We start from the raw sequence: 144,179 nt of genomic DNA on the forward strand, positions 1-144,179 counted from the left end.
ACTGGCTGTTGGACAATTTCAGATTTTGGTCCCTGCACATAGTGACAATGGGGAGATCACTACTATTATGCAAAACAAGGCAAGGTCGGCACACCGCAGCTCCAAATAGAAATGTATGAATAGGCTTTTCCAAATTAACTTTATAAAGTTCTGTTTATAAATGTGTGTGCGGTGTGCTGAACTTTGTTTTGCTGAGATATATATTTTTGGTCGAGCACCTATTGTTACTATTTTAGGCGAGGATGCGCGAGCTATTGTTGTTTGTTTGCCACCTTTGTTAAGCACCTGAATCATCAGAAAACCATTCTGTGATGCTAAAAATGCTAGAAAATGTTAATGTTAGGTTCAAGGACACTGACTGATTCTTCTTCTGAATCACAGCAAAGCACATACGGGGTCAAATTGAGAAAGATGTGAAAATGAATTGATTCTGAAGATATAGTGGTGGGAGGAGGGCACAGATTTTTTTTTTTTTTTTGAATGAGCGAGTGCATGTTGTGCTATCCGGTGTAAAGGTCTGGCATGAGAGACGAGCAGTCCAGGAACAGAACAGATGGAAAATTAGTCGAAAGAGAGAGAGAGAGGCACTGTGAGGGAGGGGGAGAAGTTGGGGGTGTGGTCAATGCTATATTCTGCCAATCAGATCGAAACTGGGCAGGCTGGTGAAGGAGGGAGTAAAGCAAGGAAAGAGAGAGAGAGAAAGAGAGAGAGAGAGCATGAGAAGAAGGGAGACAGACGGAGATGTATATTCACAGTCCCACATCCAGTGGCAGAGAGCTTGGTCGTGCCAGAACAGCGCAGGACAGTCCTGGTCCAAACTCTGTTTCACGGGGACTCGGAGCCCTGACTTTGGGCCGGGCAGCATGTCAGATTCTGAAGCCAAAGTGAACTCCAAAAAAGCTGGAATTCGGGCTGCTGTCATTCTCATTGGACTACTGCACAAGTCCAGACGGCAGAGGGAGAAAGAGAGAGAAAGAGAGCGGTGGGTGAACTTTTCTCTTCTCCCACGTTTTTAGTTTGACCTGTTTCTTTCATTCAGACCTGGCTGGGGTCTTGTATTGGTATTGGCTTGTGTACTCTTGTTGACCTGCAAGATAGACACTTGGTGTCTGGCCACACAGTGTACGCGTGTGTGTAAGGTTGATAGCTATATAGGTCATTGTATGTTCACTTTATTTTTTCATTGTAATTTGTGCATGAGTGTGTGTTGTAATTAGGTCAATGTGTTCTCATTTGTAACTTCACAACCTGTTAAAAAAGTATTACGTCTTCTTTTTTAATACTACACCCAATAAGTTCACAGTTGTTTGTCATTAGCATCAACTTTGTGATCTTTTACTTACTATGCCTTTAAAATAAGAATAGACACGAATGAGACTTATGTTGACATACAGTAATAGTATATGAAGTGCGTCTGACGTGTTTTCTTGTAAATAACCTTTTAATGGATTCTGCCAACAAAGTGGTACTTCTAAATGAATTTTAAGGGATTGTATTTGATGCATGTAAAATCTGTGCCTAGAGCATTCGGTTAAAGCAACACTAAAGAGTTTTTTTACCTTAAAATAACGTTTCCAAAAAAGTCGTTCATCCACTCGAAACAGGGTGAACGGCACTTTCACATTCGCTTTGCAGCCCTCTATCTTCCAAAACCGCACTAAAGAAGTTTCCAACCGTCGGGTCGCGGCCCTGTAGTTCGAGTAAAAACTACAAAAACTTGCTTTACGGCAGACCTACAATCCAATCAGAGCCAGCTATGCTGCATTATGCTAAATTATTTACGACAGTGGTAATGGACAATTCCGCTTCCAACCTGTAGGGGGAGCAAAGAGCAAAAACTCTTTAGTGTTGCTTTAATAATATCATTATCTCATTTTTAATGTAAATGTGGATAGCGCATGTCAGGTAAACTAGCCTTGGAAGAATTTAACAAGAATTTTCAGACTTTGTCAAATCTAAGCACTATTTAAAACATTGTTGAGATCTCATCTTAAAGGTCACGTTCTTCCCGATCCCATTTTTTAAACCCTAGTTAGTGTGTAATGTTGCTATAATAGCATAAACAATACCTGTAAAATGATAAAGCTCAAAGTTCACTGCCAGGCGATATATTTTCTTTAACAGAATTCGTCTTTCAAAGCCGACAGTGAACGCCGGTTTGGACTACAGCCCTTTACTTCCTGCTTTAATGAAATCACTAATACAGTTTTTTGACTAAACTCCGCCCACAGGAATATGTCAGTCGCTAACTAAGCTAACGGCAAGCTAGGCTAACAGCAAGCTTCGCTGCTATCGAAACACACTAAACAAATGACACAATCAAAACTCGTTGCGTATTTCTGAAGGAGGGACTTCATAGAACAAGGAAGACATCAGACCGTTTTGAGGACAGTGAAAACAGCGGTATACAGATAAGTAAATTGTGTGAAGAATACCGTGTTTTTTTTACACGTGAAACATGAACACATGTTATATTGCGCACTGTAAACACAATCAAAGCTTCAAAAACATAGAAAGAACGAGACCTTTAAACTCTAGGAGACACGTGAGATTACAAACGCAAAAATCTGTTCCCTTTAATTTCTCAATTCGTTCTCCATCAAACACACCTTTTCAAAACAAAGTATAACAAAAAATGAGTTAAGGAAAGAGAGGGAGGTAAAGCTGAACACTGTTCATCGTCCTCCATAAATCAGGTTCAACCAGGTCCAAAGCAGTAAATCTCAGAGGACCAAACCACTAATCTATTCATTAACTAGCCTTCGCTTCTGAGTTTCTCTGGTGGCTGTCTGGTCAGCGGAGCCCTGTTTCACCGCCGGCATTATTATCAGGAACAACCGCCCTAGTGTAAACACTGTCTAATCATTCATTCAAAACTGATTTGACTGTACGAGCACATACATACACATTTAACACATAGACGCGAGCCACACAAAGTGGTTTGTTGATCCAGGCGCTGCTGGGAGCTCCATTTGCATAGGGCTTATCGATTATGGGCACAGTTACTGGCATCACTTGTGTCACAGCCCAGTCGGAGTCAGTTTGATCCGTCGTACGTCATTCCGATTAGCTGTCTGTTTGCAGAAACACTATATATTTGCATGTATGCAAAGCGAATTTTGTACATACAATCATTTTAACTTAATGTACAGTACATTCTGTGAAAATGTAACCTTGATATGTTTTATATTGACTTAGGCTATGTCAAAGATTGAAATGAAAGTCAAATCAATGATTGAATTAAATTATGAGACTTTAGCCTGGACTTCACAGACAGTCACATTATGCATTTTGAGCAGTACATGCATTCGCCACGAATCAAACTCAACCTTTTGCTTTGAATAAGTGAAAAGCATTCCACAGGTGTGTTTATTGTTGTAACACCAATTCAAATAGAGGTTTATTGCTCTCTCTCATGTTTTTAATGAAGAGTTGATTGCATTTTAAAAGATTATAAAAGGTTTGGATTCAAGAGGGCTTCTGAGAGCAAAACAGCACAGAGTTTAATCAGTGTAATTTGTTTTTCTGAACTGTCGTTAGGCTTTGTTTATGAAGGAAAACTAAAAACCTTGGCAAGGCTTTTAAAGTCTCTAGCCTGCTTTTGTGAGTTGCTGTTTGGTTTGGGTACCTGTCAGCTGGTCAGGCTGGGAGATCAATTGAAGGCCAGGTTGGTTAAAGCTTGAAGTTCAAGCAAAGCAGCAGATCTGTTTTTATTTCCGATATAGACCTTTTGCGTGTTTGCAAACAGAGATGACGTTTTTTTGTCAACTGGTGGCAGAAAGTGACAGCTCTGCAATAGCGGTGTGAAGTGTTAAAGTGTTAGCGTTAAACTGTGATTTTTATGGATCCGGTTTTCTGTCGAAGTCGTTTCCCATTATATTTCTCTTAAGTTTAATGTTTCTTATAGCGTTTTCACAACGTTACGTTTATTTTTTAGATAAATTAAAAGTTTAAATGGCTCGGCTACTGATATGTGTGCATGTAGCCTATGTATGTATTGTTCTCTATTGGTAAATCAATTATTTTTACAGTATGAATCGCTAGAGTACATATAAAATAAAGCTGGGCATAGATTAATCTAGATTAATCTCATACAAAATAAAAGTAATTTTTTTGCATAACATATGAGTTTGTGCTGTGTGTAACTATTATGTATATAGACACACACACACACACACACATTCATGTATGTATTTAAGAAACATTTACATGTGTATATATATTTATTTATATTTTTATATATTCTATATAAATAAAAAACAATATATAAATAAAACATTTATATAAATGTTATATAAAACATATATATATATATATGAAGAGTTTGGTTCCAAAACGCAATAAATTCATTTTGACAAATTTCGGTAAAAACGTGTTTTCTATACCAAAAAAAGTGACAAGATGAAACCACTATTTTCTGTTACAAACTTTCACATAGCATCTTTAGGTTATAAAAACATAAAAAATTCTAACCCATAACTTGATTTTCAAAGATTTATTATAAAAACGAATTCTTTTTTCCACAAAATGCAATAAATCCATGACAGTTTTTTTATTTCAAAATGCTATAAATCTATTAAATCAATGTATAAATGTGCATTCATCTTTACCATTTTATATTTATTTTGTTGACTAGTGGTATACAATGATTAAAAAATAAACATTAATGGCATTAACCAAAACACTTACTTTGTTATATTAAGAACACATTGCTGCGGTTATACTTGACGTCGTCTCTTTACATTTTCACAGCGATCAGCTGTAAAATGTTTTGGTCCCGCTCGATTTTCGATGACTTTGAGTAAAATAATGTAAAGTTTTTCATAAGATCCCCTGGGGTCAATGTTTTAACATGAGAAGCTTGATGCTGTCTGGAGAACAAGCAACCGAGTGCCTCTCGCGGAAATTATTAGATGTTGATGGCTTACGTTTCTTTCCCGTCACAGAAAACCATCACAGGTTTAGCAATGCAATTAAAGTATTATTTTGTTTTGTTTGTTGATTACGAAGTACAAAGTAGATGAGGAAAACTAGGACTCCGTGTACTCAGCGCGCCGCCATTGTTTGTTTACATTGCATGACTGGTGGGCTGTAATATCAGGAATGGAGTTATTGCGTTCTGTAAAAAAGGAGGAGTGGCGTTTGTCGCATTTTGGGAAAAAAGGGAGAAAAGATGACAGAATATCACGGCAGGTATTGGATTTTTGCGTAAAATTAAGAATTTACTTTTAACTACTGACCTGATATAATACTGATTTTGGCAGTAACTCATTTTTTAAAAAATGGCGTTTATCGCGTTTTGGAATCAAACTCTTCATATATATGTGTGTGTGTGTGTGTGTGTGTGTGTGTGTGTGTGTGTGTGTGTGTGTGTGTGTGTGTGTGTGTGTGTGTATGTGTGTGTGTGTGTGTGTGTGTGTGTGTGTGTGTGTGTGTGTGTGTGTGTGTGTGTGTGTGTGTGTGTGTGTGTGTGTGTGTGTGTGTGTGTGTGTGTGTGTGTGTGTGTGTGTGTGTGTGTTATTTACACACATCACAAACTCATATATTATGCAAAAAAAAAAACTTTTATTTTGTATGAGATTAATCTAGATTAATCTATGCCCAGCCCTAATATAAAAGTAAATAAAAAAATATTGTCATGTATTTTTTATAATATATTATAATATATAATAATATTTAATAACTTTCCTGTTTTTTATTATTTCTTTGTTATTTATAGCCTACGTATTTGCTCTCAAACTATTATAAAAGTATTACGTTTATTTACAGAATATTTATTAATATATATATATATATTAATAACACTTTAGATCTTGTGTGTGTGTGGCGTAGCCTTTGTAAACATCATAATTTTAGAACAAACAGGAAGAAGACATAGGCTAAGATAAAAGGTCAAAAGAAGTAATAAAAAACGGAAAAATTATGAAATATTTAATAAATGGTGATATAATTGATATCATGAACTCATTCAAATCTTTAATCCTTCTAAATAAATTATAAACGTAACGTAATGAAAACGCTAAGAAACAGATAGAGGGAACAGACTTCGACAAAAGACTGGACATTATTTTCTATTCTAATTATTAAAAGATTTCCAGATGATTTTATCACTCTAGTCTGTCCGTTTAAGGGCTTATTGCAACCATTTGCCTTGGCAAATATTTTGTGATGAGAGTGACAACCTTAGTTCATTCAGGACCAAATGCAAATGTTGTACTGGCTTCCTGTTTCAGACTCAATGATGTCTAATTTTCACCACCTCCATCACTCATTGCTCCCATGATCCTGTCTCCTGCAGTTCAAATGCACTGTCTGCACCTCCTGACTCATTCTGTTTCCATCACACTTTATTTCCTACTTCTCACTTTTCTTCTGCACATCATTTCTTCATGTGCTATCTGTCCGTCTAGAGAGACAGACAGAAATAAATAGTTTAGTAGGTACTGGGTTAGTACTTTATTTGCTCCATTGTTGAGAAAACGTGTTTGATATGCAGCTGTTTCAAATGAAAACTAGTCTACACTTTGCTGTACAGTAACTGTAAAAGCAAGTCATCAGCAGGTACCTGGAAAACACACGCAGCTCATTCATCCAGAAAAGGCTGTAAAACAGAGTGGACAAGCGCACAACGTAATATACGCACAACAGGTCATAAAATCACCACAGTACAGCTTGTTGGGGAAGTGATGGATTATAATGTTGTGGGAATACTTTGTCATGATCCTACTTGTTCCGTAAAACCGTTGGGAGGAATTCACTGAGAATGAATTGAGGTGACCGCCGTCAGTGATTTGCATGTGATGTCTGTGTTGTTTTAGGGACGTGAAGGGATTTGCATTTCGCACTTCCCCATCTTGCAGGCCACAGGTGAGCTGGTTTTAAAAGATGGGATCTTTTACACTTTTTTAGGATTTTACAGCATCACTTGACCACCGCCATCCAAGCACCTGAATCTGCACTGTTAAATAGCAAAAACACGACATCGATCCACTTATCTATCTACAAAGTAAACTTATGTAAAGTTAGTGGCCTTCATTTTCATATCGGTGGTGGCACCTGATTGAACCCGATTGTGAGTGGTTGGTTAATAAGATGGATGTTTTCAATGAAACACAGTGTGCAAAAGTATAGTAAAAGCTGTGTATAATTTATAGTCGTCTCTCATTATTGAAATATAACTGCGAGACGGTCTATTCTTGTGTGTCTGTATTGGTTCATTGAACTGTATCTGTAAGTGGAATGGATGAGGTGACTGTCTCTCTTAACAAGTGCTCAGCCTGGCAGGTTGTATAAAGACTATTTACAGAGCAGTTGAATTGAGGAGGATATTTTTAGAAGTCACTCTCCTTTTCCTTCGCCCCCTTTCCTCCCTCTAACAGAACCCTGTGGCAAGCTCTTTGTCTCCAAAGACTTGATTTAGTGATATGGACAAAGGATTAATGCATTTAAAAACCCCAGAGAACCACAGGTTGCTTTAATAGCGGGAGTGATATCAAAAGCCCTGTGATGATGCCTGTGTCAAAGCCCCTCCGGTGGTCTGCTATGTGTGTGGGTCTGAAAAGGTCTACAAACCTATTAGGGGAAAGAAGTCTTTGTGTATCATGTTTAAAAGTGGAGGGAAACCCTTACAATGAATGCGTATAAGACATGTCCTTAATACATCTTTAAAATGTAATTCAGCTTAAATGGTGATGAACTTTTTTGCAGACTTGCATAGACATTGACGGATGTATAAAATTCATTCTGTACTAACTGCTTCATTGCCAGTCTTGTCCTGCTGGGAGTTATTAGCTAGCATTGCTGCTATAGGATGTCAGCTGCGAAGCAGTTGCCATAGTAGCAAGGCTAGTCTTGCTAATGTGTAATAGTGACTGAATGGTTTGATTAATTGAGTTATTGATTGTCTACTGACGGATAAGCATTAGCTCGGTAGAATTAAATGCAGTACAGGTGAGAGTTAGTAACCAACCGGGTTCCTCTTGGAGTTTCTAGAGATTTATAAATTAGCGTCTTTTGCACCATTATTTGATGCTTCATTATTTAATGAAGGCATTCGTTTAAAAATGTCTCACAGAACGTTTTGCAACTTTTGAGCTTGTTTATAGCACACAATTTTGCATTTAAGAGATGTCAAATAGCCATCAAAAAATAGCGCAGTCTTCTGGGCTAAACAAGGCAGAATTTGGGCTGAAAATAAAGTCCTTGTAAAGTCAGATATTAAAGGAACATGCCGACTTTTTGGGACTTTGGGCTCTATCATTCACCTGGGCCAATGCAGCGCAATGCGCGACGCAAGTGTCTTTTGCAAGTTTCAACCCAGCGCAATGATCATTTTCACGTTTAGCGCCACGTTGTTTAAATAGCACATGCATTTGCGCCTAATTTTGCGCCCATGGGCTGTAATTTCTACAGTTACTTACCGCAAAATGCCCTGTAAAATACCATCATTTTCTTTTCCAGTTCATTACTGTAATATGCATTGCATTATGGGTATTAACATTTAATTTACAGTGATTTACTGTATGTTTTGAATTTGGGGTAGACTGCTGTAAAACAACAGCAGTAGTGCTACTGTAGTTGAATAAAACAGTGTTATAAAAGCATATAAAAATAAAATATATCTATGAAATAAAATACACTTTATTTGTTATGCTTTTAGCAGTGAAGCAAATTTCAAAATGTGAATTGTTTTTCAGCAGTGTAAATAATTTATTGAGAATTGTAGATAGAAACAAGAAAGAGATTATGGATAAATGCTTGACCGTCAGATTTGATCTCAAGACTTTAAAACATTAGCGACGCCAAGATTTCGCTCCTCGGAGTTTCGGGAGAGTGACCGAAGAGGCTCCTTGGGGAGTGTAGCGGGTAACTTTTATCAAGTGACTCTGTGGCACTGTGATAGTGTTACGGACCTATGACATAGGTGACCTGGGTTTGATTCTGCATTAAGGCAATATATTTTTTAAAACTAGGTTACAGCACAGGTATTATACTGGTAACGTGTTACCGCATATTTACAATAAAAAGTCTAACAGTGTGATGTCGAGGTGTGTTCAGGCGCATTGTTGGTGTGTTGCTAGAGGCAAAAACAAAACTAAAACCTGCTCTAAAGTCGCAATACTGTCTCTGCTATTTAGAGCACGTTCGTAATATGCGCCTTTAAAGTGTGTACAAATAACAAGGTTATATGAGACACAGCCATCTTTTAACCGTATACATACTGAGAACTATATTCTCAGAAGGCGCAGCACTGCAACTTGGGTGGAGAGGTTTGCTCGCAGCACATGAGAAGCCCCGTAGTGAGGAGCAGAGAGTTCACGCAAGTGTTGCCGTGCTTCACCTTCTGGGAATATAGTTCCCAGTATAGTCCTGAGTTTAATATTTTTTGTTTAAAAGCTACATAAAAAGAAAATCAAAGAAGAAAACGTTTGTATGACAAATGTAGAGAATACTTTAATCAGTCTTATTGAATGGTTTCGCTCGCCATACTAATTCTTGTAAGCACAGCGGGGACTAAAAGCTCAAAGGGTTTTAACAGCTCTCATTATCGATTGTTCCTTTTTAGGTGTTAAAATGTTCGGTTTTAGCAGCATTTATTTCCTGATTCCTATTGCGTATGGAGTTCAGCAAAATTACCTTCATTATTGTACAAAACATTTTCATTTTCATATTAATGTGCATGTATACAACCAAATGGGTGAATACTGTATACTGTATGTCTGTGTCACGCTAGAGTCATTGGACAGTGTCCACATTTCTGAATTTCTTAAAATAGCCTCCACATATCAGTGTGCAACATGAAGCATCACTCTGACCACACTGTTATCTGACGGAAAAACAGGGTTCAATTGCTTGCCGCTACCTCTCAACATTTTGTTCTCTGTTGGCACATTATGTCCTTAAAAGGGATGTTTTACTTCCTATTATCCTTGTCATGGAGAAAAATGATGAAAAGATAACCACAGCGTGTGAAGATGTCTGTGTATTTAAAAAATACAGCTTTGACACTCTTTGGCTGTGTTATAAACTGTAGACGCCACAGACTCAGACATACGTAATGTAGCTGTATAAGAATAAATCTAACAGAATTTTATTAATATAGTTCCTGCGAGCAGAACAAATATGTGCTGTTCTTGAAGGGTAACGGTTAAATTACTCATGGTTGACATTGTTTTTTTCTAATCAGCTGAATATTAAATTCATTATTGCTGTGATTGCCATTTGCAACTGGGGAAATGAACAAGTTTATTACAGACTTTCATAACATATTAATCAAGACCAAAAATAAACATTTTTAATTAGGATTTAATTGTTAGCAGTGTCTCCTCATCTCATTTAATCTCCTGTCATTTATGTCCCGCAAGTTCATTACTACGTTTTTATTAGCATATTTTCTCAATTTTCCTGTTTGTAATATGAATGTAACTTTTTAAATGCGTGTTCAGTGCACTGTAAATAAAGATTTGTTTGTGCTGCTAAAAAGTTGTTGAGTAAACTAAGATTTTTAAAATAATAAACAAAATTTTAAAGGCAGCGCAAACACTTTTTTAAAGGATTAGTCCATTTTCTTAAAAGAAAAATCCAGATAATTTACTCACCACCATGTCATCCAAAATGTTGATGTCTTTCTTTGTTCAGTCGAGAAGAAATTATGTTTTTTGAGGAAAACATTGCAGGATTTTTCTCATTTTAATGGACTTTAATAGAGCCCAACATTTAATACTTAACTCAACACTTAACAGTTTTTTTCAACGGAGTTTCAAAGGACTATAAAAAATCCCAAACGAGGCATATAAGGGTCTTATCTAGCGAAACGATTGTCATTTTTGACAATAAAAATAACAAATATTCACTTTTAAACCACAACTTCACGTCTAGATCCGGTCGTGATGCGCCAACTGACCCCACGCAATACGTCATGACGTCAAGAGGTCACAGAGGACAAACGCGAAACTCCGCCCCAGTGTTTACAAGTGTCTTGAAAGAGGACCGTTCCTACGTTGTTGTATGTCAACTGATACTAATTAATGTCCTTGTGGCAGTTTATTGTTTAAAATGGTCCGCACATGTGCGTTGTATATATGTAACACGTGACCTCCCTACGTCACTACGCATTTACGTTAGGTCGCGCTGGACCGGACCTAGACGAAAAGTTGTGGTTTAAAAGTAAAAAAATGACAATTGTTTTGCTAGATAAGACCCTTATTTGGACTAATCCTTTAAGTTGAACCAACAAATCTTTTATGCAGTGTGTTGCCAAGTTTGCATTACTGAATTAAGCTACTTTCTAAAACGGTTGCCAAGGGTTGTTTTTGGTCAACGGATTGAAGGTAGAAGAATTTTGTTCATCTGCTGTCCTTCTTATATCAGTCCATCCAGAAAAAACGCAATTATGCAATTGCATGATCAAAGCATAATCAGCTAAAGTCCACATATTTATGCAGGGGCCGAATTTTTTAAACATGACGCACTTTCGCCACATAAATTGCAGATTTCTGCTCGCAAAAAATGCAGGGCTTGCATGATTTCATAATCCCCGCATTTTTGTAGAAAAAAATCATATATATCTTAGCAGAAAGTTGAAAAATGTTGCATTTGCTTCACACATGCACAGCCATGTACCCTGTTGTCATGGGAATGTTAGGAAATGACCTAATTACGCGACGTGAACATCACTGAAAAGCTGCCAACAATGTTTGCAAGTTCATAAAGTTTTTGTAAGTTTACGCAATTTTGGCAAGTTCCCCCAATTTCTTCGCAAAAAAATTAATAAATATCCACATATTCCATCGCATTTTTTAAGAAAACGTGATGCAAGATCAAGGATTTTTGCCCGCAACAATAAAACAAAACTCCATGTTTTTCAGGAAGGACTGTTATACTGTATATATTTTGCTGTTTGACCTGAAGGGCAACTTTCCGATCACTCTGATAAAACCAGTACGTAAGGGATTTACTCTGCAATTGATCAACTGGCCGCTAGAGACTGGCTCCAAAAGGGAGTCAATTCCCATAGACCCCCAACTTTACAGCAGAAAATTATGTTTACAGCCTGGGACAAAAAGTGTTTTTGGTCTATATAGCTAATTTTACCCTGCATGACAACTGTGAGGAGGTGAATTTGTTTGTAACTCATCCATTTAAATGATATTAAGCTTTAAAGTTTTGCATAATTAATGGCGTGGCCACTTGAGTGACGGTGAACTGCCACTGCTGTCACTATACCATTATGCTAGGCGGGCATAGTTTCAGTAACCAGCCACCTCAGCTTCATCCACCATTTACCCATTTTTGGTTATCCGCGAGTGATGCGCGGTGATGCGATGACGTGCGGCCAAGACGCAGACGGCAGGCTTCGCCAACTATCGGCTTCATAAAAGCTCTTTACAAACCTACGGGTGACGTCACGGACACTACGTCTATGTTTTTTACAGTCTATGGTTTGACCTAAAGTAATTAAGGGCTATTTTTGATTGACATTGACTGGTTTTGTTACGCAGACCTGGCAACCCTGCGCATCTTAATCTTTTAATTACCCTGCATCAGTGCCTTTTATGTGTGGTTTGTATTGTTTACCCATGTCCAAAACCTGAACTTTTAATCATTTTAATATTATAAAATACAACATAAAAATATTGTTCCAGTGCACCTATGCAGCCATTGTGAGGGTGGGGGGTTGATACCACAGAAACCGAAAATTCTTGGGCCAGCATCATATGTCCAAATTTCAGTCAATACCGTTCTATTTCATCATAAACAATCTGAAAACAGGGCTTTAAGTGTAAAACACCGAACTTGTCCTTTAAAACTATGAAATTAATTAGAACCCTCTGCAACAATGTTTTCCAGTTTTGCAGCATTTACAGTGACATTCTTGATCAAACTGTACTATTGAAATCTCACAGGGCACAAAGTGGCCATATTTTAAGAAACTGCTTCGTACCTTGTTTGTACTGTATATCACAGATACTCAGTGCATATTTTACTCCTGTCCTCTCTAGAGTATAATCACAGTATGTTGCCGGAACATTAGATAATGATAATCACTAAGCAAATGTGATTAGTATTGAATCAGGCCTAATTAAAGTGGCAGATATACAGCCTTGTGTTAAAACTGAACTGGAAATGAGCAGAGACAACGTGTGCAGGACAACAACAGATATTTCACAATCCAGCTTCCCTCATGAACTGATAATGTTTTAATGAAGCCGTGATTTACTGTGATTCCTACTGTAATAGTGTTTGAGGTTCAGTGTAACAGATATATTATAATCAACATTATTATATGGAGTTTCAGGAGAAAGTTTTTGTACTTTTTATATAAAGCATCAATCATAACTGTGAGACTCTGATTAAGAGTGCTCCGATTAACCTTGCGGCAATCTTTATCGGCCCAGGAACGTTTAAAGAAGTTTGATTGTCATCTCTATAAAGGCTGATCAAAAGAGCCGATCAGATGACGCCAAACTCGCGAGCCTCTGGACGTTTCTTGTCTGTACTTGTGTTCTTGTGTCACCAGTCAAGGTCCAAGTACTGTTCCAATTCAAAGTTCACATCAAGCCAAGTTCACATAACATCCTCATGTGAATGTGTTATTGATCGCGCGTTGGTGGGCTAGTGCTTTTTGTCCCTCTCTGCTATTATAGTTTTTCATTATGGCGGAACGACATGGAAGCTTCCTTGGACTTACCCATTCAATGTAAGTAAAGAGAAGAAATTCTAAGCTTACAAAGAAAAGTCAGATCACTGGCAGAGGTCATTTGACACCAACGAGGACATATTTATGAATAAAGACATTGATTTTGATTAATAAAACGCATAAAACCCTACTTACTGTCCCTTTAACCTTTAATACTTAAACATGCATTATACATATTTCAGTATAAGTGCCACCTCAATCCTTTATACATCCATCTCTGCCTCTTTCATTGTAATGCCATGTGTTGTGTCCTGTCCTCTCCTGGAAAGTAATAGTGCCATTACTTTGAATATACACCGCTAGTTATTAACTACACAAAACACAATGTGGGCTTCATAAATATACTTTGTATATTGTTCATGGTTTTCGAGGATAAGGACTTGTCATGAATTCATACGGACTTTACTTACTTTTACAGTAAGTTAACAAATATTTAGAATTTGAAAATACAGTAACATCTGAATGAGCACAACCTTTAAATACCAACAGCCAAAATATGGGATATCTTTAAAACCTGTTTATATTTCTATCCCTGCTATGTATAATTATATGCTTAGTTGCACTTAATTGGATTTGCCACTGTTTTTCCTGCAGTCCGTAAACATTTCACAACAAAACCTTTGCTCTAATAACACAAACTTTGCAGTATAGAGGTGAATTTGGGACATCGGTGGTGGTTTTCGTCTAGAGTCTTGGTGTCCTGGACCATAATACCTCAAACAGCTGCGGTCACGGAGGAGACAGTTTAGTGAGTTTTTCCCTTTGAGAATGGAAAGACTGACAGGCACTCCTGCATAACTGTTTGGATTTCTGGCTGAGAACACACTTGTACACATTTGTATCAACATGTGTGGTTTTTGGGTTTGAACACATGGTCTTTAGCGCTGCAAATGCAATGCTTTATAAATGAGCTACACAAATGAACCTGCTTCTTTTTACATTTTTAAAGCAAATTATTTATTGCAGATAGATAGATTGTTGTAATATTTGAGAATTTACATTGATTTTTGTACATGAATGACATCATGCTTGTCAAAGCAAATAAATAGTGTGATCATCACAGCATGAATTAAGATTGAGCTTCAATTCAAGCAACAAAATATATTTTATTTGTGATCTTGAAGTAGTGAAGGATCTTAAATGTCATTTTATAATATCATTTCAGTCTTAAATATCACATCATGAGTTATCAACCAACCCAGTCTCATGGCAAGTCGTGTTATAGTAACGAAATTTTTGATTAATTTATTCGTGTTTGCTGACACGAATTTCCGCTGTTTTTCGTGTCTCTGGAGGCGAATGTCTTTTTCGTCCTTCCCAGCGCGAATTTCTATAAATGGCTGTTTGTGTCTGTGGCACGACTTTCTTTATCGTGTCATTTTATATTTTGTTTTCTCATCGTTGTTTTCTATTTTTTGACCATTGTCGCTCGGGGTTTGGGTTAGAATCACTTTCTGCGACTAACCCAAACCCCAACTCTAACGCTAACTCCAGGCCAGAATAGTTTTAAAAGCGGAAGAAAAACATGTAGAAACCAATGCATAAAATAACATCCTAATGCAAACCCCGAATCTAACCCTAACCCCAAGCAACAATGTTTTAAAAATGGGGAAAAAAACGATGAGCAAAAAATATAAAATGACACGATAAAGAAATAGGGTGGCCATTCTTGCCAGTTCCGCCGGACACGTCCCGAACATGTTTTCGGGTCGTTCTCCAGAAGTCGCGTTGCTCGACCGCATATACGTCATCGAGGTTCTCACATTTCAGTTAAAATACATTAGAAAACTAAGATTTATTTATTTTAAGACATACAATCATTGTAGTTTCATTCTTACCTTGAAATGTAACGGTTGCTTTTCTGAAATGAAACCCGAAATATTAAACCTCGATGTTGTATGCGGTTGACTAACGCGACTTCCGGAGAACGAACCCGAAAACATGTTCAGGACGTGTCCGGCGGAACTGGCCACCCTATAAAGAAAGTCGTGCCACATACACGAACAGCCATTGATAGAAATTCGTGCTGGGAAGGACGAAAAAGTCATTCTTCTCCAGAGACACGAAAAACAGCAGAAATTCGTGTCAGCAAACACGAATAAATTCATCAAAATTTTTGTTACTATAACACGACTTGCCGTGAGACTGTGTTCTCTCAACTCAGCAACCCAACTTTATTTTGCTTCATAGTCTCCTATTTGCATAACTGAGGGGTTGTTTGGCTCTTCATCTGTTTTTGGAGTTTAATAACTTTCTGTGTCGTAAGCAAAGATTTTAATGGACTGACATGTGAGACTATACTGTAAGTGAGGATCAGTTCCAGTCGATCACACTTTGCTTTCTTGCCTAATTTTAACCTCTTATTTCAAGCAGACCCAGATCTCATTTGTCTTTTGCTTTTAAAATGTGATCATGTTCCTGCTCAGAGCCTTAAGTCTTTCTGCGTGGCTCATTCCCCCCCCTCCTTATGCCTCTTTCTCTCTTTTGACCTACAGAGGTTTGTCTGCAGGTCTGGTGTGCAGAATTTATTCGTGTTATGTCTCTGTGCAGACACCGGGGTCCTGGAGTAAACATGGTGGATTGTTATTGTTTTTTTTTAATCTTTTAGTCTTTCACCTTATTCTCCGGAGGTAGAACCTTGACTCTGCCAAGAGTACGACATTGTGTGTGCTTGAAGGTCGGTGAAATGTCCTCACGAGCAAAAAAGCTTAATAAACAATAAATCATAGTCTTAATGAAAAATGTAAACATGAGGAGAGGTTTGTGTGGTGTAGGTTAGGTTTAAGGGCAGGGCTGCACTGTAAATGGTAACATGCTTTGGAAAACCTGAGGCTTCAATCAGATCTACTCAATTTAATCAGGTGGATCATATTTTTGACTTGAATTAACAAATTAATTTGAATGTTTTTTACAGGTCCGCTCTTATGTTTTAGTTCAAAACTACACCACATCTTTGTATTCTGCTAGTGTACATAGTGTGCTAATCATCTATCCAGCTAACAGCGCCTCTGTTTGTTTTACAGGAAACAAGAGTTGCTGACCATCTCCAATGTGCCTTTGGGAGAATGTCCACCCTCACCTCCCCGCACTGCACCACCCACCATGAAGGTGAGTTTTGTGGCCATGCATTCACTCGCAAACACTGCGTTATCTGCTTTTAGGAACAATCTGGTTCATTCGTCTCTGACACATGTTTGCACTGCCTGTGATGTCACCAGGGGGTCCAATGGAACATTGTATCTCAGACCCTTCTTCGAGAAATGTCAACATGCTCTTACGTAATCCGTCTGACTGATGTAGATATGTATGCGTACATTAAAGTAATAAAAAAATAAATTGTATGTTAACACTGCATGCTTTATAAAGGCACTGAAGTTACTACTGAATATAGTTGTTATTCGCTCAGACTGCGAAATCTATTTTCTCAGTGCATTAAGGTCCCATTGAGTTCGCACCGTGTCTCCTTTATATTTACAAGAACCTTCAAGAGGCGGAAAAGATTTTCTGTCTTGTTTAAAAGCACTGCACTGAGTTCACAGATGAATTGCATGGTGCGCTAGGAGCACAGCCGGGATCACCTTGAAATGAGAGGCACTTGTGGAACATCATGGAGAGAGAGGGTTAGTGTTTATAGAGAGGTGAAGCTGTTAATCTTGATATTAGGATGATAAAACATATACTTGCAATTATTTTAGTCATTGCTTCATGGGTGAAGGTTGTTTCTTACACAGACTGATTTTTCAAAATGCTCCAGTTCCTCTTTTTTATACTGTATGTACCATATGGTATAGTTTTTCATGTTCTGTTTTACCGCTAGTTATACATATTATCAAAAATGATCATTTTTTTTAAAGAAAGTATTTAATTTGTTTACTATGTAATTTATTGTAATGAATTAAACAAATTTTACAAACGTTAAAGCAGGGGTCTCCAACATGGTGCCAGCAGGCCAAAGCACATTCTATGAATAGTCTCAATTGTAATATTTATGTATTACACATTTAGTCATTTAGCAGGCGCTTTTGTCCAAAGCGACTTACAAATGAGGTAAACAATAGAAGCAATTATAGCAACACAAGAACAGCAATACATAAGTGGACTGGAAATAGTCTCTTTAAGTCCAACACAGTATCCATAATTGTTTTTATTTTTTATTATTACATATTTTTTTATATTAGCTTGGCTTGGTTTACGTATGTTAACATTTTAAGCAATACTAAAACATATCAACAAGTAAATTAAAATAAAGTCAACATGTAAAACCAAAACATTTGAGCAGACTATATCAAAAAAGTAGCCCTCCAGATTGTTTTATCCATTGTGGTAGCCCTTGCTCACACAAAGATTGGATATCCCTGCATTAAAGTAATAAAATTAAACTAATATTACTAAAAATTGTAAATAAATGTGGTTGATTTGAAATTGATATTTTTAAAAATGATGCCCTTGTGAAGGACAAACATGTTCCTGTGTTGCTCAGTGGTACAGCATTGCATTCAAGGTCATGGGCTTGAAAACAGGAAACATGTGTTGATAAAAATGTATAACTTGTAAGTAACTTCGGATGAAACTAAAACATCTGCCAAATGTGTGCATGTAAAACATACACTGTGGGGAAACTTTGACCCTTAATGTAAAAAAATATTTTTAGCATTGCAATTTTCTTATTTCTTAATTTTTAGCATATTGGGGTGTGAAATCTTTTGACTCCAGTACGCAACTACCCAAAAGACCCTAGCAATCATTTACATTTATGCATTTGGCAGATGGTTTTATCCATAGTGACTTTTAGTGCATTACAATTTATATAAGGTATTTTTTATAACTTTGTGTGTTCCCTAAGTTTGAACCCATGACCTTTTGTGCTGCTAACGCAATGCTCTACCACTGAGCTACACATGAATACAAAGCAATGCCTTTAAAGGTACACTCCACTTTTTTTGAAAATATGCTCATTTTCCAGCTCCCCTAGAGTTTAACATTTGATTTTTACCGTTTTGAAATCCATTCAGCTGATTTGCAGATCTGGCAGTTCCACTTTTAGCATAGCTTAGCACAATCCATTGAATCTGATTAGACCATTTGGACCAGGGGGCGACTAAGTCCCCTTAGGTCCTGTTTACACGTACATGGTTATTTTGAAAAACTGAGACATTTCCCTCCGCTTGCGGCCTTTGTTTACACGCGAACAGAGAACTCGCCTCCGAAACTGATTCTTTAAAAACTCCGGCCAGAGTGGAGATTTTGAAAATCTTTGGTTGCACGGTTGCACGTAAACGGAGACATATAGATGTTTAGGCACCCTATGTCACAGTATACGCCGGAGCTCGCACCTACCTCAAAAGTGCGACCTTGTTCAAAAGAGGAACAGGAAGTGATTCGTTGCTGTTTACGGGATTCTGATTGGCTTAGGAGGTCTTGAGCTTCTCCTTACACTATATATACACGGGTATGTGTCAATGAACACTTTTCTGAAAACTGACATGTGTGCACAAAGTCATTTTTAAAACCGGAGAGGTTGAAATATTTGTTTAGGAAAATAGCCGCCCATGTGTAAACATAGTCTTAGTAACTTTCAATGTCAGAGGACTATTTTCGGCTGCTGCGTAATATTATTGCGCCTGCTGCAGCCATGTTACGGCAGCAAAGTCCTTGATTATTGCGCCAGAAAGAGAATATAGTTCCTAGACATATCTGCCTAAAAAAACGCAACTTTTAATTTTCTGTCTGTCTTAGTACACGATGGAACTACAGAAGAGTCAAGTTTTAAATAGGAAAATATTGAAACTCTTTGGTTATTTTTTAGCGGGATGCAAATGATCTAATCAGATTCAATAGATTGTGCTAAGCGTTACTAAAAGTGCTAGCGCCAGACCTGGAGATCGGCTGAATGGATTCCAAAACGGTAATCTATATCCATATCCATCCCAGTCTCACGAAATTTCGTTATATAGTCACGTATTTTTTTATTCTTTTTTCGTGATATTGTCACGAATTTTCACGTATAACGAATTCCTGTTTTCGTGTGATTATCACTTATTGGTTACTCAACTGTTTTGTCCTATTTTCTTACCATTGTCGCTTCGGTTTAGGGTTAGATTTACATAAAATGACATCCCTAACCAAATCCAACTCTAACCCTAACGCTAGGCGACATATAAAAAAGAAATCAGAAAAAATAGGATAAACCAATTTATAAAGTGACATTCTAATGCAAGCACCAAATCTAATCCTAAACCGAAGCGACAATGGTTTAAAAATAGGAAAAAGCAGTTGAGTAACCAATACGTGATAATCCCACAAAAACAGGAATTTGTTAAACGATCACAAAAAAACGCGAACATTTGTGACAATATCACGAAAAAAGAATAAAAAGAATACGTGACTATATCACGAAACCTCGTGAGACTGGGTAGCCATATCCTCCCTATCTCAAAGACGTTTTCCTGGTCTTACGACGAAAGATAGCCTACAATAGTTCTCTGAGAGTTTCAGACATTCAGCATGACCACCGCACAGTATGTTGATGCTATGACCTGCAGACTGGTATTTGTTTACAATTAGTACATGCTGATGACGTCACGCTAACATGAGTCGCAGCCATCACAGCCTACGATTCAATAGGTGTCATCATCGTACAGTCTACATGTTTGTCGTACCCAATTATTTAAACCCTCCATGTGATAAGGATGGCAAAAATCATGCAATGTATCCTGGGCTTGACACACACACACACACACACACACACACAAAACAAAACAAAACAATTACTCACATGCACACCATATGCAAAGGCTCCATTAACACCTGTGTTTGGTGTCAACACAATACGGACAGTAAGGACGTATTCATCTACGTGCGTGTACGCCAACATCTTTTTTTTAAAGATATATATTATGTCCTGTGCACACAGTTAATAGCCACTCCCAGTGTAAACCCCCAGCCTACAGAATAACCGAGGAGAGCCAGTACAGAGAGTGTGTGCTGATGATAAGCTCTCGTACGCTGTGACTTAAACAGCTGCCGGTCAAATAGAAGCAGAACACAAATAATACAAAAGATTAAGGAGGGATAAAAGAAAAGAAAATTAAAAAAATAAAAGAGAAAAATTTATGACTTGCAGACAAACTGGTAGGACCAGTTCTGGGGTGTGGAACCAAGCGGACTTGACCTTTTCCTGTTTAATGTCTCTAAAAGTGTTTGCATAGAGGAACACTACTAATCAGAGGAGAGAGAGAGAGAGAGAGGTATGTTTTTGTCTGCACACTTCAGCATGTTAAAGCGAGGACTCTGTGTACTGTGTGCTTTGTACGAAGGTTTGTGAGACCTGTTGGGTAATGTGAGAAACGACACAGCAGGGACCTGGTGAGCTATGGCGATTCATTTATTCCTGGCTGGTGTCTATTCGCTTGAGCTGAAAAGCTACGCTTTATGTAATGTTTGTTTATCAGCCAGCCCTGGGCAGCTTTCCAGAAACACATTTTACTATCCCACTGGCTCTCTTTATGTTCCCATTTATACCTATAACGGCATTGTCACGAAAAAACATCTCGGCATATTCGGGTAGACAATGTTTACCTTGTCTATTTTCAGTGCTTTAATGCATTGTAAACCAGGTTTACCAGTGTTTCCAATTTCAATGGTTCTTTTATGTGCTAAAGAGAATAGTTGGACATGTGTGGTGTTCATTGTAATTTGGGTGAAGCTTGAGAGATACAAGAGAGGTGCTAGTTGAGACAACAGTTAGCGGGTTGTCGTGGTAGATAAGCTCGCTGTTCTGGATAAGCTTGCTATGACAATACAGTGACATCTTTTAAAAAATGTGTTGTTTTCATATTTCATTCATCCTTCAACCAAGAACTTGATCCAAAATATCTTTATGTTCTGTATGTTTCTTCTCAATGTTATGCGGTTTCCCTCACGTGCTTTCGTGTCCTGTTGATGTTGCATTGGTGGTCTTGATATCTCAAGGTTATTTTTGTAAATGTGTCTCTTTTAGGCTGCACTGTGTTGACATTGTGAAGCTGAGTTGTCCTTGGATTCACGATGGGTTAAACATTAACCGATTTGCATTTACTCTCTCCCACTTGCATCTCTTAAACACCTTCGTCATTCATTGTAAATCATCTGAACTAGTCTGAACAGTTAGATGATGTTGTAACCTGCTACCTCTGAGAAACTAGTAGGCGTCCTTTCTGGAGGTAAAAGACATTATGCATTTCCAAATCTCTGAATTTAGTGAAAGTATTGTAATTATTAGCTCAGAGATGTATTATTATTAAGCCATTCACTGTAGGTCTGGAGTAATAGTAGTGTAGTGAAATATATTGCATTGCTAATATTTAAGCAATAATGGTTGATCAAATCATAAATTAAATGCAAATGTTAAGGGGTAGTAAGTTTGATGAAGTTATTGTGTATATGAGGAAGTTATTGTTTTTTGTTAAATCTGCATTATAAAAGAGTTATCAACATGAATTTAGCATGTTGCATCATTATTCCTGAGCATGTATCTTTCCTTTTTTTTATTATAATATAGCACTCCTAATTTGCAGCGAATTTCTGAATATTTTTGTAGCTGTTGAATTGGTTGTAGATATGATCATTAAAGCTGAGTTGGGTTTGGTTTGTGTAATAATAAGGGTGTGTAAGGCTAAAAAAGCTTTTCCTTCCCTCTTTGTTGACATGCATCTGCTGTCTTATTTAAACCTCCACTTCCCTCGCAGAACTGTCATCTCGGAGAACTGATAACATTAGTTTATACATCACCAATTTGAGAAACTTTAATCGAAATCTATTGATTTACGCTTCATAAAATTGTTACTTCAAAGTCCCCGTGAAGAGGAAGTCACGATCGACTTCCGTATTGTGACGTTTTCCAACGCTATCTCACGAAAATTTGCACATATTTTACAAGTTGGCTAATTCGTAATAATTCATACGACCACATTCGTAAGTTTAGTGTTGGGGTTAGAGACGGGATTAGGGGTTGGGATTCGTTGTTGTTTTTTCATGAGAATTGTACGATTTTGCACAATAACTTTGTATGAATTCATACAAATTAGCCAACTCGTAAAATATGTATGAATTCCCGTGAGATCAGGCTGGTATTTCCGAGAGACACGGAATATCACACGAGGGAAAATAGTGGGTGTGGCTTGTGTTTTCCACTGTGAATTGATTGGATATAAAAAAGTAGAAGATTCATTCAGAAAAGGAACTCTGGTGGCAGCAGACTGATAACAGTTGGAGGGGGCGGGGTTAACAGATGCCGCCGCCCAAGTTGTCTAGCTGATGTCATCAGAGAATTATCGTCACAAGAGGGCGAAAGTAAATTTTTTAGATTTTGATTCAAGTTTATGAATTTTAAAAAAATGACCCAGACAGACAATTTGTTTATAATAAACACTGCAATATTTTATTAAATAAAAAGAAATGTCAGTTTTGATTTTAATATTCCTGTAGCTCAACTGGTACAGCATTTCAATAGCAACGCAATGGTTAAGGCACAATGGTCAAGTCACAAGGGAACACAAATACTGCAAAAAAAGCACAGATTGTGATGTAAATGTATACTGTAGATTGAATACAGTGTATACATAAAAAAACAAAAAAAATACAAATAGAAAAATATATATAGATTGAAAGCAGTGGAAGTCACTTTGGATAAATGTGTAAATGTAATATAAATATTAGAAGTTTTTTTATTCTTTAAATTGATGAATTAAAGGTGATCCCTTCATATTCATTTTAAATATTACTGAAAACAAGTTAATTAAATAGTTACTCATCTCATTTATTTCTCTTTTTTAGTCTGCGGAGTTCTTCGACATGTTGGAAAGGATGCAGGTAAGACTTCTACTATCACCTGACGTAGTTGATTTATAAGTACACACAGCGGCAATTAGAACGTGAACTTTTAATCACAGTGTTCCTCCAGTAATTTTGTACTTTAGTGTACTGAAGTGTAATAGGGTAATGTAATAATCACAACCTGTTGTTTGTGTTTGTCTTTGAGTGCTGCCTAAGTGTTCCCAATCCAGCAGGTTTGCACTTACTTTAAATGAATAATCACACATCTGAGCTCATTTTGAAAGGCATTGATTGGTCCAGTACTTTTCTCTGTGGTCAGTCTGGCAGAGGGGGTTTAGTGGGAACCCCTCCTGGGAGAACAGGGCTGGAGAAAGGACACACTGACCTGTTCTATAACATCAGCATGATTTTGTGTTTTTTTAGTGTGTATGTACTCTGTACGTGTGTGTGTGTAGATAATGCACAGCAGGTAGCTCAACAACAGCTGATAAATACTCTGTTAAGGTAGTAGCAGGTCTCTGTCAGGTGTTATTAAATACCTGTCCCATGTAGTTCCATCCTTACAAGTGAGAAAAAGATCAATCTCATTGATCGAATGCCTAATGTTTCTCTCCAGTGTATCAGACGTACTTGTGTTCTTAATTAAGGATAAGGATTTTAGTAAGATTTTTAAAAGGAGATTTGGACGGAATTTATAAATTTTTGCCTATTGTTATTGGACTGTTTTTGAGATGTCATTTTGAAACAATTTTAACAAAATATTTTTTTTATTTTTCAGTAACATTAACTGTGTTAAACATTAAGTACGTGGCTGAAAACGGTTGCTGTGATACATTTGCTTTGTTTATCAGTCATTGAACGATGTGCCTGTTGGTTGTTGTGATATTTGTCCCGCCCCTCCTTCACTGTGATTGGACGGCTGTGTGAGAGCTGACATTGACGAGCTGAGCTTTTCATCCAAAGTTAAATATTTTTTAACTCTCAGCGCTGGGGGCAGAAAAACCGCCGAACGTTGGCTTTCAGCGCAAAAAAACTGTCAGCTCCTGGCTTTTTAAAAAAATGCTGGACCTCCATTGAAAACAATTGAAAACTGAAGGGGCATATTTCACGATAACAACCATCTGCCTGTATATTATCCTGCTTATTACACAGCTATTTACCTCATAAGTAACATGAAATTTTGATTTGAAATATTTTATTTGCTAATTTTTACGGATGCAGACTTTCCAGGATGAAAACTTGTTTACTTTCGGTCACAAACACTTTATTTGGTTTAATCATTTTTAACTCATTCACCGCCATTGACGAGTTATCTCGTCATTTATGAGTTCATATTTAACTAATAAATATGCCTTTTTGGACGAATTTCAAAGTGAAAGTAATACCGCCAAATCGAATTTATCAAAAACGGAAGTTAAAAAGAGTTAAGGATTTATTTTAACTGCCTTTATGTTTGATAGTCGTTCTGAGTCTGATCTCTAACATAAATTCCTTTACAAAAACGCAATTTTTTAAGCTTTTTGCTCAAAATGTTGTATTTTTTAAGAGAAATATCCATATTTCAGTGGTTAAATTAAGTAGAAAAAGTAAATATATAATGAAACGTTTTTTCCCCATTTTGTTTGTTTGTTTGTTTGTTTGTTTATTGTTTGTTTGAAAGCAGAGGGTGTGTTCTTTAATTTGATATAATTTGTATGTTTATATATTTATAGAAAATGATTTTTCCTGCAAGGAATTTTGTGAAAATTTTGTTAAAATCACAAAAATGCAGGTGGGCAACTTTTCTCAAAAAGGCTGGCGGTGAATGAGTTAATGTCAAATATGTTATTAAAATACCTATTTTATTTAATTTTTGTGTAATATTAAACTCTACCTGTCAAAATGATTTGCAACATTCGGGTTACCGTGTGTTATTATATTAGTTAGGAATAACAAACTTGCAATTGTCGCGACTGGCCAATCAGAATCAAGCATTCCAACAAGCTGTGTAATGATTATGTTTACTATGATAAGTGTGATAATGTTAGTCAGGTGGGCCATAGGATCTTGTGTCTGATTTTTAAAATCAACAGGAAATTGCATTTAATGCATGTAAATGATGATGTATTTCCTTGTGATAGGGAATATTCAGTGAAAACGAATCCAACGTGGAACTTCATTTTATACATCAGAGATTGTTTTGATCATGAGAATTGGGGAGCAGTTTAAAAATAGTGACTGATGATAAAAAAGTTTTAGGGAGAGATTACCAAGACACATGAAAAGCTCAGATGGAAAACAAGTGTGTCTGACATGTTCTCTTATAAATGAGCGTTTTTGACCAGACTCTTAATGGATTCTGACAACAAAGCCGTATTTCTGAATGGCCGGGATTTATGGAATTACATTTGTGTCAAATTAAACGCACGCAACTTTTGCAAAAACAAACAAAAATATACATTGATAAAAGAAAAAAACTATCTGAAAATAAAAACAATCAACTAACTAGCAAAAAAATTAACATCATCTTTAAATATACTGCATTCTTTGTTTATATTTTTCTAAGTTTCACTTTCACTAAATATAGTTTTGAATGTGCTGCAAATGTTTTCGTTTTCACTTTCCAAGTTTTCGTTTGCGCTTCGCAAATTTACGTTCTCCATTTTGACACAAACCTCTCGTGAAGGGCGGGCTTAACAGCGGTTCGCTCTTATTAGCTTGTGAGATTTTGATTGACAGCTCATTGAACCGGAACCCCGGAACAGAAGGTGGCGGTAGTGCACCAATAAGCTGGATCCCAACCGCTGTTAAAAATAACAAGAAGAAGACGATCGGACGCAGTTTATCAGCGGAGCTGCAAGTAGTCTAAACAAACGGTAATAAGAGTATATTAATTTAATGATAAAACACGGATATTTTACACGTCAGCAGAGGAATTACAATAGTTCAAGATGAGTAATCGGGAGGCTCACGGTCCGGAGCAACAACACCATCCTCCTCGGCCGGACAATCGAGGCAACCTTACCTGAGGTAAGTTAAGTTTTTAATAACTATCAAAATAAATAGAATAATCCCACTGCAAGTTTTATTGATGTGCTGCTGAGGAGGTTTTTGCTGTTAGCCGTGCACAGTGACCAGCTTCAAAATTTCAGGGTTCTTATGTTAACCTTGTCTGTAAATTTGCGGTTTTCTAAAGCAACAATTAGTTACAAACAATTTATACATTTTAAAGTATTAGTGTTGAATGACTATTGTGCTGTATGTAGTGATGTCATTAAATGCTTATTGTTTATTTTACTGCCCTAGACGGCGAAACTCAGGACGAGGCAGCACTTTCTGTCCCACAAGTGATGCAGGGGTTGACAGGCACCTGCTTCTGTCAGAGAAAAACGCCTTCAAAATAACTGATAATAACTTTGATCACACATGCATGCATCGAAGGCCAAGCAAATGAATTTAAAGAAAGAATGGAAACAGCAGTGCAACATAATGGTTACTTTTACAGAGTGTCAGTTGAAATGAACTCATGTCTAGACAAAATGTTTCTCCCAATAGTAATGTCTTTTTTATCATTTATAGATGCTGTTTAACAGTTGTTAATGATTTTACATGCATCTGAATGGTTTACAGAGTCTTAAAGGGATAGTTCACACAACAATGAAAATTCTGTTATTATTTACTCAGTCTCATGTTGTTGTAAACCTATTTAAGTTTCTTTATTCTGCTGAGAAGATATTTTGATAAATGATGGTAAGCACACATGAGAGTGTACCCATTGACGTCTAAAGTACAAATTAAATCTAAGGAGGAAAATGGAGGACAGTTAATTTTCTATGTCATGTGATGTTTAAACACACCAACAGAAAGCAGTTTCTAATCTAATCATCCATATGCCGATATATAACATCTTGCATTGCATTTGTCCTTCATGTTTAGCATGCGTTGACTCTCAGATATGTAAAGCACATGCTGACAGATGTAGTCAGAAGGCATGATATATAAAGATAAATTACCAGCACAACGCTATAAAGTGTTGCCATGAATAACCCTGCAGATGCATATGAATCCGAACACAATAAGAGGGGAAGCCCAGCAGTCAGAGATGTGTCTCCATTGTGATTACAGGTGGGAAATAGTTTTAAAGGAAATGTACATCTGTGAACCAGCTTTTGTATCTTGTAAACCTAAAAATGACTTTTACAATTTAAATAGAGCAGAGTCTTTGGATGACATCAAGTGTCTGTTGGTATAACTCCTAGACATTCAATGGTGATATCAAAGGCTTTTGGTCTGACAAAGGACAATAGATCTCTGGCACCACGACCACACCATCATCCTCTGTGACATTGTAAACAATTTCCTCTTAAAAAAGTTGCTCCGCCATCTGAAAAAGAAACAACGTGTTATAATGCTAACCAAATTTAGTTTGATACATTTCTAAGGACACATAATTACATAATGCCAAAGTAACTATATGCAAGTACATGAATGTCAAGAATAAAAATCCTGATATTTAGTTAATATTATTCCAATCTCATGTAACATAAGCCCTATTTACACATGGCATTGGATGAGTCTTGAGACCACATTTGCTTTAAGGGGAAGGGGACAGCACACTACTTACTATGATAATGAGTAATGACTTTGCAAAATAGTTTGGGGGGAAGGATGTATTATTACAGTGTTTTTTTTTTGTTGTTGTTGTTTATTAAGAGTTTAATGTCATGCCATCTACCTGGCTAGAATTATGAATAAAAATAAAAGATGAAAAATGAAACATTAATTCTTGATAAATATTCTAAAATGAAATCTGGTCTTACAAAATAGGTGCAGTTCACCTGCCGAATCAAGCACTGTCTCTTCTTCCATTGCAGTTCTTCATAGTACAAGAGACAGCTGACCAAACATCACGCCATAGAGGCTCAATTCTAAAAAAAAAAAAGAGAAGAGAAAAGTATGGTCAAATCGTAGCTTATAAAAAAGCAATGTCTGTCCATAGTAAATCATCATGTGAAGTATTATGGAAACCAAATTAGTGGCATTTTGCGTTTCACATATCCATTGTAAGCCTAAATGTGCCAAAGTAGACTATGGAACAAATGGGTCTGTTACATAACGATCTTTGCTCTGCTTTGAGAAATGCAATACCATTCATATACAGTTTAACACAACTGTTGCAGCCTTCACACATGAATAAATCTTGCAGTGGGATTATTCTATTTATTTTGATAGTTATTACAAACTTACCTCAGGCTGCCTCGATTGTCCGGCCGAGGAGGATGGTGTTGGTAGTGATGTTACCAGTGACACCGAAGCTCCGAAGCGTGTGTCAAAAAAACGAACCGATTTTCATTGAAGCTTTGTATCGAAGCTTGATTCGTTCTGCCAAGATCACGTGACCAATGACGTCCGAAGCTTCGTTTCACACACACCCACGTGACTGCTTCGTTATCTGATTCAAAGGTTTAGAATTGTGCGATGCGCGGCGCGCCCTCATGGGTTGTATTGGAGTATTGCATTACACGGAATCGATTACTGTATAGCAGTGTTTCTCAAACTTTTTCAGCCCAAGGACCACTTTATCTTCCAATTTTTTTCTGAGGACCACCTAACAGAATCCCACTCTAACACGCCCCCAAAAAACAACAAAATAGGAAGGATAAGCTAAGATAAAGTTTAATATGCAACTGTTTCAAGTCAAAAACTAATTTTTTAAACACAAATGCAATGCCATGTTTAGAAATTATTATATGAATTTTATTTCATTTGAACAAGTAAATGTGAAATGAGTTACAGCTTAATATGAACAACAAACTGCACATATGAAAAAAACTGCAATTAAACATAGTATAACAGCCTAGGTCCCACTTAATGTCATTCCAAAGAGCCATTAGTTTAAAACTGAGGTGGTGGATATATGGAGTCTATGGTTGTAACTATGGTAACAATAAAATGCTGAAAAAAATTCCCCTTAATGTCCAAAATCACTGAAATTACATGGATTTTACACTGAAATTACATGGATTTTACACATGAAACAAAACCTAGTACATTACAAAACTAAAAGATCTGTGGATTTTAGCTGCTTTCAGTTGACGCTTGATCCTTCTTTTGACTCTTCTTTGGTTTAGCCACCGATTCATTTTTATGTTATTAAAACAGAATGGCAAGAACTGATATCAGAGTTTTGCAAGTGCATTAAAAATCTACTTAAATAAGTGACGATTGTATAAAAGATCATCTTTTGGCGGACCACTGGGGGGGTTTGGCGGACCACTAGTGGTCCGCGGACCACACTTTGAGAATTACTGCTCTAGGCGGAATTTAAGTCACAAAAAATAGTGAAATGATCTGAACAATATTTTCAAGGTGGTTCTTGTGAATGCAGTTTGCATGAACCACACTTTGAGAATTACTGCTAGTGAGTTTATGATATTTATATAGTAGTACAAAAAAACTTTTCTGCACCACTTAATACCATGATATATTTTTTAATTGGTTCACACTTTATAATTTTGAGACAAGGACTATCCTTAATTTGTTATTTTTGTTTGGAGTACCATTCGCATGAAATGGAACATGCTCTGGTCATGTATTTAATATATTGTTACATTTATTTATGAATCTATCCTTAATTTGTCAATCCATTAAGTTTTGCTTATAATTAAATTAATACGTTGTTTGGTTGTGGAACATGTTGTGAAACAGCACTTTCACCAGCAGAGGTCCTCATTGAGCTCTGATTTGAAAAGCTTCGAGTAATAATCCTTTTTCCGATACAATTGGGTTGAAAGCTTCACTGCTTCAAAAAAGCTTCACTTCGCCATCACTAGGTGTTGGTGCTCCGGACCGTGAGCCTCTCGATTACTCATCTTGAACTATTGTAATTCCTCTGCTGACGTGTAAAATATCCGTGTATTATCAATAATGTTCTTTAATATACTCTTATTACCGTTTGTTTAGACTACTTGCAGCTCCGCTGATAAACAGCGTCCGATCGTCTTCTTCTTGTTATTTTTAACAGCGGTTGGGATCCAGCTTATTGGTTCACTACCGCCACCTTCTGTTCCGGGGTTCCGGTTCAATGAGCTGTCAATCAAAATCTCACAAGCCAATAAGAGCGAACCGCTGTTAAGCCCGCCCCTCACGAGAGGTTTGTGTCAAAATGGAGAACGTAAATTTGCGAAGCGCAAACGAAAACTTGGAAAGTGAAAACGAAAACATTTGCAGCACATTCAAAACTATATTTAGTGAAAGTGAAACTTAGAAAACTATAAACAAAGAATGCAGTATATTTAAAGATGATGTTAATTTTTTTGCTAGTTAGATAGTTTTTTTCTTTTATCAATGTATATTTTTGTTTGTTTTTGCAAAAGTTGCGTGCGTTTAATTTGACACAAATGTAATTCCATAGGGATTTAGCAGATTTGAAGCAAAAGTATTTGATGAACATATAATACGCGCCATCTCATTTTTGATCGGGATGCCGTTTAGCAGCTTTTGCATCTGAGCTCCTCAAATGCTTTTAGGAATATCATGCCCTATTTATATTTCACTGTAAGACAGGAAACATGTTGAACATGACCATGAACTTGACCATGTTCATAAGGTTCATTTAGATTTGGTGTTGACTATAAACAGGACTGCTTGTTTTGGGGAGTTCATTTGAAAACCAGGTTTTAATGTTCTAGCTTGTGACATTGACCCATCCTCTTTTAACTCTCTTCTGCTCACCTGGATCGTGGCAGACTCCCAAAACTGAGGAAACTAAGAAATACAAGGTTTGACTTGTATTCACAGTGCGTTCTGTGTAGAAGTGCATGCATATGTGTTGTGTATATGTAATGGTTTCGTGTAAAAAAAATTCTCTGTGTCATTGTTAGCTTTTACAACTTAAATGTCATTTCTAATAATTTGACAAAAAATATGCACTTTTTATGATAAAATGGTTATACAGAGGTCGTGACAGAGTCCTAATGCAGTGCGAATCAGCCTACAATCACTAAACCTACTATGTATAGCAGTGTTTCCCAACCATGGGGCCGGGGTCCACGTGGGGACTTAGCAGATTTCCAAGGGGGCCTCAAGATGACTTTAAATGATTAAAAATTTGACAAAACAATCATTAAAATAAGCTAAAACAAGATGTTTCTTATTTTATGGCCATTTTAGTAGGGAATATACATCTGTCTAGTCATTTCAAGCTAGTTAGATTTATTTGGAAAAAATTGATTGAGTGAGGGGCCTTTAAATATTGTGGTGGGCAACTAGGGGTCCTTGAAGTGAAAAAGATTGGGAACCACTGTTATATAGTATACATATTATATCTTAAAGGGGACATATCATGAAAATCTGACTTTTTCCATATTTAAGTGCTATAATTGGGTCCCCAGTGCTTCTATTAACCTAGAAAATGTAAAAAAGATCAACCCAATAATGGGGATGGGACGATTACCGGTTTCACGATTAACCACGATAAAATGTCCTGACGGTTAGTATTATCCTTTAAAATTAAATTATTATTACAACAGTGTTTGATTACCGTGATTATGAAAACTCGCTGTAAATCCTGTCCAGACAGAATCAGTTTAACGCAGGCGCGCACATGCAACATATTTTTTTGCACAAGAAGGCATTTAAGGGATAATGTATTGTATTCATTAACTGTAAACTTATTAGACCGATTTATTTACCACAGAAATATTTTCAGAGACATGAAATATTCAATATTCAAACTTTTTTTAAAAAATGTTTTCAGTGTGTGAATTAGTTATTTTTGAACATGTCCATCTCATTTTAACAAAACCACGAAAATATTGATAACCGTGATAACTTTGCTCACTATAATCATGATATGAAATTTTCATACCGTCCCATCCCTACCCAATAACTTAGTTTTGGTAAACCATTCTCTGCAAGCATGTGGAAAAAATAGGTCATTGAAATTTGGCTCCCCCTGTGATGTCAGAAGGGGATAATACCACCTCTTAATCGGCACTATCCAACCACGACACTTAGTGCAGAGATCAGCTCATTTGCATTTTAAAGGACACACCCAAAAGCGGCACATTTTTGCTCACACCTACAAAGTGGCAATTTTAACATGCTGTAATAAATTATCTGTATGGTATTTTGAGCTAAAAAAAAATACCATACATACATACTTACTCTGGGGACATCAGAGATTTATTTGACATCTTAAAAAAGTCTTGAGAAATGTCCCCTTTAAATGAATAGCTGTTTGTCAGCTTGATTGTGTTGTGTTTAATCGTGATATGTGCTGTTTGACTTTGTTTTGTTATCTATTGATCTTCCTTTTTCTTTCCAACAGGACGACTACATTCCTTATCCCCGGATAGAGGATGTGAGTTTACAGACACTTATAAACTGTTATAAGCTTGACAGAAACAATTGCAGATTCACACACTAAAAATGTATGATTTGTTGGCTCATGTTGCACCAAACTTGTCCAATCAAATTCTTTCTAGACTACCAATAAAATAATGCTTATGACTTATCCAGCCCATTTCTCTGTTATCACCCTAGGTCCTGGAAAAGGGTGGCCCTTACCCGCAGGTCATTTTACCTCAGTTTGGTGGTTACTGGATTGAGGATCCCGAAGCCCCTGTTGGGACACCCACCTCTTCAGACAGCAGCTTCTGTGAGGAGGATGATGACGGTTTGAGTCCTAGTGGTAGCGGAGGCTTTCGTTACAAGCTGGAGTGTAACAGCACTTCAAGGGCCTACCGAAAGCACTTTCTGGGCATGGTGAGGAGGAATCACGTTTTAAATGACAGTATCTGAATATTGGATACACTCATTTTTATGTTTTGGTTAATCCCAAGGTCACAATGTTAGGGTTGCCTCTTGCAAGTGTCTTCAAAGAGTCACAGAAACGAAACCTATTCCACTTAAACAAAAAAAAAACATCTAATACACTTGCCACTTGGAACTGGTGTCCGTTTTTGCCCAAGAAATCTTGCTCACTCCCTTAAATGTGTCATTGAGGCTGTAGTTTATTTGCAGTGTCATAACACTTATTTTGAGGTTCGGTGGCACCTTTGTGCACCACTGCTTGACTGGACCCATAGAGCGTCACCTTTACCTGGCCACACCTGAGTGATATAAATGCAAAATCAGTCGATTGGAAAATTGACTTCTTTGTCTGAAAGTGTGCGAGGAACTGTGAAATGACAAATTTGTAAACACCCTCACCCATCTCTCTCTTTCTCTCAGGAGCATATGAACTATTACTGTACAGCCAGTAGTATGGGACACCTGATCATGTCTTTGAAGTACGAGGAGACAGATGGACAGGAGTCATTGCGCATCATGCTCAGGTGCTTACCGATAAAATCGCACATTCCCATCTACTGACGAACCTTTAGTATTCCTGTAGCTTAACTGAGAGAGAAATGCTTTATTAGCCTATAAGGTTGTGTGTTCGATTCCAAAGGAACGCACATATACCAATAAAATGCAGTGGCGGCCGGTGACTTCTTTTTTCGAGGGCGTCAAAACATCTATGTAGCCAGTCATGTGTGTGGTTCGTAATTTAAAAAAATTTGTTCTGCGCGTCACGTGTTCATCACATGTCTTGTCAAAATAAACGTCTAAAGGGTTTATGATAAAATAGACGCTCGCGTTTGCCAGAAACTCGCATAATCTTATCTGTAATCAGAGTTTACTGTTAAGGGAGTGTCTTGCGTGTATTTTGTGAACGTGAGCGTCTCTTTTATCATAAACGGTTTTGACGCGTGTGCAGCAGGCACTTATTTTGACAAAACACGTGATGCACATAGGATCACTCGACGCGCAGAAAATATTTTGAAAACACGAGCAACACACATGACACTCCGAACACTTATTTTGAATTTGCGCCCCTCGGATGAGCAGCACGAGCCGCCACAGATAAAATGTCTTAAATGTGATTTGAATATAATATGGCACACATTAAACTGCTAATAGATTTGCACATATTAATTCTTTCCCCGCCAGCGTTTAAAAAAAATTGCCAGCCAGTGCCAGCATTTTTTATGATTTTTACAAAAGTTTAATGCCATCCAGAAAATGTTGTTCTTTAACTCTTTCACCGCCAGCGTTTTTAAAAAAAGTTGCCAGCCAGCGCCAGCGTTTTTCATGATTTTCACAAAAGTTTAATGCCTCCCAGGAAATGTTCTTCTTCAAATATATAAACATACAATATACCAAATGAAAGAACAGCCCCTCTGCTTTCAAACAAAAAAACCAGTTTCATCCTACCTTGAGTAGTTCTTTTGTAATCAGCTTTTGAATATGGGTAGGTTTCTGCAAAAACACCACATTTTGAGCAAAAAGCAGAGATAATTCCATTTTTGTGACGGACTTTTCATAGAGATCCCATTCAGAGCGATCTTTAAAACAGACACGGACATGCAGCAGCTTGCCATAGGGCAATACTTCCGGGTTTAAAAAGTTGCGGAAGGTAGATAATAGCGGTATTGCGGAAAGACGGAAATACTCGTCATTGGCGGGGAAGCGTTTTCTCTTGATTGACGAGATATCTCGTCAATGGCGGGGAAAGAGTTAAATATATAAACGTACAATATATCCAATGAAAGAACAGACCCTCTACTTAAATTTTTTCTCTTTTTTCACGTCTCAAAATTGGGTAGGTTCTTCAAAAATACCAAATGTTGAGCAAAAAGCTGAGATAATTGTGTTTTTGTGAAGGACTTTTGATAGAGATCAGATTCAGAGCAATGATCAAAACATACACAGAGTTTGAACTGTTTGCCCTAAGGGAATACTTCCTGGTTGTATAAGTTGAGTAAGAGCGCCATCTGGTGGATAATAATGGAAATATGGATTGCCAGAAAAACTTGTCATTGGCAGGGAAGCGTTTTCTCTTAATTGATGAGTTAACTCAGCAATGGTGGGGAAAGAGTTAAACTGTAGATTTGTTTTGTAGGTAGACATTTATTCTTGTGATGTCTTCTAGGTCAAAAACAAAGACTCTTCATGAGCGGATACCACTTGAAGGTCTCATCCAGCTACCAAGCGTACCACAGATAGCCAAGGTGTGTATGAGTCGGACATGCATTAAGGACAGAATTTAATGCTATGCTATACACTGTCAGAAAAAAAAATGGTCAATGGTTTTAACAAGTACAGCTTTGCACCTAAAGAGTTAATTTAGTACCTCAAGGATACATATTAGTATCTCTTGATACCAAATGTATACTTATCTATACTTAACTGTACATATTAGGACCTTTTAAAGGGTACTGCCCCAGTGACAGTCGGGGTACATATTTTGACAATTTTTAACATTGCATGAGAGATTCATTGTTCTCCTTCAAGTACCTGTAAAGCTCCTGAATAAATATTAGACATTGCAGTGCTCATTGTGACAATTTTTTGTGACACATTTTTATTCCTGCCATCTTTGTTTGAATGAAAGGCATCTGCCATAGTAGAAAACTATGACACACAGTCCCATCAGTCTCTCTAAACATCAGATAAGTGGATATAAAGTTATAAAATGTTGATATCAGATCTGTGCTGTCTTTCAGTTGCTCTGTGATGACGTCACAGGTCTGAAGTTCAACCCCGTCCTCTACCCCAGGGTGAGCATCTCCCTCTTTATTTCTCGCTCCATCTGTGGTTTACCTACTCCAGGCATCAGATGAAATAGGACTGTGCTGTGCTCTGTTTCACTCTAGCACCCAAGTCATCTGAATTAATATTTCTCAGTGCTCCGGGGAAATCACATATCCATCTGCTTTACGCTGTCTGCCGTGTCTAAAACACACAGTGTGTGCGAGAGAGCACTCTTGACCGTCTTAGGGCTCGCCTGTCCTCTCGGGCACGGCAAACACAAACGGCTGAATTATAGAAAGGTGCTGAATCGCATATTGACTCCTGCGGGTGGTTTCGCTCACTTTCTGTTTTCTCTCCCCCAGGGCTTCGCAGCTGATCGTCGGTTTTGATGAGCACGAAGTGAACAACACTTTCAAGTTTGGAGTCATCTATCAGAAGTTTGGTCAGGTGAGATTACCCGGCTGGAAAACGAAACATCTTAAACCAGTGTAAGATGATTTGCTGGCCTTAACATGGTTTGAGGAGGTCTTTGGCTGGTTTAATCAGGTCTGTCCTAGTTTAAGGTGGTCTTTACTTTTTCCCGCCAGCGTTTTTTTTTAAAGTTGCCAGCCAGCGCCAGCATTTTTCATGATTTTCACAAAAGTTTAATGCATTCCAGAAAATGTTCTTTTTTAAATATATAAACATACAATATATCACATGAAAGAACAGACCCTCTGCTTCCAAAAGTTTTTTTAATCCTACTTAGTTATCTTTTTATAACCTCTCAAATATGGGTAGGTTTCTTCAAAAACACCAAATTTTGAGCAAAAAGCTGAGATAATTGCATTTTTGTGTTTTTTCATAGAGATCAGATTCAGAGCGATTCTCAAAACATACACGGACATACAGCTGTTTGCCCTAGGGCGATACTTCCGGGTTTTATAAGTTGCGGAAGAGGTGGATAATAGCGATATTACAGATTGCCGGAAATAGTTGTCATTTGCAGGGAAGCGTTTTCTCTTAACCCTCATAAACCCCTAATTTCCTGTATGGGTTCTAGTTCTGTCGGATTAAAAATGACCCCAGAATTAAAAGAGTGATTACAAAAAATATATACATTTTTAATGATACAAATAATTAGTGATGCACCGATGTATCGGCCGCCGATATTTATCGGCCGATTTTTGATGAATTTGAAACCATCGGCATATCGGCAATAGCACAAGAAAGGCCGATACCAATTGCTTATTAATAAACTGCATAAAGAAATCCATTATATGTAAAAAATGAGTTAATATTGTTAATAAAATAAATGCTGAATAGCAAAAACCACCTTTGAAGGTTGTCATGCTGTCTTATTATATTTGTTTTAGCTTAATTTGTGGCTCTCTTATTATGTTGGTCAGTTGAATGTTAATTAGATCCAATCCATGTTCAGTAAAAATAATTTGATGCAGAAATAAACTAGCTAATAGACCAGCTGTATAGTATTGTATACAAGTATTTAATATCGGTATCGGCATCGGCCAGAAGTTGTCTGTTTAAATCGGTATCGGTCCAAAAAAATCCTATTGGTGCATCCCTACAAATAATATATAATTTTTTTGTTTACTTCCCATCTATACATTAATGCTATGTTTAGGGAGATATGAAGTACTTTTGTACCTGTTTTCCACTCAATTCCTCAACTACACCATTAGCTTGCCTGTAAAATATCAAATTTTTATGAAAAATTCACATAAATTATTTTTCACATAAATTGGATTTAAATTGTTTTTAGATATTGAACTAGATGTTATGTGTTAAATTCAGCCATTTGGTGTAATCTAAGAATTACAGTTTAGGAAATAAATCATTTCGACCAGCAGATGCCCATAGAGACCCATTCATTTTATTGGATGTGGCCAACTGCTCAACATCACTACTTTAGTGAAACATTTTTGTGAATTTATGCATATAAATAAATATTATTTCAAATAGTAGAATTTTTTGTAGTTTTTGATGCATTTTGAAATGTCTGTTTTTACAAAATGCCACAGAAATTTGACTGAATGTAAGTGCATGTGTCGGTGTGTTTGCGTGTGTGTGTGCGCTCGTGCGTGTTTGTGACTTTGTCTTTCTGTGTGTGTTTGTGTAAGTTTTACCGTGTCTTTGTGTGTGTGAGTGTCTGTTTGTGTGTGTGTGTGCGCGCGCGCATGTGTGTGTATGTGCGCACATGTGTGTGTGTGTGTCGGTGTGTTTGCGTGTGTGTGTGCGCTCGTGCGTGTTTGTGACTTTGTCTTTCTGTGTGTGTCTGTGTAATTTTTACCGTGTCTTTGTGTGTGTGAGTGTCTGTTTGTGTGTGTGTGTGTGCGCGCGAGCGCATGTGTGTGTATGTGCGCACATGTGTGTGTGTGTGTGTATTTGTGTGCGCAAACACACACCTGTGTGAGCATTTTACATCTTTATTTTGCATTTGTGGCTGTTTTTTGCCAAATTCTGTAAAAAATTCTCTCTGTGGTGTGTGTGTGTGTGCGTGCGTGCGTGCGTGCGTGTGTGTGTGATTGAGCATGTCTTTTCTATTTTGCATTTGTGCTCTAGTACCAGGCCTACCTTCCTGTGTAAATACTTTCAGATTTATTCTGGATGCATTGATTTTTTTTGACAAATAAAAAGAAAAAAGTTTTTTGCATTTCCCATTCATTTTTACCGTCAAGGGACAATTTAAGTAACATTTTAACACCCCTTTAGAACGACCGAATCAAGCCCAGTTTTTTAATATGTATTTTTTACAGATAATCTGGAAAAATCACACAATCTGAGATGAAGGGAACCATGTTTTTTAACTAAAGAAAAGTGGCTTGGGAGTAAGATTGACCCCAAGGGTCTTATTAGGGTTAATTGACGAGTTAACCCATCAATGGCGGGGAAAGAGTTAAAGGGATAGTTCACCCTAAACATTCAAAATAATTTTCTCACCCTCAATTTGCAGTATTCTGACCCTATATGAGTTTCTTTCTTCTGTTGAGGACAAAGGAAGATATTTAACCACACAGTTGGTACTTATTTACTACCATAGTAGGATAAACAAATACTATGGAAGTCAATGGGTGCCAACACATGTGTGCTTACTATTATTTATCAAAATATCTTATTTTGTGTTTAACAAAAGACAGAAACTCATACAGGTTTAAAACGACATAAGGGTGAAGAAATGACGACATTTTTGGGTAAATTATCCCTTTAAATTATATTAATCTGGTCTTGTCTAGTTTAAGATGGTTTATAGCTGGCTAAACAAAGTTTTTACTTAGTTTTTGTCTTTCTCTGCCTCTCTGTTTCTTTCTGCTATCCCTGTCTTCATCAGACATCAGAGGAAGAGCTATTCGGGAACAATGAGGAGACGCCAGCGTTTGCCGAATTTCTTAATGTTTTAGGAGACAATATTGAGTTGCAGGATTTTAAAGGGTGAGAGACAGATTAAGGCTTTCAAAACTGTCACCCGAGCACACATAACAGGACTGTTTTAATATTAAACAATATTGGCAGTCTACTTGTGAATAATTTATTTAATTTCCCATTGTGCATGTTTTATCTGGAAGCCTAGGCAGACGGTAATCAGATCTATTTGCATATTCAGTTTTTCATAGAAATAATTTGTCTGGTCTCTGTGAAATCGTGTGCCACAGGTTCAGGGGCGGTCTGGATGTGTCTCATGGACAGACAGGATCCGAATCCATCTATACCACATTTCGTCAGAAGGAAATCATGTTCCATGTTTCCACAAAACTCCCATTTACGGAAGGAGACGTTCAGCAGGTCTGCTATGAAAACTTATTACGTTATAAACAATGCCGCCGTAATTCCGAAATAATTACGTTACATCTCATTGTTTTGCAAGCAGGCTGTTTGTAGTGTTAGTGATGCGTGACAGATGATAATGCTTTGTCATTGTCACCATCATGATGTTGATCTCGTGTAAAATACATTACATGCAGTACATTTCTTATCTACTCTTTTAGCTTCAGAGAAAAAGACACATTGGCAATGACATCGTCGCGGCCATCTTCCAGGAAGACCCCACGCCATTCGTGCCCGACATGATCGCCTCCAACTTCCTTCATGCCTATGTGTTAATACAGGCAGAGAACCCCTGCACCGATCATACCACATACAGGGTATTGAGAGACCTATTTATCTACTTGAATTACTTCACATTACTGTCAATCACTGATCTCAATTGTTGTTCACAGGTGTCTGTCACAGCACGAGAGGATGTGCCTCCCTTTGGCCCGCCTCTACCGAACCCTCCAGTCTTCAAGAAGGTAATGAAGACGCTTGCGGGCAGTGATGCATTTGTCTTTCAATTAAACTTTGCAGAAGATGGTTGTTTATCGTGGGATGATGGAGATCTGTCCTTCCCCAGGGTCCCGAGTTCCGGGAATTTCTGCTGACTAAATTGATTAACGCAGAAAACGCGTGCTGCAAGTCAGACAAGTTTGCCAAGCTGGAGGAGAGCCTATCTATGAAAGTGCAAAGGATAATTCAGACATCATAAATGTGACCCTGCCTGTGAAAACCCAGCCAAAGTCACTTTTTTGTGTTTTTTACATAAAGTCATCCTACATAATGTAAAGAACATTAAATATATACTTGCTTTTTTAAATATTGACTAAGTAAGGTCAAAAATTAAAGTGAAATCAATGATCATCGTTTTAGCCTGGATTTCACAGACAGGGTCACACATATCACCTTCCTGTTAGAAGACAAGATTCACCATGCTAGCACTGGTTTATTTATTTTAATCATTTAATTAAATTTGAATTATTTACTTACCTTGACAACCTGTATGTTGTCATTGTGTGCAGAACTGATCGAAATGTAAGTTATTATTTGCTAATAATAATCTACTTTAAAGGAAAACACCACAATTTTTCAATATTTTACTATGTTCTTACCTAAACTTAGATAAATTAATACACACCTATATTTTTTCAATGCGTGCACTTTTAATCTTTGTACAGCGCTTTGTGAATGTGTTAGCATTTAGCCTAGCCCCATTCATTCCTATGGCTCCAAACAAAAGTTTTATTTTGTGCCACCAAACGTACTCGTGTAACTACTCATGTAACAGTCTTTTAAAGGAATAGTCTACTCATTTTCAATATTAAAATATGTTATTACCTTAACTAAGAATTGTTGATACATCCCTCTATCATCTGTGTGCGTGCACGTAAGCGCTGGAGCGCGCTGCGACGCTTCGATAGCATTTAGCTTAGCCCCATTCAATCAATGGTACCATTTAGAGATAAAGTTAGAAGTGACCAAACACATCAACGTTTTTCCTATTTAAGACGAGTAGTTATACGAGCAAGTTTGGTGGTACAAAATAAAACGTAGCGCTTTTCTAAGCGGATTTAAAAGAGGAACTATGTTTTGTGGCGTGGTGGCACTTTTGGGAGTACTTCGACTTGGCGCAGTAACACCCTCCCTCTCCCATTATGAGAGTGAGAAGGGGAGCGGACTTTTCAGGCGAGTCGAAGTGCTCCCAGGGGTGCTGTTGCGCCATGGGGTATGGTTCCTCTTTTGGGTCCGCTTGGAAAGGCGCTACGTTTTGTTTTGTGCCACCAAACTTGCTCGTATAACTACTCGTCTTAAATAGGAAAAACGTTGATGTGTTTGGTCGCTTCTAACTTTATCTCTAAATGGTACCATTGATTGAATGGGGCTAAGCTAAATGCTATCGAAGCATCGCAGCGCGCTCCAGCGCTTACGTGCACGCACACAGATGATAGAGGGATGTATCAACAATTCTTAGTTAAGGTAATAACATATTTTAATATTGAAAATGAGTAGACTATTCCTTTAAATAGGGAAAACATGGAAGTGTTTGGTGGCTTCTAAATTCATCCCTGTTTGGAGCCATAGGAATGAATGGGGTTAGGCTAAATGCTAACACATTCACAACGCGCTGTACAAAGATTAAAGGCGGAGTCCACGATGTTTGAAAAACGCGTTGGAAAAGGAGACGGGCCGACTACCAAAACACACTTATAGCCAATCAAATCAAATCAAATGCCGGTTTGCGTATGTGTGGGGCGGGTCTATCAACAGAAGGTCCAGATTCTATTGGGGTAGGGGCGTGTTTGTTTAGGTGATTTCAGATATCAACATTGGCTTTCAAACATCATGGACTCCGCCTTTAAGTGCACGCATCAAAAAAAGATAGTTATGTATTAATTCATCTAAGTTGAGGTAAGAACATAGTAAAATATTGAAAAATTGTGGTGTTTTCCTTTAATCCCGCATCATTAAGTCAGTGACATCATTCTGATATGTTCATTTTGATTGATGAATTGAGTGGTTCATTAAAGAGATACAAAAAATATAAACACTATGAATTAAAGCGATCTGGTTCCTAAGTTCAATTTAGTGATTCAGTGAGTATTACGAGCTCACTGGAGGGGAAGATTATAAAGCAATAGTGATTATGTTTTGGTCTGTTCCTCACACAGTTACCATATGGCTGAGCGGATGTACGGGTACTACTATAATGTGTTTTTAGCGAGGCGATTTTTTCTGTTCTACAAAGAAATAAAATCATAGGGGTTTACATGTAATATTCATATAGCTTATTATATGCATATAACTTTAAGTGCATCAATGTTTATGTGTGTCTTTGACAGGAGAGGACACGGGCAGCACTGTTAGATAACCTTCACGATGAACTTCACAGACAGACACAAGCCACAGTGGGACTCGGCTCAGCTGCAGATGAAGAAAAACTGGAAAACGGTGGTCACGGAGGCCTTCTTGAATCCTTTAAGGTGAGACTATCATACATTAAACCTGATACTGAAGATTTTTCTATAGTTTACTTTTTTTGTTGATTATAAAAAGTATTACTCTATATATAGTAGCGTATGTGTATGACGATGCATGTCATTTCTATGTAGTATAAATAAAGTTTCTTTACCAAACAGACTTTGGTGCGGTTTCCCGGACAGGGATTAGACTAATCCTAGACTGAAATAAATGTAAAAGCTGTCCAAACTGAAAACAACTTGCACTGACATATCTTAAAATACATGAGTGTCCTCAAAATGCATACAATAGTGTTTTTAGTAAGGCATGTTTGTTAAACTAGTTATATATTTTTTAATTAAACTAAGGCCTAGTCCTGGTTTAAGCTAATCCCTCTCCAGGAAACCACCCCTTTGAGTATCAGAGGATGAATATATCCTGCAAATATCCAATTTATTTACAAATAGTTTTGCCATTAAAGGGACACTCCACTTTTTTGAAAATATGCTCATTTTCCAGCTCCCCTAGAGTTAAACTTTTAAATTTACCGCCAGATCCGGAGATCAGCTGAATGGATTCCAAAACGGTAAAAATCTAATGTTTAACTCTAGAGGAGCTGGAAAATGAGCATATTTTCAAAAAAAAGTGGAGTGTCCCTTTAATGTTGTTTTCAGTATTTTAGGCTCTAGTTTGGCTCCAGATCATTTTCAAGATGTTAAAATACATAACATTTTTTGCTTGTTTTGTTTTTTCCAAGCCCTCGTTCTAAGACCTTTTCTGAGTCTTATGAGTCTGTTTGTTGGGTTGTGATATGTGATGTTGTTGTGTATGTGGTTGTTTACAGGCGGGGTGTGTATGGAGTCTTATACAGACACACATTTATCCTGCAGGGTTGATCGGTGTAGCAGCTGTGATTGTGTATCACTACAAAGCTGAGATGATGCAGATGATCAATGCACAACTTTAAAAATGACATTAAATCAATATACAACAACACAAGGCTCTTCTTAATTCTTTTGTGCAAATAGTCTTTGCAGATGATTTAATTGAAAACATAAATTAAAATTATGAATAATTTGTAAATTCATAACATAATCAGTTATATAAAATCTAAATAAATACATAAAACACTGATAATGAGAATAGATTGTGGTTCCCACCTTTCAACATTTCTTTTGTGCAGTATAAAGTTAGTAGGTAGCACCACCTACTGGCTGCTGATAGTAATGCAAAAAACGATTTATTGCATTCACAAACAGTAACTATTTTTACTCACCACTTACACTCTCTTCCTCTCTCTATCTCTCTCTCTCTCTTTTAGAGGGCCATGCGTGTGAGGAGTCACTCTATGGAGACGATGGTGTCTCACAAGCACAAGGGTCCAGGGGCCATGGCAGGGGTCCCGTCTAGCGTCAGTGGTGGGGGACTGCAGCAGAACAACATGGAGTGCACAAAGAGCACATTTACTGTAAATGAAAGATAATTACTGCTTAACTTCCATTTAAATAGATCTTATCATATCAAAGAGTATTGTACAAGTGCATGTATAAGGGAATGTGCCTGTTTTTCGATGTTTTTATGGATGTGTGTTTGCTTTTCAGCCTCCAGTGATGTCTGCTAAGTCTCCCTTAAAGAGTCCAGTAAAACGACGGTCGGGTCTGTTCCCCAGACTGCACTCCAGTACAGAAAGTCCAACTGAGAAGCACCCAACTCGGAGGTACTATATAAGTACACACATAGATAAAAAAATCAATTCATACCTGATGCAAACCTTCATAGAAAAGCATTGTTTTTTTTTACTTTTAAAGTTTACACATATGTTTGTTGTCAAAAATATTAGGGTTTCATAAACTGTACTCTGTGCTTGTGTAGCGACCAAAAAACAGAAGTGTTCCCTCACTCACAAGAAGTGAGATCAGAGACATCGTCCAATCCCAGTTCTCCAGAGATCTGCCCAAACAAAGAGAGGTGAGTCTCGGTTCAAGTTTGGAGTTTTAGTTCCTGAGTTCAGCAGGTGTTTTGACCTTGGCTGACACATTATGTGGTTCTGCTTCTAGGAAAATGTTATTTTTAAGTACTTGCTATTTTCAGTAAGCATTTACTCTCTATGTGGTCTGTTGGGTGCCTGTAGGCCGTTTGTGAAGCTGAAGGAGTGCAGAGCTAACATCTCCAGGTCGTCCTCCAGCACCAGCAGCTTTAGCAGCAACGCAGGAGATGGAGACGTTCTGGAGGAGATGGACACGGTAACACATGTTAGACATCAACTGACACTTCTGTTGAACAGTTTAGACACACAAGAACATTTCTTGCCATAAATATGTATTGTAAGCATGCATAAAACAAAATAAATGTACTCAAATGTGTTAGATAATAAAACCTGTTTTAATTCTGTAGAGCAGTCACCCGTCCACAGCCTCATCCGTCTACAGTCCATCTCTAAGTGTGGAAAGCCAAAACTCTGGAACCCCACTGATCATGTGTCGCAGTCCCACCACAGGTGACACATACACACATAAACACGTGTACAAATGCTTTCACTTAAACACTTCAGAAAAACAAGAACCCAATCTTTATTTTTCTCAGATGGAAAGAGCAAAACTTCACCGCGGTCGAACTTGAAATTCCGCTTTGACAAACTAAGCCACTCCACAGTAAGTTTTCTGCATGTAATGTCATGTTATACACACAATACTAAACAAGTTATTAAGCATGAAGAAAGAAGGGTTCGTGAATTCAGCCAAAAAGGAGAATTTTATTTCATTTTGATTATCATTATATATTCATTCATTATATATTCATTATTATGGGTTCAGTAGGGAACACACATACTGGTAAATGAACATTGAATGCACTGTACTGTATAAGTTGATTTGGATAAAAATTATCCTTCTTCTGTTCCAGGGTCATTAGGTCAGACAAAAGCCACTACAAGAAAAAGGTAACCTTTAGATTATGATATTGCATGTCTATCAGTGTGTTTTAGTACTAAATTTGTGCACTGTAAGCATTGAAAATAACATTAATTTCTGCTATTTGTGTCCATGCAGAGACTTTGAATGCCATTTAAGTGATTCGAGAAAACGGGACCATTAACCGAACACTATGTTGAGAGCTGACTACAGGAGCATTATACAAACTTTAATGATGTAGGAAACACTTCTGTGGTTAAATGCAACAGATGTCTCTGCTTTTCGAAACAATTTAAATGTAGTAACTAGTGCTCAAACAAGTGTTCACTTTCCTTTCCTATAGCTGCAATTGCTTTCTAGATGCTAAATATGAATACAGCCACTTGAAATACTTGAACAGCACAGTCATTACGTTACAAGACAAAACTGCATTATATTGCCCGAACACTGTACAGCCATTGTTGAGTCTATTGAAGTTACAGAATTACGGGTCATTTTGGAGTCTTGTAACACAACGCCCTTCAGTGTAAAGCCTTACTACAGAAAACTATGCTCTATTGACACCGACATGTTTTAGTTGGTTATTTTATTTATAAATTATGTGAGATTTAAATTGTACATTTCCTGTGCCATTTCCTTTGGGGTGACCAAAGAAAAAGATTACCAGGGTTTATTTGTAGTATAAAAACTGAAACTAGAGTTTCAGGCCCTATTTTGAATGATATATGTGGAATACATACATTTCAGTTCATAGTCTCAAAAAAAGTCTTTGTTTGGCAGCTGTTGTGATGAATCAGTGAACAAGTAAAAAAATATTAATTTCACAATTTCAAAAATATATCAAATCAACAATTTTGTGAGGCTCTTTTTGTCAGAGGGACAAAATATACATTTCCAAAAATGAATTTTCATGACAGACAGAATGATGTTAGTGCATTTTAAAGGGATTTAAAATATATATATTATTTATTTGCTATGTGTCTCTCATGAATCATTTGTTAGTATACAGTGATACTCATTGGTGAGGGCATTAGACAGAGCAGAGCGACTTAAATATTCTTGTACACTAGTGAAAACTTTGTTTGATACCGTGTTGGCATTTATGTTTGTACTGCCATAATTTATTGCTTTTTGTTGATGTTGCATAATATAACTGCAAAGTACACAGAAGCTCAAATGAATGAAGATAATTTAAAAGATTATGTAAATGTATATTTGGTTATGGCATGTGCCATTAAGAATTTATTATAAAATAAAATGTATTTTGTGTCAAAGAACTGTCTATTTTGTTTCGATATGACATCAAATATTTACAATTACACACACAATATCACTCACACAATGCACACATTCATTACAAATAACAGCACTGTTGAGAAAGCCAAGCTCAGATGTCACAGCACCTGTTAGCATTTTAAAGGGGCCATGGCATGAAAATCTGACTTTTTTCATGTTTAAGTGCTATGATTGAGTCCCCAGTGCTTCTATCAACCTAGAAAATGTGAAAAAGATCAACCCAGTAACTTTTGGTAAACCATTTTCTGCAAGCATGTGAAAAAATAGGTCGTTGAAATTTGGCTCTCCTTATGATGTCATAAGGAGCTCTTATTATAATAATACCACCCCTTAATCTGTACTATCCAACCACAGCACTGCTGTGCAGAGAGAAAGAGAGAGAAAATAATTCACAGCACAATTGAGTTTTAATTGCATCATTGTGATCATTCATCTGCTCATTTGCATTTTAAAGGACACACCCAAAACGGCATATTTTTGCACACACCTAAAAAGTGGCAAATTTATCATGCTATAATAAATCATTTATATGGTATTTTGAGCTAAAACTTCACATATGTGCTCTGGGGACACCAAAGATTTATTTGACATCTTAAAAAAGTCTTGTGACATGGCCCCTTTAAAAGTTCAGTCTGGCTCATCTGGTTTTCACCTTGGCCTGTATCTAATACTGCTGCTTTAATAATTTTTTGTATTAATGTTTGTAATTGTAATTTCATTTGAAATGCAGTGAAGAGTAGATGGTCGGCTGCAACACTTGTTTCGGACTAGGTTTCTGTGGCCTTCTGTCATTTAATGCCACTTCTGCATACACCACCTGCATTAATAGAAACAAATAACAGTATTGATCACATTCATTGATTGAACGAAGCAGATACAAGACAGAAAGCAAATATCAACGAGGTACTTACTTCCTTATTTGTTTTGACTCGTTCTGTGACTAGAATGAGAATAAGAGATCTGGTTATTCACTGAATACTAAAAGACCAATATGGCTTTTTACATAGGTAAAAAATTACATTTATTTATTATTTATTTGTATCTATAGGTATGTGTACATTCTGTATATGTGACCCTGTCTGTGAAATCCAGGCTTAAGTCTCAAATTTGGATTTTTATCACATTTTGGTTTTAATCTTTAACATGAACTTACTCTGTATTAAAAATATCAATGTTATATTATCACAGAATGTTCTTAACATTATGTAAGATGATTTTATGTACAAAAAAGTAAATCGTATAATGACTTTAGCTAAATTTTCACAAGCAGGGGCACTGTAAATCACATATATAGGTTAGATTATAGGCAATTTAGTGGTTCTCACTGGAAGTGCGAGGATGAGGAGGCACTGGGGGTGCTGATGGACGATCCTGAGACAGACACCAAACCACACACAGTACAATAGGAAAACACATGAAGGCACCAAAACACACCAGCAGTCTAAGTGAGAGCTTTCTCTCTGACCCCTCTGCTGTAGACCAATGTACTCCTGCTGGACGGATCAGATTTGATTTAGCCATTGGGGTTAATGTCACATGTAACATTAAAGAACCAGCACTTAAAGTAAGAGAGATATCCACCTGGAGTCACATTAATATAAGTCAGATGTCCACTGCTGCTGAAATGAAGTTGTGGCCATAATATCTCGCATTTGTACGATCCAGCATCTGATTGGTTGATGATTTGAATGTGGACCGTCAGACGCGTTCTGTTGACTGTCATGCTTTCATTGGACAGCTTAATTCGTGAAGAAGGGAAGATTTGAGTAACTGTTGTACTGTTAAAATCCTTGTAAACCCATCCACCTGTCCAGCTGACGCCACAATGCACCACATCGCAGCTCATGTGAGTGCTGCCACCTTCTGGTACAAGCATTTGATTACGCTTAGCGACGACAGATTTGCATGTATGTGGTTCACAGACTGAAACAAAATAGGAGTTGGTTACTTTACAATTTATTGCCATAGTATATAACGAATTATATAATTGTGAAATGTGAACAAGTATTATTCATATAAAACAAAAATAATTTTATAAAAATAAAACAATAACTGCAGGAAAAATAGGCAAATACGGGTTTCCAGTACAAAAATAACGGTAAACCATCAGCTGTTCACTTTTAAAACCACTACAAAACAAAACTCAACACCAACAGAGACCGTACATGGTTTCCATTAAAACCAATAAAAAATCCCATTAAATCCATTTCTGTGATGTTTTCTGTTGTTTTTCTTCAGCAGTGTTGATCGTCTTAAAGTGACTTACCTTTAAAGACGCACAGGAACGCAATAAAAGTTAGGCAACATCTGTCGACTGTTTCCATGTTTTATCGTTTGTCCATTGTCCGCGCTCCTTACACAATGGATCAAAAAGCTTGGAAAATCGTCTTCTTCTTACATATCTCTAAAACACCGATGAAAACTACTTAATGTCTTCTTAAATCTCTTGTAAAGTAGTATATTTCGCTTTCAGACTAACTAGACACACAACGTTGGCCGCTATATGTGTAGCCTATTGCAGGGTGGATGTACAGTAAGGAAGGAAAGTTCAAATCAACACGCGCTTTAGGAAAACCCAGATGATCATATCCTTCCTGTTGGCAACATGGGTTTCACTATCACTTAGGCTACTAAAGTTTAATGCACTCCATGCTCACATATATTTAAATGGATTTAATGGTTATAACGGGAATTGCACTGGTTTTAATGGAAACATAATGGTATCTACTATCTATTGGGTATATTTTGGATTCTGTTGGTGGGATGTTATCTGTACAAATAGAACATCATTAAATTTTACTGGAATAAGACCCAAAACACATTACATATGGGAGTTTGTAATGGTTTTAAGGGTATATGATATTATTTGTAATGGAAACTGTTAGATTATTATTTTTAGATGAGAAAAGATCAGAATTATTAAATTGCGAAGTTGATGGTTTGACCATCAGTAACGCAACAAATTGTGCACATTGTGGCCACATAGTGGTGCTCAAGTCAAATCTTTTCATTGCTGTAGTGTTTTGATGTGTAAACGGGCATGTGCGGGCAATAACACAGCAGCTGGAAATAAGAGCAAGCGCTTCAAAAAGAAATACTATACCACATACTGTAGTTTTTACTATATTACACTGTAGTACATTTTCTAGATCTTATAATGTTTTTGAATCTTACTAAATACCATTATATACACTGAAAAAAATAACTTGTAAAATTTACTTAATAAAGTATTTGTAACAATTTGCACAAACTTTTTTAAGTAAAATGTACTTCTTTAATTTCAAGTACAATTTACCTACCAAAATCAATAATATCTCCTTAATAATACAGGAAACATTTGTTACATATGGAAGCCCATTTCAGCCACACAAGAAAAAAATCATGCTCTGATAAATCACAACTATGACCTTCAATGTCGAAATTATGACCTTTAAAGTCGAAATTATGACTTCAAAAGTCATAATTATAAGATTAAAAAAATCGAAATTATGAGTTTAAAAGTCATAATTATGAGATTAAAAAGTCATAATTATGAGATAAAAAGTCGAAATTGTGACTTAAAAAGTCGAAATTATGATTTAAAAAGTCGAAATCATGACTTTTAAAGTCGAAATTATGAGATAAAAAGTAGAAATTATGACTTTAAAAGTTATAATTATGAGATAAAAAGTCATAATTATGAGATAAAAAGTCAAAATTATGACTTTAAAAGACATAATTATGAGATAAAAAGTCGAAATTATAAGATAAAAAGTCAAAGTTATGAGATAAAAAGTATAAATTATGACTTTTAAAGTCGAAATTATGACTTTTATCTCATAATTATGACTTTTTATCTCATAATTATGACTTTAAAAGTCATAATTTCGACTTTTTCTCTCATAATTTCGACTTTGGGAGTCATTATTTCGATTTTTAATCTTATAATTTTGACTTTTAAAGTCATAATTATGATTTATCAGAGCATGATTTTTTTCTTATGTGGCAGAAATGGGCTTCCATAGTTACATAAGTAAATGTCACTTACTTATTTTTCTTTTTGAAGTTCTTATTTGTTGGGTAGATTGTATTTACTGTTTGTTATTTTCTTTACATAGTTGTATGGACTATATAATCATACATGCTACAATAATCAAAATATGCAGGCACGAGGGATTATGGGTATTCCTTACAACATGTAATCATTTTAAATTCATTACACTTGAATGTTTTAGTTTAAGGGATTTTATACCCTTGAGTGGGACATATCGTGATAATCTGACTTTTTTCATGTTTAAGTGCTATAATTGGGTACCCAGTGCTTCCATCAATCTACAAAATGTAATGTAAAAGACCAACCCAGTTTTAATAAACCATTCCTGTACGCATGTGAATCAATAGCTCATTGAATTTGTCTCCCCTTGTGATGTCAGAAGGGGATCTTATTATAATAAAACCGCCCCTTAATCTGCACTATCCAAGTTTCAACATCAACAAACCATTATGGCGATCAGTGGCATTTAATCAACTCATCAGCATTTAAAAGGACACACCCAAAAACGAAACACATTTTTGCTCACACCTACAAAGTGGCAATTTTTACATGTTATAATAAATGATCTTTATAGTATTTTGAGCTAAAACTACACATATTTACTCTGTGGACACCAAAGATGTATTTTACATCTTGTGAAATGTCCCCTTTAAAAGTTAAATGAACTAAGATTTTTTTAAGCAGACTTGAAGTTTTTGATTAAAATTTACTTAGTATTTTTAGGACTACTAAAATAATACAATATAATACCAATAATACAAGACTCACTATTCCCACACAGCTAATTTTGTACATTAATGCATTGTGTATTTATTTATAATTTTACTTATGTAGAAAATAAATATGTAGAAATTATGAGGGTTCATCTAATATATTTTACTTAAACCAAAAAGTTAGTTTTTGCAGAATAGTGTACTGATGCTACAAACAATCATATTGGTAACTCTTTACAATGTATTTGTTAATATTAGTAAATGCATTAGACAACATGAACTAATGAGCAATATAGTTTTTCAGCATTTATTAATCTTTGTTAATGTTAGTTAATGGCAATAAAATAGTTAATGTTAGTTCATTGTGCAGTAACTATAACAGTCACAACTTTTGATTTTAAAACGTTAGGTATAAATAAATGATGAAATTAACATGAACTAAGATTAATAAATGATGTAGACGTATTTTTAATTGTTAGTTTATGTTAGCTTATGCATTAGCTATTGTTAACATACAGAACCTTATTCTAAAGTGTTACTATTAGAGTAATTTAACTACAGTATACTACAATAATATATACAATATAATGACTATAATATACTATAGTATACTATACTAATATGATAGCTTTTTCTAGTGGGTGGTGCTCTGTTGCTTTAAGTTAAAAAAATGTTTACATTGTCTTTATAATTGAATATGAGACTCATGTTAAGAATATCAAGATATAAGAAGTCAAATTTATACAAGAAACATATTTGCATCCCATGCTAATACTCCCACAAACTCCTACATGGTGTGATGTTCAATAGGATAAGGGCACGCTTATGGTACATGCTTAGTTGTATCAAGAAGTTCTAAAACTTCCTGTAAATGGAAAAATTAATAATGTAAAAGTCTACGTATGAGGCAAAGGGAGGGACCCTTAAAAATCTCCTCTTAGCTGGATTGTTCCCTACAGAGAGTAACTTGAGTCACCAACCTTAATGGCAACCAGATGTGTAAAATCAGCATGGAAATACAATCTCAGGATATGTGTGTGTTTTTCTTAGAAAACCCCCGGCGGTAGATCACCAGTCCAAAACGTTACGCAAGCTTCAACAAAACCCCTCAATCATAGCTGAGTCATTTCGACATTAGCTTGAGATTGTCGAAACAAAGGAAGCAATGTAAAGTATTTATTCATTAATGCTCATTACCAACTCCATCTTTACAGGTCTCTAAATGAGCCTAATCTTTAAACCACATCGCTATTAAACAAAACAGGGAAAGTAGACACAAAAAACAGGCAGGAATAAATCAACCCCTTAGGCCTGTTGCCTTAGAGCAAACAATAATGAACAATGGTGTTTTGACTAAACTGTAACATATTTCACATTTTAACATATACAACGCCCTTAAGGATTGTTAATGCAGAGCCAAGTAGGTTAAATGTAAAGAGAGATGTGATATGTGAACGTGTGAATAGTACATCCCCAAAGTACATCTTAAATGTCGGCTTTCAAAGGTTTCTTGGCAGGACAGATTGATCTATGATCAAGTTACCCACTTTGCACATATTTATCTTTTATTAGGTGCACAACAAGGCTTCTTTATAACTGTGTGAGGTCCCTTAAGGTTCCTTTATTCTGTAAAACACACCTAAAATGACAAAGGTATAATGTTGAACTTACATGAAAACATGATTATGTGGAATGTAAGCAGTCATAAATACAATGCTGTCTAGAAACACCTGTGGACATCAAATAGCATTCTCTGACATAGAATGCAAAAGCAGTCGTGCAAGATGTGTGTACAGAGAGCCTGATGTTTCTACTATAATGACAATAAAGCCTTTCACTCACAGGCACTGTCACAGCGAGAAAGCCTCTATTGTGCTCGTGTTCGGATACTATGAGAGTTACTCTGTCTTTAACAAAAGGCAAACAGGGCACGCGGGTGACGGCATTGCTTTCGATTTATGCAACAGCTTGATTTTTGCATGACCAAAAAAAACATCGCAACCAGTTTAATCATACTGCTTGACGTAAAACGCAATATTTTTACAGGTGTAGTTCATATAATGATGTCATATGATCGTCCTACTTACATCACACCTGAAATCACAAGTGAAATGTCAATACGATTACAGGTCAGGCTTCATTCCATTCTTGTGTTTTTAACTTGAATCCAAAAACAAAACACCCCTTGAAAGTTTCATAATCACACCACATGTACACTGTAAAAAATGATGCCAAATCAACTAAAGCAATAAGCCCCAAGAAGCAGTGGGTTACCAGTGCATTTTATAACAGCTAAGGGGCGTTGTTAGCTTTTATTACGCGGCTCTCTGGAATACTTGATTCTGATTGGTCAGTTGAGACATTTGCAGGTTCGTTCTTTTCAAATAATAACCGCTCCAAAGTAATACTACTACTTTTACGAGTAAAATCGCTCCGCGCCAATAAAGATTACTGTTTGGCGCCATCTTGTGACAAACACTGTACAACCACAATTAAGAATGGAAAATTTTGACATTTATTTTACCATGTACGGAAAAAACAAAACATTTAAACAGCGGATAGAAGAACGAACAACGACAAGACACAGAGAGCTTACTGAGACTGAACTTGACAAAATAGAGCATGACAGCTACGAATCCAACACACAAAAAAATACAGAATGGGCATTAAAACTTCTCAAAGACTGGCTAAAAGAGAAAAAAATTGAGACAGACAAGTATGAAGCAGAAGATCTTAATAAGGTATTACGATCATTTTATGCATCTGTGCAAAGTTTCGCGTAAGGATAAAAATGTTAATTTAAAACAAATATGCCATATGTGGCAAGTAGTCCGCTTCGCGTCGGGTCCTGATCACACTGTCGGGGCTTATTTCCCGATAACTACCGGCTGCCTCTACATTATCCCTTACTTATAAAATGCACTGTAACCCCACTGCTTTGCGGGGCTTAATGCTTTTATAAAACGGTTACTTCATATGCATAGCAGGATTTCATAAAATAAAACACAAATAAGTTGTATAGTACAAATATTACTCTTCCACCAAACAAAGTAGTTCCTCAGAATCAAGTGTGGCTGAAACAGAGCGCCGTTCCCAACCATCACAGATACAGCAAAGACACAATTTCAGCTGTTTTTGTAAAAACTTTCCTAAAAAAATTACATGCAAAACCAAGTTGTTTTAATTTCATGCTGCATTTTTGTTTAATGGGTTTAAGATTATATAATGATTTTTTCACCTAAGACCCATTTAATGCCGTCCTTATCTAAAGTAGAGCGAAAGGTGATGAGACTCAAAAGATTTACAGTAGGTTTACATGTCATAAACAAAAGTGCAGGAAAGTTCATAGGCTAATAAAACTGTGCACCAAACTGTACAGCTCGCTTACATCATCATATCTCACACATTAAGTGTCTTCAAGATAGGCAGTGTCTGTCTTAAATCAGCAATTCATTGTGATTACATTGTTCTGCAATGACAGACTAAAGATTTATTCGTTCACTCTTGTTAAGAAAATCAAGTTTGGTAACTAACAACCCAAACTTGTAGTGCTATCCGAGTAGTTCTGCTTTCTTGCATTTGTTTGCATATGTTGCATGCTTCATCTTTTCATTTATGCAGAACTACATCATAAAAATAAAGGCTTGCAAATGTAATAATAACTGGTTTATCATCTACAAAAAGAGGAAAGAGTCCACAAACAGGGAATGGGAGAATAACATTCACAGGTCTCAACTGCAGTTTCCCTATTGGTCAGTGTTTATTTTAAAGCATCTGTTCTGATTGTATTGGCATGACAGTTAGCCACATGAGAAAATTAACAAAAGATATCTCTTTATTATTTTAATTATTCCTTTCTAAAAAAAACTTTATTTATTATATCATAAAATATTTTTTTTGTATGATTATTAGTCGTATACCCTGCTCTGAAACCCAACTAAAGTCATTTTTTATGATTGTTTTCTACAGTACATAACTTATATAATGTAAAGAACATGCTGTGAAAATATAACCTTGAGATCTATAATATTGACTCAGTAAGGTCATCTTAAAGATAAAAATGTCATCAGTGATTGAAATCAAACTTTGATCCTTGAAATCTTATAATTAGATTATGAGACTTATTCCACGGGTCACTTCAGAAGTTTTGGACAAGATCTCATTATCCAAGACTTTGCTCATTTAGGTCTGCAAAAGTACAGAGATTTCAATATCACCGTCTTTTCTCGTTTTCCCAAATTTCATTATTTTTAAAAGAAACTTGAGACTTAAAGGAATATTCCATTTTCTTAAAAGAAAAATCCAGATAATTTACTCACCACCGTGTCATCCAAAATGGTGATGTCTTTCTTTGTTCAGTCGAGAAGAAATTATGTTTTTTGAGGAAAACATTGCAGGATTTTTCTCATTTTAATGGACTTTAATAGAGCCCAACATTTAATACTTAACTCAACACGTAACAGTTTTTTTCAACGGAGCTTCAAAGGACCACAAACGATCCCAAACAAGGCACAAGGGTCCCACCCAGCAAAACAACCGTCATCCCTGACAAGAAAAACAACAAACACACACCTCCAAAGCACAACTTCTCGTCTAGATCCAGTCGTGATGCGCCAGCACGACCCCACGCAATATGCCATGACGTCAAGAGGTCACAGAAGACGAACGCAAAAGTGTTTACAAGTGTGTTGAAAGAGGAGCGTTCCTACATTGTTGTATGTCAACTGATACTAATTAATGTCTTTGTGTCAGTTTATTGTTTACAATGGTCCGCAAATGTGCATTTTATATATGTAACACGTGACCTCCCTACGTCACCACGCATTTACGTTAGGTCGCGCCGGACCGGAACTAGACGAGAAGTTGTGCCCCAAAAGTGCACATTTTCCACTTTTCCCGTCAAAAATGACAATCGTCCCGCTAGACAAGACCCCCACGCCTCGCCCGGGACCGTCCACAGTCCCTCGAGACTCCGTCTCAACTGTTACGTGTTGAGTTAAGTGTTGGTGTCCATTAAAGTCCATTAAAATGAGAAAAATCCTGCAATGTCTTCCTCAAAAAACACAACCTCCTCTCGACCGAACAAAGAAAGACATCAACACTTTGGATGACATGGTGGTGAGTAAATTATCTGGATTTTTCTTTAAAGAAAATGGAACATTCCTTTAAGTAGTATGCTACTTAATACTAATGCAATTCACAACTCCTGAGCTATAAAAAAACAAGAGCAATACACTTTTCCTGTGAAAAGTGATGGAGTGAAAGTTTAGCCGTTAAGTAAACCTTTTTTACAGCTTTTTGTTGAAAAGAAGTGGGGGATGTGTCCGTGGGATTAGTCTACTTGAATTTCAAAGAGCAGGATCTTGGCTATAATTCGGAGCTTTTAAAGGGATATACGTACGATTTTTTTTTCTGTGGGCCTACACGACGAATGTGAAGAGCCTGTCTAAACCATGACAGGCTAAAGTCTCATGATCGGTTTCTAAAAGTGGGACACCAATTCAGCCATGAAGTCTTTTGTCCTCATGCCGAAAACATCTGTTCATGGTTAATCTCCGCTAATGCCTCATACTCGAGGCTGTGGTGTGTGATTGATCATATTCTGCACAACGTGTGAGACCAAACACTGGCTGTATTTCTCATAAACAATGATACACTGAGCGTTCGGCAGAGAAGAACCACATTTGTCATTAAATGCACTATGACCCAGAAACACTTTCTTAACTTTGGATATTTTATGGAGCACCTATTGTCTGATTCACGATTTTACATTTCCTTTGTTGTGTATTAGTACATGTTAACAATATGCAAAAGGTACATAACCCAAATTATAAAACGGCCCATTCTGGTTCTTCATTCTGATTGGTTAAAACACATTCTAATCTCTCTTCAATTGCACAATTAATGACGATATCCAAATAAATGTCAATAAATATTGCTGAGTCATCTCGTCGATAAATAGAAAACGTTCCCTGAGGAGTTTCTACCTCAAATCTATATTTCCGCTACTGTCCACTAGGTGGCGATCTTACCCAACGTAAACACTGACGCATTCACCCGACAGTAAAAACACCATGTAAGTTTTGATCAGGCTCTGAATCTGATCTCTTACAAAAGCTCTTCACAAAAATTTTATTGGAAAGCACAAAAACAAACATGTGTAAAGTTAATTATTTATTTAGAGAGTAAAACTTTGTACAAATATAAAACATTCCCAACATGAACAACCATCATTTCTTTTTAAATCACCTCACGAGAACATTAAAAGTGCATAATTTTAGCGTCATCTGAACATCTGTGATGAAACAATAAAGTGATACAAAATTATATTTCCCAGTCGCATATTTAGTAAATCACGTTTTATGGTTCAATATTAAAAATAAATTTTTCTTGTGAACTAAATACAGTTCGGGTACAAAATGTTTTGTTTTAGTTTATTCAAATGGCTAAACTAGTATCTGGTGAACTAAATACAGTACAGTTCGGGTACAAAATGTTTTGTTTTAGTTTATTCAAATGGCTAAACTAAATGTTCATGTATTGCATGTTAAACTGGCCAATTAAAGTTAAACTTATACCAAAATACTCACCAGACATGAAGGCTCACTATAAATCATTCTGCAACTTAATACCCTTGTAATCACACATTGATATTGACTGATAGATGTTAAAATATTAACCTCATTAAAAGTACTGTTCCAGAACATAGCACAGAGCACATTATCAGTTGTGCTACATCACTAAATGAATGTATACATTCATTTAAAACTGCTACTTTGGTTTGCAACATCTTTAAGTACAAACATACAATCCACTTAATCCAAAATGAGAACATAAGACATCACAACACAGTAAATATCTCAAAAGTGACTTATTAATACAAGCACAAGAGAACTGGGATCTAAAGTGCATGGGTTTGTAAAATATACTTTGTGTTTTGGAATGCAACAAACACACGTGTAAAATATTGGACCTTATGTAAAAGTATGTGCAAGAACAATGCAATGTAGAAAAAATAAAATCTTGCATAGTACAATTAAGGCACAAAGGTAAAAATAGTTCATTTATGTCTTTTCTGGCTCATAAGATCATACCTGCAGAATCACAGGTAAGTATATCGTTGTGTTTGCCCTGTCCTATCTGTCTATGAAACTGTCCTTGCTTGTGTGTCATCCAGCAGTGCACATCTGGCCCTAAAGTTATACTTTTTATACTTGGCATTTGGGTAAGAACAGTCCTGGACAAAGGGGTGACAGCAGTATTGGACAAATTTAGCTCTTGCAATGAAACAAGGCCACTGAAAACATCTGACCCCAATGACTTGAGTTGGTTGTTGCTTGAAAGATCTAAGACCTGTAGGTTCTTCAGGCCCTTAAAAGCACCTGCTTGTATCACTTTGAGTTCAGGCAAGCCGCTTAGCGACAGGTAAATGAGTTCTGTCAGTGATTCGAATGCTCCTGCGTCAATGCTAGAAATGAGATTGCCATCCAGGTTGAGATATTGGAGAGGAACTCCGGTCAGCATTGGTACGGTTCTCAATCTGTTTCCTGCGAGCATCAGACTCTTGATGTACAGTGGATGGCTAGGGGTTTTCCTAGATATGGAGGTGAGAAGGTTTTTGGATAGGTCCACCATGATTGGCATGTCCTGTATCCTGGTGGTGAAGAGATCCAAGTTGAAGTCCTTGAATCGGTTTTCACTCAGGTCCACCTCAACCAGAGGCAGACCAGCGAGGCAGCTATCGCTGAGACTCTCAAGAGCGTTCTTGCTCAGATCTAAACTCTCCAAGTAACGAAGCTTAAGGAACGCTTTGGGATTGATGTAACTTATGAGATTGTTGCTTAGGTCCAGGCTAACCAAGGTAGTGTAACCTGGTCCAGAGAGCATGGAGTCTGTGATGGAGCTGATGGAGTTTAAGGAGAGGTCGAGGTGGGAGGTGTCCAGAGGGATGGGGACCGGAGCGGCTGCGGGGCCGATCCCACTGCAGTCCACCTTGGTCAGACTGAAACTGTCGAAGAGACCGTAGCTCTCCACTTCACATCGACATTTGGGATGGCAGTTCTTCACCCCTCCCACAACAGCCAGGCCGAGCACAGAGAAGATGAGACACAGCAAAGGCGCCATGGTAAGCTACAACAAAACACACAGATGGAGATGTTTCATTTTACAATAAGAAGCTTCATCACAATTTAGGGAACTGGATTGCAACAAAATATTTTTTTATATAAAATTATATAAATGCACTCTCCAAACATGTGATTTTAACATTTACCACCACCACCACAGAGAGGACCAATCACATGAAAATGAATAAATATGTGTGTTTAAGGGTCTTGCAAGCTTGTTATTGTCAAACTCTGAACCATGACCTACATTGGGGGCCTTTGAGAGGGTTGTATGAAAAGATTAACAGTCACTCATTACATATGTTAACACTGTACATAACCAATATTTTTTTTTATTAATTAATTATTTTAGGAATCCCAGAACACACCCAAGACCCAAAATGCATAATTATTTTTACTAAATTTTGCACTACAACATTACATAAAGGTATGAAAGCAATATTTGCTGGTCAACATTGAAGGTGAGGCGTTCTTTATAGAGGTTTCAGAAATCCAGAATTACTTCAAACATATGGCGAATTGCATAGTACCACACGGGTTGGGTCAGCTTACTTTTGGGGGCTTTTCCACTGGGTACAATACGTAGTACCCAATCCTTTTTTAGTACTTCGGTTGGGGTTCCAAGCGAGCTGAGCTGATACTAAAACGTGACGTGAAAACACTGTAGATCACTGATTGGTCACTACCAGCGTCATCGCTAAACCTTCGTCATTAGCTTTACTTTCGTGCTTGCGCCGTCTCGACCAAACCTGTTGTCATCTGTGCTTTGTTGTAAGTTGCCAAACTCCCTTTTAGTGGTCAAAACCATCTACCAGTGTTTGCCTTGCAGTCTGTGGCAGCAAATTCGCTTGTATGCACAGCATTTTTGCAAATTAATGGACGCCTCGGGGTGTTTGTAGAAACTGTCATGTGAGACAGGGTGATAAACACGATGTGCAAATATCTCTTTGTGGTCGTAAATTTAAATAAATAAATGCATGGGAAACACTGCTATCCAATGATGCTCGCTCCCACTTTTTGTATTATGTCACAGCAGTAGGCAGCAAAAATATAACCACACGCCTATGAAGTGGTCAAGCCAAATTAAGGTGAGCTGACATGACCTGACCCGTGGGGTACTATGCAATCAGGATTCCCACACCTTAGTTAACTTCAAATTCAAGGACCTTTCAATGACTTTCCAGGTGCAATATCCTCAAATTCAAGGACTAAATGTGGGGACACATTTCAAGTAAGAGCAAGGTTACATCGTGTTACCTTTTAAGATACATTGTTACAGTTCCCTTTTGAGGGAACTCGCGCTGCGTCACTGCGGTGACACTTTGAGAACGACTCCAGGGGTAAGTGCATCTGAATGTGTATATCAAATTCAACCAATGGTGAGGCTTAATGACAAAGACAGGGTGACGAGGGAGCCAGGAAGTATATCGCTATCTGAAATATTGCCAAAGACGACGTTACAGGGACGCAGGAAGTATTGGCAAGGAAGACACAGCGTCTCGTTCCCTTCTCAGGGAACAACAGTTACATACGTAACCCAAGATGTTTTCATGTGTCAAACACAACTATGCAAAAAAGCATTTTGGTATGAATCAACATTCGCATACAGAACATATAAGCATTTAAAGCGAACAGTTTAGCACGTGTGCTTAAAAAGTCTAGAATTTGTATGATATTATCCTACAATAAATAGGGAAAAATATGGATTTTTTTTCCAGAAAAATTTGTGCAAAAAATTGATTCAAGCACTTTCAATGACCTCTATCTATGTATGTATATTTTCAAAAACTTCCCAGGGCCTTGAATTCCCACCCCAGATTCACAAACTTTTAAGGATTTCAAGGACCCGTGGGAACCCTGTGCAATGGAAAAGCGGCAAAATGTATCTCCAAATGGTGTAAAGTAACGTTTGTCCCATCCCAAACATGCCTCATTAGTTAAATCAACAATGCTTCCAGGATGTTCTTAGAGTTATGTGTTTATGGAGACAACAACAGGAATGCCACATATTTGTTTATCCATTACTCACCTATTTACAGAACAAACTCCTCTGCTAGCCAGTGCAACATAACAAAAAATGCAATAAGGTACAAGAAAAATATATGTTAATGCACGGTGCGTGTCGAAAAATGCCTACAGACATTTCACCACTTTTCTATCCTTAATTTGTGAAAGGCCTGTAAATTACGCAAATCAATCATTCATTTGTATAAGAAATAATTTGAACGGCAAATGTGTCCACGCACGACTATGGTTTGGAAGCTGCACGGAAACGTGCATGTGCGCAGAATGACCTGGTCCGTCTCAGTCTCAACTTCGCTGATCGCCTCTGACCTAGACCCTGACCATAAACATCTCTCTTTTTGCACAAACAGCAAAGTCTGCCCTCTTTGGATATTAATCCTCTGGACTGATCACATGCTTTGTGATAATGTAATGTTGCATGAAAATTTTATAGTATAAATAAAATGTTTGTATTTACTGTGTCACAGAAATATTTAATATTAAAATCTTATCAGTTAATGGTTAATGTTTTGGTTAACAAGCTGCAGTTGGTCAGAACATTCTTTTATTTTACATCAATTTGAACTTAATTTCTTAACAACTTTATTTAAAAAAAAGACAAAACAGATTAAATCATAGTACACATTACAGAGATAAATAACTGAATATTGCTTACATGTTATCAAGTACACCAAAGATCTTGCAGTCAGACAGAATGAAGACAAGACGCTCTCTCTCCAGCTCAAGTATATCAATCTTATTTTGTTCTTCTGCAAATAAACCACCCAACCATGTGCTGTTTGTTTAACTAAATGACCTGAACTTAAACCTCTTACAACATTGGACCTCTGTGTTCAAACAATGCCACTGAATTTGGCCAGGGGTTAACCTGATTACAAAGCAGGTTAAAAGAGACTTGGTTTATAAGCATGAGGTAGCAAAAAACTGAACACTGAAAAACATGTTTATTTAAAATGACTTCGGGCCTTATTTATTCACCTTCATTAATGCTTTGTGTGAGAAAAAAAGTAAGAATTTAGGAGTGTCAGTAATAAAAATGTTGTATAACAGGACATGTATAAACACATTGCGTTAAGAGTCACATTGCAGAATGCCACCTATAAGTTTATTTATTTTTAAAGTGTCTAATGCATGTTTAAACATGGATATAAAAGAGTATTATTTCCCAATAATTTAGACTTGTTTTATCAGGCATATTATTTTCTTTCTGTTTTGGTCGAGTGACAGAGAGAAGTCAGACACAGCTCTTTTCTCAGGACACAAGAAGCCATAGCCAAAGACATTAGGTCATTTTAAGTGAAATGTCTCAGACTGTTTATATTTTAACAAGGCCTTGCAAAAATCACTTTTAAACCAAACTGTCACCATGTTTTCCCCTCATTCTCATACTAACGTAATATTTAATTAAGTTAAAGGTTTTACACAATCATTAGGCTAATTAGTTGTAAGAGATAAGATATGCTATCTAAATGCGTCAATCAATGTAACAATAAAAATGAACAGATTTTGGAGTCACAAGAATAAAAGGCATGCCAATTAAATTGAATAAAAGATTACCATGATATTGTACGTTTGACGGTTATATGTTAATATGCCTCACATTAAAAGCACATTAATAATGACATTAAGGAAATATAAATTATATATATATTACATAAGGAGTTTAGATGCAAAACCCTCTTAAGTGCCTCTGACATGTTTTCGTTGGTATTTAACAAATTGGCTGCAAAACCCTTCAGATGCATTTCTTAAAAAGTCTCCAGTCACAGTCCTTTGGATAGGTAAGAACTCATGCATGCACATTGTAGCTCATCCTCTTCTTTTCCATGCACTTAGAGGACTTTGCTGAAAAATCATTGTGGATTTTAACGGATTCGGACAACAAACCAGTACTTCTAAACTGCTTGAGGCTGGGAATAGAAAATTTGAAGCAAAAGTATTTGACGAATGTATAGTACATGCCGAGACAATTTGGTTAATATCATTATTTCATTTTTGACGGAGGTGGCGTTTATCGGCTTTTGCATCTGAGCGCTTTATACAGTATATCTCTCTACGGTTGGAACTATTAATACGTTTACATGCATACTTTTCTCCTGCTGATCGGAGCACCAATTGCACTACACCACCCCTTTCAATTCGATCAAAATTTGCATCTCATCGCGATTGTTTCACCTCATCATGACAATTTCACATCACCGCAATGAACGCACATCTCTTTAAAAACACAAGGGGGAGCTGCAGCGCCTGAATAAACGAGACCATATCAGATGCCGCTCCTTAACTGACAGTGTAACGTAATACATTGCAAAGCCATTTAATACAGTGGAAAAACAGCATTTAAAGAAACGCTGCAAAACTTTGACAAGTAGCATAAACTGCCAGGTAAAACATACATTTCCAAAACAGCAATTCCAAATTTAGGAAAGTGAAGGAAGCTATTCTTAAGGATCTGTAAGGAATTATTTGTTTTGCAGCCACTACAGACATGTAGTCCAGTACTACTAATATGACCTTAGTATATTGGCTTCAATTTAAGGCCTGTTCTGGTATAGTCAGATTATTTTGATTGCATTTTTATTTTTAGTTATTTTTCAGACACTTTATGGTGTTTATTTCTTATGAGGAATTTTTATTGGGTTGAATAGTCATTGGGATGCTTTTGGGCTAGTTTTGAATGTCCATTGGGATGGTTTTGATCTGCAAAACTGGCAACCCTGGCTGTGTGCTTGCGCAGACGTTTGGTTCGGATTATGTAGAATGTACACGTAAACGAATATTTTAATCAGATTGCAATGTTTAGGGTGCAAACTGTTTAAACTGTACTGTCGTAACCTTCAATCGGATTAAATTCAGTCGGATTGGCTGGTGGGAGCATTTCGTTTCTGTGTGTACGAAAAAATTTAGAGGAATGACATTAAAGTGAGATCCTCCTGGTTCCTTTCCAGGTGTTGTGTTTAGCTCTCACAGTTCTCTCTCCTCCTAACACACCTAAATTATGAGTGGAATGTATTTCAAGTGAAATTTTGGTCCCAGCTTAACAGCTATACATTTACACCATTTAGCCTACCTTTCTACCCAAATGTGGGGAAATGCACACTCTCCTAATTTAATTACAGTCTGTGGGACTCATCTGTTGACACTGATGTGAGAACAGTCAAGCTGTTTGGAGTGTGATTTAACTTAACATTATCTGCATTGAAGTAAATGGTCCAGGATCAGAGTACGGAACATATAAAACTTAACTTTCACAGAGCACAGCTGACATAACGATCCAAAATAGCTCGCCGCAAGAGAACTGAAGTCAGTTTTTAACCAATTTAATTAGCATACATCATAATCCAATAAAATAGAAAGTATGCAGGACTTTAAAGCGAAGGAAAGCTTTAAGTACAGTCTTCAACAGCTCAGTAAAACAACTTGTGTAGCATTTCTTGCTCCTATGCAGGTACTTTTGTGATGCAAATTTCAAAGCCACACAAATCTGGTCCTTTATCTTCTCAATCATAACATGTAAGAAACATGCACGAAAGCATTTAACAAAGAACATAGACTACAGTAAAATTTTCTGGGTGTTAACCACAGTACAGCTGATATAGTAAGACATTACCACACACTAAAAGTTACCGCCCAAAATACTAAAACAGCTTTTATATGACATGATCTCAAATAACAAACATTATCGCATTACCTTAAGTCAAAACAAATATAGGCAACATTAAACAGCTTTCATAACAAAATATATTATTTACACTGTTTAACAGTTGGACAGCATCCGCTAAACGGGACTGAAATACAATGCAATTACCTGATGTTTTGTAACGTTCATTTTAAAAGTCAAACTCCAAACTTAACCCAAAATCTAGTGATGTTCCTACCTAGATAACATTTGGTGTACCAGAGGTGCGAACATTCAATGGCTGAAGATGTTGTTAGGTTGGGGAATACACAAAATCTCTGCTTTGATGATTTCACCCACATCTACGCTCAAATATAAACAGAAATAAACTATGTAACAACTTTAACCGACACGAGCTTGGCACTCCGCAACAATCAACGATACTGAAAATGTTACGTTTTTAACGTTACTTTCAGCATGTCTCTACATTATCGAGCAAAAGATACGCGAAAGATTGAAGAAAGAAATTCATTATGATCCCGTCAAGTAAAACAAACAAGATACGACACCCCAAAAGTAAATCACATTTCTGACATACAGGACAAAACTTTTTTCTGTTTCGTGAAACTTACCATGTGCAGCGAGTCCACTCGAGGCTGACACGTCTATTGAAAAGCTTTTACTTTTCAAGGCCAACATCTGAAAAAGCTTTAGGTTTAGACATCGCCACATCCAAAGTACTTTGTTGTACAGCGCACGAGCACATTTGTGGTATTGTTTGGGTTTGTGTCTTTGTATCTGGTAAATCGATCGGAAACAAACTCGCGGCTGAAGATGAAGCAACAGAACGCAGCACGCATACATGCACAGCAACGGGCACGGCTGATAATAATCCGCGCCCACAAGCGTCCAGAAGAGTTCAGCTCCCATATATCACCCTCTAGTGGCCAATATAAACCTCAAAAGAATAACAAGCACAGATTTATACGTTTTAATGGTCATAATTTAACTATCAGTCAAAGCAATCACAAAATGAGAATAGTTATTTATATATTTATATTGACATCATACATACATACATACATACATAGTATAGCTATTAATTCTGCGTCCGAAATAAAACACGGATGTAATTGTGTATACTACAAAGTATACAAAGTATAATTAAAAATAAACTAAAACGAAAAAATAAAGATATTATATATAAATATAATTAGATTATTTAGAGAAGTTTCTTGTTGATTTTGATAACAAATAACACTATTTTGTGAAAAAAAAGAAATCTAAATCTTAATGGTAACCTTTACCATTGGAAGGTCCCATACCATTAAGATACAGTTATGTACCTCTGATGTATAATGTGGACCCTGTTGGTACAGTGGTGTACTTTATAAAGCGGTTCTGTCCCATTGACAGCTTTTTTACCTTTCTTTCTGACAGTGTTACGAATTAGTTTAAAGGGTGCAGAACTTTTTAACACACTAGATGGCAGTACCATAACTAAAATGTAAGGAGAAAGAGCAGTCTATATATTTTTGTCAATGTAATTTTATCAACCTAATCGCAATTAATCGCATACAAAATAAAAGCGATTTTTTTTTGCATAATATATGTGTGTGTACTGTGTGTAATTATTATGTATATTTAACCACACACACATAAATATATTCATTTCAGAAATGTTTATTTATATATTTTTTTAAATGTATATATCATATAGAATATATAAAAATATAAATAAATATATATATACACATGTAAATGATTCTTAAATACATACATGAATGTGTGTGTGTTTACATAATATACACACAGCACACACTCATGAATTATTAAAAAAAATCACGTGTATTTTGTATGCGATTAATCGCGATTAATCTTTGCACTATTCATTATATATACATATTTATGAAGAGTTTGGTTCCAAAACTCAGTTTTTAAAATATTATTATTTTACCATGTTTTGTGCTACTTAGCTGTATTTTTTTGTTATAAAGGCTAAAATCAAAACAAACCAACTTCAGTTTGATTGATTGATATTAACTGGAATGCACAATAAAAAAAACTAGATTTTTGACAAATTTTAAAAACGGTGTTATCTCGTTTTGGAACCAAACACAAATAAATAAATAAATAAGGTTTACAAGTAATTTCAACTTACTGTTATTTAAATTGACTAGAGATGAGATGTTATAACTACAGATGAGTTGTTATAATGTATAATAACAACAATGTATATATAATTATTCTCATTCTCCATACTCAAGGAAACTGTTTCCATTAAGAAATCTAAAAGTACTACCCTAGAGTTCATACCCTATGTTTCTTTAGGGTAGAGGTCTCAAGAAAGGTGTAACATTTAAGAAGCTCAGAGGCTTATTGGATATGGGTCAGCACAAAGGAACAATGCTCTCTCTCACTCTCTCTCTCTGTGTCTCCCACCCCCACCTGTCCCACAATCTCACCCCATCAAATTCGTGGCAGTAACCTCTAGTCAAAAGTGCATAGGTCTACAAAGACTTATGCATTAAGCAAATCAAAAATCCCAAAAGTTAAACGATAAACCAGCAATTAGGCATACAGGCTAATAAAAGAGTTACTGTTTAACAAGGTATACATTGAAAGTTTCCATTATGTGCAACATTTAAGAGCGTATTAAAACTAGAAATGAAAAAAAAATTAATCTGGCTTTCTATTTTTCTTTGAAGTATACACACTGTGATTATGGCCCAAATGAGCTCACAGAGCACCTCAGACGTGTTCTCAAAACACAAGGTTTAACTGACGCACGCAAATGAGAGAGAACTCTTGGGATCGTCCAAGGGAGCGCCCTTCGTTAACTTTAATTATACCCAATACACCTTGCGCAAATTCAATTGAAGCGGGCCTATCACAACTACACAACACAGAAGCTTAATTATACCACATAAGCTCTCATACAATGGGTCTCCATGGCAAGATAAAAAAAAGCTAAAGACTTTGCTCGACCTTAAATAAGTTAAACTTGCTTCTTTAATCTTTTTATTCCTTACGCCTTTAATCTGAGAAATAATTTGTATTAATATGAAAATGGCACGTTTTGATTGATATTTAAATGTGTAAATTATAGTTTTTGTGTTTGGTATAAATTAAAACAAATAAAAAATTATGATGTGGAGTGAATTCAGGTAAATGAGGGCACTTTATTGAGATGACTGTAAAAACTGTTTCCCTAAATTCACCTTAAAACGTAATTGTTATTAAAATGATAAAAATGTAGACTATTTAGAAATAAACATTGCCAATGTGACGTTACATTTTAATTTTTTTATTTATTATTTGGTTGTTGTTGTTTTTTTTTTACATCGGATTGTTACAGCAGTGTCATGTGCAACAGCTCACCATAATGCGCATTAACTATATTTTATATTGCTTTCATTTATCTTAAAAAAAAATGATTGCATGACAACCTCAGTGAGTAAAGGTGGATCTGAAGCGTTAACGCATGTCTGCAATCCTCTTATTTTGTCCCTGACCAAGTATGGATTAGATTCATCCGCGGGTCACTTTCAAAGGACTCTGATTGAATAGAGAAAGATCTAGGCCTGTGGATATTTTTGAGAAGATTATACAAATATTTAACTTTTTTGTTTTATCACGTTATCATTTAATTATATTGAAACTTTTCAAAGAAAACCAGGAACTGTGATATAACGGGAATAAGATGAACACTGAACTCTTTAGGATACAATATAGAGTACAATAATTTTCCAAACAGTGAAGTTGGAGATGTTGTTGATGATGAGGTGTGAATTGTGAAGACGCAGAAAGATAACGCTGGATTGATGACTGCAGACATTACGCTGCTCTCCAGGGTGCTGAAGTTGAAGTCTCTCAGCTCCACTGACGAGCATCATCAAACTGTTGTTTGTGAATATCGGATTCACTCACATTTATTTGTGCTACCACAGAACGATTGATGTCAAATAAACATCGTGAAAGATGCAAATGTAACTCTTTCAAGGATTTTACGCGCAGCCAGTTAAACCACTTTACGAAAGATACGCACTGGAGGAAATATGTGGAAATGTTTTTATGCATCCAGTGACAGAAAAAAATAATGGTAAGTTCAATGTAAATGTAATTTTATTTTTATTAATATGTTTTAGTGTGCTTACTGGTACACTATGCATGATTACTAAAATGCACATTTTAAATATTGAATTTCCAGTGCTTGGAAACCTTGCTTAAATAACTTATTAAGTTATGATAATTTGTGTTATATAACAACAATGTAAATGAATGACTTTCTCTTAATAGAAGGTCAAGATAAAATCTTTTTGAGATTTCCAGTTGTCCCATTCTTTTTCAGTTTCCAGGTGTCCCCTTGTAACATCCATCTCTCATAACGGCTCCTAAAGGAAGACAATGCAACATATTCACCTCCCATTCGGAGGTTCTGTATGGGAGTTATTGAGTTACCATTGTTGCCCCATCCTCAGAAACAGACACAGCCTCTCAACCCTCCCATTTTACAGCATTCAACTATGGATTATTCTTGGCATTTTGTCAGTTCCATGCTGTGTTCAGTGTCAGATTTTCAAAGTGGGAGTCTTAGGGCCTTGGAACTGTGACCCTTATTTCGCAAAAGCACTACCTGCTGTAGCATCTAGACTGGCCGTTGGTCGCATCAACGAGGATTTCAGTTTAGACCTGGGCTGTACGATGGACTTTGTCATCCTTCAAGAGCCATGCGAAACATCGAAAGCATTGACTTCATTCGTACAATATGAGAACATAGCGGATGCATTTGTAGGCCCTACAAATCCAGGATACTGCAACGCAGCATCTCTTATGGCCAAGAATTGGGACAAAGCTATATTTTCATGGGCCTGCATTAACTACGAGTTAGACCGGGTCGAGGGCTACCCAACATTTGCACGTACTTTACCATCTCCAACCCGGGTGCTATATAATGTTCTCAAGTATTTCAGATGGGCTAACGTGGCCGTTGTGTCTTCTAATGAGGATATATGGATTGACACTGCCACCAAAGTGGCCAATGCCCTCAGAAACCAAAGGCTTCCTGTTGGCATTGTTACGTCCATAGGGAATAACGATACCATGATGGAGAACACATTGTTGAGCATCCAAAACGCAGGACAGATTAAAGGTAAAGTGTCTTGGGGAAGAATTTTTGCAGTGTCCATATAAACATACATTTACATAATTTATACTGAATTTAATGTATCCATTATTGTAAATTTAGTGTATGTGGGTATTGCATTGTTTTCACTGTATAGCCTTAATGATATTTTTAAATATAATACAACATAAACATTTTGAGCATTCACGTGTGTTTCAGTGATCATTATGTGCATGCACTCAGTGCTCATTGGAGGTGAGCAACAAGCATCTTTTCTGATGAAGGCGTATGATATGGGGCTGACAAATGGACGCTATGTGTTCTTACCATACGACACTCTCCTGTACAGCCTGCCGTACACCAACACCACCTATTTCCCATTACAAAACAACACCAAACTACGCAAAGCCTATGATGCTGTTCTCACCATTACCGTTGAGTCGGAGTTGATGTCGTTCAATGAAGCGTTCAATATGACCAAAATGCTTGGAGAACTAACAGTGTCTCAGGAGCCACAACAGGTGTGGAGAGTAATGCACCTGCAATTTGCATGAAATGTACCCAGAACCTGGACATACAATTCTCTCCATTGAGCTTTTATAGAAAACATTAATTAAGTTCTACGTTTCAGGTCTCTCCACTTTTTGGTACCATCTACAACAGTTTGTACCTCATTGCCAAGTCCATGCACAATGCCAGAAGAGCAGGTAAGTGGCTGTCTGGGAGCAACTTGGCCTTCTTCACAAAGAACATCACGTTCACTGGGTTCAACCAGAACATCCGTGTTGACGCCCAAGGAAACGGGCAGACCAGCTATGTTATTTTGGACACTGATGGGTGGGGAGCTCAGCTTTATCGCAGCTTTCAAGTGGACCTGACTTCAGACATAGTCCTGTTTGCCGGCACGTCCATACATTTCCCTGGAGGATCCCCGCCGCCTTCAGATTCTAGCTGCTGGTTTGACCCCAAAACTATCTGCACAGGAGGTACAACAAGTTTACACAAAATCTATATTTATATATATATTTAAAACAAAAAACCAACATAATGAAACTGTATTGTAATTGACTCTTGCATCTCCATAAGAGACCTGGATCTTTGGCTGCCTGCTGAAGTGCATAATGAATGTGTATAAAAATGATAGTTTAGTCTAATGCACAATAATAATTGCATAAAGCATGTATTTGCTTGCTAAATATTTTGTTTTGTGTTCTAGGTGTGGAAATAATATATGTCGTCATAGCTTTTGTCATTGTATTAACTTTAGTTCTCGGTTCTGTTGGCCTAACTTTGTTCGTAAGGTATCTGCTCTTTCCTTCATTTGATCCGTTTTTATTTTATGTGGCATTTATAACAAATGTGAGTTATGTGTGCTATTAAATGTTCTTTATAGGAGGCGAATCCAACAAATCCAGCTGATTAAAGGACCCAACCGAATCTTGCTTACACTTGATGACCTAACCTTCATCAACCCTCAACTGAGCAAGAGGGTCTGCTTCTATCCATCTGCCTTCTTGTGCATGCCTTAAAAAGTTAAACATGTTATACCTTCATTTATTAACGTATCATCACTTTCTCACAGAAAATCACACTTGAGGATCTAAGTGATTCAAAAAGTTACATTGATGAGAAAAGCACGGGGGGTCGCTCTCGGTCTATCAACAGTATGGCAACAGCAACACATGAAACTTCAAATGTGGCCGTCTATGAGGTGACCTTGCGTGTCATATAATATAATATAAGTTGTTGAACACATCATGGTTTCAACTTGCTGCAGTTGTAATTCATTTGAATTCCTGCAGGGGGATTGGGTTTGGCTTAAAAAATTTAGGGAGGGACATTTCAAGGAGGTCAAACAAAGCACCACTAAGATATTTACCAAGGTATTACTGCACATTTACAATACAATTTAAACCCTATGAGGAACTCTGTGTAATGTTTCAGTTACAGATCCTGTCCTTTTATATTCTCAGATGAAGGACCTACGAAATGAAAATGTGAATCCGTTTTTGGGGTTCTTCACCGATTGTGAGATGTTTGCCATCGTCACTGAACACTGTTCTCGGGGAAGTCTACATGATCTTCTTCGCAATGAAGACGTCAAACTGGACTGGATGTTTAAATCTTCATTAGTTTTGGATCTTATTAAGGTAGTTTATATGGCTGGTGGTTATTTAAAGCTATTGATACTACTGGGATCTCCATCAACACAAAAAGATAATTTTTAAAGGGGACATTTCATAAAACTCTGACTTTTTCCATATTTAAGTGCTATAATTGGGTCTCTAGTGCTTCTATCAACTTAGAAAATGCGTAAAAGAACAACTCAGTATCTAAGTTTTGGTAAACCATTCTCTGCAAGCATGTGAAAAAATAGGTATTTGAAATCTGGATCCCTTTGTGATGTCAGAAGGGGATAATACTGCCTCTTAATCTAACCACAGCACTTCCATTTAGTGCAGAGATCAACTCATTTGCATTTTTAAAGACACGCTTAAAAATGACACATTTTGCTCACACCTACAAAGTGGCGATTTGAACATGTTATAAAAATTATCTATATGGTATTTTAAGCTAAAACTTCACAAACATACTCAAATATTTATTTTACATTGTTAAAAAGTCTTGTAAAATGTTGAGTTATTTCTACAGTATGTGTTTGTCGATGCTGACATGATAACCAGATGGTTCTGGTTCTCATCCTATAGGGCATGAAATATCTTCACCACAGGGATTTCCCTCATGGGCACTTGAAATCTCGTAACTGTGTGGTAGATGGACGCTTCGTCCTAAAGATCACCGATTATGGTTACAATGAGATCCTTGAGACGCAGAAGGCTCCAAAAGAAAATCCACCACCAGAGGGTAATTGCATCCTTTAAAAAATCTTCTAGTTAAACTGCATATCTTTCATTTATTATTAATATTATTAAAAATCACTTTTTGTCCATCAGATCTCTTCTGGACAGCCCCTGAACTTCTTAGAGATCTTGAAAATCCACGAAAAGGAACGTATAAAGGAGATGTGTATAGCTTTTCGATAATACTTCAAGAAGTCGTTGTCAGAGGAGGACCCTACTGCATGCTCGGATTGTCTCCTGAAGGTTGGTTGTATGTTTTTATGTGGACCAATACCCAGAACACCTTGCAAGTCAATAGCATAACTATATAGCAAAACAATGTTCATCCCTCCTTTTATTTATACTTTGCTAACCATAAATTACTTGGTACTGGTATTATCAGTGAATTATGACAATGAACTATTTGAGGCATGTTTATTCCATTAACAGAAATAATAAGGAAGGTGAAGAAACCTCCACCTATGTGCAGGCCTACTGTAGCTCCAGATCAAGCTCCACTGGAATGCATTCAGCTGATGAAACAGTGCTGGGGTGAACAACCTGACCGAAGACCTTCATTTGATGAGATATTTGATCAGGTGGGCTTTCAGTGCTTTGGTTTACACTGTACTCTTTTCCATAAAGCATTTTCTATAGCTTATAAAAGTACATCTAAGATGGATTCTAGATCAGTGTTTCTCAACCAGGGGGGCTTTAACAGATTTTCAAGGGAAGATGACTTAAAATAATTCAAAATAAAAAAACATTAAAATAAGATAAAACATCCCCAAATCAATATTTCTTACTGTTTGTTTATTTTTGTAATTAATATACATCTACATAATCAACCAAGCTCTAGGACAGGGGTCTCCAACCTTTTTGTGAGCAAAGGAATACCACAATGGATAAAACAATCTGGAGGGCTACTTTTTATATATAGTCTACTCAAAAAGTTTTTGTTTTACCTGTTGATTTTATTTAATTTTACGTGTTGATATGTTTTTTTCATTATTTAAAATGTTAACATACATAAAAGAAGCCAAGCTAAAATAAAATATTGTAATAAATAAATATTATAATTGAGACTCTTAGTAGAATGTGCTTTGGCGGGCAACTCGCAGACTACAGCAACTTGGGCAACCATATAGGATATACTATTGGGTAGAAATAGACTGAGTGTGGGGGGCTTTAAATATTGCTTTGAGTAATAGGGGGAAATGAAAAGGGTTGAGAATAACTGTTCAAGATGTATTGCAACATATCCATCATAATATATGTTGCAACCTAGTGGCAAATAGGCGAAAGTGCAAATATGACTGAATGAAACCTAAAATGGCTGACAGTACATGTAAGGACATTCCAAACACTTTTGTTATGTTTTTGTTAACTCCTTCTATAAAAAAAAAAAACCTATCAGAAAATAGAGATTGATGGCAAACTGTAAGATTCAAGGAAAAATATAGCTGATATAATTTTCAAATATTGTTTTATTTCAGTATACTCTCAGCAAAACTGTGACGTACCCTTAAAAAAGTACCCAAATACTGCACATTGGTACCTCTAATTGGTACCAAAGGTATAAATATCTTTACCTAAATTGTATATTAGGACGTTTATAAGGGGTACTGACACCTTTTTTTTGTGGGGTTAATTTGCATACTGATACAAATGAACCTTGAATGCATTCGCTTTGGATGCCAAATTCATGTCCACTAAGTTGGATATTAGGCATTTCTGACAAAAAATAGCCTACTATATTAAGCTTGCTTTACTGTGTTAAATGTACTAAAAGTACAGTAAAGATGTAAAAGCATGTTATGCAAGGCCAGAGTAGGACTCATTTTCAAGCCGGAATTTTCATGCCTTAGATTGTCCCACTTTAGTTCATGTTCTCTGCAGCCGTGCAAATCATTGTATTTTTCAAATATATCATTTCCAATGTAGTGCAAATACAGTAGCCTAGACAATTATAATTTTTTTGCCATAATCAGCCCTAGCATAAGTTTTTTTTTTTATATTATTTATATTATTCTATTTAAGTTATTAAAACTACTGAAAGGGAACAAATGTGTTTTTGTTTCTCCTATATTTCTATTTTTAAAAAATCTTGACTCTCTTAAGATTACCTGTTGGGTTGATAAAGTTTGGAAACCCCTGATATACAATACACAAGCAAGACTTATCAAATATGCACGGGAAACCGATGGAAAAACAAAAATCGTTATCTTAATTTTTTTAAACTTAGATATTGGGAAGGCCGTTCGTATCAAATCATGCATCTAGACGCGCGGTAAGCACACTCAAATATAGAGGCGTCTAAAACAAAACTCGTGTTCACAGGGGAAGGTTTTGAAAAGCAGAAGAAAACATGACCTGACATACATTTTTAAACCTCACAAATTACGCAAATGGGGCTGGATAAGTGCTGGCAGCCTAAGGACAGCAACCTTCTTCAACCCAGTGGCATGACAACACCGGCCCTTGTGGCCTATGGCCAATCTGGGCCTGATGTGATGCGTTTTAAAACACAAGAAGAAATGAGATCTTAATTGTTTCACATTTAATAATAATGCTTTTCATGTTTCTGTACTCAGTTCAAACTCATCAACAAGGGCAAAAAGACCAATATCATTGACTCAATGCTGCGTATGTTGGAGCAGTATTCCTCAAATCTGGAGGATCTGATTAGGGAAAGAACGGAGGAGCTGGAGGTGGAGAAGCAGAGGACCGAGAAGCTTCTAGCTGAAATGCTTCCTCCGTGAGTTCATACACATACTCGTTACTTTAATGTTTAACATCACTTGTAGCTTCATTTTTATCCATCTGTCAATTTCTATTGCCTTTTAAAGGATGTTAAAGGAGAACTCTTATCATCCAATCTTCATGTAGGTTTAAGACCAAAGCTGTGATTGGTTGATAGGAATGATGTATAAGAACCATAATCATGGCATACAGGTGTCACCTCATAAGAATGTTTTGCAGCAATGTTGGCTTCCGATTTTTAAGGAATGCATGTAGATGACGTGTTATTGCATGTTGCTGCTATGGTATATAAAACTAATTTATTTGGCAGTTCTGTGGCAGAAGCTTTGAAAACCGGTGTCTCCGTCGAGCCAGAATATTTTGATCAGGTCACCATCTACTTCAGTGACATTGTGGGCTTCACCACCATCTCATCCCTTAGCGATCCAATCGAGGTTGTTGACCTGCTTAATGATCTGTATACTCTATTTGACGCTGTGCTGGGAAACCATGATGTCTACAAGGTACGCTTGAATGTCTTAATTAAAACACTGTACAGATTTCTATGAGAAACTATTTTATCCTCTTCATTATAGGTCGAAACAATTGGAGATGCCTACATGGTGGCCTCTGGGCTGCCGAAGAGGAACGGCAACAAACATGCGGCAGAGATTGCAAACATGTCCTTGAACATTCTCAGCTCGGTGGGATCCTTCAAGATGCGGCACATGCCGGAAGTACCGGTCAGGATACGGATCGGCGTTCATTCCGGTAATCATTTACTCAGCTGTTATCATCTGATGACGTTATCAAACAAAGCCCTTTATCATGTTTATGTAAATCCTTTTCCAAGTCTGTTATTCAGAGTCAAGACTTCAAAGATTTATAAATGTATTCAAAATGTATGGATTGGAAAAAAGCAACGGCCAAATGCATTAATGTAAATTAAAACAGGTTTTTTACTTAATATTGTGTTACTTTGTGAATACCCATAGCAATTTTGAAGTCTAAATGATGTAATGCATCATGTCTTTATTTTTATCAGGGTCATGTGTTGCTGGGGTCGTGGGTTTAACTATGCCTAGATACTGCCTTTTTGGAGATACAGTCAACACCGCCTCTCGTATGGAATCTACAGGGTTGCGTATGTTCATGTCTCTGTTTTTGTGCTCTGATGTAATGAGAAGATCTGTCAATGAATTTATGGTAGTTTTTCCTTCAGCTTACAGAATTCATGTGAACATTAGTACAGTGAACATTCTTCGGTCATTGAACGATGGGTACAAAATAGAAGTTAGAGGAAAGACTGAGCTGAAGGTACCTACATGAATCCTTGCTTTATGGATAATAACAATCCGACATTTAATTAAATGGACTGATTTACTGTTATATTTTGTTTGTGTTTTTAGGGTAAAGGTATAGAAGAAACTTACTGGCTTGTTGGAAAATCAAATTTCACAAAGCCTTTGCCAAAACCACCAGAGATGAAACCAGGGTGAGATTTGCATAATACGTGTCATTTTTGTTGTGCAGTTTAACTGATGTATTAAAACACAAACAATACCGTCATTTTATAATATTGCACTTTATTTTAAAGGATCAAGTACTATTTTAAAATGTTATATAAGATCACCAGTTAAGTTGTACTTTTAGATTAATTCTCATTGCTTAGATTAATTCTCTATGTACATATGAATGGGATCCATTATTTATGTATTGGGATAATTGGATTTATGCATCAGGGAAGACAACCATGGTTTGAGTCCTGAGGACATTGAGGATTACAAGAAAAGGAAAGCTGAGAAAAAAGCATAGCCACATGCAAGGAGGTAGCAGGTTGCATATTGTGTTGTTTTTAGGTGTATTTTGTGTGGTTGTGCGGTGGTGTTTTTCATGCATTGTGTTGTGCTTGGTGCTTTTCCAAATTTTTTTGTGCATATGCACATGTACTGTATGCATATGTTTGTGCATACGTTTGAACACGCATGGCTTCCTTTCTTTTTGCATTGGTAAAAGTTAAAAATAATTTATACATTTTTTTCATACAATTGTATTACTTTTTAAAACAATTCTCTTTCAGAGATAACTGGAAAGACATGGTGACAGAGGAAATCAAGTCAATATTTCGCAAGGCCAACAGGCAGGTGGACAAGCCCAAAATTTGAGAAGCTAAAAGGAGGATGACCAAGAAGGAAAACCACACAAAGGACATTACAAGCATGTGTGTATCGCTGCAGCTTACTTGCAGACTTCTTTAATGAGATTGTTGGCGTCTGTATAATCCGACTCTGCCCAGCACAGCAGAAACAACAGCGCTAATGAAATAGCAGCTAAGGAACGGGTTGTCAGTGAAAGTGTCATTTTTTCCCAGGGTCCGAATCTGTCCCACCTGCTCTGTTTCGGTTACAATGAAGTGGCCCTGTGTGCATCCGATACCGAAGGTGTTTTTACATTTTGTGTTTTTCACACGTTTTACTTAATGATGTTTTTTAAATTGATTTATTTTGATCTAGTCTTACCAAAAAGCAAGATAGTGACATAATCAGATTTGGGTTAATGGACATCTGTTGCAAAGACCAAATGCAATATTCTAGTGATGTGAAGGCTAAATTGACTAAAGCTGGTTGATTTGCAAGCAATAACTAAAGTGAGCCTGTTGTAAATTATTGTTTGATAAAGTGGACTGAAATATGTGACTATTTATGCTGAATCTGATAAGTTGCTATTTTGCAAATTGAAATGCAGTAATTCTGTGAATTCTATAGATTTGTGCAAAATATATTTATATATGCAGAAGTATCCTTTATTTTAGTTGTAGCTTGCTATAATATAGATTTACATCACAAATTAAAACTTGATATCTGCTTTTCCTGGACATAATATATTTTTATTTTCAGTATCTTTGTTTGTTAAATGGTCCTATCTGTCTCAAATAAAGCACATATGTTGTGTTTAAATGGGATTATATTAAACATGTAAGCTGTGTTTACATCTGACTGCCTTACATAAGTTGTTCAAAATAATAAACAACTCACAATTTTTGCATTTTAAGTTAAGCAAACGTATTAATTGAAAGCACAGACATATAAATGACAGAATGGTAACAATATTTATTTTTTTACTATCTCATTTCCCCCCAATATTGATAGCATTTGCATGACAGTACACTATAATTTCTTTCAACCCAGCGTTGGGTAAAAAAGGGGCAAACCCAACTTATTCAGTAACTTAAACTTATGCTAACCCATTGTTGGGTCAAATATAATCTCTTTCTGGGTAAATTTAACCTAACGGCTGGGCTCAACCCTTTTTGACCCAGCGCTGGGTTGAAAATAACTGTACATTTTCCAAAAGTGCATTTACAGTATGTTTAAAGCTGCACTGGCATACTTTGGGATTTGCATTACATTACAAATGCAATTAGTATTTGACCACAAAACCATTCACACCTGTGCTATACACAGTTAAATAATGCTGGGTTGTTTCTACACATTCTGGACAAACACAACCACTGGTTTAAATTACCTAGAAAACATCCATATTTGGCACAACCGTGAGTTAAAACAACCCAGCATTTTGTGTGGGGTGTAACATTGATGACTTGAGACTGAATTATCAAAAGCACCAAGTATAAACGTCCAATGACTTATGGACTTAAAATATACAGGCTACCCCACCGAAGCAACAGTTATCATTCTTAGTTATACAAAATGCAGCTTAAAGAGCACCTATTGTTCGATTCATGCTTTTACATTTCCTTTGGTGTGTAAGTGTGATTTAGTCAGTGTTGGGTAAGGCATTACAAGTAACGTGCATTTCGTAATAGTATTACTTTTTTGAAGTAACAAGTAAAGTAACGCATTACTTTTTAAATTTACACATTCATATTTGTTACTTTTTTACTTTAATTTGACAAAAAAATATATATGTACTGAATTAAACTAAACGTAGTCACATTATGCACTCTATGCGTACACGGCTGTGTGGGAACAGTTTGAGTCAGAAAGGCAGGCCAGAGATCAACATTTTTGTGATGAAATATGCAATTTCTGAATGCAGAACTTTTCAGTCATAGTTTACTTGAGATTGGTGATGTAGAGAAGACCGACATTATCATAATTCGTCCCGCTTCGGACTCAAAGCCTGTAAAGGCCTTATGGATAGTGCAATGTATCACTTGTGTATTTGTGTGTGTAAAAATGTCTTCTGTATTGTTCTTGTAAAGTTACGGAATGGACAGAGTCCAAAACAAAATTCCCTTTTGGGGACAATAAAGTATAAAGTAAGTAAGTAAGTTAACTCCTGTTAGCAACCAAAACTTTTAAACATGGTAAGGAGCGTCACATTTCCGGCTGATGTCAGATATATTCAGACCAATCACAACTTACACAAAATAACATTGTTTTTTAGCAATGAAATAGGTGCACTTTAATGTTTTCTAATAGGTTAAATGCAACAAAATTGGTTTGTTATTATAGTAAAATGTGACATTGTCAATGAGAGCAATAATGTGATGCTTTGTAAAAAAAACTGAAGTAAATCATTGACTTTGTTGTTACCACAAGATGGCACTATTATAAAGGTTTTGCACTTAGTGCAGTCTTACGGTAAGCAATCATACTACAGTAAATGCAGTATTCTATTAATACTCTTTCATTTCCGAATTTCAAATTATGTGTAGCCTATGTTTTCATGCTGGATTATCCTGACAAGGTTTCGGCCCTGATCAGTTGTCCTGACAAATCTCATATCTGCTCATTGACTGTGTTTTGTTCCCCTCTTCTGATTTTCCCATCACCATGTGAGCCCTTGACTCCAGCCTCTAATCCCTCCATTGTATACGTCGACAAAGCTCATTGGCCCATACGGAGCAACCAGGGCCGCATTAAGAGCTCACTGGGCCCCGGGGCTATGAGTTACTGCAGGCCCCCCCACCACTTTAGGTCACCAACTACAGAGAGAAAACATTTTTCTAAAACACTGCTGAAGTTGTTTTACATAAATATAATCTAGAAAAATTCTGAATAACAGTTGCACAAAAAAAGCTGTTAGATTTACACTAACCTGTAAACATGACTTGCTAATAGCGAATATAGGGGTGGGCGATGAGCTAAATGTTATATCATGAGTCATTTTATCTAACAATAATGATATACTTCACAGTCAAGTTATATTACTTTTAATAAGAATTTTATCATATGGAAATTTAATGCCACTAACATTTCTAAATTCTTTTGACCAATTTCCATATCACAAAAAATAATAGTCACTTAAGAAAAAAATCTCAAGCTTACTGATGACAAGAGTCACAAATAACAATAGAACAAAGGCACACAAGAAATCGACCTGCTTGAAAAACTTAAAGAACTGAATAATATTATATTGTATAAAGTAATCAAATATACAGTACATATCTTTCACTATAAATTCAACATTCATTCTTATTTATTTTACAAAAGTGATTCAGTCAATGGCAGTAAATGACTTTATTTCTGATGTTTGATTTATTTATTAATATTTATTTAATGTTTATTTGACAGGGACAAATGCACAAAACATTGCTTTATAAAAAATACAAAGTAGATTCCATGCATACAGGTTTATAGCCAAGACTAATTTGCAACCTCTGTCCCTGGTTAGGCTTGTAAAGTTAAAACAGAGATTACAGAGTATTGAAGCACAAATTTATAACTATTAAAATATACATAATAAATACATCAAATACATCAAATAAGATGTGGGCTTAAATAGATGTAGTAGTATAAAACAGAATCTAAACAAATTTATACATTTGAGTTGTAGCCTGTATAATCAGCGTTCACAAAGTTGTTTCAGTTTTAGCCATTGCTTTAAATGTGTATTAAAAACCTTGAGTCCTTTCAGTGTTTTAATTTCTGATGGTAAAGCATTCCACCATTTTATGCCTCTTACTAAAAGTGATGTCTGACCAAATGTTGTTCTACGTTTTGCGACTATACAGTGCGGCACGGCTACAAGCAACCACAGAGTCAGCTGTCTTGTCAATCAAATATTGACGCGTGAGCGCTCTTTTGCTGTTAAAGCAACACCAAAGAGGTTTTTTTTACCTTAAAATAACGTTTCCAAAAAAGTTTCAGTGGTTCATCCACACAAAACAGGGTGAATGGCACTTTCACATTCGCTTTGCAGCCCTCTATCGGCCAAAACCGCACTAAAGAAGTTTCCAACCGTCGGGTAGCGGTCCTGTAGTTCGAGTGAAAACTACAAAAACTTGCTTTATGGCAGACCTACAATCCAATCAGAGCCAGCTATGCTGCAGTATTTACGACAGTGGTAATGAACAATTACGCTTCTAACCTGTAGGGGAAGCAAAGAGCCAGAGTTCTTTAGTGTTGCTTTAACTGTCATATTAGCAGAAACTTTAAAAAGAGGACGCTTGCTCTGACCTTGTTTGTGGGTGAGAGGCGCACAAACACGCAGGAGAGAATGAACGAGTGGAGTCTGGTTCTTCAAAGCAGCTGTAAACTTCCCTTACCACAACGTAAGGCACGCCTCTCCCCTCATTCGATTGGACAATGCGCTTCTCCGCTCTCAGCGCTTCTTCAAAAGCGCGTGCTGCGGCTGGGGGCAAAAACCTAATTTGTAGGGGGCGTGGTAAGGCTTTTGCAATCAGATAGCTAGTAGGAGTCAATCTGCTTCACAGCCAATCACGGGCCCCCTACTTGTTCGGGCCCCGGGGCTTTAGCCCCGCCTAGCCCTATTGTTAATGCGGCCCTAGGAGCAACGGCAGCGGTAACGTCGAACTGTTATTAAAAACCACATCGGTCTGACGCCAAGCTGGTTGCTTATTTTTCCTCCTTTTATCTTTAATGACAACTTTTAACTTTTAGGGCCGGTTTCCCGGACAGGGATTAGACTAAAATAAATGTAAGAGCTGTCCAAACTGAAAACAATTTCCACTGACACATATCTTAAAATACATGAGTGCCCTTTGTTTTGCTGCAAAATGCACATAAGTAATGTTTTTAGTAAGGCATATTTATTAAAACCTGTTATATTTCATAATTAAACTAAAGTCCTTGTTTATGCTAATCCCTGTCCGGGAAACCACCCAATAATCTTTTATCTAAATTTTGCAGCTTGAACTGCATATGATCAATTGAGAAATCATGTTTTCTTGCAACAAATTAGCTGTTTTGTTTGTTTGTTTCTTTGTGCATTTGTACAAACAGGGTCAGATCAGCAACAAACTCTATCAAGTGATTGGTGCTGCACAGTTAAATTATTGTTTCCATTAATTGTTGGTAATTTACATAACTGGCATAAATTAAAACAAGAAATGATTAAATCTGTTTTTTTACAAAAACTTGATTGGTACAGTTTTGCTAATTATTAGTTATAGTGTTCTTATTACTAAATATAATCTCTTATTTTTTTATTCTTTGATAAACATGTGCAATTCAGCACAAAGTTACATCAGCATATAAGAAGTAACTCTTTTCGCATCTTACATCATGCATGTTTAGTACAGCCCCTCTAAAATCCCTCTAGCTCAGCCCATAACTCAACGACTGCTTTGTGCAGATTTCCAGACGTTTCATGAACACATATGAATACATTGATTTGACTTGTGTGCCACTATGGCAAATGACCCATGTTCCTGTGAGAAATCTGGTATTTACAGGACTGAAGAGTTTGAGGAACTGAGCTGTTTGTAAAGATTCTCCTGTAAACACCAGATTGTCATTAGCAGCAGTGCCACATGTTCACATTCCACACACACATTCCACACACAGGAGGTCAATGCATAAAACAAACCTTCCCGTTCCTCTAAAGTTTTAAGAATTGAACCTAATAGAAAATCAGACCTGATCAGATCTATACATTTTTAAATAAATAAATAAATAAATAAATAAATAAATAAAGAAAGAAAGAAAGAAAGAAAGAAAGAAAGAAAGAAAGAAAGAAAGAAAAAGAAAGAAAGAAAGAAAGGGTAACACTTTACAATAAGGTTCATTAGTTAACATGAATTAATGTATTACCTAACATGAATAAACTATGAGCAATACATTTGTTACAGTATTTATTAATCTTTGTTAATGTTAGTAAATAGAAATAAAGCTTTTAATTGTTTGTTCATGTTAGTGCATTAACCAACCTTAACAAGATTTTAATAAAGTATTAGTAATTGTTGTTAACTAATGTTAACTAATGAACCTTATTGTAAAGTGTTACCAAAGAAAGAAAGATCGCTCTCCAGTCTTAAAACAAATGCTACTATTTCAGTATTTCTTATCTACATCAAAATAGTTTGTTAACTTTCTTTTAAGAATAATGCATAGTTTTTAGGTGGGTGTCATGACTGCAGGGGTCAGAGCACAGGTAATGGACCAGGGGTCGTGTTTGTTACTTTTCCTTAAAGTTTTCTAAAGAAAAACAAAACTCAAAACAAAAAATAATCACTTTCTACAAACCTCTAAACAAGAGCATCACAAATATTACATTTATCAAGATTGCATTAAGTTTATCGGGTGATAAAAAAGTTTTTGCAGCAGTTTTTGCACCACCACACCCACAGACTAAAACAGAATTACAGTTTGACGTGGCAGAACTGGGGGAAGGGAGGGGGGAGGATGAAAGTTTGGGACACATGTCTGTACATCCCCCGAAAGAACGAACTAGAAGGAATGCTGAAAACCAAAAAAAACACTATTATAATTTAAACAGTTAGCAGTTATAAAAAGTTATTTCGTAAGCTCTTTGTATACTTTTTTGACAAACCAGGACAATTTTCTACAATAAAATGTACATTTTGTTCTGCAAAACATTGCCAACTCAGCAAAGTCAGTTTGAGACTCTGTGGTACACTACTGTGCCAAAGTCTTAGCGCATCATGCTACCATTAGTTTTGTTGTTTTTGCAATTGTATAGTGATCATATATAATTATTTCTCAGTCTCTTTATTAGAATACAACCAGAAAATACAGGAAATGTGTATGTAGTATTAAAAACTGTATACGCTGAAGTGTCAAAGATGCCCTTCCACTTGAGCAATAGCAGAAAACTGCAGGATCTCTTAAACCTAAATGAAATTAAATATTTCTAATTCTAATTGAATGACTTCAGTCTCCTCAAAGAAGCTCAAGATGTGTTGACTGATACCTGAAGAAGACATTTAGTTCTGAATTTTTTGTATGTTTTTAATTTTATGTACATATTTCTGTTTGTATTTTAAAAAAGAGTGAAAAATAAATGTGGATGGATATTAAAACTTTGCTAAAACAACAAAGCTGGTGATGGTGGCCTAAGACTTTTGCACAGTACATTATAAAGTATGAACAACCATTATGCCCTTCCTTTACATGCATCATGTCATTGTGTAAACATGCTTAAAGTTTTAAATAAACAATGCAGAAGTTTGATTGCGAAACTTTTTATTAGAAGTTTTAGAAGGCTTTAGGAGCAAGCAGAGGTAGAATTCCTTAGATTGGTCACTTGATCCAGTGGGAGGTCTCTCCCAACTTCCCAAGGACATCCTCATTTGAATATTCCAGCTCCAGCTTCTAGAAGTTTCTTTCCTGGAGTATATAGGCATCCGCACGAGACAGTTCTGCAGCGAAGCAGCATCCGAGATAAGAAGAGGAGCAAGCACATCCGAACGCATCTCCAAGGTAATGCTCGGAAAGAATATGCTTTTTTTCCACAGATGCTGAGATGCTTTCTTTGGCATACTGAAATAGCTACTGCATGCTTTTGAGTTCATGAATTCTCTTCTTACAACTCATTTCATTGCATGTTTGGCTTTTTTACTTTAGCTTATGGAACACTTCCTCTGTATTTAACTTCAACTTTGCATTTATTAAGGAAAGTCTGTTTTGTTTTTGATTGTGTTTTTTTGTCCATCTTATGCAGAAGAATCCAAGATAACTGTACAGAGTATGTGTTAAAAGTAGAAGGTTATCCTTTTTTGGTTGTGGTTTATGCATTTCCAGATTTGTGCAATCTCATTGGCTAAAATTATGAATCTTAAATGGTAAATTATTTTGTTATAGATCTTCCCCTTTTTATATCCTAAATTTACAGGGAGTCGAAATCTTTTTCCATTGGGAGTGGCTTGATGTTTGATGTAAGCACTCAATCTGTGCTTCCTCTGGAATTCAGACACAGCTCCACTGTGGCAATTCTGATTGGTCAAAAGTTTCTCTCCGAGATCTTCTAGCCAATAAGAATAGTCTATGTGTCTTCTTTGTTTGGTAAAGTTTCCAAGTAGCAGTACAGTTAAAGATTTAAACTCAGAATTCAGCTAAAACTTTTTTTAAACAATTAATAGCTATTTTTAATAATTACGGGGAGATCCGAGAAGCACAAGATAGCATTTTTTGCACATTTTTTTTTTGATCATTATCGAATGTACTATCTATATAAAACAATATCTTTGTGTAGATTATCTATATGCACCTCTTGTCTTTCAGAGTGAAAATCGCAATCGTTGACAGCTATGAATATGAAAACATGTGAAGGTATCCAAGATGATGAAAAGCAACATACAAAAAAAAAGAAACGACACAAACAGAATATGTCACTCAGTAACAATGCTGACGTACCAGCTTATGTAACCATGTTACTGATTATTATGAAACCTTTCAACGTGCCTTTCCTTTCAAGGAATCCACATTAAAGGGCTCAGACATGAGAGTTAAATGGTTAAACATACACATAAAAAGAAGTGCATTCCTGACTGATGATTCAATGCCGGTCGGTGACGTTGCCTTTGTACAGCCTAGAAAACATAGCCTGAAGGCTAAATATCCTACTGCAAGTTTACCAACACAGGGTGCATACATTTCAATACTTCAGAATACAAAAAGAAACTGATATAAAACTCACACAAAAAATGCACTGTTATAAATATAAAATTTGCACTTTCCTAATTTCCTATCGCTTTTCTCCTCCTTCAGACTTCCTTTGCTACCCGAACACATCGCAAGCATGTGGGTATCCAGCCTTATTGCTCTGTGCCTCGTGGCCGTAGCCGTGTCTGGTGAAGACAAGAAGCTGAGCAGCCATGCGACCTCAGTGGCAGACTCGAGCGCCAACCTCGCCTTCAACCTCTACCACAATGTCGCCAAAGAGAAGAACCTCGATAACATCCTCATCTCTCCTGTGGTGGTGGCTTCCTCTTTGGGCGTGGTTGCCATGGGCGCCAAATCTTCCACCGCCTCTCAGGTGAAGACCCTCCTGAAGGCCGATTCCCTGAAGGACGAGCACCTGCACACGGGTCTGTCCGAGCTTCTCACTGAGGTGAGCGACCCGGAGGCGCGTAACGTCACGTGGAAGATTAGCAACAGGCTGTACGGCCCCAGCTCCGTCAGCTTTGCCGACGACTTTGTCAAGAACAGCAAGAAGCACTACAACTACGATCACTCGAAGATCAACTTCCGCGACAAGAGAAGCGCCGTTAACTCCATCAACGAATGGGCCGCCAAGTCAACCGACGGCAAGCTGCCGGAAGTCACCAAAGATGTGAAAAACACAGATGGGGCTATGATCGTCAACGCCATGTTCTTCAAACGTAAGTATTGTTGATTTTTACTTTAAGAGTACCGAGAACGTCTATATAAAGAAGGTTAATGATCTGTTTCTTCTACAGCCCACTGGGATGAGAAGTTTCACCACAAGATGGTTGACAATCGTGGTTTCCTGGTTACTCGCTCCTACACGGTCTCTGTTCCCATGATGCACCGTACAGGTAAAGCCAACAGCTTGAATGTCTGTGCAAAATCAATCATGCAAGTATTTGCTTCTAATCGATTAATCTCTGGATTTTAGGTCTCTATGATTTTTACGATGACACCGAGAACAGGCTGTACGTGTTGAGCATGCCTTTGGCACATAAGAAGTCCAGCATGATTTTCATTATGCCATACCATTTGGAGCCTCTGGAGAGACTGGAGAAACTGCTTACTCGCAAACAGGTGGACACCTGGGTCAGCAAACTTGAGGAGAAAGCTATCGCCATCTCTTTGCCTAAAGTTAGCATGGAAGTCAGCCATGACCTTCAGGTGAATATGATTGATTTTTATAATAAATAATTTTATAAAATATATGCAATGCATTAATCATTTTTTCTTCTGGTTTTGCAGAAACATCTCGGAGAGCTTGGTCTTACTGAAGCTGTGGACAAATCTAAGGCAGACCTGTCCAACATTTCTGGAAAGAAGGATCTGTACCTTGCCAACGTCTTCCACGCTTCCTCACTTGAGTGGGACACTGAGGGAAATCCTTTTGATACCAGCATCTACGGCAGTGAGAAGATCAGGAACCCCAAGCTTTTTTACGCCGACCATCCATTCATTTTCCTTGTTAAAGACAACAAGACCAACTCCATCCTTTTTATTGGCAGGCTAGTACGACCCAAAGGTGATAAAATGAGAGATGAATTGTAGTTGATAGTGAAAGGTTTAATATTTCATGATGTTTGATAATGACAATATTGTTGTTTTATGGTGTGACTGTTACCTCAAATGCACATTGCAATGAATAATCTGTGTATGGTGAACTGCTCCGTAGATTCAAGAACAAAACATACATTTTTTTTAATGCCAGTTTTAACTATACATTAGAGACAATACACTCCCTTAGGTAGGTATGCAAATGTAGCCATAAGTTTGACATCGTTGGCATCACTCGTGTAGATTATTCAATCAGATACTATGCTTATATTAAGCGTAGTGGCATTGATGTTTGGATGTGGTATTGTGAAATTTATGAGTGCGCTTGTAGAGCATTACATTATGTGACATCTGTGTACTGCCATTTTTGCCTTATCTTTAATGTTTAAAGGGAAAAGGCATTGTGTTTCTCAAGCTCAGCTAGTAGATTTCATGTTTACCCAACAAGACTCTGTTTTTCAGCCTGTCTTTCAAACATTTCAGTGTGTCAGATGTCATGCTATGTTTCATGTTGTGTTTGCCATGTATGGATTTTTGCATTTTTGGGAAAGTGTGCATATTTTTCTTCATGTTGTGTGTTTTTCAATAAATTAAATTAAAAACAATGATGTATCCTTAGTTTTTTTTTTAAAGTGGTTGTAGGTTTTGCAAAGAAATGCTTTTCCTTTTATAAATAATAAAGAAATACATTATGTGAAAATGTGTAGCGGTTAAAGGCACACTGCATTCCTAAAAGTTAAATCCTTTTCCGCACATGGCCTGTGTGTGACGTAATAAATTCCTCTGTGCTCTGAAATGTGACACTTTAACTTGCGTGTTAAATTCACTTCAGTGTTGCATCACCTCCTTACCTGTTAAAAGACACACATTTTCCAGACCCCACACTGCCTTTATGGTACCGTAAACCCCTAAAATGTGAAGAATTTAAGTGTGAAAAAGTACATTCATCACATATTTAAACATCAATCTGATGTTACAGCTGATGTCAGGGTTACATTAACCCAAAATTACATCTGGACGTCAGCCGAAGTTGGGTTTAGATGTCCATCCAAAGTTACAGCTTGACGTTACTATGACGTTGTTTTGCATGTCAGGCCGACGTTGGATTTAGACGTCAATCCGAAGTTAGACCTTGACATCAGTGTGACATTAGTTTTTGACATCAACACGACGTTAAATCTGGACATCAGGCCGACGATGGTTTGAGACATCAATCTGACGTTACAGTTTGTAGTCTGAGGTTGGTTTTGACGTCAACCCAACGTTAGAGCTTGATCTTAGTTTGACATTGGTTTTTGACGTCAACCCAACATTACAGCTTGACATTTAGTCCAAGTAATTTTTTGATGTCAACATGAAGTAACAGCTTGACATCAGTCTGATCAGTGGTTTTTGACTTCAACCAGACGTTACCACTTGACATTAGTCCAATGTTGGGTTTAGACGTCAATGCAACGTTATAGCTTGACGTCAGAGGGACATTCGTTTAGAATGTTACAGTTTGATGTTAGTCCGAGGTTGTTTTTTGACATCAACCCAGCGTTATATCTGAACATCCGGCTGATGTTGGTTTTTGACGTGAACCTGGAGTTATAGATTGATATCAGATTTACATTGTTTATTGACGTCAACCCAACGTTATAGCTTGATGTCAGTTTGATGTTGTTTTTTGACGTCAATCCAACATTACAGCTTGACATTAGTCCAAGTTGTTTTTTGATGTCAACAAGAAGTTACAGCTTGACTTCAGTCTGATCAGTGGTTTTTGAATTCAAGCAAACTTTACCACTTGACATTAGTCCAATGTTGAGTTTAGACATCAATACGACGTTACAGCTTGACGTCAGTGAGACATTCGTTTTTGACTTCAATACAACGTAATCACTTGATGTCAGAGGGACATTCGTTTTTGTTTTCAATACAACGTAACAACTTGATGTCAAAGGGACATTCATTTTTGACTTCAATCCGACGTTACAGCTTGATGTCAGAGGGACATTTGTTTTTTACTTCAACCAGACTTTACCGCTTGATGTTAGTCCAATGCTGGGTTTAGACGTCAATGCAACGTTATAGCTTGACGTCAGAGGGACATTCATTTAGAATGCTACAGGTTGATGTTAGTCCGAGGTTGTTATTTGACATCAACCCGGCGTTATATCTGAACATCTGGCTTATGTTGGTTTTTAACGTCAACATGAAGTTACAGCTTGACGTCAGTCTGATCAGTGGTTTTTGAGTTCAACCAGACGTTACCGCTTAATGTTAGTCCAATGTTGGGTTTAGACGTCAATACGATGTAACAACTTGATGTCAGAGGGACGTTGGTTTTTGACCTTAATACGACGTTTAAGCTTGATGTCAGAGGGACATTAGTTTTGGACTTCAATACGACATAACAACTTGATGTCAGAGAGATATTCGTTTTTGACTTCAACCAGACGTTACTGCTTGACGTTAGTTCAATGTTGGGTTTAGACGTCAATACGTCAAGACTGAGTCTTTGAAGGGCGCAACTTTCAGAGACTGCATCCTTCAAAGACCGAGTCTTACCTTTGGAGACTGCATCAGGTTAACTATAGACCATTTTGCAAGATGTAAACAACACTGGTCCAGAAACACTTCCTGTTTCCTGTAATTGTTTTCTTTATTTCACTTGTCGATTCAGTCCTATATGTTCTGTTGGTTGTATTTTATCCCATTGTTTATGTAGTGTTACAAAACTAAAACATGAAGTGCTTTTGGACCAGAGTTGTTTACATCTTGCTATGAGTATGAGTAACCCACTTCTAACCAAAATAAACTTGAATTTGGTTACATTTCACTTTTGCCCATTTCGAGGTGCATGATATTACATTGTGTAAGCAAAGTCAACATGTTTGGTTTCATGTATATATCATTTTATTTCATTTATTTTTGAGATATGGTTAGATGTCTATTAACTTTTCACTGACAGCCCAATTTTTCTCTCGTTTAGGACATCTGGCTGTTTGGATGGAGTTGCATGCTGGGTTGGAATGATTTTTTTTCAGATAACTTAAAAACTTATTTTTCAGCTGATACTATGTCGACCACTAGATGGCGAACAAAGAAAGCATTTAAATCATACCTGTACATACTCCATTGGCTTTTATAGCAAATGGGTAATCTGTTCCTTGCAAATTATCTCATTATGCAAAATGAAATAATGACTTTGCTTTTAAAATGCCAAATCTTTTGTTTATCTTCCTTGCAGCAGACCTTTCTAGGCTGTCTATAAAGTGCATGCATGCACAAGACCAGGAGGATAGTTGGACAATTCTTAATTTTCACATATGTACAGGTATCACATTTAAGTATAAATATCATATAAGTATAAATGGATTGGTGTTTGGCCTCATGTTGTGTCCAGGGATTAACTAACCTATCAAAATGTTTATCTGTTTCCTGGTGGGTTATACCTCACTGGAAAAAACATCCTCTAGAGTCAACTCAAGTTGACCAACACAATGTGTCAAAATAAGTTTACACACAATCACATAGTCATGATGCTAGTGTAGTGTTAGGTGGTGTTTTAGTTTTTTCTCACAGACTCCCAGTTTCTAACACATGTCTTATTGTAACATTTTTCAGAGCATGTTTAGAGACAAATGAGCAGCTGGGTGCTGTGAATAACAGCTGATTGGAGAAGATAGGCGTCTGTTTTATTTGCACAGGGGCTGAAATGTCAGGGGAAGCAATTATACTGCAACCTAAGCAAATGTACTCACACGCAATTACTAACACTGCTAGGGACTACTAAGGTTTTCTTGTGCAATGTAGGAACGATAGTATCTAAGTAAAACTTCTCCATTGCGTTACACCTTAAACAGCATGCACACAATTTGTTTCCCCCCTCTCGAGGCCTCCAAACAGGCCAAAAATAAGTCCAAATTTTTAAACTTAGACATAGTTCATGCAGATCTTTTCTGTGACCATTTAATGCAGTATTTATACATTTGGCAAATGCTTTTAGCAAAGTGACTTACGGTGCACTTAAGCTATGCATTTTATTAGTAATAATAATAATCATTCATTTTATTTATAAGAGCCTTTATGACACTTAAGGTCACATTACAGATCATGTACAATGTAAAAACCAAAACAAAGAAACAATAAAATAGATTAAAATATGAACAATCATTCATTAACCTGTTCAAATAACTGAGTTTTAAAAAGAGATTTAAAAATGTGAAGCTTATCACTATTTAATATCCTGATAGATGAATAGGTGGATGCATACAGGAGTGTACATTTGAAGATGATCAGAGAGATATGAAGAGTGTTATTAAAAGCTTTATAAGTAAGAAGCAAAATTTTAAAATCAATGTGATATTTGACCAGAATACAATGCAGATAAAGAAGAACTGGAAAAATGTGCTCTAGAAATAATTTGGGTTAAAATAGTATTTGTCTTCCATGGGGTTGAACCCATGTGCTGCTAATGCAAGTTTTCAACCAACAGAACTATAGAAACACAGTATAGCTATGTTACTAAGCGTTAAAAACTATAGAAATATTCTGAATAATATTTGAAATAAAATGAAAAAATATAACCTGTAAAAAAATCACAAAAAAGGAAAGAGTAAAAAAAACCAAATTGTTGTTCCTATACCAAATGAGTAGACATAAACGTTCATTTGCAAACAAAAAATTAAAATAATTTAGAATATATTACTTCATGTATTATAACAAGCCTGTTTTACTGAAACTAATGTATCTGTGATTTAGATTAATATTCATATTGGACAGTAGGGAGCACAATAAGACAGAGCACTGCTTGGCCACGCCCATTATTTATCAACCCCGCCCATAACCCGTTCAGCAGGGCTGCTGGTGTCTCACGACTACGATAAGCGCGTGCCCAGGTACACCGCTCTGCTGTCAACAAAAAGAGCCCCCAGAGCCGAGCAAACAGACAGGCTTCATTTTAATTTAAGACACTTTTATGTTGCTCGTTGAGTTTTATTCCCTATCTTAGACTTTTAAAAAATAATTTTCGCTCGAGCTGTTGTGTGGGTTACCTGTCCCGTTAGGTGTGGATGAGACGCGCTGAGGAAACGTTACTCAAACTTTACCTGAACAACTAGAAGGCAAGATAAGGTAAGACATCTTCAAATCGAGTTGTTTATTTCGTTATTTGCTCTTTTAAAAGATTTTCACTATACGCCGAATTGGCTGGTGGTGTACGAGGACTTTAATTTGAGGTAACGTTAGGCTAATGCTTTGTAATGTTAGCTAGTCGTTTATTTTAGAGTTAGGTATCCAAAATTATGTGGGGGGTGCGTGAAATGTACTGTGTCCTAAATGACCTGTATTAACTGAGGTTTTGTAAACGATATATTGTTTGGTTGTCTTGCACCTGGCACGCGGTTACGCCCGTTTATGGGTTGACGCCAGGTGACACGAACCCATCTGCTTCTGCATAATGCAAGCAATGGCACAGCGTGATTTAACCAAGTAGGACATATTCCTAAATAAATACCCTGGAGTAACATTACTTTTAACCAATCATAGCCTTAAATCTCAAATGCAGGGCGTTGGTTATTAGGAATTTTGCTGCAGGTCAACAAAGAGAGCATGTTCTGCTTCTGTAAATGTTAAGCACATCAAATGGTCGAATTGGTATGAGTGTGATACATCAGAGATGCTCAGCTGCTAGGTCTGATAATCTTGTTTTATGTTAAAAAATTTACCACAATTTGACCTTGACCCCCCAGGTTTTTAATGCATGCAGGGAGTCACCTTTGGCTATTAGGATGTTTCTTAAGTGGGTGTTAAAAACAGTTGTAACCACTGTGTTGATATTTGTCTGTTTAAGGATAAAAAATGATTTTATTGTGTGTAAAAGGCATTAGATGATTTATATATCAGATATCTTAACAGATTTTAAATGCATGGGAGACCACACACATAAGAATAGTTTCCACATTTTTTTTAACTTTATAATCCTCCAGTCTCAAACACTAGACAAATTCACCAAACCATGAGACTACACCTGCTGACTGTAGTAACCATTTCACAGTGACACCAGATCTTACATAAACTCAAACATGTGTGATCAAACATGACTTCAGAAAAAAACATATATATTGTGATGGTTCTTGCACGACACATATAGACACTCACACTGTTGTCATAGTTGTGCGTGTCAATCTTCTTTCCTAACAAACTACACATGTTTGTGGTTGTCATGTTTCAGCTATTAAAGCACGCAACATCCTGTTGAAGCTTGCTTTATCTCATTGACTATTGCTGTTGTCCCGTCGGAGGCCGCCAGATAAAGAGTTGTAAATATCAAACGACTAATATAGGGAAGGCTCCGACACAATTAGGAGCAGTAAACAAATTTAATGATTTAACACAACTAAGGATGATTTATATAAAAGTTGGTTGTGACAAGCATTGAATTGGGCCATGCCACACCATATTTTGGAGGTGCATATCGGGGCTCAAAAGTGTTGCAATTTTGCAATCATCAAACCCAGTTCGGTTGCATGATCAGTCACTGTAAGAACAGTGTCTTACACATCTATAAAAATAATAGTTGAATTTATACTCTTATTTTAGCTTTAAAGGAAAAGTCAATTTTCTTAAAAAGAAAAATCCAGATAATTTAAATTACTCACCACCATGTCATCCAAAATGTTGATGTCTTTCTTTGTTCAGTCGAGAAGAAATTATGTTTTTTGAGGAAAACATTGCAGGATTTTTCTCATTTTAATGGACTTTAATAGAGCCCAACATTTAATACTTAACTCAACACTTAACAGTTTTTTTTCAACGGAGTTTCAAAGGACTATAAACAATCCCAAACGAGGCATAAGGGTCTTATCTAGCAAAACGATTGTCATTTTTGACAAGAAAAATAACAAATATACACTTTTAAAGCACAACTTCTCGTCTAGATCCGGTCATGATGTGCCAGCGTGACCCCACGCAATACGTCATGACGTCAAGAGGTCACAGAGGACGAATGCGAAACTCCGCCCCAGTGTTTACAAGTGTGTTGAAAGAGGACCGTTCCTACGTTGTTGTATGTCAACTGATACTAATTAATGTCTTTGTGGCAGTTTGTTGTTTACAATGGTCCCCAAATGTGCGTTTTTATATATGTAACACGTGACCTCCCTACGTCACTACGCATTTATGTTAGGTCGCACTGGACCGGACCTAGACGAAAAACCGCAGTTCAAAAGTGCATATCTTTTATTTTTCTTGTAAAAAATGACAATCGTTTCGCCAGACAAGACCCCCATGCCTCGCCCGGGATCGTCCACAGTCCCCCGAAACTCCGTTGAAAAAAACTGTTATGTGTTGAGTTAAGTGTCAAGTGCTGGTGCCATCCAAAATCCATTAAAACTAGAAAAATCCTGCAACGCTTTTCTCAAAAAACATAATTTCTTCTCGACTGAACAAAGAAAGACATCAACATTTTGGATGACATGATGGTGAGTAAATTATCTGGATTTTTCTTTTAAGAAAATTGAATATTCCTTTAAGTTTTCCTTTGTAGCATTAAATTGAGAAAACATATCTTATGTGACTACAAAAAGAATCACTTTTGCCCATCTCTAATGAAACGGGGTCTTCGTTTATCTTGCTTTAATGGGGTGTAATGTGAAATTTTGTGTTCTTATCGTAAGAGAGCTGGCTGATGCTGTGAGATGACCTCTTATTACTGTCAGTCCGGTGGGAGCTGAGCCATGTGCTGTCTCTGATTTGTCCACACCACCCTTGCACATGTCAGGGTATAATGGATGAGATTCATTGACCGAAAGACCAGTGTTATATCATGAATGCACCGAATAACATTTACGCTATTAAGAAACCGCATTGATGGGGTATGCTTCAAAAGGGGTTATGTCATCTTTATTGTAGCTTTGTACTTTTGAAGCAAAAGTCACTTTTAGTGGGTTTTCGGATATCAATTTGAAGTGTCTTTGCTGATTAGCAGCAATTAAATCAGTTATGAGTACCTTGTGGCTGTGACCATTTTTATCAGATTTGTTTTTGGTTTTCACGAGACAGAAATGCAATGTTAGGCTCGTATGAAAGCAGGTGCTGGATCAGCCTTTATAGTGATGTGTACATTAGCTTGCTAATTTTAGCCTATTGGAAAGCAAAGCAGAGATAAAGTGTTTGATAAAGTCAGGGTATTTTATGCTAGATTATTTCATTAGTAGGGCTGAAACTAACGATTTTTTCATAATCGATTAATCGGGCGATTATTATTATTTATTTATTTATCGACTATTCTAATAAAATATAATTTTCACACAATGGCCCTCATTTATCATTCTTGCGTAGAAACGGGCGTATATGTTGGCGTAAGATTATGCTTACACTTCTCTCACCGCCTGATTTATGAAGCTGTGCGTACCTCTGAAATTCAGGTGTAAGCAATATCTGCCCTTCATAAATGCCGCGGCTGAAAACGATCGTCATTAGAATAACACGCCCATATAAATTCAAGTCTCCACCTCCCCCACGCCCTCATTTTACGGCATTGACACACGAAAGACAGCAAAGAAGAGAAACCAGGGAAGTGAAAAGAAACAAAATTGTTTTATTTGGGAGTTAAAGAGTGGGATTAAAGACACATTAATAATTGCATGACCATTTGTAATATTTTTATTATTATTATTATTATAAATGCCGCTTATTGATATTTAGAAGAATAATTATTTATTATTATTATTATTACTATTATTTACTGTTGCCTATGTCTGCCTAATGGTTCAGTTAAGTTTTGTTTTAAATAATATTTTAAAACGATGGAGTAACTTTTGTTGTGTTTTGTTCTGTATTTACATAAAGTTGTTTTTAGCTGTATCTTGGATCCAGTTTGATACGGAGCTCCGGATATAATTCAAATTAACAGTTTGTTTCCACGACATCCACATGTTTTACTAAGCTAATTCATAATTTGAAATAATAATAATTGTAATAGTAATTACGAAATATTATAATAATTAATTCCAAGGAACAAACGGTTGAATATTGGGAACAAATTCTAAATTTATGGCCATACTTTAGACAAAATAAGAAAAAGAAGTGTCCATAATGTAGCATAAAAGATAATTCGTGGCCATAATTTTGTCCGCATGTCATCATGATCGGATGTACGGCTCCATTCAACACAAGCATTTTACCTTACCTCATCTGTATTTATTTATCATCAAATGGTATATAACTAGCTTACCTTTTAATGCATTACCATGTTTTCGTATCACATCCTTGTGCTTTCTTGCAATGTGCCGCTTCAGATTCCAGGAAGAATATTTGCTAACTTTTACAGTCTATCCGCACTTTGATTTTTACTTTACATTTATATATAAGGCTAGAATTCCATAACTTATTGCTAGACGTTTTTACAGATTCTCGAACTAGCAAATTATCAAAGGGCATTCTGGGTTCAACGAGCGTTGCTGAGCAAGCGGAATTTTCTGAAAGGATCTTTGATTGTAATATTACCGCACCGCTCAAAGCTCCGATCCCAATAAGCTCCGTTCACATGCTCGCTCTGAAACATCAGGTAAAGAGCACAGGCTCTCAACTGAAGGAATACATATGCATACAAATCAAATGCTTTGGTTAAGTCTCACAAATTAAACATTAAAGTTCATGTTTCATAAAAATAAACACTGAAGTTTATAATTACTATGTTTTTTTTTACTGTGGGTCAGAATAGATCATATTTTTTAGTTTGTCAGTGCGTTTTGTGGTGTTTGGAAGTGTTTGCGCAGTTCTGCACTAACTCAAAATGTGCGTACACCACCTACTGAGCAGGCGTAGGATTTGCGCGTGCCGTACGCCAACGTCCATATTGATAAATCTCAAAGTCACCGTGGTTTTGGGTGTACGCCAGGTGTACGCTGGAAATTTGGTGTACGCACTTTTGATAAATGAGGGCCAATGTACTTATCTCTATACCACTGTTTTCACTGTCCTAAAAACGGGCTGTTGTCTTCCTTGTTCTATGACGTCCCTCCTTCAGAAATGCGTAACCAGTTCTGATTGTGTAGTTTGTTAAGAGTGTTGTGATTCGACAGCAGATTAGCTTAGCCAGAGCCATTTGAGCTTAGCTGGCGACTGATGTATTCCTGTGGGCGGAGTTTAGTCAGAAACTCTTATTTTGATGTCATTCAACTGGGAAGTAGAAGGCAGTACAGGGTTTCCCGCAGAAGATTTGTTAGTTAAGGTGGTAGGGTTGGGCGAGTGGGTGGGCGTGAGGCAGAGGGCGTGGCAATCAAAGGGGCGGGTCGTATGCGTCATGATGAAAATTAAGGCGAACGATGATAGATGGCGCAAAAATTGTAAAAACTGATTATTTCCCACTATTAATTACATTATCTTATAGGAGTGTAACTACTGTAGCATGTAAATAATGCACATAAATAAAGTGAGCAAGAGCGCTTAACAATTATATCTAATCAACAGGCATGTGAAACCTAGCTAGCAGGTTGCTCAAACAACAAAATCACCAGCTAACTTACTTTAAATTTGCAAAAACTATAGATGAATACAATAGCAGGCTAAAATAACCCCAAAACATAAGTCCACTTACAGTTCTCACGGACATGTGTTTTATCAACTGGCTATCCTCCAGACATGACGGACCACGTCTTTATCTCATTTTGGCCGTGTGGCGCGCGTGCACGCTCACGGTGTGAAGCGCGTCCGCGCTATTCTCCGAGATGTTTTATCAACTGGCTAGTTATCCTCTGGACAGTGACGGTCCGGACCACGTCTTTCTCATTTCGGTCGTGTGGTGCGCGGCCTCGCTCGCGGTGTGAAGCACGTCTGCGCTATTCTCCGAAATGCACTTGACGGCCTTTTGTGCAGCGAAATGTTTTTTTTTGGACGACCTAGTTAAGGCGGTAAGGTTTCCAAGCTTAGGTGGGCCGCCTGAACTGAAATGTGCTGCGGGAAACCCTGCTGTAGAACAAACAGTCTGTTCGCTGTAGGCTTTGAAAAGTGAATTCTGAACTTTGAGCTTTATCATTTTACAGGTATTATTTATGATCTAACATCATTACATAGCAACTGAAGTTTGAAAAATGGGATCAGGAAAAACGGGACCTTTAAAAACCATAAACACTATGCAAGGTTTAATTAAATATGACCCAGGCTGCATAAATATGGGTTGAAATGAATATTAACATGGTTTGTGCCAGCCTCTATGTGTTTTTGTGCCAGTAGTTATTGGCTCCATTGGACATTAAAAAGATAAAATTAGTAGCTTGCTTTATTGTAATGTTATTTGCTTTGGGTCTGTGCGTAATTCTAACTGTGAATCTTGTTATTGCAATGCAGGTGTGTAAAATCTGGGTTAGATCTGAATCAAAGCTATAACCATTGCATCATACCAGGATATCGAACACTGCTCAGCCTCAGCCAGTGTGTTTTTGCGGCACATGTTTAGTAATGCCCACTGCGTGCACTTGTCATTTATTCCCTGTAACCTATTCGGACAGATAAAACTTGTCCCTACTGCCTTAGGGATTCAGGTATGGGAAGAGTTAAGGCTTTAAAGTCCATCTTTCCATTAGAACAATGTTTCCTCTATGTCTGCATGCCCCACATGCTTCAGGTGCTGGTTTTCAAGGGAAATGTATCAGCTACTGTGTCATTAAGATTTGATACAGAATTCCTTTCTTCTCACAAGTTTACTAGACTTAATCTCTAGATGTTGTTTCAGTTTGTGCATTCTACATTAACATTCAAGAGGGCAGCAGGTTCAGCTGGATGGAGAACGTGCCAAGCCCAGCATCCCTCCTTTTGGAAAGCGTAAAGCCATCTGAGCACAGTATGTTTATCCTGGTTTGTTTTGATCTGCCCTCATGTGTAGGAGGTGTTAAGTTCTTCATTTTTGTCTCAGTCTCTGAAAATATATTTTCAAAAATGTTTTAAACGAGGCTGACCTGTGATTTGAAAATCAGTTGAGATAAAATTTGCATTTGAAAATGTATATTTTCTTTAAATGCGAAAAACGTACAATACATAACATCAGATTTTATATCGTGTTTGTGTTGAATTGTTGGTCGAAGATGTCTGCGCTCCTGATAAAACCAGGAAAAGTCTAGTGTAGGAGTAAATTCAAACCATAGTGGATAATTTACAGACAGTCAATTAGATGGTTAAGGAAGAATAATTATGTATCTCTGAGTGATGTGACAACTTTAACTCCATTACTCTGTTAAATAAATGATGGGCATTGAATTAGCCGCAGTTGATCTTTCAAAAATGTTGTTGTTCCACATGAGTACTGTCATCCTTAATCTTACAGCCCGTAATTAAAGCTGTTGTTGGGTCTGATGTGTATGGCTAAGATAAAGTTTGCATGAAAGATGTCAAAGAGAGATAGAGCTTTTTGGTAAACCGTTGTACACAGACCATATTTGTCCATGCTGATCTGAGCTATTTTGGGGAATTATTGTATTGCAAAATGGGAGCAAAACTTCATGAGAACTAAAATTGAATTTGTCACTGTAAAACATTTATCTTCAGAAGAGCAGCTGCAGCTGATTTTGAAAGCAAATAGCCTTGAGCGAATGACATTTTTGTTTTGCTCATTTGGCTTTTGTTTTTCAATGGATTTTTTTTAATGGTACCTCCTGCTGCTTTTAAGTAGTGCCAGAAAGTAAAATATTCTGCAAACACAGACACAGAGAAGGTCTGTGACCTCCTAAATCATAGAGTTTCTCTATTTGGTAGGAATCTGTTACAATGTATTTCACCCCTTACATTTAGTAATTTAAAACGTATGTAGGTGGTTCTTAAGCAAGGTGTTGTCACTTGTCACAGAGCTGCTTATTGGTACTTGTTTGGGTGAATAGGGATGTCACGATTCTCCAAATCCTCGATTCGATTACATTTTCGATTCTAAGATCACGATTTGATTCTCAATTTTTACATTTTTTTTGAAATGCTATGCCATTTTTAGACTAGACTTTTATGAAATCTTATATCTGACCTTGAACCTAGAGATGCCCTGCCATGTTAGTCGTGCTGCCAGTGGAAAAATATGGTACACGCACATGATACAACAAAACTTCCTGTCAGATGAACATTCCTGTCAGTACTTTGCACCTTAAAAATGTGCTTTTATTACCATCAGACGAGATATTGAGACTTTACCCTAATTAGTCATGCTTAATTGTTTTTTTATAACTCTTACTGTGGGTTCACACCAGCCGCGTTTGAGGCGTCAAAATCCTGTCTACTGAGTCTAATTTGCCGCTTGAACATTTTGAATGCATTCGCGCGTCTAGAGCGAAGTAGACGCGTGGAAAAAAAACAAGCATTTGACGCGCGTCAAAGGCGTAATCCGCTTTTTGTGAGAGGGGCAAGTGCTATGCGGTTGTCTGTTTGCAAAATGGCTGATGTTGATCGTGCATTCATCGAGAAAGTTACTGGTTTGTATTTGGTAACCTTACTATAGGAGGAAAATAGTTTAAAAAAACGGTGGGAATGCCGCGGGTCGATAAACGTCACATGACTCAAACGTGAAATGTGTATTTACAACTTACCAGGTTGCCCAATGTCCTTACACTCAGCGAGGTCCTTTTTATTCCTGTCTCTATAGAAATAAGAACTTGTGTCGTATAGCTCTGGGTGACTGCTCGAGGACAATATCAAGCATTCCTTCATGTTGAATGAGTGACTCCATGCGGGGCTGCCACCACAGCAGCAAGCAGGCTCCTGATTGGTTAATGTAGCGCGAAAATTAAATTAAAATTTTTCAACTCGGGCGTCAGCCGAAAATTTGCGTCGAACGCAAAATGCACAAAAAGAACCATTCGCACATACTGTGAGAGATGCTCAATTCGCGCCGTTTGCGCGAACTAGACGCGCGAATGAGGCGGAATCGCGTCTACCGTGTCGCTAAACGTCTCTTTCACGCCGCGAGACCTCCAGACGTGCAATAAGTTGTTGTGAAACTTAAACACATCTCAGTTAAGAGAAACAACTGGTCCTGTCACAGACACCGTGCTGGTGTGCACGCGTGTGTGCTCTGTTCTGATTGAGTTCAGCTGAAGGCGGGAATTTTTCATGTTAAGAGCAGCTTGCGTGGTGTCTCCTGCATCTGCCATACTATCTTGACTTTTGACTGGTTGTAGCTAGCAAAGTTAGAGGAGGTTGCCTCGCAGCACTCAACACATGTTTCTTTTCCTGCTTGGCAAGCCGACCGGACATGACATGGGGGCGCAGCAGCATCGACAATTCCATTTTTTAATTCAAAGTTCGAGGTTGTGACTTAATTTCGATCGATTTTGATTTAAAATAGAAACAACTAGGGGTGTAACGTAGGGATGCTCCGATCAGGATTTTTGCAGCCGATACCGATCACCGATTTGTAATCTTCGTGATCGGCCGATACCGATTCCGATACCGATTTTTTTAAAGCTGATATGCAAGCTCTTTGATGACTGTAACTGTTACAATCTTTCTAAATAAAATAATACCACGGATGTTGCCTTTGTTATATTACTTGCAGTAATTAGGTATATTATTGTTTTAAAGGCGGAGTCCATGATGTTTGAAAGCCAATGTTGATATTTGAAATCATCTAAACAAACAGGCCCCTACCCCAATAGAATCTGGACCTTCTGTTGATAGACCCGCCCCAAACCAACGCAACCCGGCATTTGATTTGATTTGATTGGCTATAAGTGTGTTTTGGTAGTCGGCCCGTCTCCTTTTCCAACGCGTTTTTCAAACATCGTGGACTCCGCCTTTAATAGAGACTCAAATAAATAAGCACAACAAATATTTATTCTGCAAAGAGAAATTTAATATGGCTTTAAAAAGGCTTATGTCTCCTAAAAGTACTGAAAATAAAACACGTCACAGACTTTACTGTATTAATTAAATATACACGCATTCGTATGAAGTATAAAAATTCTTTAGTCAAGAGCAGAGAGTGATTTTATTGAGAGATGAATTAGGTTACTGCAGCTTTAAGACGTGAGAGAGAGAGATCGCTCTGTTCACGTGCACTGATGACAGGCTGCTGTGTGTGGGCGGCGTCTGAACGCAGACAAGCACCTGTGAGGAAAATGAAAGTTTAAACGCTCAAAACTTTAAGACGCATGCAAATAAGAAACTTTTGGCATGAGGATGCAATTGTCCGTGATAGATATGTGTTGTATACGCTGTTTGATAGGGATGTGAAGACGCCTCGCGCTGTTTACCGGAGCGCGATCCTCATAGAAAATACGCATGTCACTGTAAAGGCAAAGAGAGACATACAAATCTGCACGCTGCACATGAGCAACAGGTTGTAAAAATGCTCGCGCTACGTAAAAAATGTCTTTAATTGCAGCCGCATTCAGGATCCTTTTGATGACAAAAGTAAACAGAAAGATCGGTTTATGAGATCGGCAGATTTAGCGAGCACCGATCGAGTCATTTTATGCCATTATCGGCCGATACCGATCGGCGGCCGATCGATCGGAGCATCCCTAGTGTAACGGTACGTGTATTCGAACCGGACCGTTTCGGTTCAGGGCTTTCGGCACGGTGCACACGTGCACCGAAAGCATTGGCTGTTTCTCAATATGCGTTCTTCAGCGATCTTGCGTCCTCGTGTCCTCGCTCTACGTCATCATTAACGGTCGAAGTTCATTCCAATTCACAAGAACGCAAGGACAGAGGACGCATGAAAATACCCGGATGTGTTCTTGATATCGAGGATGCATCGAGTGCAGACTTGCTGAAATCGCTTTACGCCCCAGAAGTCATTGCGGCAAAACTTCCGAGTTCGTTCTTCCAAGGTCGCCTGGCAAGACCGATCTCCACGAGGACGCAAGTCCGTTCTTTGCGTTCTTGGAATTGAGAAACAGCCTTTGTGTGCGCCTGTGCGGAACATAATACGTGGGTTTCCGCACGAACATATTAAGTGGCGGAAGTCTCCGCGTTCAGCGCAAGTCTTCTGTCAAACATATAACATAATTCGGACGGCAGAAAGATTTTTATTTACTGAGTTGTATATCCGTTTGATTATTGATGTAAACGTTTACGTGTCGTATCTAAAAGCGCATGTTAAACGCGTGTCAACGCGCTGCTTTGTTCTTTCAAAAGTGCGTGAGAGGATGCGCGTCTTTCGTTGCTAAGCATTCATGAGACGCCCTTTCTGTGACAGCGAGAATAAGGAATGCGTGATCAGATTTTTCATCTGCACATCACGTCAATCATATCATTGTGCCAATGCTATCAGCTGGTCGGGACAGAGAAGAGCTGTAACCCGGGCTTACTCAGCTGTCACTCAGCTGCGGAGGGGTTCGTTACAGCTTACATTGACGACACAAGCAAAGATTAGGAGAAACGTGCAAAAGATCAAAGATGGCTATGTATGCAACTCACTAATCTCAAAATGAGTGTATAATAAGTATATCATCATGTTGCTTGCTATGCAGTTACACATAGAGCAGTAATATTATTTTTATACAGAGATGGTACATAGCCAATTCAATACTGTGAGTTAAACAATCCAAAATAAATCAAAACAGAAAATTTTTGGTGGCAAAAATGTAGGCTAATAGTTCATAAATGTATTCAGGAATTGAATTTGTTAGTTCAAGGTTTTAGTAGAAAAAGTTTAAGAGAAGGTTAAGAAAAGAGTTACCTTCTGTTATAAGATAATGTAAAAAAGAACTTTGCAGTAGTATTTTATTTATTATTTTTTCATTTTATATATATTTTATATGTTATATTTTAATAAAAAGTGTTTAAAAAAGTGTAAAAAAAATTGTAAAAAAAAGTTTATAGTAATAAACAACCTGCAGTTTAATGTTTGCATTTCTCCCTTACTGTACCGAAAAGGAACCGAACCGTGGCTTCAAAACCGGGGTTCGCACCGAACCGTGATTTTTGCGTACCGTTACACCCCTAGAAACAACTAAGTCTAACTGTGAAGGTGTCCATCGGTGTTGTAGTTTCTGCTGTCACCTCAGGGGTGTTGTGGCCCTTTATGAACTCCTGTGGCTAATTTCTAATTGGTTGGACTTGCTACCCAGTCTCCTTTACTGTGACTTGACAGTGTTTCTTCTACAAAAACATAAAGTAAAATGAAACTATGACAAAGCATCTAACCGCAGTTTTCAGAGCAACACTGTACAGCAAAGGAGCTATATTTATCCTGTGGCTTAGATCAATCAGTCAGTACAAGGCCGTCCTTCAAGTTCTCGTTGGTCAGCATTGTGCTGAGTTTTTCCTTAAAGAAATTTTCCTGTCCTGCGAAAGATGAAAAAATTTCCTTGGGTGGAAAATAAACAGGGAAACGTACTAAACACCTGACCCAATTTATTGCCTCAGTGATTCTTAAGAGATTTTGTGATTATTTTAGCCATCATTACTTAACAGCCTTCTAGTCATTTAGTGACAGGAAATAAGAGAAATATTAGTTTTCAATTATTAATGAGAGAAATGTGGCTCCAAGCATTTGTCTATAAAACCTTTAGTTTGAATTAATTTAGATGGCAGAGACTGCAAGACGTAGTTGAAGTTGACTTCCATCAACCTCTTACATAAGAAATGAATGGATATGGCATATTTCGTTAATTTATAGGAAAACAGCCAATTAGTTTTTCCCTGAAGACCCATTGTGCAGAGCTGATTAATAAATAATTCATTTCATACTAAAAGTTTATCTGTCTAATGCGTTCAGTTTTTAACATTTACTAACTGGTTTTTCATTAGTCTGTTTTTGTCTGTAGAGAACTAATGGGGCGGTTTACCAGACTAGGTTATATTAGGGCATTTATGTTTTTACAAACATATCTTTAAAAACATTACTGGTGTGCATCTTGAGACAAAACAATGGCAGTGTAAACTGTTTTCTTTTTAGTTAGGACAGCCCAAACAAGCATTTTAGTCTTGGACTAGACCTAAGCCTTATCCTGGAAACCACCCCCATATGTTGTTTACTATGCATACTATACATTGGTCACATTGACTGCTGTGTATTAGTGTAGAGTGTAAACCTGACACTTCTCTGTTGGCTTATATTTGAAGTCCTCCCATTTTTGTCTTGACTTCAATGAAGCCATGACTCGGATTTATGTCACATGTGTCTTCAATATTTGGCCACAGCATTGAAATGGTTAGGAAACATTTTATAAATGCACAACACAGTGTTTCCTCTAGGATTTTTTCCAGCTGTGGCGGCAGGGGGCGCCAATGATGATTATAAATTTACATTATTTTACATTATTTTAATAAACATGTATTTTTTTAATCATTTTCATGCTCTCATTTACTTTTCCTTATATTTATAGCATATTGCTTTTCTATGTTTGATCTAAACAGTTTTTTCTTAAAAAAAATAAGTTTTATAGCTTCGTACGGATCTTTCATTGTAGTTTTAATGTAGTGTGCAAGTTCGTGCCCGTGTTTAGCGTTACAGAGCTGTTGCAAAGTCACGCACAGTCCTGTTTGATAATCCGCACCGCTGTGATTGACAGAACACCCGACCAGTTATCCGACATCACCAGCAATTTATTTCACACCCGGCCTGTTTGACATAAAGACCCCGACCCGGTCACACCGCAAATCGCGCAGTTAAATATAAATCTTTAACGGTCTTCAGACAGAGCTTAAACACAAATAAGCACGGGGTCATTTAAAAACTGTTACCTATCGGAATCCAGTCGAATTTTGGTCTTGGATGTTAGACCCTCAGTTCACGCTCGCCTATTGAGTCCTGACCTGCATCTACAACGCATATAACACGTTAATATTATTACACACGTTACATCAAATATTAGGAGTTTCACCCGCGGGTACCCCGACCCTGTTGTTTCGTCTGAAAACAGATGAAACAGTCTCACCGTCCGCCTCAAGTTTTTTTTACCAATCCTTCTCTTCCACAGGAATAATGTAAGTTTCCTTCCAAACAGATTCGACTATTAATGTCTTGCAGTCCCATATAAGTAGTATCCAGTATTTAGCCTTTTGTTTTTGGACAAATATCTTATCCTTTAATGTGAAACTTTGTGAGTGTCGATCTGAAGCACAGAAGATTGACAGCTGAGCTGAGCAGTCAGCAGCGCTTATTCCGAATACGCTGGAATAACTAATTGCCTAATAACTTGATAATATGAGTACAGTGATTCCATATGAATGTCCAAAAAACTCGTAATATGTTAAATCGAAAGTTTAATCATGTCATTTCTCGCAGCCCTGCGCTGCGTCGGTGTATGCGCCGGTGAACAGCATACGCGTGATGACCTTGCAACTTAAATTACCCTAAATTTATTGTCATACAGATAAAATTAAAACAACATTCGAAACGGTAAATTGTGTATTTTTATTTGTGTAAACTCACTATAAGGAGAAGACCTTGTGCTTATTTAAAATCATTAAAAACATGACGTGTTTTCTGCTGCTTTGGTTTTACAGCGCGTCACAAAAAAGAACAGAAACTCAAATACTTTTTTATTCGTTTTGTCAATCTGATAATTATTTAAGTGTAACATATTTCGTGTAGGCGTATTTATTTTATTATTATTTCTCAAAACAGAGACGTACAGCCTAATCATCATTTGTTGATTTAAAGGACAAGTTCGGTATTTTACACTTAAAGCCCTGTTTTCAGATTGTTTATGATGAAATAGAACGGTTTTGACTGAAATTTCGACATTTGCGGCTGCTCCGAGAATTTTTGAGTGTTTGTGTTTCAGCTCCTACCTTTACAATGCGTTTAATGGTGCACTGGAACAATCCTTTCTAAAATGCATTAAACTTTCGTTTACAAAGACGTGAAACTTATCGAGTGGTCAGGGGTGTTCAATGATATGCTCACACAAAAATCGCGTTAAAAGATGCTTTCCAACAGCTGTTTTAGCATTCGTTGTTAACTTGTGGACCTATTTTTCCAAACGCCCCACACCCGTACATTCTTCCGCTTAGAGCTTGAATAATAGACACTCCAGCCCAGTTGGTGGCGCTAATCCGCCATTGCCAATTGCAAGAATAGAAACACCGTACCTCACAGCACAACTAATACAAGTCAATGGAGTTGGCAAAAACTACGATAAAACCTGTTGGAATGCGTATTTTGCAGCGATTTTTGTTCTCTGGGCAGCCGCATATGTCGAAATTTCAGTCAAAACCGTTCTATTTCATCATAAACAATCTGAAAACAGGGCTTTAAGTGTAAAATACCGAACTTGTCCTTTAAGTCTTGTGCATAAAACTAAACCCCATGGGGGAAATTATGATATTTTAGGAGATTTATATATAAATGAGTGAACAACGTGAATCCAGAAAGGAATTTATTTCTTTAAGACAGCCAGTCTGGCAGGGCGGACATTTTGGTAGCTTTATTTATTTTGCGAGCTGCCGCCATGGGTTTTGTCTAGAAGGGATACAGAAAATGCTGAAAAGTTTAGGATTAGATTTGGAGGTAGGATTATTAGGATTGAAACAGCGGCTCTGGCTAAATGAGATACAAATACATCCTACAATCCTGTGAAATTTTGTGTTTAGAGATGGGTTTGGTTGAAGGATTAGGATAAAACAGTGCTCATCCGGCGAGATTTTGTTTGCTGTATCCCTTCTATCAGCAACCGCAGGCGTGGCTGGGATGTTTTAGGTGTGGCGGGCCGCCACGGTAGAATGTATATAGCCGAAACACCTCAACATAGTTTTGCGCTATTTCAGCATTATGCACTCTCTAAATGATGATATTTCCACATCAGCATTTTGCTATGCATTAGCATTCCAAGCTGCTGCGCTGAAGTTGGCACACTCCACATTCCCTGGGCTGAAGGGATCAATATCTGTAACTGAACATCCATGTATTTTTCTGTCTCCAAGAATGCACCTTAACAGCTTAAACTGTTATTTTTTTTAGAATACAGTATTCTTAAATACAGTTTTATTGTACAAGCCTGAGGTCAGTGCGTGGTGTGAGGTGCAGCTGTGTAAAGTGCATTAGAATCCATGTTTTTTAAACCACCTGAATGTCAAACCAATGCAGCCAGTGCTTTCGATACTGGATAACTCAACACCCACTGGAATTTGGTAGGCCATTATATTTTGGTTTTGTTGGGTCAGTGTGGTAACCATGTTTTTGATTGCAGGGGCAAGGATGTTAATAAGGATGTTGCAAGAACTGTTATGTTTTTAACCACTTTAAATCAAACAGCCAATGTTAAAACGTAGGACTGTGCCGATAAATCACTTGTCCCATTAAAAAGGCCGGTCTGAAATCGATTCTAAATCGCAGGGCTGCGATTATGTGTTTCATGCGCAGCTTGTGCGTGTACTGACACTTCTCTATTGGCTTATATTTGAAGTCCTCCCATTTTTGTCTTGACTTCAATGAAGTCATGACTCGAATTTATGCCACATGTGTCTCCAATTGTAATAGTACTTTACATGATTAAACGTTACAGCCCTATTAAAAGGTTTGAAATCTTGGCGTTTTATTAAAGAGTTTTTCATGATTAATTCTCTCGAAAATAAGTTGTCATTCTCTTCATCCATGCAATGAAAGAAAAAAAAGAACTGAAGCTGTCAGTTTCTGATATATGCATTTATTTTCTTATTTTAAAAGGAAGGTGTGCATCATGATGGTGAACTTTTTGAGTGAACTATCCCTTCATCCTGTAGCTTCAGTGTTTCCCACAGGATTTTGAGGAGACTGTGGTGATGACGTCACCCGCTAATTAGCATATATTTGACGTCATCATGTCGTGTTTGCGTTTGATCTAGTGTTGGCACCTGAAATATGTTTCACTTATACTCTTTGATCTGTGTCTGTATTTGATCTGTATTATATATCAAATTATATTTTAAGCCGAATTAAGCTGTTTTAAATAGTGAAATTTTTTTTAAATGGGAATCATGAAAATTCTATTTGTGGGGGCCAGTGTTGATTCTGTGGTGGGCCACCACAAATAAATCAATGTATGGAAAACACTGAGCTTGAAACAGAAACTCACAACTGCCTATTTAAATTTTACATAAAGGGCCCCTAACCTAGGTGTTTTCAGCTATATAAAATAGTTTCTGGTATCCCCAGAATGTGTCTGTGAAGTTTTAGCTCAAAATACACCTCAGATCTTTCATTATACAATGTTGAACATGGCCATTTGTGGCTGCAATGAAAAACGCGCTGTTTTTGTGTTTGTCTCTTTAAATGCAAAGAAAGATTCTGTTCCCCATATGCAAAGTGGGGGTAGAGCGCTTACACGTGTTTTGGACTACATCAAAACATGTGTCTCTGGCATAAGGTTGAACTACGCGCTCATAAAGCAGAGTCTGTGAGTGGTTATGGTTGGGGTGTAATCAATGTGACATCACATTGATAGAGGACCCCCAACCGCCTGTTTTGTGTGATTGTTTCGTTTTAAAAGAGATTACACATAGAAGAATACATGGATTTGTATAATAACAGGATGTTTTTGCCCACACACTGGTGACTTATTTTCTCCTAAAACACATTTAAAAGTGCATTTTCTAGGTTAAGGGGGCTTTAAAAGGCTGGGTTTTTTAAACAATATTTTAAGAAATCTCCAACACCCCAAATAGTTGTTCACCCTCACCACCATCTCCGTTGGTCTCCCTCTCCACAGATTACATCTTTTTTATTTGTTTTGAAATAGATTGAGTCTAAACTCCTTGTGGTCTTTTAAATTCCATAATGAAGTGTTTTAAGACAACCCGTCTAAATCGGTAAGGTCACATTCCCTCCCTCATTGCAAGGGAGACTTCTTGCTAGGAATTTGGCAGTTTTCAGTAAACAACAGACGGTAACTGGAATATCTTTCAGCATTAGAGAGAGGGAGGAATGTGTAGTGGGGGTGCTGAGGCAGCACTTGAACAATTTCAGTCAACAGGGAGATGAAAACAACCTGCTAACATGATTCAGGTCATGAGAGTGTGTGTCATCATTTTACCTCATCACCCTGGTAGAGTAGATTTGTGATGCTGTGTATTATTTGCCTGCCAGGAATGCATTAACAGTGTAACACATTTTTACAAATGGACTTGGAAAAGGACAATAAACCAAAATAAGCACTTAAAAGATTTACAAATATTGAATAAAGTGCTGTCGTCTTTAATTCTTCTCATATGTGAACCAGTCTAAAGTCTCAAAATCTAATTCTCAGATAACAAGCATCAAAGTTGATCTCAGCTGAATTTCACTATGATTTCAGGCTTTGACATGACCTTACAGTCAATATAAAAAATATCAAGATTATATCTTTACAGAATGTAGGATTATTTTATGTAGAAAAAAAGGAAATAATAAAAATGACTAGCTGGGTTTTCACAGCCAGTTCACATGTAAAGGGCAAGCCTGTAAAAGCAGTTTACGTCCTGCTGTGGAAAAGTACAACAACACTTTAGTCTATAATCCTGTAAATGTATCAGCTTTGGCATCTTGTCACTAGGCTTGCCGCGATAGTCGGTGAAACGGTGATAACCGGTGCTTCAGCCTCTCACCGGTTATATCACTTGCCCACCGCGACACCGTCTTTCACCGTCGTTTTGATTTTTTTGTGTAATTAAATCATTTAGTTTCGTTAGAGAGAGCAAACACTTATCAATTGAATGTGTCTGTTGTCTGAATTCAGCGGGGCTGAACGCGCGTCACGTCACAGAGCAGCCGCAGGTGTCAGATTTCATTTATTTCTGTCAGAGTTTGCAAGGCGAGCTGACTGACCAGATGATGACAGAAGCCACGTGCTTTGCTCGTTTTGTTATAATATACATATATAAGCGAGATCGTTTTGTTGTTCTGTTTTTCATCAAGAAAAATATTAAACCCATCATTTAAGCAGCGCTTTTATGGAGAAGTAGCCGGTTGCTCTGCTTGGGACTGGCGGGTTCTGTGAGAATTACCTGCGCACATTGACTCAAGCACTTAAGTAAACCAGCTGCATTGCACGCAAATTCATAGGCGATCTAACGCAGCTTACGCAAGCGCTGCATTTAAACAGTTGCGTAATTTCACCGAGTTTGTGACGCGCCGATTAACCGGTGGGAAAATTACGTCACCGCGGCAACCCTACTTGTCACCCTTTAAAAAGCCGTCAAGCAAAGACTTGATTGTCATTTTCTACAATTATCTCCTCACCTCTCAGAGAGCGATGGCAGAAATTTGGAGATCATCAGTTTGAGAACCCCATAATTGTTGGTCGTTTTTTGAATAGCTCACTCATATGAAATGACCCTGAAAACAGTGTTGTCTTTATTAATGGCTCACAAGCTTGTTTAGTTTGTCTCCAGGGCATAAATGATTTGACTTGTATTGCATGTGTTCAGTATGTGCTAAACTTGTTAAAGATATGTAGGAAAAGTAATCCCTGTGTCTCTTGACGATATTTTAATGAAGCAAAGCGATTGCCCGTGCAAAAAACTTTACATTATTTACGACTGTTACCCAAAGCATCAGTAAAACTTCAGCGGTCTTGTATGCAACATTTGTATGGGGTGTATCTGTTTTGTAAACTGTAAGCCCGGATAAGTTGTGTTTACTTCAAAAAATGAAGCAAACTTGTTGCCCTAAAAATTTAAGCAATGATTACTTAAAAACTTTAAGTGAAGTTTACTTAAACATATAAGTTGTTCTTACAACAATTTTAAGTTGAATAGACTTAATGTTTTAATTTCTTACAATATTCCTGCACTCTTAACCCGGATTAGTTGATATTACTAGAAATTTGCGAGGAAACCTGTTGCGTATAACTTTAGTTTTTATCACTTTATATTACTTTTGATGTTATAAATGGTATTATAACATACAATTAATGACTGACTTTAAGTCAATCATTGAATAAATGTGATTTTCCACCAAAACACACACAAAACTGTGTTTTTGACATACATTGTCAGTACTGTGGAGAGAAATAAAATAAAATGTTCTGAACAGGGTTCATATACGAAACACTGATCATCTTAACGGTGACTTCACAAAATTATCATTTACAACAAAACAACATCAATAATATAACAGCTTGAACCTATATGACATTTTATTAACAAATATTTGAGTAGTGAAAGTTCTTATCAGTTTCTATTCTGTAAAAAGTTGAAAATAATTAAAATATTCAGGCGCAAAGGATTATGGGTATTCCTCACAACTTGTAAGCTTAAAAGTTAAATCAACTAAACTTTTTTAAGCTTTGGCTTTAAAACACAAAATATTAAGTGATGTTTACTTGATTGTTTAAGTAAAGACAATATCTGGGTTAACAGTCTAACCCTCAAAGTGATGGCAGCCATGGACATTTTTTTTAATCCCTATTACCACAGTTTTAGCAAAAAACTAAGTAGAATAAAAACACCTACAAGACATCTTGGAAGTCCTGAGAGTGAGTAAATTGACGACAAATTTTGACATGAGCATAGTGTCATTAGCCACATGCCAATGTAACCCCTTCCCCTTCTGTTTTAAATTGCTTAAGATTTAAATTGCTGAACTGTTTCCCTTAATGAAGGCTTTTTGACACCGTTTCTGGCTATAGGACGTGAGGCAGCAGAAAAGAAGAATGTATTTTAGCCCTAAAAAGTGAAATAGGGGTTTACAGGAAAGTTTTATTTCTAGTGGCTCTGCACTTTGGCTTTTTCAAGACCTAGCAAGCTTTTCAAGAACAAGGATTATGGGAAAATGTGGCTTTTGTGCTTTGTGCTGTAAGACATTTATTCTGTTTCACTAACTGCTTTTCTTATTTCTTAAACCTGATAATGAAGAGAACTGGTGACATGGCAGAATTTTTGTGAAAGTACTGTACATGGTTGTGTTTTCACCACTCCTTATTAAAAACTGCAGTGTGACTTCATGTTCTTGTGTAATAGCATGTTTTCCCTTTTATTGAGGGAGGGTTCTGTTGAAACAAGGAACAGCTGTCAACTTTACCTCATCACTGTTTAATAACAGCAATGACTGATCTTAATTATTGTGACCTCCTGCGTTATTGACTATATAAACTTGGAGCGTCTAATGTACGGATGTTTTACCAAATACACAATGACGTATATTGTGTGCATGTAGTAGATTTTTTTGGTTGTGCTCTTATAATAGTTTTCTTGGATTCCCTTTCACCCGTGTTTTAGCGTGCGGGCCAGATCAAATTAGCCCTGAAATGATCCCACCAGCTCTTCAGATTACTGTTCATCTCTAGATCTGCTATACACCCAGCAGTAAATCTACAATAGGAGGTGCTGAATTATTCAGCGGTTCTCCAAAATGGATTCTCTCCTCAGCATGGGCGTGCAATAACAACTGTTTCTTCTCAATTAACCAGAACTGAAAGCTCATTTACATTAATGAAGACAACAAATGTATCCACGCTTTGGTTTTGCAAGTAGTTAGTTTGTCATATGCAGCACAAGCTTGCTATCAAATTTTTTTTTCTTTGTTTTACATTTAACTTCAAGGTCATGTGTGTGACTTGTTTTTGCTAAAACAAGTAGCTGGTATTCAACAACAGTTTTGCACCTGGTTTCTATTGTAGGTGCAGGTTTGTCCTTGTTAAAATGAGAGAAAAGTGTGAGGTTTTTGCCACAACTAGTGGTCGACCGATATGGGTTTTTAATGGCCGTTGCCGATATGAAGAAAGCAATGTGTCCGATTAGCCGATATAAGGGCGGTATTTAAAATATAGAATTATAGTGAGAACATATGAGTTAAGTGAGAAACATACAAACATTATACAAGGATACACAAACAGATAAGTTAACAAAAAATTAAAATTAATTTAAAAATTGTAATGATGTATATAAGGTCGACCGATATGGCTTTTTCTCTGGCCGATGCCGATATTTAGAAATCAGGGCAGCCGATGGCCGATATGTTTGGCCGATTTTCTATATGTACATAATAATCAAAATGTTCTCATCATTAGCAGATATTTTAAATGTAAAAATGTCACTATTTAAGTCAAAGTATTTAAAAAATATATGCCTGGTCTTTCTGAAGAGTTTTACAACCTCCTCTGCACCATGCATTTATCAGACACAGATATTACGTGACACTCTACTGTCATCATCTTTGATCAGTTTTTTACCATGACTTTTATTGCTTTGTAGGATAAAATCCTTATTTGGTAGACCTGATAAATTATTTATTCATCATAAAGTTAACATAGTAAATGTCTATGTTTTTTAGTTGAGGCAAATCTTTCTAAACACACTTACCCTCAATTTCCACCGACTGCGGAGCGGCTGCGGATCCGCTGCGGAACGGCGGTGGAGTTAATCGGTTTCCATTCAATTCAATGTGTGTATTTCCACTGACTGCGTTCCGAATCCGTCACAGCTCCGGCCATCCGCAGCCCTCCGGCACAAATACGCAGAGCTTCTATTTTTGACGGATGCCGGACAGCTCCGCAGGGCGGAGCCATGAATTTATCGCGTTATCATACCTGAATTCACGAGATCTCGTGTTGGGATCTGGGCTGGATTGTAATAACGTCATAATTCAACGTCATAATGGGCGGAGACAGAACTAGATATCGCCCGATCTTCATGTGAATTTGCGAGAACTCAGGGGTCCTCGTCACTTCAGCACGCAGCCGCTCTGCAACAAATATGGAACCGGTGGGTATTGACGGACGGCGGAGTGCGGAGCCGTAACGCAGCGCAGCCGATCTGCTGCCGCTCCGCAGTCGGTGGAAATCCGGGGTGACATTCTCCTTTCTGAGGCGCTATAAGTGACTGATTGTGCTGACAGCGACGTATTTTGAGTTTAGTGCTGGGACAGATCTGTTGTTTCAACCGATCATTCAAACGAATCCGTTCAAAGGAGTCAGTTCGCGAAAACTGTAAACAAAGTGTTACTGTAACAACACGAAAAACATTTCCTTGGTGGATATAATTTGTTCTTCCGACCTTTCGCCATTGAGTGAGTTTTGTTTTGAGTAATAAAAGCAGGGAGACAGTTTAAAGACAGAAAGCGTGCGCACGCGGCTCTGCTCTCTCTGTCACGCAAACAAAGATCATCTTCACTCGTTAATCACATGAAATGAGCCTAATCTTTGCACAGACAGTGCACCGCGAGACATAAGCCCGTCACACTGTTGTACTGGCTGCTTAATTTGCGCGATCCCGCCATCGTTTACTAAAGCTGTTTGTGAACAAGGCACGGCTGCACACACACGGGAGCGGTCTGCTAGCAGCAAGAGGCAGCGTCACGAGTTCTACAACAACGCTTAGGTGCCCGCAGATGCGCCTGCCTATTAATCGGCCTAATTTTGCAGCAAAATCGGCCAAAGCCGATTTTTTAAATATGCCAAAAATCGGCCAAAATATCGGCCCGGCCGATAAATCAGTCGACCTCTAATAATTACTGCTTCTTTAATTCAACAAAAGGTTGGCTATAGTTATTAGCCAAACTGAAAGAATGATTGGCCGATAATTAAAAATGTCATAATATTGGCCGATATATCGGCCTCGGCAATGTATCGGTCGACCACTAGACACAATCGCTGGCATTGCTTTGTCGAGTTACAGAACTTTCGTTTGATTTGTTTTTGATGTTCTATTTTAAGATTGAGGAGGGTTATAATGTGACATTTAAATGACACCTTGATGACTGAATTAACCCCCCCCCCCCTTTGCTCTGCTGGATGCACTAATAACCGGATTTGCCTCCCACCAGTGCAATACAAATAGATGGCTGCTGGTCCCTGCTGATGTCCCTGATTATCATTTAGGCCCACACAGCAATGCTTCATTTAGCATTTAGGAATAAAGAGATATGGTGTACCATGCTTCTGAATATAGTAACTATTATGCAAGTCAAGCCTGGTTATTAATTCAAATCATTAGTGATTTCTGGATTTTGCCAACAAAGCGGTATTTCTGAATGGCCTGACGCCGGGATTAAGTGGATTTGAAGCAAAGTTATTTGATAAATGTATGATACGTGCAGAGAGCTTTCGGATAATATTATCTCATTTTTGACAGTGATGCCGTTTGTGGCTTTTGTATCTGAGCTCTTCAATTTAAAGTTGATTTGATTTTCAGTACCACTGATTGATTTGATGAACTTTATGATTTGTACCCAAAATTCCACACAGCAAATTACATGAGAATGAACCATACAACTATTGCTTTTATTTATGAAAATGTTAAGACCGTGTCATTGGATGATTTTGCCTGATGCCAGAAATGGCCTGGTTTTCTCAATAAGAGCGCCTTACGTTTAATCCTTCTCCCACAGTTACTTAAAAGCAATGGGATAGCTCTTAAGCTGAGAATGTGAATTCATTTTCTTGAAAAATTCAGTGATGATTACTATAGGCATGCTGCAGATATACCAGATATAAGACAGAGACTCCAAAGCTTTGATTGCTATGTCACGTTTTCTAAAGAAACGTGAAATTGAATTGAGCTACAATATACAGAAGATCTGGGCCAGCATTACGCAGTGACAAATGGACCCTCCTTTCCCCTGACCTCCCCTATTATGATTTATGGGTGTGTCAGCCATTTCTGTCTCGTGGCACTAATGCTAATCTGCTGTTTGTTTATGCAATTCTGTATGTGTGTTGTCTGTCTGCAGGGACTTTGGCTGTCACTGGGATGATAGTGAGGTGGTCTGGAGTCTGGATTGAAGGAGCATGGTGAAGCACCAACCTCTACAGGTCTATGAGAGACAGTTGTGTTTGTCATGTCTGACCGGGATCTACGGTTGCCGCTGGAAACGCTACCAGCGGTCACATGATGACACCACCAAGGTGAGTTACCCCGTCACCAAGTCATCTGTCTGTGAAGAATTTATTAATGAAAATAATACCGACAGGAAACATTTTAGATGTCTGATATAGTTCATTGCACATATGCTGACTGATATGAATTGTTTGATAACAGATTGTCACATGTTGTCATGTGATATTCATAATGTAGGAGTTCATATACTGTAGGGAATCTAGGGATATCATGCAGGTGTACATTTTAATGAGGAAAAATAGGTAGGCACATTTTAAAGAGCACCTATTGTCTGATTCACGATTTTACATTTCCTTAGTGTGTAAGTGTGTATACATGTTAACGATATGCAAAATGTACAAACCCCAAAGTAAACAATGATGCAAGTTATCATCTCCAACGTAAATCTCTTTTCTTGGTCTACAACAAACACACGGATTGTAGGCAACAGTTTACTTCCTGGGATTGGTGATGTAGACAAGACCGACATTATCATAATTCCTCCCACTTTGGACTCAGCCTGTAAGTTAACTTCTGTTAGCGTTGCATTTTGAGCGAATCTTTTAAACATGGTAAGGAGCGTCACATTTCCGACTGACGACAGAGGTATTCAGGCCAATCACAATGTACAGATTAGCTGGCCAATCAGAGACATGGAGCTTTTCAAATCCGTGCATTTCAGGAAGAAAGAGAAATCTGGAGCTACAAAAATGTACGGTATGTGGAAAATAATGCGTTTTTTAACCATAAACCATGCGAACACATTGTATTACACTGAATACACAAAATAACATTGTTTTTTAGCAATGAAATAGGTGCACTTTAAATAGTATAACTTTAACAACCTACAGCTACAGTATGTTGATCGTCTTGTGTTATAGGTTAACTAGGATTGGAAATTATTCAGGTCACAGTCCGATAGTTTCCAAGAAAACTTTTGATGAAATCAAAGTTCAGATTAGTCAAGGGTCACGGTGCAGTTTGGGGTCAAAAAAGGGATCACGAGCGAACAGAAAACTCTTTTTACTCCATGACCAGTGTGGAAATGTATTTTTATCTTTGTTATGTACATAGACATGATATGGGTTTATTTTGAAACTCCAGGTCATTTAAGAGTCAGTTTTGCTTTTTTCCTGATGCGAAGGCTTTTGAAAGAGAAAGATGGTATAGTCTTTCGATAATACAGTTTTTAATATATTTCATTGATTGACATCTAAATATTTCATTAAGAATCCTATTAATCAGCTTCCTTTTGTTTGGCTGTCTCTTCATGCAATTACATCTGCTTTTTCAATAGACTTAAGTAACTAATGATCCGTTTTTAATGTATTATGTATGGATATGCAGTTAATTAAAGAACGTGCTGAGTATCAGGGGATTTGTGACATTTTTATGTGTGTAAAAGCACTGCCTTCAGACTGGTGGTATTATCCTTATTGCTTAATGCATCAAAACAGGCCAAGTATCCTGGAAGAGGAACGTTCAGCTTTTAGCAGACAAAAACTTAAATCTTATTGTGACAGGTCCATATAGCCTTAATGTAACACTCTGTATGTTCATGCTTATTAAAGTATTTTTTTATTAGCTTGGCAACATCAAACTGTATTGAATCTGAGTGGAGATAAGGAAGGAGATTCAAAACATGGCAGCATGTATTTTTAACAGCAGCAGAATACACAACACATCAGTACATTTGTTGTAATTTTTGTATTAAAAGGACCATGATATGGAAATACATTTGCTCTCTAATTACCTGTACAAATAGATGATCTTGCGGTTAACCTTCAAAACACAGAAAGTGTAGAAAGTGTTTTTTTTGTTATGCTAACTAAATAGAGAGAACTCCCTTAGGCACATTCATTAACAGGTTTGTTTTTCTTAAGAAAGCGTTTGCCTTGCAGCATTACTGTTTTCATATGTGTGCTTTGTAAAGGTCCCTGTGGGACATAAGAGTTGGGGCACAAATGCGTATCAGAGATCTGGGCTTTGTAAGATGAGACGAAAGAGAAAGGGAGAGTCTTTGTGTTGAAAACTGGTGACACAGATTTTGACCGTGGTCGTGTAGCTGTGCAGAGCAAATACAAAGTTGGTTTTCAGAGGAACCAAGATTGGGCTTAGAGATGCATGACGATAACTAAAGTCTCGCAGTATAGGGGAAAGTATGTAATTGGAGTACATTGAAATGTAAATATTTTGATACTGTAATCATTCAGTACTACAGTAGATAACCATCTTGTCACTGTACTTGTATGAGCATGAGTTTGCTTTACAAATCATCTTAGTATTCAAGACAAGTATGATGTGACAACCAGGTGCAGATGCACCCTGGAGACATATCTGCAGTTAGTGGGCATTTGGATGAACCCGTAATGCAAAGAAACTAGATAAAAAGGCGCAGATATAGATTTTGTTTTCCGCAAAGGGAGAGCAAACTATTACCCCGGTTTCCTGTTGTTCTTTGGCTTTCAGCTGTTCATACTGTGTCGTCAGCGATTTTTGGCTCAGACTTGACTGTCCACAGCGGTTGGCTTGACCCTGTCCACAGAAACAGCCAGTTCAGCTGTCTGCGAGCGAATTGAGCGAGAGAGAGAAACCCATATCAGAGCTCTCCATGCATCATAGCCAATAGTGTCAATGAATACAGTTAATGTAGTTTCCTGTCACTTTAAAAAGAAACAGGATATGCTTTTTTTCTCATTCACTAGAATTTGACCTTCGTCCCATTTTGCCACAGTCAATCGTTTCGAGTCAAGGCTGGACACCCTAAACTGTCGTTCCGTTCCAGCTATGATTATGTAAAGATCCAAGATTTCAGACAAAAAGCAAATCCTCTGGATGCTGAATCAAAATGGTGCACCAGCTTCTACAACTACAGATATTTAGTTCTGTATGCTAAGCGTGAGACTGTATGTTGCCCGTCTGGTGTTTAAGATGTTTAGGATAGCGTGTGCTCCACTGAAAAGAGATCCTCCTCAGTAATAATTGAGAGTTTTTCCATTTACTTTCAACACAAAGGGCCTGTGAATAGGAGTGCACTCATCTCCCATGGGCTCCTACAGTCTAGAAGCAATACAGCTCACAAAATGCCACTATACCAGCGGTGGTCGACATTTAATGCAGCCATTAGATCAGTTTAACTTCATTACTTTAGATGATAGTCTTACTTTGTTGTTTAATTCATTAAAATAATAAAAATTTTCAGCCTTAAAACAGTTTATTGTTTTTTGGAAATGATTTATTTATTTATTAAATTGGATTATAGAGGGTATGCATTGACGTCACTTTTCCACGTGACCATGCCGGAGCCCACCCTGTTGGGTGGCAAACGTTCAACAAAATGGCTGGTTTTCTTAGTGGGGGCTGGGAAAATGGCAGTAAATCTGACTATTATCAGCTTAAATTGAATTTAGTTGGACTTGATAGCAGAGGTGGACAATACTTACATTAGTTAAATTTCCCAAGCATCTGTGCTTTATTAGTATGTTTGTATTGGGAAAAGTTTTACTTCACTACAGTCTAAAGCATATAATTGTACTGTGTATTCTTTAATATTGCATATTAAAATTTATTTAAAACCTAATTACATTAAAATTGTGACATTTATGTACTTAAATATTAAATTTAAAACAAAAACTTGTATTTATGAAATGTAATGTAGTAAAACTTATGGAAATATGCTTTGGAATGTATGTTTTTCAAAGGAAAACACTGATAAAATACAAATACTTGAAAAAAGACTTTTAAGTAGAAAGTAAAATCTCTGCTTGATGGTGACCCTAGTCAACCCAACTGTAGTCTGTGGATGTTGGCATGAACTATCAATTTACGTCTCCTTTTGTTTGTTTTTTTTTTTGGCAGTCTGTAAAACGATAGCTCCGAAAAAAACTTTAACGTTTTGCTAGCCGTACAGTAGTAGGCACTGAGTTCAGATATGTCCAACAAACCAGGAGATATTTTATCATGCAAGTGCTTTCGTGGGTCTCTTCATCCAGTCAGTACTGGAGCAAGATGTCCTCGCACATCAACACTGTGACAGATACTGCATTCAGTACGCTCAGCTACTGACTTAACCAGAGGCTGCCCACCCAATCAGGGCTTTTTCTGTAAAAGTGTAAATGTCTGGCACCCATGTATTTACTTAAAGGCAAAGAACATGCTTGGTGATCTCTTGTTTTAAAATATAATTACAATTTGACTTTTCAAACATAAATATCATAATGCATTAAGATTTGGGTCCAGTTATTATTGTTCTTTAAATTAGAACTTCACTATGAGACAAGCCTGACTGTGCGTTCACACCCGAAACGGAAGAGGCGGCAAAAACGCGCTATTCGCGCGTAGTTGGACGCTTGATCATTTTTAGTTTACTCGCTTCATTCGCACGTAAAATTCGAGACATTTACGCGGAAATTCGTGTCATGGGAGGGGCTTCTTCTGCCTCCGCTTGCTTCCTGTAATCACGTCAATACTGAAGCAAGCATCTCATTGGTTAACGTGGCACAAATATCCTGCAAAGTTCAGATTTTTCAACTCGCGCGGATCATGCGGCAATGCTCAATTTGCACGTTACGTGCCATTCGTGCTTACCACGCCGCAGGATGCCTATCCGCATCTTTGCATTGACTTGACATGTAAATCAATGATGCTTGCCGCCTCTTCTGCGGCTGGTGTGAATGCTACATTACATTTAAAATACATTTGTGTGTAAGTTTTGCTTAGGGTGGTATAGTGAGTAAGCCAAAACTATCGATCCCTAACACAGCTGTGTAGTACATACGTCTTTAAAGCACCAGCAACGTTATGGGGCTTGTAAAGTCATCCTCTTTGATTACTGTACTGTTTTCTTCACTCTCCTCTGTCATACTATTTCAGGCTTACTTTCACAGATGAGGGCGCATCGGTATTTAAAAAGCCATGTCTCGTGTATCTGTCTGAACCTTAATCCCAGCATTTCCTACAAGGTGATCTGTAATGCATCTTTTGTCTTATTTAAATGTAATGCATCTTTTGTCTTATTTAAACTCGTCCTGTCTTTCATGATTTTATGGAGTGTAATGTGTATTGTCCTCTGTGTTGCATCTTACAGATGGGATTACCACTGAATGATACAGTTACAGTATGACAGCATCTCTCCTCTCTCTGTTTTGCCCACACTCTTTCACATCAGGCAGTTGGCCTCCTGTGCTCTCTGCCCTTTCCTCTGCTGACTGGGTATTTAGCTGTCAGTGGGATTTTTAAATACAGTTTTTGCCGCAAGGCAACAGATGTGTGTGGGTAAACACTTACCTTATGAATAAATAATAAGATGGTGGAGCATGAAAGTTACTCCAATGAATGTGTGTTAACACTGTAACACAGATTTTTTTGTGCTGCATTTACTGTATTAGTTCAGCTTGGTTTCCATGTTTTGCCAAGGAAATGCCAAAACATGTTGGCCAATTTCCATAATTGCACCCGGGTTTTGGCAGATTGTAGGTTTTTAACGCTCCGTATTACAGCTTCAGATATGCCTTTTTAACTTAATGAAGACCATTATAGTCAACCAATGTTACAGTGACATATTAGACCACTTCTGCTAATTAGTGATAGTCCACTGCAATGCAATTACTTTATACAGTAGCTGTAAATGTGACGTGGAGCTTTGCTTAAAGGTGACTTATTATTTTTCGTTTGTATTTTTTACATAGAGTTTTTTTGCAAAGTTTTTTTTATAGAAATGCTCTCTTTTATTATGTATGGCAGGTTAGGTTACAGTCTCACAAAATGTTCACATAATATTCTTACCCTTTATTGATTTTAGGTCTTAGTGACTGAGTGGCAGTGCTATTTCTCATCAGCTTTTGAAAATATGCCTTATTAGGTTTAATGATAAGGTAATAGTGTTTTGAATCATGGGACTGATTAAAAACACTATTACAACACATAATCAGCCAAAGTCCGCATATGTATGCGTGGGGTGCATTTTTCAAATAGGCCACACTTTCGCAGCATAAATTGCAAATTTTCATGCGCATAATATGCGGGGCTTGCATGATTTCATAATCCTCGCATTTTCGTAGCAAAAAGTTGCTGCAAGTTCCCGCGGTTGCTGCAAGTTCCCGCGGTTGCTGCAAGTTCCCGCGGTTGCTGCAAGTTCCCGCGGTTGCTGCAAGTTCCCGCGGTTGCTGCAAGTTTTCCCGCGGTTGCTGCAAGTTTTCCCGCGGTTGCTGCACGTTTTCCCGCGGTTGCTGCACGTTTTCCCGCGGTTGCTGCACGTTTTCCCGCGGCTGCTGCACGTTTTCCCGCGGCTGCTGCACGTTTTCCCGCGGCTGCTGCACGTTTTCCCGCGGCTGCTGCACGTTTTCCCGCGGCTGCTGCACGTTTTCCCGCGGCTGCTGCACGTTTTCCCGCGGCTGCTGCACGTGTTCCCGCGGCTGCTGCACGTTTTCCCGCGGCTGCTGCACGTGTTCCCGCGGCTGGTGCACGTGTATCCGCGGCTGGTGCACGTGTATCCGCGGCTGGTGCACGTGTTCCCGCGGCTGGTGCACGTGTTCCCGCGGCTGGTGCACGTGTTCCCGCGGCTGGTGCACGTGTTCCCGCGGCTGGTGCACGTTCCCGCAGTTTCATTGCATAAGATCAAGTATTTTTGCCCGCAACAATCACAAAAATCTGCGTTTTTCTAGAAGGAGTGTTTAATACAAAGGGATGCTGCTCAGACTTTCTTCTCTGTAGATGTTGTTGATGATGTCTGTGCCAAAAACCCAGCCGCGTTTATTGCACTCCATATGCAGAACAACTGTCGGCCCATCAAAATGTGATTCATCAAATTTTGAAGGATGGGGATATTTTTTAGATGCATTCAACATCATCTAATCATTTGACATTTATATCTTTCTTTAGCTATTTTGGTATGCCAGCATTAGACATTACTGCTTTTATAACATTATGACATTGATTGTGAGTGATTTTCCGGCACAGCACATTTGGCCATTTGACCTGTTTTAAATGTGCTATTGATTTGATGTATTCAGACAGCTCGTTGTGCTGGTGGGAGATTTCAGGTTTAGCACTTTTTATTTGTTTATGGTTTTGTTCCTTTAGAATTACCCATAATCCTCTTTATTTTATATTAAGGTGTTTTTTTAAGGAGCTTAGGAATTATTACATGCTTTCTGACTGCTGTGTGCCAAGTAGATCATTAATTGCCGAACATAACTGTGTGTATTGCCCTGCCACCTTATGACAGACTTTGTTTTTAGGGTATTGGTGAAGAACACGATTTTGACATTGTTAGTTCTTTCCATCCAAGCAAAGACTTTTATTGGATTAACTGCTGTCATTGTCCATTTGTCTTCATTTCCATTTAAAAGTCTTCAGGAAGTCAACCTACAAAGTGATTATGTAAACTCAAGAAAAGCCCATCCAAGAAATAGGCTGGAATTACCGGAGCTGTTATTCATCTCTTTGATTATCAATCTGGCTGCTATATCCTGAATTAACTATAATTATAGAGTAAAGAACAGAACCATTAAGAAAAATTGCCATGATCTAAAAGCAATTTTCCAGGCATACATGATTGGATTTGTTTTTATGGTGTTTTATTTGATTGCATGGAAGCCATTTCATTTATCCCCAAATCCACATTTTGTAATTTCTTTGTGTGCTTTTAACAACATGCATAATATATAAAACAGTTCATCCTCTGTGATCCATATAAATACTTTTATTCTCATATGCGGGTGATTGCATTTTTTTTTTATTGGTTATTGTTAAGCTCTGTTGCGGTGACCGCAAATAGATGTGTGGGAAGTGTTAGCGATATGCTAAATCCATTTCAAAAAAGTTATTCTTAATCACTTCATTGTCTATTGTCTGAGAAATGTTTGTACTTTTTAATTATAAGAAGGCTGCATGAGTGGATAAAATATTGCTCTTACTGTACTGTATATAATTTGTTGTTGTCTATTTTGTAAATCTAAATTAGATAGCATAGTTGATCAGACTCAACTCTCAGATGCCCCGGCAGAGAACGGGGTAATTTTTCATTAATAAAACTATAATGAAAGGAGATCTCACACTGAAAGCAACTATATTAAGCATAATTGAGTTTAATATGGGTGCACTGCATTCATATCCTTAGGCACTTTGAGAAATGTATATTACTTTTTTTCAGTTTTTTTAATGAACTATAAAATGTATAGTGGATAATGTTTTTCAATGTTTGTTTACCAAGTTTATCTTTATGGCACTTGCTGTACTGATGTGCCCTCCCACTTACCTCATTTAATACTGATGTTTTCAACAGAAAATATTGAACCAGATTTATTTGACGTGCTTCATCATTTTTATTTGTGTTTTGTTTTCTGTTCCAGTGGGAGTGTTTGTGGACCTTCATACTGTTTGGCACTTTCTCCTTGTTATTGGTCTGGTTTTATTTCTGGTTGGAAGCCCACAATGACTACAGCGAGTTTAACTGGTGAGTAAACTTGATAACGTCATTCTCATCAAAAGGGTCACAAAATATTTAATAAAAACCCCTTAAACTCTCATTCCCCCGAAGACTGCATTCCTCATGAGGTTTCCTGAAACACATTTGGGATAATCCCATGCTTAATGTAATCCACAGGTCATGGAGTTCAGCTTTCTGTTAAAACAGATTGCATAAAACTTTAATAGGCTGACTGATATACTCTGCTGCACACGCACGGTGTGTTCTGTACTTTGTCTGCTACATTTTGTATTATGAAACTAAACTGATATTCAATATTGAAAATAATGAAAAAATGCCTACCGCATTGCATACACAGAAAACACATTTCTGACATTTTTACATTGCATATTTCCCTAAGGATCTCCCTAAGCTTCCATGATTCACATACTTTGCTGACAAGAATGGAATAAACGACCTTGAAAGTCCTTTTAAGAGATGTCCTTTACATTGTTGGCTTTGTCCTTCAAGGTCCTTTTTTATTCTTTCATCTCCTGTTTTCTTTTCAATGTCACCTTTCTCCTCCCTCATGTGGCCTCCACCCCCTGCTTGGTCTCAGTGGTAGTACATGAGTCATTGAGGTTACTGTAGAGGACAAGAGTTGGTTCATAACAACCTCCAGCTAATGTCCTGAAGGACTAATCAGTAGAATCTGTGATAAGACAAGAGATGAATCAACCAGCCAAAGCATTGATATGAGCACTCCCACCAAGCTGCAGTTGAGCCAGTCAATACCAAAGAAATTGAGACTGATCTAGGATCAGACTGCAATGTGATGCAAAACTGTGTTTAGAGTAGCATGCTAGCATTCAGTATGTGTAGATTTGATTTTCTGTATGCGTAGTGTACCTAAATAACCTACTACATTTGGCTACAAAATGAGCCTGGAACAGAGTTAAATGCATAAAATGTTTTATCCCAAAATGCAATGTGGCATAGGTATTGATAAGATTGATTTCAAAATGCATACAACCTATTTTAAGATGATGACTTGATGACGACATTATGAATTAAGCAAAGTCATGTGACAAATGTTGAAACATTGAATATCCTCTATTTCAATTATTGAATGCAGTAAAAAAAATTGTGTCTGTATTATTATCTCATGTTTTATTTTATTTTGTTTCACTGATACCCACTAGGTCAGCAGTTTTTAACCTTTTTTACTTCAAGGCCCACTTGTTGAAACAATGTTTGAAGGGCCCCCACTATCAATTGATTTCTAAATAAATTAACTAGAGCTTAGAATGACTAGACAGATATATATTCTGTACTAAAATGGCCAAAAAATACTTTTTTTAATACCTTTTAATCTTTAAAAATCTTATTTTTAATACCTTTTAATATGTCATCTTGAGGGCCCCCTTGGAAATTTGCTGAGGGCCCCCTTGGAAATTTGCTGAGGGGCCCCGGACCCCTTTCATTCTTTCCTTTTGCAAAAGTGTTGTTATAATCCCCTTTCATGAAAACATACCAGAAAAATGTGGAGTCTGATAAATACAATATATACATTAGTACCCTTGTTTGCTTTTTAAGGGTGCAGTTATTTAGTTATACCTTAATGTAGTCTGACTGTCATAGGCTATTAGATATAAGGACAATAGACATATGTTCCTGTACCTTAAAGGATAAGTCCATTTTCTTCAAAAAAAAATCCAGATAATTTACTCACCACCATGTCATCCAAAATGTTGATGTCCCTCCCTGTTCAGTCGAGAAGAAATTATGTGTTTTTGAGGAAACCATTCCAGGATTTTTCTCATTTTAATGGACTTTAATAGGCCGCAACACGTAACGGTTTAAATGCAGTTTAAAATGGCAGTTTCAGCTGGGTTTCAAAGGACTCTAAATGATCCCAAATGAGGCATAAGGGTCTTATCTAGCGAAACGATTGTCATTTTTGACAAGAAAATAAAAATGCACTTTTAAACCACAACTTCCCGTCTATCTCCGGTCATGTGACGCCCCAGCGCGACCTCACGTAATACGTCATCATGTCAAGAGGTCACGGAGGACTTATGCGAAACTTTGTCTTTGTGTCAGTTTATTGTTTAAATGGTCCGCAATTGTGCGTTTCATATATGTAACACGCGACCTTTCCACGGCATTACACAATTACATGAGGTCGCGCTGGTGAGAGGTCGCGTGACCAGAGGAAGACGAGAAGTTGCAGTTTAAAAGTGCATACTTTTTATTTTTCTTGCCAAAAATGACAATCGTTTCGCTAGATAAGACCCTTATGCCTCGTTTGGGATTGTTTAGAGTCCTTTGAAACTGCAATTTTAAACTGCATTAAAACTGTTACGTTTAAAATTAGAAAAATCCTGCAATGTTTCCTCAAAAAACATAATTTCTTCTCGACTGAACAAAGACAGACATCAACATTTTGGATGACATGGTGGTGAGTAAATTATCTGGATTTTTTAAGAAAATGGATTAATCCTTTAACTGGTGGACCAGCGAGCTGCAGGAACTTTGCCAATGTCATGGGTTCGATTCCAAGGTAACACGACTGTTATATTAAACTTTTCCTTAAATTTCCTAACTTTTTGCCAACATTGTGCTCATGCAGGTTTTTATACAACCGTTCAGGGGAGTGGAGTGATGGAACTGTTCCCATACTTGCCACCACAGCAGCTGGCTTCACCTATATTGCATTTTTAATGGTAAGCTATGGGTGGTTTTATATTAGGTTCGATTGCCTGCTCCGAACCCGAGTTCAATGGCTCCCCCGTCCCTCTTCCCCCACTGGTCTCTGTTCACATTATAATATTTCGTTCTGAACCACGGTACACTTGCGTCATCAAACTGCAGCTGTTACTAGGCAGTGGCTATAAAAGAGAAAGCGCTAAAATGGACAGAGTTGTTTGAATCCTCATTCTTCTTTATTTGAACCTTTGGTTTTGTTATCAAAGAATAATTGACAGAAACCCACTTGCATCTGTCTGCTGCAAAAGTACTTAAATTGTACAAAAGAAATGATGATTGCGGAGGCAAGCAGAAAATGAACAGAAATTATGTTTACAGTTTGTCATAGATATCCGCAAGCGCTTGTCATCAATGTTAATGAGCACAAACACGCCCGCACGCATCATTAATAGTGGTTCACTTACGCGATTTTGTTGGATTGTGTTCCTATCAGCAGCGGACAGTACCACAGTCCATGCGGACCGCCCTTTTTAGGTGAACTTGGGTGTTCACATCCTAATTCCTAACTAACCAAACTCTGATATGAAATGGACCCGGGTGCTAATGTGAAAGGTTGCACTAATACAGTATGGCTTTGCAAAACCTCTCCAGATTCACCAAAGGCTAACTGTCTTTGACAGACGTGTGTGCACATGTTGACTAGTTCACCATTCAGCAATGTTTTGGCTCTCTACCACACATATCGCTTAATCTGAACAAATACTGCTTTTTTGCATGTCACTTTTTTCTGAAATGATATTTGTCCTTTCTCTGGTTTGTTGCAGATTTTAGCTCTGTGTCATGTAGCTGTCGGTCAGCAGTTAAATTTGCACTGGCTCCACAAGGTATTTATCAACCTCTCAACCGTTCTTATTCCTCGAAAAGATAAAGAGAAGTTTGTTTGCTTGTGCAAGACAGACCAAATTAACCTTGACACTGTCACAAACATCCTGTTATGCCCCGAGGATTTCTGTCTGCTGGCAGTGTAAAGCAGTCTTTCTTGTTTGGTTATGAACGAATATGGTGCATTGTGGTTTTGATTTGTTTATGCAGAATACATAGCAATATTGGAAACTATGTTTTGTTTGCTAGATTGGTGTGACGGTTGCTTTGCTCACAACAACAATTGGCGTTATATCGGTCACTCAGATGTGGGGAGAAGAATGGGATGTAGTTTGGATTTCCCTTCAGGTATGTTTATGTATACACCGTATAAGGGTCAACATATATACCCCAGCTGTCACTTATGGCGCTTTTCCGTTGCATAGTACCCCACGGTTTGGTTTGTGTCAGGTCGGGTCAGCTCACCTCACTTTGTCTTGGTTAGCTCTTCCATCAAGTTGGAAGTGGGAGTGGGAGGGATTATAGGCGTGTAGTTATATTTGTGCTGCCTACTGCTGTGACATAATACATGTGAGAGCGTCGTTGTACATTCCCATACATTAATTTATTTCTCAGTCCGCCACAAAATTAAAATTGACCACCACAAATAGATGTTTGCACATAGCGTTTATCACTACTTTCTATACAAACACAGGTGGCGTCAGTCGATGCGCTCCACTGAGCCTCATTTAAGTTGCATTTAAGCATATATGCGGTCGTGCGTTTTGCGAATGTGCCGCCACAAACTGCAAGTCTGCAAAAAAACACGGTGTTTGTGATTCTCAACCTGTGGATGTTTTTCATCGCTAAAAGGGAGTTTGGGAACTTACAGCAAAGGACAGATGACAACAGGTTTACTCAAGACAGCGCAAGCTAGCATGAAGGTAAAGCTAAATTTTTACATTATAGCGATGACGCTGGTACTGATTATTTTTCAGATCAAAACTGTTTTCGCGTCAGGTTTTGGTATTAGCTCGGGTTGCTTGGAACCCCAACCGAGGTGGTACTAAAAAAGTATTGTGTACTACGTACACCCAGTGGAAAAGCCCTCAAAAGTAAGCTGACCCGACCCAAACCAGACCGTGTGGTATTATGCAATGGAAAAGCGCCATTAGGCAGTACCCTTTTTAAATGTCCTAAATGTACCTACCATTAGCCATTAGGTACAGATGTACATGTATACATATACATTGGAATCAGTATAAACTCTTTAGGTCCAAAGCTTTACTTTTTGAAAGGGATTTTGATTTTTTTTCTGACAGTGTATGTCTAATCTCAAAATTCGCATGAATCAGATTGATCTACTATAAGGTTCCTCTAGGTGTTGCATTACTGCTGTTGTATTTACATTTATTGTAAATGTAGTGTGTTGTACTATAACAGATATGAATGCCTTTATTCTTGTTCAGGCCACAGGTCCGTTCCTGCACATTGGTGCTTTAGCTGCGGTCACAGCTTTGGCCTGGCTGGTAGCTGGACAGGTGGCACGAGCAGAGAAAACCAGTAAGCCTGCATCCACTATCTCGTCTGACTGATTCTGAATCAGTTATGAATCACTATCGATGTTAATTATTAAAGGGAGAGTTATGAGGAAATCCACCATACCCATCGATACATTCTTCTGTCCTGTCGTCAGAGTGACGTGTTATCTCAACTCAACTCAATAAGCTGCTTGTTTCATGTTACATGTTTTTGTAGCGAAATTAAAACACGGCTATCGATTTCTCATTTCAGTTTAACCAAGCCTATCCGATTCTATCAAGCACACATTTAACTGGCTTATCGTATTTAAGTAACCAGACGCTTTTACTCATTATCAAAATTAGAAGTTCCTGAGGGACAAACACAGTGAGGTTTAGAGATCATTAGGACAAAATACACACTAAATTCATTCGATTGGGAACCTGGCTTTCTTAATCAGACATACCTAAGCATACCTTAAGCAAGTGCTTCTAGCTACGCAAGGTACTTTCACATATCACTGCAAATGTGTCAGAACAAATTTATAATGCATCGGAAAAACATTTTGCTTTCTCAGTGTTGCCTCAGGGGAAGTTATAATGCATTAGCGTAAACGGTCTTCTTCTTCTGAAAGTTTTCTCTTTCAAGTCAGCTCAGCTACTTTTATCAACAGTATGAAGACAATCTTGCTTTATCAGCAGTCACACCCCTCAACTGTTGACATGTTTAAAACCAGCTGCAGTTATACAAGTTTCGGTTTCAATGCCTGCAATCTGTAGGAGGCTTCTTTGTATACGTGTCTGTGGTCTTTAAAGGTACCCCGACTATGAAAATTGTATGCTTTAATACTTTATATTTGCCTTCAACTACTAAATTTCATTGATAGAAACGATAAATATTTTCCTAATGTTAAATATTACTTAAAAAAAACCCAATGTGTAATACTCATTTAAACCTATGGAGGCTGCCATTATGATAGGCATTCTGTAATTAATGACATGTAATGGTTGTTGTGAAATATAAATACCGTTTACTATAGTAAATACTATGGTATCTTATATAGTTTTTATTGTAAGATTTTTTTTATTTCCTACTTGCACATTCTTACCTCTCAGATCTTCTTTCATTAGTATGTTTTCTGTATTATTCTTCAATTGTTATTCTATGTGAAAGGGCCAAACGGAAAACCTGATTCTGCATATTTAATAAAATTCGGACCAAATACCGCCACCTGCTGTTTGTGTGCAGTTATAGCTCTCATCTTCTGTTTTACATAATTTTATAATCATACTGATTGAAGACATGTTTATCTCGCTGTAGCGTTAATAGAACGGGTTTTATTGCAACCATTTGACGTCATGTATAGTGATGAAAAACAAAATGGCAGCCTCCAAGTTAAAAATATTTTTTTCAAGGTTATTAAAGGAGCATTTCACCCATAAAAACATTCATCTTTATTAAAAGTGGATCATATTTGTAGTGGAAATGTAACGTACATTTCGAATTTGGTGCCTATTTGACCGAGAAAATGAGTGTTTGTAGTCTCACCCCCTCTACAAAGATAAAGGACTTCCTTGTTTCAATGATGCAAAATGATGATTTTTACATCATTGAAAGAAGGAAGTGCAACACTGAAATCCATATTTCTCCCATCTCAGGGGAAACAGAGGGAATGATGCATGACCATTGAAAAACATGACTGGGTTTCTAACTATACACCGCTTAATGCAAATGGGTGAAGTGTCCCTTTAAAACTATGACATTTTTAAGGTTTTATTTTCACATTCATATTACTAATATCAGTGTTAATCTTTTAAAGTCACCTTTGGGATAAAACGAAAAACTGTAATTTGTTTTGGAATATTTTGGTATTTTTACAAATGACTTATCTGTGAGCTTCATTACTTAAAAATGTATGTGCCCTCATAATCTTTAATCAAAAACTCAAATCTCCTCTCCTCCTCAAAGCGATCTCTCTTTGCTTCCGGTCATGGTATGGCAGGTCATGGTATGGCAGGTGGGCGGGGTCCGGGAGAAGATAATTGCGATCCAATCAGATCTTGATGGACTAATTCAAATCCAGCCCTACCTTATTTCATTTCAGAAGCCAGATTCACACGGATATACGTCACCACGGGAAAAATTAGGCAACTGCTACTTTCGTTTCATGGGGACTTTAAACCATACATGTGTTTTATAACCGGGGTACATTTTAAAGCCAAGTTTTATGTTTCATTTCGGGAAAAAAATTACATCCGTCTCTTAGTTATAGCAGAGCAGATGTGGTCATTTAAATAAAGCTATTTTAAAGCTTTTATATTTGCCAGTGTTTATAAGAGAATTGTATCCAATCTTCTGGTAGGCTTCCAGGTGATGGTTCTCCTCATCTACCTGAGCGTTCTCCTCACACTCTACTTCATTCCTCTGTCGATCACCTCACCCTGCATCATGGACCGCGGGAGTCTCAAATCAGCCCCCGCCATCATCGGCCATCAAGGAGCTCCAATGGTAAGCAGCCAGGATCTTCACTAGATGCTACACTGCAGTGTAATCCTTTCTTTCCTCTGCTATCTTTTGCTGTCTCCATTTATCTTTCTCATATTTCTCTCCCTTGCTTCTCATGGCTATAAATAACTCAGGAAAGAGCCACTGAGATGCTCTCTGTAGGCGTATATGAAGGTTGTTGGTTATGAAGGATTTTTCCATACTCATACACCCTTGTGTATTTTGTTCTATAGTGGGTGATGTATTGACATGAACATGCTGCTACTGTTTAGGTGGCACATAAAAATGCATGTTCCTACACATTCGTAGTCAAAACGACTTTGCACACTGCATTTAGTATCCTGGGTTCACTTTTTAAGGGAAAACACCACTGTTTTTCAATATTTTATTATGTTTATACCTTATCTTATACGAATGAATACATGCCTATCTTTTTTCAATGAGTGCACTATATCTTTGTACAGCACGTTAAGATTGTGTTAGCATTTAGCCTAGCCTTATTCATTCCTTAGGATCCAAACAGGGATGAATTTAGAAGCCACCAAACACTTCCATGTTTTCCCTATTTAAAGACTGTTACATGAGTAAGTATGGTGGTACAAAATTAAATGTGGCGATATAAAATGAGAACTATATTGTATGGCAGAAGAGCACTTAGATTGCAGCACTTTGACCTCGGGTGCAGTAATATTGATAGTTTGGTGGCTTCTAATATCACGCCTGTTTGGATCCTAAGGAATAAATGGGACTAGGCTAAATGCTAACACATTCACAACACGCTGTGCAAAGATTAAGTTCACGTATTGAAAAAAGATAGATATTTAATAATTTGTCTAAGTTGAGGTAAGAACATAGTAAAATATTGAAAATGGTGGTGTTTTCCTTTAACCTCTTTAAAACACAGGTTAAAGCCAGTTTTATTTCTCTCCCAAAAAAGGATGTCCTTTTATCCCCAAAATACACCCGTCTGGTCCATGCTTTTTTTATATAAATTTGAGATAACCAGAATGTTGCAACATTCCCACAAATATCTGACCCTGCCTTTAAAAAACAGGCTTATTATCTAATATAATCTATAGTTTGACTTCAATTGTTGATTTTTTTATTAATTATAATCTTTAGTCAATATTAAATATATTAAGGTTATATTTTCCCAGACTGTCTTTACATTTATGATGATTTTATGTTGAAAACAGGAAATCGCTAAAAATATTTTAGCTGGTTTTTCACATTCAGGGTCACATATGTGACTAAAAGGCTGTTAACACTTGGAATCAACATGGGTTTTCGTCGACCGGATCACAAGTGGACGAGGTTAAGGCCAGGTGTAAACGGTGTTCAAAACGTTTTGAGCTCGTCCACTTTCGACCACTTTCAACCACATCCAGAGGTGGTCGAAACCACTTTCGATCAGATCGCTTTGAAGTTGCGGAACGCACATGTGGTTGAATGCGTTCGAACAGCCACCCGCGACCGCCTTCTCTCCGCCCATTTATCTAATCTGAGGTATTAAACACAAGTTTTACGTCTTTTTTGACTACTGGCGTGAACATTCGGTGAACAGCGCTATTTTTAGCCTTTCATTGATAAAACTAAGCAGCTGATCTCCGTAGTTTCGTTTTGAAAGCGTGTGAAAGTTGCGCGATCCTATTTCATCAATTGCGCTGAAAATTCAAAGAAAGCTCTTACATACTCATGTACAAAACACTGTGCAGCATGTTTACTTGCTAAACAAGCAGTGCACTCCGACATAATATTAGTTTGCGTCCATATAAACTCATAATTACTCCCGCTCGGGTTTGAATGACAACAGAGAGACGCGCCCACCGTCTCACAAACCACCCCCTCATAGAATTCAGCACAGAAGCGGTCGAAAGTGGACAAAAGAGAGGGATTTAAATACCAGGTGTAAACGTAATGTGTCTCTCTCGTCCACTTGTGATCCGATCGATGAAAACACCTCTTAATACAAAGTGTAAACAGCCCCTAAGAATGCTAACCTAAAGTTAATTTAAGTGTGTAGTATATCTCAAAACCTGACTACCTTCGATTCACTAAAACAGTGCAGTATACACTCTCAGAAATAAAGGTACAAGAGGGTACAAACATTGTTACTGGGGCATTATCTTTTCAAAAATTGCACCCAAAAGGTACATATGGGTACCTCAAAAGTTACGCATTGGTACATATTTGTACCCAAATTGTTTCTAGTAGGACCTCCCAGTGCCAGCTTTTGTACCTTTTTCTTTGTATGAATAATATAAAACATAAAACAAACTTAACCCCCGAGTTAACATAATCCTGGGTTCATTTGGTTCATGTTTCACACTTTCTAATGTCAAAATAAAGAGAAAATTAACAAATTCCAGCGTTCTGACTTGTGGCGAGCCACAACTCCTTGTTAGTTTAGCCCACAGTGCTATACAACAATTCAGCTGGCCGTTTAATGAACGACATGTAATAATCATCTATTTTTGGAAGAACATAATGATCTGGTGAGGGTGCCACTCCTAGCTACAGCTGTAAACAGTCGTAGTTTAGGTCGAAAACAAGCCTGCACAACACCACATGTTGTTGCATTGACCACCACGACATTAAATGCCAGCATTCGAAGGCGAGGACCATAACCGTAAGTGCTCTCCAAAGACACAACACATGGCTCCAGTTGATCTATATTGTATTCTTCTCATCTTCTAATGCTTTAAAACAAGCGTCTCGCCCTCATTCTGCATGAACCTCACGTGCACAAGTACATCAAGCCCTGCTGTGTGTAAATGATCTCAAGTTGCTGCCTGCATGCCATTGCATGAGGAGGGAACCACCAAGGAGCCATAGATTGTGTATTTGGCCAGGCCCTCGAGCACTCTATAAAGCCTCCATGAGATGAGTTATTGATTTATATCTACGCATATAACAGAAAGGAGATTTGGCAACTGCACATTTTTGAGAGTTATAGGGTTTCAAAGCTCAAATGTGACGCACTTTTCATGGTATCAAATATTTACAATAAATATACATTTTAAATAAATATTTAAAAAATATTAAAGCCAAAAAACTCCCTCTTCTGTCTCTGTTTCACTTGCAGATAGCACCGGAAAACACTCTCCTGTCCTTCAACAGAGCTCTACAGAGAAACGTAGGCGGCCTGGAGGCGGATGTGGCCATCAGGTATTCATTCATTCATTCATTCATTCTGTCTCGTTCACTTCCTCTTGGTACAGTTAAATCAATACAGATATAGAGCTTTGTACAGTGTGTGTCAAATCTAAAGGCACAAGGCCACAATGTTTGTCTGTGAGTGTGAATCCTTGTGTGACTGCGGTAATGAGTGGTTGGCGTCTCTTGTGCACCAGAGTACATAGTAATTGAACACTGGGACAGACAGACAGTTTAAAAGAAGTGCCTTAAGCTATAATCTAGTCTGTCTGCTTAACACTTTAGATAATGGAGCAGAAATTGTCCATCTGTTGTTTGTGATTTATCTTGGTTGAAGACAATTAGGCTATCACTTGGGCATTTTAGATTTGGATATTGCTGTTTCTTTCTCTTTTGACTTTATATTTAATTATTATTTTTTTAATTTATAGTTACTAGGGATTTCAAAATACAGATGCACGTACTTTGATATCATATTTATAATCATGAAGATCATATATATATATATTTTTTTTGCTGTAGCCATAGTACCGTATAATACACTTGTGACCCTGGACCGCAACACCAGTCACAAGTCGCACGGGTACAGTATATTTGAAGAGTTTGGTTCCAAAACGCTATAAATCCATTTTGACTAATTTTGGTGAAAACGTGTTTTCTACACCAAGAAAGTGACAAGATGAAAACCACGTTTTTCTGTTAAAAACTTTCACATAGCATCTTTAGTTTATAATAACATTAAAAATTCAAATCCATCATTTGATTTTCAAAGATTTGTTATAAAAACTAATTATTTTTTCCGCAAAATGCAATAAATCTATTTATAAATGTGCATTCATCTTTGCCATGTTATGTTCATTTAGTTGAAAAATAAACATTAAGGCACTAATCAAAACACTTACTTTGTCATATTAAGAACACTGTCATTGCTGCTGTCATCTTTGGGATATCGTCGCTGAACTTTTTTGACAGCGATCAACTGTAAAATCTTTTGGTCCTGCACGATTTTCGTTGACTTTAGAGTAAAATAATGTAAAGTTTTTTATAAGATCACCTGGGGTCAATGTGTTAGCATGACAGAAGCTTGATGCTGTTGTATGAGACCAAGCAACAGCCGGCATTTGTCCTTCGCCAGAGTGGCTTACTTTCTTCTCCACCACAGAAAAGCACCACAGGTTTATCAATGCCATCAAAAGTATTATTTTGTTTTTGTTTGTTTGTTGATCACAAAGTACAAAGTAGATGAGGAAAACTATGATTCACTGTGTATTCAACGCACCGTCATTAATGTTTACAATGTGTGGAATGGTGTGCTGTGATTTCTTGAGTGGATTTATTGCATTCTGCAGAGAAGGAGGACTGGCGTTTATTGCGTTTTGTGAAAAAAGAGAGAAAAGATGACAGAATAACACGACGGATATCAGACTTTGCGTAAAATAAAAAATGTACTTTTTAATACTGATACAATCAGACCTGATACAATACTGATTTTGGTGGTAATACATTTTTTTTAAAATGCCGTTTATCGCGTTTTGGAACCAAACTCTGCATTGTAGCATTAGGTATGTATGGGTTAAAATTATTGATTTCTTTTATGCCAAAATTCATTAGGATATTAAATAAAGATCATGTTCCATGAAGATATTTCCTAACGTTAATATATAAAAATGTATTTATTAGAGATGCACCGATATATCGGCCAGTAATCTGTATTGGTCGATCAAAGCAATTTTTCACACAATCGGCTGTTGCTCGATAGTTTAAAAACTGCCGATAGTCTTGGCCAATATATATATCCTGTCAATCAAAAGAGAACAGGAAATGCAATGAAATTGAGCTCTGTGTATAGAAAATGTAAAGAAATATTACTAGTTTATTGTTTAATATTAATGATCAATTTATAAATTAACTAGTAAATGTAATCTTCAGAACTTAGTTAATGCAAGTTAATATAGCCACTAAACTAGGTCGCCGTGATTTCACCAAGCAAGATGTGATCCTGGATCAACACTTTTTGTTGATCCTGGATCAGTGTTTTAATCAAAGATACCCCAACCTACCCTTATCTCAATCCCTCACCATTTTACAACCCTCAAATGAGTGTGAAAAAATAGTTTGAGGAGTATTTCTTAAAAGCCCCTAACCCAATCCTAAACCTAACATATACACTAATCCTGCAATCTGATTGGTGAATGAAAATGTTTATCCTGGACCAACAACGGTTTTGAACCAGGATCACATCCTATTTGGTGAAATCACGTTCACCACCAAACTATTGGCATCGGTACTGGCAGATATCAGTCTGAATAATCTGCTATCGGTATTTGTTGAAAAGTTTCATATATGTGCATTTCTAGTATTTATCATTAGTAATATGTGTTGCTATGCACTTCATTTGGAAAACTTTTAAAGTGATTTTTCTCAACATTTGTCCTATCCAACCATACATCAATAGAAAGCTTATCCATTGTGCTTTCAGATGATGTATACATCTAAATAAAAAAATTAACCTTATGACTGGTTTTGTAGTTCAGGGTCACATTTATGAATGTATAAATTAATCCTTGTGGTAATTTGGTACAGTGGGGTAACACATCTGAAATCTTGGGTTTTTGTGGCTTAGTTGTTAAATATCTGCACATGCTATTCAGAATGGGTGGTTTATGTTGTAGTCTGAAAGTGCTCTTAAAGAGGCATTTTACGTAAGGTTGTGAGTTATTCTGGGTAAAGATATCCACTAAATAAAGAATAATGGAATGTGGTAAAACTCTTTTTGTTGCATAACATTACCTAAGTGCATTCGGATGTTTTTCTGTCAATCACAGCGTAAGACCGTGCACAGTTTATCTGTCTTATCAGCAGTGATGCCAGGTTGAGCCTTAATGGAAGGGCTTTCTCAGTTGCAGTTTAAGTGCTGTCTAATCACATACACCGCTGTGCAACTGTCTCCGGCTGCAGTCTAGATGGTGTGCCATTCCTCATGAGAGACCGGACGTTGAGAAGAACCACAGATGTCGAAAAAGTGTTTCCAGAGAGACAGTACCATGATGCTTCACTTTTCAACTGGACTGACCTGCGCTCTCTGAACGCTGGCCAGTGGTTTATTAAGGTGTGCATAATTTTGACTCAAAGTAATGCCTGTAATAAAACTTAGTAATAAGCTTTATGGTATGCATGCAACATTTAAAGAAAGGCAATACCAATTAGATTTTTAAAGACAAATTATAGAGAACGCAAACATTCAAAATTCCTCAATAATGTAAGAAAATGTTTCTTTTTATGCATTACTTTCATCAAAATATGCCTATGGCTCTTTACGTACTAGACTAACAGATTTTTTGTAACACAGGATGATCCTTTCTGGACCGTGAAGTACATGTCAGTGTCTGAACGCTTGTTAGTGGGGAACCAGACAGTGTGCAGCCTCGAGGACATGCTCAAACTAGCTGCTCGGTCCACAACCTCCGCCGTATTCACACTGCGTAGACCGCCGCCTGGCCACCCCCACCACCTCGACTGGGTCAACCTCACCCTAGACACTGTCCTAAAGTCAGGAATACCACAGCAGCAGGTTAGATTTGAGGAAGTGATGCTCACATTTACTACTGAAATTCTCATTGTCTTTGGTTGGACAAATGTGTAATTTAACCTCCTAAAACCTGGTGTGTCCACATATGTGGACATCACATTTTTTATTGGATGCACCATAATACTTAATTCTGTGTAACTAGAACCTGTTGTACACAAACGTGGACAATTACACTGCTTCATGTTCAAAGAAAAATATTTGGTTGTTATTGGTTCTTTTTAACCCCCAAATAGCTGGAAGAAATTTGGAAAAAAACTAAGCTCAGGTCTTAGGAGGTTAAATGTCTGTGGGGCCGTTTCACGGATATGGTTTTTCCTAATCCAAGACTAAAATGCATGTTTGCGCTGCCTTAAAGGAATAGTCCATTTTCTTAAAAGAAAAATCCAGATAATTTACTTACCACCATGTCATCCAAAATGTTGATGTCTTTCTTTGTTCAGTCCAGAAGAAATAATGTTTTTTGAGGAAAACATTACAGGATTTTCCTCATTTTGGTGGACTTTAATGGACACCAACAATTAACACTTAACTCAACACGTAACAGTTTTTTTCAACGGAGTTTCAAAGGACTACAAACGATCCCAAACGAGGCACAAGGGTCTTGTCTGGCGGAACGATTGTCATTTTTGACAATAAAAATAACAAATATACACTTTTAAATCACAATTTCTCGTCTAGGTCCGGTCCTGAAAGCGTCAGCGTGACCTCACGCAATACGTCATGACGTCAAGAGGTCACAGAGGACGAACGCGAAACTCCAACCCAGTGTCTACAAGTGGTTGAAAGAGGACCGTTCCGACATTGTTGTATGTCAACTGATACTAATTAATGTCTTTGTGGTAGTTTATTGTTTAAAATGGTCCGCAAATGTGCGTTTTATATATGTAACAAGTGACCTCCCTACGTCACTACGCATTTACGTTAGGTCGCGCTGGACTGGACCTAGACGAAAAGTTGTGGTTTAAAGGTGCATGTGTTTTATTTTTCTTGTCAGGAATGACAATCGTTTCGCTAGACAAGACCCTTATGTCTCGTTTGGGATCGTTTATAGTCCTTTGAAACTCCGTTGAAAAAACTGTTGTGTGTTGAGTTGAGTGTTGGGTGTTGGTGTCCATTAAAGTCCATTGGGGTTAGAGAAATCCTGCAATGTTTTCCGCAGGGAACATGGTTTCTTCTGGACTGAGGGAAGAAAGACATCAACATTTTGGATGACATGGTGGTGAGTGAATTGTCTGGATTTTTCTTTTAAGAAAATGGAATAATCCTTCAATTTAAAAAACACCTTGTACTGACGTATCTTTACATATAGCAGTGCCATTGTTTTGTTTCAAGATGCACACCTGTATTGTTTTTTGTAAGATTGTTTGTACTTAAATGAATGTCCTAATATAGCTAAGGCCCAGTCCTGTCTTAATCTAAACCCGGTCTGGAAAACCACCCCTATACCTTTAATTGTGTTGTGTATTTACGCCCTCTAGCTGTTAATATAATATATTACATTTATGAATTTGGCAGATGCTTTTATCCAAAGTGATTTTACAGTGCATTCAATCTATGCATTTTTTTTAAGGCAATATATCTGTTCCCTGGGCGAACTGATGATTTACATTGCTACTGTAACGTGATGCTGTGCCCACTGAGCCCAGAAACAACTATGAAGTAGCTTTTTTCTCCACCAGTGTTGTAGTTGAATAAAGTAATGTCATTTACATCAACTGTGTTGCTTTTTTAATTTGCAGTTGTGTTTGTGTGTGTAGGTGATGTGGACTGTGGACAGTGACAGAGAGATGGTAAGGCAGGTGGCTCCAGATTTACAGCAGACCTCTTTGCAAAAGTTGCCCTTCAATACACTTCATCATAAAGGCATCAGTGGAGTCCTGCTGCGCTACAATCAAGCATCTGCCGAAGACATCCGGTACGCTCCTGCCCCACTTCCACTCCACCTGATTTCACATACAGGATCTGTTTGAGAAACAATGCATTCATTTTGTCTTTTTGTACATGTGTTTATTTGATTAGGCTTTATAATGAACAAAACATCAGTGTTGTACTGTATTCGGTGAATGAGCCGTGGCTGTATTCTCTGCTGTGGTGCAGCGGGGTGCCGACAGTCTCCTCTGAAGCGCCGCAGGTGTTGGGGAAGCTGCACTCTCCACTTTGGCTCATGGTATAAAGCTCTGATCTGCTTGTCGCCACCTCATTAGGCATAATGGAAATAGTGTCACATGACACCAAGCCGTCACTTGGCTATGGCTCATTGATCAGCATCTGCTACTTTTGTCTTTTTGGCAAAATATGAGCTGTTATGTAATATAATTAAATAATTGTATATATCAATATAAAATAGTATGCATGGTAAAGACCATTTGTATATATTATTAATTTTAGGCTTAAAGGAAAACACCACGTTATTACCTTATTACCTTCGACCTCGGGCGCAGTAATATTGACGGAAGTTTGAGCGAAAAGGGGAGTAGTCAGGAGTGATGATGTTACTGCACACCGAGGTCGAAGTGCTGCAAGCTAAGTGCTCTTTCATTTTTTTTTTGTGCCACCATATTTACTCGTGTAACTACTCATGTAACAGTCTTTAAATAGGGAAGACATGGAAGTGTTCGGTGGCTTCTAAATTCATCACTGTTTGGATCCCAAGGAACGAATGGGGCTAGGCCAAATGCCAACACATCCACGACGCGCTGTACAAAATTAAGTGGACGCTTTGAAAAAAGATAGGTATTTTTTTTATTTTTTATTTTTTTTATCATTAGCATTTTATTAAATTTTTTTGATCATCACTGATACATTATAAACAACATTGTATTCCCTTCATGCTTTCCAGCATAACATGTATCCCGCAATGATGATACATTTTAAATAAACATAAATTATTACTATAAAGAAAGAAAAAAAAAAATACATTCAAAATAAATATTTTCTAACATGCACCACGTTCTCATCTAGTAGCAATATATTGCACATATAATCCCCATTTTGCCAAATATTTGTCCGCCCCGGCATTAATATTGAAACAAATTTTTTCATA

The 144,179-nt window shown here is 37.3% G+C and overlaps 6 protein-coding genes across 14 annotated transcripts in view; 4 read left to right on the forward strand and 2 right to left on the reverse strand.

Annotated features, from left to right (window-relative positions):
- The first annotated feature begins 698 nt into the window (after positions 1-698).
- On the forward strand, positions 699-46,435 carry rap1gap2a (RAP1 GTPase activating protein 2a). The gene is made up of 24 exons (XM_073863325.1): positions 699-982; positions 16,723-16,807; positions 23,513-23,548; positions 31,240-31,272; positions 32,823-32,855; positions 33,038-33,259; positions 33,728-33,831; positions 35,472-35,550; positions 36,046-36,092; positions 36,430-36,520; positions 39,402-39,502; positions 39,724-39,853; positions 40,057-40,212; positions 40,288-40,359; positions 40,461-40,565; positions 42,724-42,861; positions 44,160-44,306; positions 44,440-44,555; positions 44,711-44,806; positions 44,970-45,081; positions 45,233-45,335; positions 45,422-45,489; positions 45,740-45,776; positions 45,886-46,435. Exons 1-23 carry the CDS (start codon positions 717-719, stop codon positions 45,746-45,748), a joined length of 2,349 nt encoding a protein of 782 aa, XP_073719426.1. The 5' UTR covers positions 699-716; the 3' UTR covers positions 45,749-45,776; positions 45,886-46,435.
- Positions 46,436-47,013: 578 nt separating this feature from the next.
- On the reverse strand, positions 47,014-49,589 carry LOC129438157 (uncharacterized). 2 transcript variants are annotated; one of them, XM_055196763.2, is made up of 5 exons: positions 49,310-49,589; positions 48,625-48,966; positions 48,369-48,536; positions 47,955-47,983; positions 47,014-47,860 (listed from the first exon to the last, which is right to left on the reverse strand). In XM_055196763.2, the coding sequence occupies exons 1-5, from the start codon at positions 49,365-49,367 to the stop codon at positions 47,759-47,761; spliced, it is 699 nt and encodes a 232-aa protein (XP_055052738.2). In that variant the 5' UTR covers positions 49,368-49,589; the 3' UTR covers positions 47,014-47,758. The 2 variants fall into 2 exon arrangements, with proteins under 2 accessions (XP_055052738.2, XP_055052740.2); XM_055196765.2 differs by having other exon boundaries at positions 48,369-48,533; positions 49,310-49,588.
- Positions 49,590-57,950: 8,361 nt separating this feature from the next.
- tsku (tsukushi small leucine rich proteoglycan homolog (Xenopus laevis)) lies at positions 57,951-66,425 on the reverse strand. Of its 2 annotated transcripts, none has more exons than XM_055196766.2 (2): positions 66,192-66,425; positions 57,951-59,919 (listed from the first exon to the last, which is right to left on the reverse strand). In XM_055196766.2, exons 1-2 carry the CDS (start codon positions 66,192-66,194, stop codon positions 58,870-58,872), a joined length of 1,053 nt encoding a protein of 350 aa, XP_055052741.2. In that variant the 5' UTR covers positions 66,195-66,425; the 3' UTR covers positions 57,951-58,869. The 2 variants fall into 2 exon arrangements, with proteins under 2 accessions (XP_055052741.2, XP_055052742.2); XM_055196767.2 differs by lacking the exon at positions 66,192-66,425 and adding an exon at positions 62,596-62,753.
- Positions 66,426-68,973: 2,548 nt separating this feature from the next.
- gucy2f (guanylate cyclase 2F, retinal) lies at positions 68,974-79,255 on the forward strand. Its single transcript, XM_073863031.1, has 19 exons — positions 68,974-69,661; positions 69,911-70,711; positions 70,904-71,205; positions 71,316-71,670; positions 71,901-71,985; positions 72,078-72,174; positions 72,267-72,395; positions 72,487-72,567; positions 72,658-72,834; positions 73,393-73,549; positions 73,639-73,788; positions 73,975-74,123; positions 76,119-76,282; positions 76,598-76,790; positions 76,863-77,037; positions 77,312-77,410; positions 77,489-77,583; positions 77,676-77,761; positions 78,347-79,255. The coding sequence occupies exons 2-19, from the start codon at positions 69,967-69,969 to the stop codon at positions 78,429-78,431; spliced, it is 3,324 nt and encodes a 1,107-aa protein (XP_073719132.1). The 5' UTR covers positions 68,974-69,661; positions 69,911-69,966; the 3' UTR covers positions 78,432-79,255.
- Positions 79,256-85,782: 6,527 nt separating this feature from the next.
- On the forward strand, positions 85,783-89,302 carry serpinh1b (serpin peptidase inhibitor, clade H (heat shock protein 47), member 1b). Of its 2 annotated transcripts, XM_055196770.2 has the most exons (6): positions 85,806-85,916; positions 86,718-86,765; positions 87,204-87,817; positions 87,896-87,994; positions 88,075-88,307; positions 88,389-89,302. In XM_055196770.2, the coding sequence occupies exons 3-6, from the start codon at positions 87,235-87,237 to the stop codon at positions 88,689-88,691; spliced, it is 1,218 nt and encodes a 405-aa protein (XP_055052745.2). In that variant the 5' UTR covers positions 85,806-85,916; positions 86,718-86,765; positions 87,204-87,234; the 3' UTR covers positions 88,692-89,302. The 2 variants fall into 2 exon arrangements, with proteins under 2 accessions (XP_055052744.2, XP_055052745.2); XM_055196769.2 differs by lacking the exon at positions 86,718-86,765 and having other exon boundaries at positions 85,783-85,916.
- Positions 89,303-93,536: 4,234 nt separating this feature from the next.
- The window catches only part of gdpd5b (glycerophosphodiester phosphodiesterase domain containing 5b), a 57,365-nt gene continuing 6,722 nt past the window's right edge, over positions 93,537-144,179 (forward strand). For 4 of the 6 annotated variants that reach the window (XR_008642454.2, XR_008642453.2, XR_008642455.2 and 1 more), the window contains exons 1-13: positions 93,538-93,818; positions 118,243-118,417; positions 126,740-126,843; positions 129,428-129,521; positions 130,329-130,388; positions 130,636-130,734; positions 131,835-131,928; positions 134,249-134,394; positions 137,477-137,559; positions 140,506-140,656; positions 140,897-141,118; positions 142,894-143,051; positions 143,156-143,303. Coding sequence is in view for 2 of the 6 variants with exons in the window: in XM_055196773.2 (XP_055052748.2) it covers positions 118,301-118,417; positions 126,740-126,843; positions 129,428-129,521; positions 130,329-130,388; positions 130,636-130,734; positions 131,835-131,928; positions 134,249-134,394; positions 137,477-137,559; positions 140,506-140,656; positions 140,897-141,118; positions 142,894-143,051; positions 143,156-143,303 (1,476 nt within the window). In the remaining 4 variants the exon portion in view is untranslated. Of the gene's footprint in view, positions 93,819-118,242; positions 118,418-126,739; positions 126,844-129,427; positions 129,522-130,328; positions 130,389-130,635; positions 130,735-131,834; positions 131,929-134,248; positions 134,395-137,476; positions 137,560-140,505; positions 140,657-140,896; positions 141,119-142,893; positions 143,052-143,155; positions 143,304-144,179 lie in introns of all 6 variants that reach the window. The other 2 variants (XR_008642452.2, XM_055196771.2) reach the window with 1 other exon arrangement.

The sequence above is a fragment of the Misgurnus anguillicaudatus genome, chromosome 24 (genome assembly GCF_027580225.2).
Source record: "Misgurnus anguillicaudatus chromosome 24, ASM2758022v2, whole genome shotgun sequence".
Lineage (NCBI taxonomy): Eukaryota > Metazoa > Chordata > Actinopteri > Cypriniformes > Cobitidae > Misgurnus > Misgurnus anguillicaudatus.

What these genes read in the sequence shown, in the direction of transcription:
- gucy2f (XM_073863031.1), top strand. Translation starts at nt 69,967, where the DNA reads ATGCAACATATTCACCTCCCATTCGGAGGTTCTGTATGGGAGTTATTG. An exon ending in AGAAAATCCACCACCAGAGG is followed by an intron (nt 73,550 to 73,638) that starts GTAATTGCATCC and finishes TTTGTCCATCAG; the next exon opens with ATCTCTTCTGGACAGCCCCT. An exon ending in CCACCAGAGATGAAACCAGG is followed by an intron (nt 77,762 to 78,346) that starts GTGAGATTTGCA and finishes ATTCTCTTTCAG; the next exon opens with AGATAACTGGAAAGACATGG.
- LOC129438157 (XM_055196763.2), bottom strand. Translation starts at nt 49,367, where the DNA reads ATGGAAACAGTCGACAGATGTTGCCTAACTTTTATTGCGTTCCTGTGC. An exon ending in TTATATTAATGTGACTCCAG is followed by an intron (nt 48,537 to 48,624) that starts GTGGATATCTCT and finishes TGATCCGTCCAG; the next exon opens with CAGGAGTACATTGGTCTACA. An exon ending in TCCTCATCCTCGCACTTCCA is followed by an intron (nt 47,984 to 48,368) that starts GTGAGAACCACT and finishes TTCTCATTCTAG; the next exon opens with TCACAGAACGAGTCAAAACA.
- rap1gap2a (XM_073863325.1), top strand. Translation starts at nt 717, where the DNA reads ATGAGAAGAAGGGAGACAGACGGAGATGTATATTCACAGTCCCACATC. An exon ending in TCATTGCGCATCATGCTCAG is followed by an intron (nt 33,832 to 35,471) that starts GTGCTTACCGAT and finishes GATGTCTTCTAG; the next exon opens with GTCAAAAACAAAGACTCTTC. An exon ending in CGGAAGGAGACGTTCAGCAG is followed by an intron (nt 39,854 to 40,056) that starts GTCTGCTATGAA and finishes CTACTCTTTTAG; the next exon opens with CTTCAGAGAAAAAGACACAT.
- serpinh1b (XM_055196769.2), top strand. Translation starts at nt 87,235, where the DNA reads ATGTGGGTATCCAGCCTTATTGCTCTGTGCCTCGTGGCCGTAGCCGTG. An exon ending in CAACGCCATGTTCTTCAAAC is followed by an intron (nt 87,818 to 87,895) that starts GTAAGTATTGTT and finishes TTTCTTCTACAG; the next exon opens with CCCACTGGGATGAGAAGTTT. An exon ending in AAGTCAGCCATGACCTTCAG is followed by an intron (nt 88,308 to 88,388) that starts GTGAATATGATT and finishes CTGGTTTTGCAG; the next exon opens with AAACATCTCGGAGAGCTTGG.